Below are 125434 nucleotides of genomic sequence, written 5' to 3'. Positions count from 1 at the left end.
TATGTTTATTGCTGCATTATTCACAATAGCAAAGACTTGGAACCAACCCAAATGTCCAACAATGATAGACTGGATTAAGAAAATGTGGTACATATACACCATGGAATACTATGCAGCCATAAAAAAAGGATGAGTTCATGTCCTTTTTTAGGGACATGGATGAAACTGGAAACCATCATTCTCAGCAAACTATCGCAAGGACAAAAAACCAAACACTGCATGTTCTCACTCATAGGTGGGAATTGAACAATGAGAACACATGGACACAGGAAGGGAACATCACACACCAGGGACAGTTGTGGGGTGGGGAGAGGGGGGAGGGATAGCATTAAGAGATATACCTAATGCTAAGTGACGAATTAATGGGTGCAGCACACCAACATGGCACATGTATACGTATGTAAGAAACCTGCACGTTGTGCACATGTATCCAAAAACTTAAAGTATAATAATAATAAAACTTAAAAAAGTGCACATATTAATAATTACTAAAGTGCAAAACAGTAAATCCATTACTTATGGATTTACTGTTACTTATGAGACCCACATATAAAGTGAGGGTCTCATCTTACTTATGAGACCCACACAAAAAGTGAGGTGAATTCCTGAATATTAATTTGTTATTGCTGGTTGGAGAAATAAAAAATAACAATTAAAGAAATGTGTAGGTGTGTGATTATATGTGTTTTAATATGTGAGCTACTTTGTACTTGGAATAAGTTTTTTATTAAAAAATCAGGGAATAATATTTCAATGTGTTGTAAAACAGTAAATGTGGGTGAACAAATTTTAAATATCCTAAAAAAAAAAAAAGAAAAACTGTAGTATACCTGCTATGAAATTGCAGCTCTGTTCATTGTTTCTGAGTTTTTATTATTCACCTGTAGACTGGACTAGACCCTGAATTCTTCTAGTTCCTCCCATCCAGTTTTCTCTTATTGAATCAGTAAGAACAAAATCTGCTTTGTTCCTGAAGCCCTATAAGCTGGAGGTGGACAGCTCAATGTAAATTTCATGGGAAAACCCTCATGCCTGAAGTATGCGTCACTCAGAGCTCACCAATACGTTTGACACCATAACTACAGACACTCAAATGGAAAACCAGGATAAGAAGTTGACAACTTCACACTGCGAAAAGCTTTTCCCAAGTTGTCAGAACAAGTCTCTACATCAAAATCAGGCTCTACCCCTCTTAATTTGTCTATGCTTATGCCTGCCTCTTTCACTTGGCAGGATGATGGTATCATTAGAATTTCACATGAAGTAGCTTCTGAGAGTAGCATAACAGAGTGACAGATATATAATGTCACCCTCAAATTTTTACATAAGATATCATTTAGTCCACCCAATGGCTGACATTAGCAGCATCTTTAACACAATTGTTTGTTCAAATGTACAGTGGTCCTTTTTAAAGTTACATTTTCAGACTCACTTGTTCACACTCCTTGTTTTAATTTAATGAGCCATCGAATGCTACATAATAAAATTGTTCCCTACCAGCTGAACAGGAAGGAGCCTGTGCAGTTTCTGACACTGATTGTTGCACATAAACAAATATATCGAGTATCATAACGACTCAATCACAAAAGTTACCAAACATACTACTTGGTTAAAATTGCTAGACTCTTCTGGCTCATGCTTTGATCTATTCTATTTTAGTTAGTTTGCATCTTGCCTAAAGTGCATACTCCAAACTTTTGGTATTATCCTCCTAATAGTCATACTAGTAGCCTCTCTGGTGTGATAAATTCTACAGGTTTTAAAATTCTACAATTTGGTGTGGTGAATTCTACAAAAGTTTTTAAAAAGTTTTGTGTGCAGCCATCAACAAATACCAAAGGGTCTCTCTTTGGCTGAAATGACAAAAACTCAAAGAAATGTTTGATCAGGAAGACATCATAAACCTATAAATGATGGAAGCCCAATATGATGGTTACTGAGATGAATGCCAATGCTTTAAATTTTGGTCACACTCTCACCTAAGTGAGAGCCTAGAAACTCCAAAATAGAATCACTCATGCTAAATGCTACAATCTACAAGTGAAATTTTAATGAAGCAAAGAGATAACAGAACAGACTTTCGTTTTTTGTTGAAAACAGGAGATTCCACTCTACCTGAGACAGCATAATAAAAGTTTCCTCTGCTTTACATTGACAGAAAAGCGACCTGAAGTACCCTAATGTTAGCCAACTTATTTATTTATATGGCTTTGTTTACTGGTTCACACTTGACAAAACCCACTGTTTTGTTATTGTATAGCCCAGGGAGGGCTGTCACTATATTTGTAGAGTGAGAGCTGCCTTAAATAATAAATGAAAAATAAAATCTTTAACTACATTAGTTGTAATTTTTGTCTTTTGATGCATGCTCACACCCGCATTGCCAGTGAGTTTCACAGGCTCATCATTCTCACACTGATGCCCTTGCTTTTCTTTGTCACTTACAAGGACACTTCTGATTACAATGGGCCCACCCAGATAATCTAGAATAACATCCACATCTTAAGATTTTATCACCCCTGCACAGTGTTTTACCAGAAAAGTAAATGCACAGGTTCTGGAGCTAGGGTCTAAACACTTCAGGAGTCGTTATTCTGCCGACAGAGGTAACTTTCATAAATGTCACCCACAACAAAAACTTGCTTTGCTTCCTTCTGTGTCTCACTTTTCTGTCTGTGCACAAACATCAAGGTGAAACGCACAAACTCTATGAAGTAGCTGGATGACTCTTAGACCACTCATTTGAACTCCCTCAGCCTCTTTTCTAATCTTCAGCAGAAGGGACCCTTCACACATCAGAAAATGAAAAGTGGAAAGTAAATCAAAATGTGTAAGATACTAGTCACAGAGCAAGGTACCAGATGAGCCCTTGGGTAAAATTTTTTTTTTTTTTGAGATGGAGTCTCGCTCTGTTCCCAGGGTGGAGTGCAATGCCACGATCTGAGCTCACTGCGACCTATGCATCCCAAGTTCAAGAATTCTCCTTCTTCAGCCTCCTGAGTAGCTGGGATTACAGATGCATGCCACCATGCCCGGCTAAATTTTTGTATTTTTTGTAGAGATGGAGTTTCACCATGTTGGTCAAGGTGGTCTCAAACTCCTGACCTTGTGATCCGCCCACCTCAGCCTCCCAAAGTGCTGAGATTACAGGCATGAGCCACCATGCCCAGCCAGTAAACATTTTTATCAGACCTTTCCTTTCACCATTCCATTTCTTCACCCTCATGCAACTTCTCCTCTGACTTTTTTCTCTTCAGTGACTTACTCGGTCTAATATGCTGTTTAGCATCAAAAGCCACACTACAAACTCTTTTGTGACTCTCTTGGAAAGTCCTTGTGATGCCAGAACCTTCAAAGCCTAAGCCTTGCATCAGTGTGCCCCAAATAGGAGATATGGGGTCAAAGGAGATTATTTTGGAGCTTTATGTTTTAAAGACTGTGCTGCAAGGTTTCAGACTTTCATGGACTGTATCTATTTCCTTTGGCCTATTTCTTCCCTTTGGAATGGGAGTATTTACCCAATGCCTATAACCTCCATTGTGTCTTGAAAGTAACTAACTTGTTTTTGAATTTACAGGCTCAATAGGTAAAAGGAACTTGCCTTGTCTCAGATGAAACTTGCATTTTGACTTTTGAGTTAATGCCGGAATGAGTTAAAGACTCTAGAGACTGTTGAGAAGCCATTTTTTATATTTTAAATGTGAGAAAGACATGAGATTGGGAGGGACATTGGAGAGAATAATTTTTTTTGGACCTTTACCCCACCCAAATCTCAAGTCAAATTGTAATCTCCCAAAGTTGGAGTGGAGCCTGGTTGGATGTGATTGGATCATGGAGGTAGTTTCTCATATTTTAACACCATTCCCCTTGTCTGTTGTAGCAACAGTGAGTTTTATCTGGTTGTTTACCAGTGTGCAACTCTTGCTCTCTTCCTCCAGCTCCCATTATATAGATGTCTTCCTCACCATGGTTTTCTCCATGATTGTAAGTTTTCTGAGCCTCCTCAAAAGCTGAGCAGTTGCCAGAATCATGCTTATTCTACAACCTGCTGAATCATGAGACCATTCAACCCTTTTTCTTTATAAATTATTCAGGTTCATGTATTTGTCTGTAGCATGTAAAACAGACTTATACAGCCTTCTTTTCAGTAGAAAAAAAACTAGGGAGTAAACCATTCTAACTATGTACCAGATGCAAAGCCCAAGACAAAGAACAGAGCTATGAAGAAAATGCCTGGATAATCTCATTCTCCTAGCATGGCCAAAAGGCACAGCTGGAGGATGGGATGGTTTTGTCCCCAGTTTACTATGATCACTCATCTAGAACTCAGATTTAAAGTACAAATATAAAGACATAAGCTCACAGAAAAATTAAGAAAAATGTATATATACAGAAGCACTGTTTGATGACCTTAACATCTAGTAAGACAATATAAACCTGCCTGCCAACAGACCTAGCAAAAACGTATAAATTAAATTATGAGACATTTCTACTTTATTTTACCAACAATTTTAAAAACTATCTATATTCACCAAAGGTTACTAAAATACAATGTATAGAAAAGCATTTGGGCTTATTCACTTAATTTGTGAAGTACTCATTTATTTTTACTTCATTTGATACTATGTGTCAACAGTATATAAACGTGTGACATATACATATATGTGATGAAACATATAACATACATGCTCACATAAAGATAGAGACAAAAAGATTTTAGAGTTTTGATTTTAGGACTTTAGGCATGAGATCAGTAAAACCCACCATTTTATGGATAGTTGGATTCAAATTGCTTTCTTGTAAATGGTAAAACATTTATCTGAGGAAGACTTTACCGAGTTTTAGAGGAAAATACGTAGCACATTTACATCTCGAAGCAAAGAGAGAGAAAGAGAATTTAAGCTTTTTCAAGAAAAAATTTGGTGTGCTCAAGGAAGATTAAAAATAGATGCCAAGGTAACACAAAAATAATAGAAATTTTACCATGGCGTTTTATTTATTTTTTATTATACTTTAAGTTTTAGGGTACATGTGCACAATGTGCAGGTTAGTTACATATGTATACATGTGCCATGTTGGTGTGCTGCACCATTAACTCGTCATTTAACATTAGGTATGTCTCTAGTTCGAGATCCATGAGGAATCGCCACACTGACTTCCACAATGGTTGAACTAGTTACAGTCCCACCAACAGTGTAAAAGTGTTCCTATTTCTCCACATCCTCTCCAGCACCTGTTGTTTCCTGATTTTTTAATGATGGCCATGGATGAAACTGGAAAACATCATTCTCAGTAAACTATCGCAAGGACAAAAACCAAACACTGCATGTTCCTCTCATAGGTGGGAATTGAACATGAGAACTCATGGACACAGGAAGGGGAACATCACACTCCGGGGACTGTTGTGGGGTGGGGGGACGGGGGAGGGACTGCATTAGGAGGTACACCTAATGCTAAATGACGAGTTAATGGGTGCAGGAAATCAACGTGGCACATGGATACATATGTAACAAACCTGCACATTGTGCACATGTACCCTAAAACCCTAAAGTATAATAAAAAAAAAAAAAAACATTAGGTATGTCTCCTGATGCTATCCTCCCCCCTCCTCCCACCCAAAACAGTCCCCGATGTGTTATGTTCCCCTTCCTGTGTCCATGTGTTCTCATTGTTCAATTCCCACCTATGAGTGAGAACATGTGGTGTTTGGTTTTTGTCCTTGCGATAGTTTGCTGAGAATGATGGTTTCCAGCTTTATCCATGTCCCTACAAAGGACACGAACTCATCAATTTTTATGGCGGCACAGTATTCCATTGTGTATATGTGCCATATATTCTTAATCCAGTCTATCGTTGTTGGGCATTTGGGTTGGTTCCAAGTCTTTGCTATTGTGAATAGTGCAGCAATAAACTTACATGTGCATGTGTCTTTACAGCAGCATGATTTATAATCCTTTGGGTATATACCCAGTAATGGGATGGCTGGGTCAAATAGTATTTCTAGTTGTAGATCCCTGAGGAATCGTCACACTGACTTCCACAATGGTTGAACTAGTTTACAGTCCCACCAACAGTGTAAAAGTGTTCCTATTTCTGCACATCCTCTCCAGCACCTGTTGTTTATTTAGAGATGTAGCTTTTAATTTGGTCTCTCTTCTTCAACTGAATCACTGTGCTCAAGATAGAGCCCATTAAAGAAGAGGGCCAACAAAGTCTTTGCAATTTTTTGATTCTAATCATTTAAATATGCAAAAAAGAGAGCCAGTTGGAAGGGACAACGTTTAGACATTAAAAATCAAGGATTTCACTGAATCCCAGGTCCCCAAGAAGAGGAAAATGCAACGGGGACCATACTGTGCAACACTTCCACAGAGTACTTTGCTACAAAGGCATTTCCCTAATTGTTTAAACTGGGTCTTTTCCATCTAAACATGCAAAGAAATGAGTACCCCTCTGAAGCTAGAATAATTTATTATAACCACTGTTAGTCACCTTCAAAACCATAGCTCTTACCACTGACCCAGCAACCATTACACACAGGGTCAAATACTTTTACAGTACAAAGTAATGTAAAAGGCAAAGAGGTCAGGTAATACAAGGAGAAAATAGCAGAGTTTTAGACCTGAGAGAAATCCATTCACTTGCAACTCTTGGGGTTCCATGAGAAACAAAACTATGGTTGCTCCACTACAGGAGAGTCTGTGTCATCTTTTCTGTTTTCCTAAAGGGGTCCTAATACAGGAGTTATTGAGAAATTATTTTTAGGCAGCTAGAAAGGGTAAAAGAATTCTTGGTGGAATTTTCCTTTAATAAAAAGCAGCCCCAAACAATTTCTAACAGAAAACAGACAGAATGATCAGGCTGCAAGCATAGATAAGCACATGTAGATGCAGGCAGCTAAGAGCCAGGTACACCCAATATGGCCGTTTCTGCTCTTTTTTCCTTGTCACCACATGTGCAGGTGTCATGGTAACCACCAGGTAGAAGCCACATTTGCATAATAAAAGATTAGGGTGGGAGGGCCAGTCTTTTCTCGGGCTATGTAAATGGCACACCTGGTCAAAACAATCCCCTGGACCCTATGTAAATCAATCACTGCCTCCTCAAGTCTCTGTACAAAATCAATTGCATTCTCCCCAAATTGGAGACTCTCTCTTGGGTGACTGCTTTCTCAGTATGAGAAAGTTTTTTCTCTCTCTCTTCTTTTTTGTCTGTTAAAATTTTCATTCCTAAACCCACTACTCATGTGTTTCCATGTCCTGAATTCTTTCTCGGTGACAAAGAACCATGGATAGATTCCCAGACAACACAGCCATTTTATTTGGGAGTTCTCATCCGGGATTGTGATCAGAAGAGAAGATAGAAACATCAGAATGGTGAGTATGGAGCAAACCTCAAATCTTCCCTTTAATTTCAAGGTACTCTTCAAACGAATTTCCTTTCATTGACAACCGCACCATCACATGAGGCTGGGGGATGTCCTGGAGCAGCTGAGAATTTCTGGACAGGACACACCCTGATGTTATTCAAAGGCTTCTGGACTGAACACAGCCTCAGGCAGCCCATCCACATGTTGGTAATGGGTCTCCTAATTAGCTATCCTGTTGCAAATTTGTTCTTCCTTTCTATCCATGGTCTCTATGTCTCCCATTCTTTCTGTGTATGCAATATGTGGAAATTTTTACAGTTCAGGGAAACAGTTCTGTTAGGAAAGATCGGTAAATGCTATAATAACTAACCCAATAGGTCTCTCTCTCTCTCTCTCTCGGTCGCTCAGGAAGCCTCCATGTCAGCACATGGAGGGCTGAGCCCATCATGGCCACGGAGTTAGTTGGGATGAACCTCTCCAGCTCCGAACCCCTGCTCTGTCCCAGGCTCCCCATCCTGCGTCTCAACGAGCCATGGCCCGTGGGGTTCCTGGGTAACTCACCACAATGGGGAAGGTGTGGTGACCACAGGACAATCAGCTGGGCAGAGAAGAGAGGACATCAAAGATGGTCAGGAAGAACATGAGAAACTCTGAGCTCCACCTCAGCGCCAGACCCCAGGCAGCCATAGAGTGACTGAGAAATATCCCTTTGACTATGGGACTCACAGCCCCCACTGAGCAACCAACACAGGCCTCTACTCCCAAGAGGCATGAGAGATTCACCCTGCACACCTCCAGGAAGGACAGTTTCCTCTGGGACACCCAGGTCCTAAATGTCCATCCTTGGAATCTGCAGCCAAGCTAGACACGATTACAGAAAGGAAGGGTCCCTCTCACCAGGCAACACACAGCTTACCCACAGCACAATGGGGCGTCATTGTGACAGGGACCTGGTGGAGCTCCAGCCTCCTGCACTGAAGGGGAGAGCCAGATGGAGATGAAAGATGGCAAAGGGCGTGAATGTGCACCCCAATGCAGAGCCATGGGGACAGCAGGAGGCTGAGGCCCAGGACTGTGTTTGCCCAACCTGCAGGGTATGTGTGTGACTGTGTGGGTCTGTGTGTGTCTCTTCTGTGTGTGTGGTGTGTGTGTCTGCACAAAGTATGTGTTGAGGTTTGGTGAAAGAATCACTGCTGAAAAAGGCAGAGGCCTCTACAATTCCCAGGGACCTGAAACATGGACAAAAGGAAAAACAGAAGTAGGGACAAGGAGGCAGGACAGAGAGAGGAGGGAACAGAGAGGTGTCCTGGGCCTGACCCCGCCCATGAGCCTAAGAATTGCTCCTGCCCCAGGAAGAGGCTCAGCACAGAAGGAGGAAGGACAGCACAGCTGACAGCCGTGCTCAGGAAGCTTCTGCATCCTAGGCTCATCTCCACAGAGGAGAACACACAGGCAGCAGAGACAATGGGGCTCCTCTCAGCCCCTCCCTGCACACAGCGCATCACCTGGAAGGGGCTCCTGCTCACAGGTGAGGAGAGAACTTCCTGGGAGAGGACAGGAGGAGGAAGCAGAGTGACGGGATGGGGTCTCCTGGAGAGGATGGGGTTCTAAAAAATAAAAGAAGCCAGCACATTGAGAGGCTGAGGTGGGTGGATCACGAGATCAGGAGCTCGAGATCAGGAGTTCAAGGTCAGTCTGGCCAACAGAGTGAAGCCCTGTCTCTACTAAAAATACAAAAAATTAACCAGGTATGCTGGTGTGCTCCTGTAATCCTAGCTACTCGGGAGGCTGAGGCAGGAGAATCACGTGAACCCGGGAGGCAGAAGTTGCAGTGAGCCGAGATAGAGCCACCGCACGCCAGCCTGGGCGACAGTACGAGACTTTGTCACAAAAAAAAAAAAGAAAAAAAGAAGGAAAGAAGGCTCTGTTGGAGCCTGGATAGGGGAAAATACACCAGAGAGGGACAGGGGTCAAAACAGGAAAGCCACATTGAACCGGAATTGGTAAGAGGTAGGAAAATCTTAAGTGTTCTGTTTTCCTGATTAATCATAAGGGGCAACCACATTTTGAAAAATGATAATAATAACTATATCAGATGACACTTCAAATAAAAATATAAACAGGGCATGAAACACTGTCCTCAGCAAAAACCTCGACAATTGGGAGAAAACAAAAACACCCAGGGCGTGGAGGGCCCTGAGAACTCTCACATCTACAGGAGTCTGCAGCCTATTACAGGCACTGGGGTGCAACCAAGATCACAAAAGTCCCTGTCCTCACGGAGCTCACGCTGTCATGGGGAGGAAGACAGACATGGAAAGAGATCTAGAATGTGAGGTCAAGTGTTGACAAGAACCCTGGAGGGAGCAGAGCAGGGAAAGGTCAGAAAGGGAAGACCGAGGGTCTCTGAAGGTGGTGTCAGGAAAGAAGTCTAAGGATGCTCTGATGTGAGCAGGACCTGAGGGCACTGTGGAGGGGGCTGTGCGGACCCCCGGGGAAGAGGATTCCAAACAGAAAAATGCCAAGGTCAGAAGTGTTGAAGGAATGGGGGTCATGCTGCTGGCCTTGACCTAGTAGGACAGTAGGACACACACACATACACACACACAAACATACATGCCCCTTTTGTGTGTGTATGTGTTTCTGTGGGCGTGTATGTGTGTGTGTGTGTGTGTCTTCAAGGCTGTGGTTTGCAGAGAACTTCTCAGGACAAAGGGCCCCATCTTTTCACCCCAATACATAGGTCTCATTATTAATTGATGCTCTCTCCACCTCCTAGCATCACTTCTAAACTTCTGGAACCCGCCTACCACTGCCCAAGTCATGATTGAAGCCCAGCCACCCAAAGTTTCCGAGGGGAAGGATGTTCTTCTACTTGTCCACAATTTGCCCCATAATCTTGCCAGCTATAGCTGGCACAAAGGGCGAATGATGGACCTCCACAATTACATTACATCATATGTAGTAGCCAGACAAATAATTATATCTGGGCCTGCATACAGTGGACGAGAAAAACTATATTCCAATGCATCCCTGCTGATCCAGAATGTCACCAGGGAGGACGCAGGATCCTACACCTTACACATCAGACAACCAGGTGATGGGATTAGAGGAGCATCTGCACATTTCACCTACACCTTACACCGTGAGTGATTCCACATGATCCCTGGGTTCTGGGGGCAGGGGTCATTTCTACTTCACACACACAGGATTGTCAGGCATGGACTGTGCCTGTGTCCCTCTCTGCATTATGTCCCATGCTGGGGTTTGGGCATTTAATGCAGGACACACACAGAGGAGACAAATTTCAACAGATCAGAATTCCTTTCCCGCATCCAGACCCTGCAGACACTTGCTGCAGAGGAAGGACAGTCTGATGTGGGGACTCAGTAGCAGGAGATCAGTTTCAGCCAAGCTCCTCATGCCCTCTTCATAAATTTCACCCTGAGAAAGACCCTGGAGAACTGAGTATGGCTTGGCCTGAGGGGCACCTGAGATACTCTCAGAGAAGCTCAGCCCTAGAAACCTCAACCCCAAACCCCTGTCCCTAAATCCTTACTCCAGATAAAGCTGAGGAGCCTGTGCCAGGGCTGGGCTGTGGCTTCTTCGGCAGGGCTTACTGGGACCAAGGATTTACCAGCTGTCTGAGGACTGTGTCTCCTGGAGCTGCTCACCAGCCAGGGCTCAGCCCTCAGAGCCACATCTGGGCAAGGACAGAGCTTCCTTCACCTGAGACTCAGAGTGGAGAGGACAGAAAGACAAGCTTTGTGGACCATCAGCCAACTGCCTTGGGAGGCTTAGGACAGTCCATAGAGAGTCTAATGTCTCCAGAAGCAGAAACAGAAGAGAGAAAATGTACCTGGTAGCAGCTTGTCCACAGGGATCTGACCTAAAGGTGCTTTCTCATGGAAGGAAATTAATAATAAATGCTGTTTGTGTGAACACCTCCACTGTGCCAAGCATTAGGTCAGGTGACTGTGAATAATTTAAAATTTATTCACAGATAGCATGAAAAGCCACAGTCCATTTGCCATTTATCTTATTTGATTCAGAGAATACTGAGGCACAGGAAGGCACAGTCACTGAATCAGAGTCACACAAACACAAAGGGGAGATCAGGGTCACATGAGGTCTGTCTGCAGCCACAGGCCCATCCTCTCCTCCACCAGAAGTGAGGGCTTACTGGGTTCCAAGGACCCCATAGTCATTTATTGGCTCAAATCCTCTCTTCTTAGGCATCCAAACCTCAGAGGAGTGAGAGCAAATGGTCAGCTCATTAGTCTGTACCCCAGAACTAAATCACCTGCCTCAACCGTCAGAGTCAGTGCAAAAAAAAGTCCAGACCACTACCTCAAATCTTAACCCCCATCACTGAACCTGAAATCCTGTGTTTCCCAAAGTATCCATGTCATTGTCATGAGAGGATCAAGGAGAGGACCTTGTTTTCTTTCCTCACTCACAACCGGCAACAGCAGAGGGCCAGCGAGAGACACGCACTCAGGAGTTCTCACATAACAAATGAAGGAATCGAATGAAGAAATGAATGATCCAAAACCTCTTTAGAGACGGGATCTTGGATGCAGAATCCTAGGAGGTTCTAGCCACACCTGTCCCTTGTCCTTCAGAGGCTGACACCCATGTTTCATCCCCCCACTACCTCCTGCAGCTAAAGCCACCCCACCTCATGTAACTCTGAAGCTCTTTGGCCACCGGAGGGTTCTCAGGGCTCCTTGGTCCTGGACTGTGGAACTCGGGGCACCTGGTCCCTGGGGTCTCTGAAGTCAGTGTAGCCCTCACTGCTCACTGCCATGGTGTCTCTGCCTCTCTCTGCTTCTCTGTGTCCCTCATCTTCCTCCCACTTCATTCTGACTGGCAAGCCCTGACCTGCGCAGCTTCTTCCTCCACCCCTAGGCCTTCCCCAGACACTCCCTCTAACTAGGCAGGCTGTTCTGTTCCCTTCCCGCTAACACTGTGGCCTGGCCCACCTCCCAGGAAATAGGAAAGGTGCAGAAATCACTGGAGTTGCCACTCCCGCAAGGCTTCATCTCGAGCCAATGTCCCCAGGTCACTAAGAGAATGACCTTCCACTGTATTCCCATCCAAGGCTCTTTCCCTTTGTGAGGCTGACCTGTGGACAAGACCATGGGACAGAGATAGGCAGTTCCTCCATCCACTCTTATAATTGCCAGACAACTTCTTCTGGCCTCCTGCACACATACAAAAAAAGTTATTGAAATGGTGATTTGTAGTAAAGAAAGATTTTAACGACTCCAAGTCTGCCAAACTGGAGGACGGAGGTTTATTATTCCTCAAATCAGCCTCCCTGGTGGATCAGGGGTTAGAGATTTTCAAGGATAGTTTCAGGGGCACAGGACTAAAAAATGAGTACTGCTGATTGTTTGGTGATGGAATCATGCGGGCGGAGGGAAATGATCTGTTTGTGCTTGAATCTGCCTCTAGGTAGGGACCACATGACTGGCTGAGCCATTAGTCATAGGTATGGATGAGGTCAGCCGGTTGCCAGAATGCAAAAGAATGAGAAACATCTCAAAAGACCAATCTCACGTTCTACAATAGTGATGTTATCTACAGGAGCAATTAGTTACAAATTTTGTAAACTCTGGCCAAATGACATATGAGCAGTCAGGGATTATAGAAATTGTGCCTACATTTTAGCAGAATTCAGTTCCCTCCTATCATCTTAATCTCATGGTCTTTCACTAGTTTTACAAAGGCAGTCCCTGGGCAAAGTAAGGGTGTTAGTTTTATGGAGGAACTATTATCATTCTTGCTTCAAAGTTAAACCATAAACTAAATTCCTCCCAAGGTTAGCCTGGCCTATGCCCAGGAATGAGTGAGGACAGCCAGCCTGAGACTAGATGCCAGATGGAGTCAGCCATGCTAGTTTGCTGTCACTGTTGTAATCTTTGCACGACTCACCAGGGTGTCAGAGGCTGTACAGGCTTGCAGTCCCCAAAGCCCATGGGCTCATTTCACCCGCTTCACTCATGACTCCATCCTCAACCTGCTATGGAGCTCACATTCTCTGGTCACTTCCTAGAGACTTCTGGCTTCCTGTCAGGCACAAAACAAGCTTGAAATTTGTCTCTCAGTTCTAACACTAAGTAAAAACCTGAACAAACTCAGAAGTCAACAACTCGCTAAAATCCCACAGAGATGGCTGGGCACAGTGGCTCACACCTATAATCCCAGCACTTTGGGAGGCCGAGGCATGCACAACATCAGTAGATAGAGACCATTCTGGCTAATATGGTGAAACCACGTCTCTACTAAAAATACAGAAAATTAGCCAGGCGTGGTGGCGGGCGCCTGTAGTCCCAGCTACTTGGGAGGCTGAGGCAGGAGAATGGCGTGAACCCTGATGTTGGAGCTTGCAGTGAGCTGAGATCATGCCACTGCACTCCAGCCTGGGCGACAGGGTGAGACTCTGTCTCAGAAAGAAAATTGCTGTTAGAGAAATGAAGAATGCTTTTGATGCTTACTGGTAGACTGCACACAGCTGAGGAAAGAATCCCTAGCTTGAGGATGTGTCAGTAGAAACTTCCAAACCTGAAACAGGAAAGTTCAAAAAGAGTGGGGAGAAAAAAGTGGAACAACATATTCAACTTCATATTTAATATTTTGTTTTGACAATAGCAATTTTTAAATTTTGTAGTTGTAGGACAACTACAAAGGCTGCAACATACACGTAATGGGAATACTGGTGGTTTAGGGGACCAGTTGGAGGTGGCCAGGTGGGTGCTATCTGATGGTTTTACTGCCTGTGCCACATACAACTGTTTCCTCATGATGATGCCGTTCTCATACGGTGGAGTTCTTCGTGTGGGGAGACACACGAGCCATTGGCATCTCACTTAGACTCTTCCTAATTCACACAAACTTAAACCCTAGTGGTGTTTCCTGAGCTTAAGAGAAAATGAAGAAAGCATTTCACATACCAGTTTTGGGGTCCTCCCCATTTTTCCTAACTCTGCACAGAAATTAGAAGCAGGGAGTTCTTTCTATATTTACTAACGTAACACACATCTCTTCTTTTAATTTGGCATCATTCCTCCCTTTATGTAATTGATGCACTGACCATTTCTGTCCGTTTAAAGGGACTCTCTCTACTGAAGGAGTTGCGAATTTCAAATCAACTTTGGCATGCTTCTTTGAGCATTATGTGATCCTGCTGGAATTCATGGCACACCTAAACCTTATTTCGGTCTCAAGCCAAATACTACTACCAGCAATTGATCTTAGATGTTTGGACCATCAGTAAAAATTTCGACTTAAGAAAACATTTTAATGTTTCCTCCAAATTTTTTTGTTGTTGTTGTTACTAGAGTCAGAACATAACATGAGGTCTAAACTCCTGACAATTTTTTATGGGAAAATTCCAGTATTACAAATTGAGCATCCCAAATCCAGAAATCCAAAATCTGAAATGCTCCAAAACTCAACACTTCTGACCACCGATGTGATGCTTAAAAGAAGTGCTCACTGGCGCATTTTGGATTATAAATTTTTCAGATTGGGGATGCTAAACCTGTATATATACCGCAAATATTCCAAAATAAAAAAAATAGCAATCCAAAACACTTGGTTTTAAGCTCTCTGCATAAGGAGCAGTTTATCTGTATGAACTATAGGCATGAGGACATCTCTAGAACATCCTCGTCCTGCGTAACTGAAACCGCACACGCAGGGAACAACGCTCTATTCCCCTGATCCCAACTCCTGGAAACTACTATTCTACCCTCTGATTCACTCTGGAATCAACTGATATGAGGTGCATAGAGTAGTCAAACTCAGAATCAGAGAGTAGAATGTCTAATGAGAGAAGGTATCTGCAAGACTTCTTCCCAAAATTGGTCTAATATTCACCAAACACATATGGTCCATGAGGGCCAGACTTCCATCATCAGTTCATGTTCACCCTTTCCACCAGACAGTTATGCATTTGTAAACATCCACATGTGTTTCTAGAAAGATCCACATGGTCCTCACCTGACCTCTACAGGGGGAAGGGAGCATCATGGACCCAGAACAGGGAACATGGTCTTGGTCCAAAGCTATCAGCTCTTGCCTGTCCCCTTCACTCTTTGTAGGTCATTCCTTCGACTCTTCTCTATCTTTAGAGGTCACTGGCTCAAGTTAGTCACTATGAGACACCTGGGAAAACTCCCACACCTTGTGGCTCCACTGCCTGATGACTGAACTGACTTCCAGGCCTGACTCTGGTCTCTCCCCTGTGTTATTTCTGCTGAAGTACCCAGCCCCAGGCCAGGCTTTCCAGTACCCAAATCGTTTAAGGACAATGGGAAGTTCCATCATCCATCTCTAGGATGTCCTTGGAAAGGGAAGCTGCAGATAAAACATAGCTTGGGGGACAAAGTAAGACTGAAACTAAGAAGATTCCAGCACTGCATGCTCCAAGTGAGGACCACAAAGAGGGCCAGGCAGGCAGTTGGAGATGGAGGGACTCACAGAGGCACCAGGGGCTGTGCCTGCTGGTCCTGTGTCTTTCCATGACCCAATGCTGCTGCTCAATTCACACTTAAGAAAGTTTGTGCTTCTCCCACATAAAGCAGGCAGCCACACAATCTCTGAGCCCTCAGATTGCCATGCATCTCTTTTGTAACACACACACCTGCCATGGGCTTTTAAGGAGTTGGGTGGGCTGAGAGGTGGGAAATGCCAACTCTGATTGAAAAATTCCTTTAGAGGAATCAAAGGTGCCACACAAGGCAATCTTCTCTCTGTTCTCCACACAGTGGACACTCCCAAGCCCTCCATCTCCAGCAGCAACTTAAACCCCAGGGAGGACATGGAGATGGTGATCTTAACCTGTGATCCTGAGACTCCAGATGCAAGCTACCTGTGGTGGATGAATGGTCAGAGCCTCCCTGTGACGCACAGGTTGCAGCTGTCTGAAACCAACAGGACCCTCTTTCTATTTGGTGTCACAAAGGATATTACAGGACCCTATGAATGTGAAATACGAAACCCAGTGAGTGCCAGCCGCAGTGACCCAGTCACTCTGAATCTCCTCGGTGAGTATCTTCTGTTCCTCTAGGAGCCAGGCTGCCATCCCAAATACACATGGTCAGAGTCCAGGCCTCTCAGTCCCTCTCAGGTCCAAGTACAGAGACCTTTACCCCTGGACATCAAAGCTGGCCATGACTTTCTGCCCCAGGCAAACCAGAGTAGGCCTAGGCTTGATCAACAATTGGAGAAAAGAGGCTGCTCCTGTCATGGAGACTCAGGCTCCACAGCTTGTGATGGGAGAAACAGGTGAATGTCTCAGGCTCCAGATCAGTGAACACAGCGGGGATTTGGCTGGGACTTCAGTGTTGTGACTTGGCTCATAGGGCCACTGTGGCCCTTCCACAGACCAGGAGTTTCCCTTCCCTCTGACAATATCACCTGTGACTTTATTCTCCTTGCTCCAGATGGCCTGGATGCCCCCACCGTTGCTTCCTCACACACCTATTACCATACAGGAGAAGTCCCCAAGCTCTCCTGCCTCACAGACCCTCACCCGCTCGTAGAGCATTCTTGGCTGATTGATGGGAAGTTCCAGCAATCAGCACAAGTGTTCTTTATCCCCCAAATAACTAAAACATATAGAGAGGTCTATGTCTCTTTCATCAATAACTCAGCCACTGGAGGAACAAATCTCATAATCAAGAGGATCATAGTCATTGGTAAGTGGATCCCTGGAGCACTGGCAATATGTTTTCCAGTGCAGTCTATCTAGCTATCAGGGAAGAGCCACCTGCCCTCTGCAAAGGGAGAGGGAAAATCAAAAACCCAGGACAGGGAATATGTTTCTGCTACAAAACCACCAGCTTTTGCCTGTCCCCTTCACTCTTTCTAGATCATTCTTTAGACTATACACTAACAATGAACAATCTCAAAGGAAATTAAGAAAAGAATTTCAATTGACATTAACATCAAAAGGAATAAAATATTTTGGAATAAGTTTAACCAAAAAGGTCAAATGATTATTCCCTGAAAACTACAAAACATTGCTGAAAGAAATTAAAGATGATATCAATACATGGAAAGACATTTAATTTTCATGGATTGGAAGAATCAACATTGTTAGAAAGACAATACTACCCAATATGAGTTGCGGATTCAATGCAACCCCTACCAGAATCCCAGTAATATTTTTTGCAGAACTAGAAAACTCTGTCTGAAATCTGACATGACAGGCTCTTACTAATGACTGCCACAACAGAAACACTGAGAAAAAGATGCAGCCATGGAAAGGTGGAAAGTTCTGATGACACAGAAAATAACAATCAGCCTTTCTCACATCCCAAAGCCTTCAAAAACATACGAGTGCAGCATGGCCAGTATGGAACATTTTAGATTTTGAATGTTTCAGATTTGGGATGCTAAACCAGTAAGTATATGAAAAATATTTCAGAATCAAAAAACGTCAGAAATCCAAAACACTATTTGTCCTAAGTCTTATGCAGAAGAAATACTCAATCTGTGTGAACTATAGGCATCAAGCTGTACAGCAGATCTCTAGAACCTCCCCACCTTGCATACCTGAAACTGCACAGCCATGAACAACGTCTGATTCTCCCCATTCCCAGCTCCTGGCAACCAGCAGTCTCTTCTCATATTCACTCTGGAATCCACTTACATGAGGTCCCTAGAGTAGTCGAACCCATGGAATCAGAGAGTAGAATGTCCAGTGAAAGAAAGTATTTGCAAGACTTCTCTCCAAGTTTGTCTCATATCCATCAAACACACATGGCCCATGAGGATCAGATTTCCAGCAGTTCATTCCCACCCTTTCCACTAGTCAGACCTGCATTTGCAAATGTCCACATGTATTTCTGGAAAGATCCACATGGTCCTCACTTGCCCTCTGCAGAAGGAGAGGAAACTTAAAGAACCCAGGACAGGGAGCATGGTTCTGCTCCAAAGCCACCAGCTCTTGCCTGTCCCCTTCACTCTTTCTAGATCATTCCTTGCACTCTGTTCTATCTTTAGAAGGCACTGGTTCAAGTAAGTCATCATGAAACACCTGCAAAAAACTGCCCCACCTTGTGCCTCCACTGCCTGATGACAGAACTGACCTCCAGGCTTGACTCTGTTCTCCCCTGTGTTATTTCTGCTGAAACATCCAGTCCCAGGCCTGGCTGCTCAGTATCTTCAGGGTTTCAGGACAATGGGAAGTCCCATTATAACTCATCTCTAGAATGTCCTTGGAAATGGAAGCTGCAGAGAAATCACATCTAGGGGGGAAAAGTAGGATGGAATTTGGAAGGGGCCCAGCAGTTGCACATTCCTGGTAAGGATCCCAAGGAGAGCCAGCCAGTCAACTGATTAGGGAGTTACTGGGAGGGGTACCAGGGGCTGTGACTCCCACTGACGTGTCTGTCCATGAACCAACACTGCTTCTCAATTGACACTTGAGAAAGTCTGTGCTTCCCTAAGACATAGCAGGCGGCCTCACAGTCTTTGAGCCCTTAGATCATCATGCATCTGTCTTGTGACACATGCAACAGCTATTGGCTTTCAAGGACTTCGGTGGGCTGAGAGGTGGGAGATGTCAACTCTGATTGAAGGATGCCTGTGGAGGAATCAAAGGTGCCACAAAGGACAATCTTCTCTCTGTTATCCACACAGCGAAGCTGCCCAAGCCCTACATCACCATTAACAACTTAAACCCCAGGGAGAATAAGGATGTCTTATCCTTCACCTGCGAACCTAAGAGTAAGAACTACACCTACAGGTGGTGGATAAATGGTTGGAGACTCCCAGTCAGTCCCAGGGTAAAGCGACCCATTGAAAACAGGATCCTCATTCTACCCAGTGTCATAAGAAATGAAACAGGACCCTATGAATGTGAAATACGGGACCGATATGGTGGCATCCGCAGTAACCCAGTCACCCTGAATGTCCTCTGTGAGTATCTTTTGTTCCTCTGTGGGCCAGGACACAAGCTTAAATCCAAATGACCAGAGGCCAGGCCTCTCAGTTTCCTCCGTTCCAAGTATAGACACCTTTACTTCTGGACATCTGAGCTGGCCATGACTCCCTGCCCTGGGTTGGCACAGCCTTAACCAAGAATATAAGGGGAGGGGACGCGCTTGTCATGGGAGACTTGTGGCCCACAGCTTGTGATGGGAGAAACAGGTGAAGACCTCAGGCTTCGGCTCAGTGAACATAGAGGGGGTTTGGCTGGGACTTGAGGGTGTGTCTTGGCTCAGAGGGTCACTGTGTCCCTTTAAGAGACCAGGAGCATCCCCTTCCCGTGGATGACATCACCTGTGGCTTTATTCTTTTTGCTCCAGATGGTCCAGACCTCCCCAGCATTTACCCTTCATTCGCCTATTACCGTTCAGGAGAAAACCTCTACTTGTCCTGCTTCGCGGACTCTAACCCACCGGCAGAATATTCTTGGACAATTAATGGGAAGTTTCACCTATCAGGACAAAATCTCTCTATCCCCCAAATTACTACAAAGCATAGCGGGCTCTATGCTTGCTCTGTTCGTAACTCAGCCACTGGCAAGGAAAGCTCCAAATCCATAACAGTCAAAGTCATTGGTAAGTGGATCCCAACATCCTTGGCAATAGGGTTTTAGGTGGAGTCTATCTGGTTTTCAGAGAAGAGTCAGGAAAACATTCTTATTCCCAGCCTGTGTCCCATGGGCACAAGCAAATCCCAAATTCTCCTCCTGAACCCTCCCAATTTGTCTCTACAGACTCTCTTCTCCTTGTTTTTCTCTTTTCTCATGGCTAACTTTGTGTCTGGCCTGAGAAAGGTAGGGAGGGGGCTTTATCAGCCCTGAGCCCTATGTAGTAGATTCTCGCTGTCACCAACACATCCCCTTCTGCCACGTCTTTGTTTGCTTGTACCTATTAAATGAGCTACAAAGAACATCTGATGCTTTGAAACAAGCTCACACTTTTCCTCCAAATGAGAGGAGGAAGCCCCTTGGGTGAGGGAGGAGCAGCTCAGACTCTGCTTCCTGCTCTGCTCCGGGCTCCTCTGGTGACTGGCCATGCCTGACTCCACCTTGGGTGGGACCAGCATGTGTGGAGAAAGAGCCCTGGTGGTCTCTGCTGAATTTGGCTAAATCGAGCTGCCAGTTGAAGACAAGCCTCCCCCGGGCCAGGCTGCAGGAAATGAGAAGAGAGGGAGCCTCAGGGCAGACTCCGGAGCTGCATCCTGGCTCTGAAGTCACCGGCTGTATGAGGCTGTGGGCACAGCACGTGGGACTCACTACAGAGGACAGTGACTGACACAGAGCTGGAGAAATAGGGAGATTCACCCCTGGGGCTCTGCATGGCAGGAAAGGGGCAGTGCCAAAAACTGTGTAATTATAGAGAGGGTAAGACTACCAGACACTTTATATATATCTCATATAAGACACCATTAACTATTTCTAAGTGTGCAATTTGGTGTTGTGTAACCATCACACTATCCATTTCCAGAACTTTTTCCTCTTACCATATTAAACCTCTGTACTCAATAAACAGTAACTCTCACCCTTCTTCCCCTAACCCTTAGCACCCACCATTCTACTTTCTGTCTCTACATAACTGGCTATTCTAACTACCTTTTATAAATGGAATTATATAATAATTATCCGTTTGTGTGTGGCTTATTTCAGTTAGCATAATATCTTCAAGGTTCATCCATTTTGCACGATGTATTGGAATTTTATTCCTTGTTAAGGTTGAATAACATTTCAATGTATAGATACACCTCATTTGCCTACCCACTTCTCTTTCAATGGACTTTTCAGTTGTTTCCATTTTATGGCTATTGTGAGTAATGCTTCTCTGAACATCAGTGTACAAATATTTGTTCAAATTTCTTTCAGTTCTATGGGGAGTATGTCCAGAAGTGGAATCGCTGGATCAAATGGCAATTTGTTGTTTAATTTTTTGAGAAAGAGCCACAGCACTTTTTACAGTGGCTATAACATTTCCCATTCCCATCAGCAATGCACTAGAGCTCCAATTTTTCCATCTACTTGAAAACACCTGTTGATTTTGTTGCTGCCATTGTTGTTGTTTATCAAAGCCATCCTAAAGTGTGTGAGCTGGTGTAACATTGTGGTTTTGATTTGCATATCTCTAAGTATTCGTGACGCTGAGGAACTTTGCGTGGCTTATTGGATATTTGTATATCTTCCTTGGAGAAAACTCTATTTTAATCCTTTGTTCATTTTGTAATTGGGTTTTTGGATGTTTGCTGTTGTTGACTTGTAGCTTTTCATGTATTCTGGAAGTTAATTTCTTATCACACATATAATTTGTAAATATTTGTATCATTTCATGGGTTGCCTTTTTAATTTCTTGATAATGTTCTTTGATACGTAAAACATTTTGATTTTTATGAAGTCCATTTTATCCATTTTATTTCTTGCCTATGCTTTTGATGTTACAACCAAGAAATCATTCTGAAATCCAGTATCATGAAGCTTTTCTTCTAAGAGTTGTATAGTTTTTGCTCTTACATTTAGATCTTTGATCTATTGTGGGTTAATTTTTGTACATGATGTTAGGTAAAGATTCCACTCTTCTTGCCCTTGGATATCCAGCTTTCCCAATATCATTTGGTGAGAACACTGTCCCTTCCCCACTGAACGATCTTGGCACACTCGATGAAAATCATTTGGCCATATATGCAAGCATTTCTTCCTGGGCTATTATATTTCACTAATTTCTATGTCCTCCTTTATGCCAGTACCACACTGTATTGATTACTGGGGCTTTGTAGTAAATGCTGAAATCAGGAAGTGTGAGTCCTCCATCTTCATTCTTCCTCTTCAAAGCTGTGTGTCTATTTAGAGTCATGAGATTCAATATAAATTTTAGGACAGATTTTTCTTTTTCTGCAAAAATGTCACGGAGATTCTGATAGGAATTGTATTGAATCTGCAGCTCACTTTGGGTGGCACTGTCCTCCTAACAATATTGAGTCTTCCAATTCACGAAAACAAAATATATCTTTCAATTTATTGATGTCATAGTTCATTTCTTTCAGCAGTATTTTGTAGATTTCAGGTAAATTATTTCACCTGTTTGCTTAAACTTACTCCTAAATATTTTATTCTTTTTGATGTTAATATAAATTGAAATCTTTTTTTCTTAATTTCCGTTCAGATTTTTCATGGTTAGTGTGTTGAAATAGAACTGATGTTTGAATGTTGATTTTGTATTGTGCAACGTTGCTGAATTTATTTCTTAATTCTAATAGGTTTGTTCCATCTTTAGGATTTTCTACATATAAGTTCAAGTTATCAGTAAACAGAAATAATTTTATTCCTTCCTTCCAATTTGAATGTCTTTTTTTAAACTCTTGCCTAATTTTTCTGACTAGACCTTTCAGTACTATGTTGAATAAAATAGTCAAAAGCAGGCATCCTTGTCTTCTTCCTGCTCATACAGGGAAAGCTTTCAGTCTTTCTCCATGGAGTATGATGTTAGCATTGTATTTTTCACAATTGAATTTATGTTGAGGTGGTTTCCTTCCAACTTAGAATGTTTTTATTATGAAAAAATATTGAATTTCATCAAATGCTTTTATTGATTCAATCTTATTACTGATTATAGTTCTATTCATATTTTTGTGTGTTTCTTGGAGTTTGTCTACTTCATCTAGGTTATCCAATTTATTGGCATACAATTATTTATAGTACTTTTGTAATCATTATTTTATTAGAATTGGTAGTAATCTCTTCATGCTTCATTTCTCTTTTTTTTTGAAGAGGGAGAGACAGACTCTCACTCTGCCGGCCAGCCCAGGATGGAATTCAGTGGTGTGATTATGGCTCACTGCAGCCTCAACCTCCTGGGCTCAAGCAATTCTCCTTCTTCAGCCTCCCAAGATGCTAGGATTACAGGTCCATGCCACCATGCCAAGCTAATTCGTTGTTTTTTTTTTTTTTTTTTTTTTGTAGAGACAGGGTCCCCTCAGGTTACCTATGCTGGTCCAAACACCTGGTCTCAAGAAATCCTTCGGTTGTGACCTCCCAAAGTGCTAGGACTAAAACGTGACCCACCATGCTCGGAGTCCACTTTCATTTCTGATTTTAGTAATTTTAAACTTTTCCCTTTTTTTCTTAGTCAATCTAGTTAATGGTTGTCAATTTTGTTGATTTTATTTTGAAGAATCAACTTTTGGTTTCATTAATTTTGTTTCTTTCCATTCTCCATTTTATTTATATCTACTCTAATCCTTATTATTTCCCTCATTCACTGTGCTTGGGTTTAGTTTATTCTTCTTTCATATCCTGAAGTATTAACGTAGTTGTTCACCTGAGATCTTTCTTCTTTCTTAATGTGAGAGTTTACAGTTATACATTTCTTGCACAAGACTCAACTTCTCTGAACGTCTGATTCCTCACCTGAAAATTGCAATGAGAGTGCTTTCTTCATACCATTCTTTAAAGGTTTAATGCAGTCAATGAAACAAGATGCCACACACAGAGGACCAATGTCAGCTGCTATATTACTACCATCATCATTAGCCTTGAGGTCAAATAGTCCTAGAATCAAATCTCAGATCCACCTGTCATTAGCCATATGACACCAGGAAAGTTTTTACACCGCTTTAAGCTTCTGTCTTTTCATCGGCAAAATGGAAATAATGTCTACCTCCCAGGGTTATTGTGTGGATTAAATGAGATACAGGTAAAGTATTTAGCACAGGGCCTGGCACATAGGAAGTGCCCCTCAACAGTACCTACCTTTTTCCATATGTATATGGAAAAATAGGTAACACATAAAACACGAGGACATGGTTACTGACTGCTTGTGGGAGAGAAAGAAAAAAGCTGAGTGCAAAGAATCAAGCCTGGTATGTTAGTTCTTACCAACTGAGATGCATCCAAGATGGGATTAGACATATAAGATAATTGATCAGGGAAGACACCTGTGAGGGAATGTGGGACACGCATGAAGGTAGCATGGGAGAACCCACAGACCACTATACAGAGCTAATTCCTGTGAAAAAGAAAGAGAAAGAAGTTTTAGGTACCAATGCAGTTCTAAGAGTTTTTGCAAGGCTGATGGGGAGTCCTCCAACCAGTCACCCATTAGAGTTAAAGAGAGCCTCAGAGAACTAGGCTTGCTTTCACACCCTTGCTGGGAGCCTGTGGGAAAGAAGCTTTCTGTGCAAAGGAGGTGGTGAATTTGAAATGCACTGATGTGGGCCTTGTGTCAATCAGTTCCCTGCCATGGAGACCAGGCAGGGTCTCATTCATGGCTGCCACAACAGAGACACTGAGAAAAAGATGCAACCACGAAAAGGTGCAAAGGTGGCAAGTTCTAATGACATAGAAAATAGCAATCAGCCTTTCTCACATCCGAAAACCTTCCAAAATATCTGAGTGCAGTAGAGAATTGACAGAGGACTGATCACCAACCTAGAAACATGGTGGGAGGGAAAAAAAACTGCAAGAATATCATCATCTCCCATCAATTTTCCAACAGAAACAACGTAGTCCTTGAAGAAACAATTCTAGAGTACCTCATGTTACATGCTTGTTCCTGAGGATCCCCCACGTAAAACAACATCACCTTCATTCCTTCTTTTCTTTTCTTTCCGTGACAGCTCCTTCAGGAACAGGACGTCTTCCTGGCCTTAATCCATTAGAGCAGCCATGATGTCATTTCTGTATTTCAGGAAGACTGGCAGGTATGATGGCCTTTTCTCTTATCCTGGTTCCTGCAGGGCTGACTGCCATGCTTGGGAGAGGGAAAAGTCTTATTTGCCTGTATCTGGGACTGGATCTCCTCCTTCCTCCTCTAAAATCCTGTTTCTCAGCCCTAATTCCTGCAGTTCCCTTTCTCCCTGGCCTTTATGCTCCCTGTACCCCACTGTCTTTTAGACATAATTATCTCCAGCCTCTGCTCATTTGTTTCTCAGATTCAAATGAGAAACACAATTTCACATGGTGAAACCCTCTTCATTATTTTTAACATGTCTCAATAGTGTAATTCTCTCCATTCCCATAAAGCTCAACCACTTCTCAAAGTATTGCTTGACTTCTTGTCTCCAGACTTTGAAACATTCCTTGCACATGACTGCCTCATTACCTTTCTAAAATCTAGTTAATTCACTTAATCAAGAATCTCCAGGGGTCTGCTCTAGCCTGTTTGATAAGTTCACATTTCTTCTATTTACTAAGCCTTCTCACTTCCTTTACCTCTACTTCCTAGTATAATTCCTCCATCCTAATTAGAACTGTCTTCCTACACATCCCTGCCCCTTCACCCATATAGACATAAAATTCTTAGTTCCAATGTTATATCTAAAAACAGAGTGAAATCCCCTCCACCATCTGCACTGCAGACTTAACCACACCCTTCGTCAGAAGCAACATCTGACCTCAAGGAGAACAAAGACTTTAGGATTAATATGTGAACCTGAGACTCAGAACACAACCTATGTGTGGTTGAGATTTTTTTCTGATGACAAGTTCATGTGTTCAAAAAAGATACAGAAATGGAGAAGGCAAGGTCCCTACCCCAGGAGACATAAAGCCTAAGACAGGAAATGAGAGCTGAAAATATTCATGATACCAAAATAGAAAAAATTGAATGCCACAAGAAATCAGAGAAATCTGATGGGAAATAGAGCTACACATTGGAATCACTGGAAAACATTTTTAAAAGTGATGCTCAAGCCCCACCCATTAGTTCCAGTTTAAAGGTCTGGAGAGGGACCCAGGCATTGGTAATTTTTAAGTCTTCCCTGACACTACTAACACGTAACAAGGATGGAGAACTCTTGTTGTAATAGGTAGAACTTAAAACTAAATCAATGATTTTCAGCTGGAAGTACTGGAATTACCTAAGGACCTTTTTCAACATACATAAGATTATACTTTTTTGGCCCTATTTATGAATGGGCTACACCAAGAACTCAGTAATCCAGTTTGGAAACAGAAGCTGAATGGAAAAACCACCTTATTTGATATGTTAAATTATATAGAAAGCATTTTCAAATAAGTGATAAGTGATGCTAAACCTTCTCTAAATAATATTTATGGGAATGTTAATAATATGAGTATTCTAGGCTGGGCACGATGGCTCAGGCCTGTAATCCCAGCAGTTTGGGGGGTCGAGGTGGGCAGATCATTAGGTCAGGAGATCAAGGTCATCCTGGCTAACACGGTGAAACCCCATCTCTCCTAAAAGGCAAAAACAAAATTAGCTAGGCTTGGTGCCAGGCACCTGTAGTCCCAGCTACTCAGGAGGCTGAGGCAGGAGAATGGCATGAACCTGGGAGAGGGAGCTTGCAGTGAACTGAGTTTGCACCACTGCACTCCAGCCTGGGTGACAGAGTGAGACTCCGTCTCAAAAAAAGTTTTTTTTAATGAGTATTCTAAAAATTATATGAAATTCTGGAAATCAAGTATGTTATCATAGTGTCATATGCCAGAGAAATAACTAGATTTCTATGTGAGCTGTGTCTTTACCACACTAAACTCTCATTAGATTTTTACCCATAGTCATTTTAAATCTTTGTCATTCCCAGACAGTTGCTTTGATTCTTCCTCAAGTATTTACAATCAGCTACAGTCCAAAATTGCTTTTTCTTCAAGGGGATTTATGGAAAAGACTCTGACAAGGACTCTGGAATACAAGTTTCGGACAACTTCAAGATCACACCACTGGACTAAGAACTTTCAAAATTTTAATGAACAGACTGATACCTTCATGAAATTCAAAACAAAGAAGAAAAAACTCAATGTTATTGGACTAAATAATCAAAAGGATAATGTCCTCATAATTTTCTATTTGAAAATGTGCTGATTCTTTGAATGTTTTATTCTCCAGATTTATGAACTTTTTTCTTTGGGCAATTGGTAAAGTATACTTTTGTAAACAAAAATGGAAACATTTGCTTTTGCTCTCTGAGTGCCCCAGGATTGGGAAACTATTCATCAGTATTCATATGTTTATGGTAATAAACTTATTTGCACAAGTTCAGTAAGAATCTGCTCTCTTTATAACAGGACACATTTGAAAACATTGGTTATATTACCAAGGCTTTGACTGGGATGTTATATTTGAGAATATACATAGAATAAACCCATAGGGAATGCAGGCAAAATCTGAAGTTGGCCTTGGTTTGGATTCCTAGTCTCAAGAGGTTTTTGGAAGTTTAATCTGAGATTCTTATTAAAAACTTCTAGCAAAGCGAAGTTTAAAAAGAGCCTCTATGGTCCTTTGCTACTCTTGCCGCACTTAGGTAAAAAATCTGGGCAAGTTCGGTGAGACTCAACCTATTTTGCAAACAAATTCATCCTACTGGAATTGTCTTTTAAAAATAGAGACTCCTATAGAGAGAAAAACTATGTTGAAAAGAAAAACTGTAGTACACCTGTTACTAGATTGAACCACTGTTCATTATCTTTGAGTATTTATAATCCACTGGTAGACTGGACTGGACCCTGAATTCTTTTAGTTCTTCCAATTCAATTTTCTCCAATGAAATCATTAAGAACAAGAGCGGCTCTGTTGCTGAAGCCATATAAGCCACAGGGGGACAACTCTATGTAAATTTCATGGGAAAACGCTTGTGTCTGAGGTGTGGGCCACTAAGAGCTCACCAATGTTCAACACCGTAACTTAGAGACAGTCAAACTGCAAACCACGACAGCAAGTTGATGACTTTACACTGTGGACAGCTTTTCTCAAGATGTCAGAACAAAACTATCAATCTTGATGAGACTCTTAACTCTCTTAATTTGCCCTTGCTTATGCCTGTCTCCTTTGCTTCCAAGAATAATGCTGTAATTAAAATTTCACAAGAAGTAGCTCCTGAGGCTAAGTTAACAGTGTCAGATATATCATGTCACCACAATTTTTTTTAAGATGGAGTTTCGCTCTTGTTGCCCATGCTGGAGTGCAATGGCACAATCATGGCTAACTGCAATCTCCGCCATCCTTCCATGTCTCACTTTTCTGTCTGCACAAACCACAGAGAAACACACTAGCTCTGCTATGAAGTGGCTGGATGACCCTGGGCCATTCATTTGACCTCCCTCAGGCTCTTTCCTCATCTGCAGTGTAAGGCTGACTCTTACTGCATCAGAAAATGACAGTGGAAGAGTAAATTAACATGTGTAAGACATTAGTCACAGAGCCTGGTACCTGATGAGCCCTTGGTAAACATTCCTTTCAGTCCTTTCCTTTCCCCTTCCCATTTTTCTTGCCCTCACCCATCTTCTCCTTCAACTCCTTTCAATTCACTAACTTACTCAGTCTAACCTGCCAATTAAAGAAGCCACACTACCCATTCTCTCATGGCTCTGCTGGAACGTTCTTGTGATGTTGTCTGCTATCCACTCAAGGGAATGAGTATTATTTATATGGAGAGGTCTGTTTGCAACAAGAAATTCTCTTTATGTTCACACAAAATTTATACACAATTTCTCTTAACTTACACGTACCAGTCTCAATTCTACCCTGTCATTTCATACATGTACTTCATTATTTTATTCTTCAGTCTTTCTCCTTACACCTTAAAAATTAGGATAGTACAAAAACAAAAATAATGGCCTGGGCCAGAAGAGGGGATTCCTTTAGCAAGATGAATGCTTTCCTTTTTCAAGATGAATGAGTGCTATGTGCAAGGCAGCCCTGAAGCCCATTTCTAAGTTTGGCTTACATCAAAGCCATTTGACTCTAGGACACATTCTTAGATTCCCAGGAGATGATTGCCACAGAAGCCACACCCACTCTGAGTATTCCTACTGTTGGGTAAAGGAATGTTTCCAGAATGTTGTGCATTCTGTTTATTCCTCCTAAATTCTTCCACTCCTGGAAGTTAAGCTTCCCCACTAATCAGCTTCATCTCCAGCTGGCCTGCCTGGACCCTGACCGGAGATTCCTCCCCACTCTGGATGGCCAGGGTGGCACCTTTGTCTATTCCCATAATTATAACCGCTCACACTGATGCAACACTATGAACCAGGCACTATCCTAAGAGCTTTCCAGGTATCTAGACTCCTCACCAAAAAATGCTGAGTGTTATCATCCCCAATTTTACAGATTAAAAAAAAAAACTGAGGCAGAGAAGGATGTGCCCACTGTTACCTAACTCCATAATTCAACCTCATCCTCCACTTCATCTGGTAAGAGGACACTCTAAGATGTACAAGGTCTCCTGAATGACATCCACCTTCAAAAATGACTTTTTCCCCGTCTACTTTCAGGATTTGACAAACAGCCAGCATTTTGTTTTCTGTCTCACCCTTCACTTATGCACCTGTTCCCTAAAACTACACTCAAAATTACACAGCCCTGCATAAAAGTTAGCTTTTAGAAACCTCAATCTCTTTTCGAAAAAAGAAAGGCCAGGTTCCAGGTCTCACAAAAAGTCATGTTTTACTCTATTGTCAACTATTTGCATGGCCATTCTCTGGCCATAAATGAGTGCACTAGAAACAGAAAGTGTAATGAGAAGAAAGTAGGAGGAGGGTGAGTTTCTAGATACATACACAGGGAAAAGATTCCAAATCCAGAAAAATTCATAAAATGCACCCAGGGTGTGTGGCTTTGAGCAATGACAGCCCCATCTGCCACTTTCCATGGCTGTTGGCCTCTTACTTCCTTCTCAACCTGCCCCTCCTGGTCTTGCTTTCTTAGACCAATACAAACAACCTGGGAGCTGGGGTCAGATCAGAGCACACAGCACTGCGTGGCAGGGATGGGAAAGACAGAAAAGGAACACGAGTGTTTGACTCATGATGAGCTGACTCACCTGGGTACACATCACCTAGGCAGGCAATAGATTACTGAAAGGCTTTGCAGGATTCATGGTGGTTATCCAGAATGACTGAGTGAGGCAAGGGTCTTGACCAATTGAGTTTCATTGAGCCAGTGCTTGGTGGTGCACCCTGGGAAAACATGAGTTGCAAAAACCTCTGTGGCTTGTGTTTTCTCTGAAGAGGTTTCAGGAGGCTTGGTATTTATAAATTTGATTAAAGGGGAGAAGGCAGGTCGGAAAAGATGGAGTGGGCAGAAAAACAATTGATCTAATCTTGCCTTTCTTCTGTGCCTCAGAAAATAAATATTATCAGAATGAGAGTTAAAATACTTCAGTTTTAGGAGCTAGATTTTGATTGCTCACTTAAAGTTACAATTGGCCTGTCTTTCTCTTACAAAGAAATATATATCTTGAAAGGTTGTGAAGCGAAGAAAAAACAATTTGTTCAGGCAATCATCTGGAGATGCCCGAGATCTTTGGCTTTCCTGTTTACCGCGTTTTTTCTTTTTTTTTTTTTTTTTTAGAGACACAACCTTACTCTGTCCACCCAGACTGGAGTGTACTCAATACAGACTTGAACTACTGGGCTGAAGCAGTCCTCCCACCTTAGCCTCCCAAGTATCTGAGACTATAGGCATGCACCACTGCACCTGGCTAATTTGATTTATTTTATATTTTGTAGAGACATGGTCTCCCTTTGTTGCTCAGGCTGGTCTTCAACTCCTGGTTTCAAGTGATCCTCCTGCCTTGGACTCTCAGAGTGCTGGGATTACAGGCCTGTGCCCACACACCTGGCCCCCCGATTCTTCAAAAGCTTTCAGAGAAAGCATTGTGGAAGACATGACTTTGTGACTCTATGTTTCATCTGATCCTATATCACTAGGAAGGCTCATGCTTAAGAAGTCTTGTCCCATGGAAAAGGGGATGAAGACAAATCAGAAAAGGGCAAAGGGAAGTCACAGCAACAAGGGACAGTATAACCCTGGAACCTTATTTAAGTCACACAACTGCTGCTTCAATTACAGCAATTCGTTTGGTAAACATTGCTCTAAGCCTTACAGTTGTATGTTGGCTCACCTGTAATGTCTGGAGCAGTCTATAGACTAGGTTTTCTAGAGTTTCTGAAGAATCTTCCAATTGCAATGACAATCTGACACATTTCTCTGAATTGCAGTCTGAATCCAGTGATCATGTGTACCTTTTGTGTAGTCCACACATCAGCAGGCACAAACGTTTGTATATCCTGAAGTTTACATAAGTCATCTAGTTTTAGCTTGCAAGGTTTAATCTATCCATGTGACAAAAGGCTAATATCCAGAATCTATAAGAAACTTAAATTTACAAGAAAAAATCAACCCCATAAAAGTGGGTGATGCACATGTACAGACACTTCTCAAAATGAGACATTTATGTGACCAACAAACATATGAAAAAAAGCTCATCATCTCTGGTCATTAGAGACATGCAAATCAAAACCACAGTGAGATACCATCTCATGCCAGTTAGAATGGTGATCATTAAAAGGTCAGGAAACAACATGCTGGAGAGGGTGTGGAGAAATAGGAATGCTTTTACACTGTTGGTGGGAGTATAAATTAGTTCAAACATTGTGGAAGACAGTGTGGTGATTCCTCAAGGATCTAGAACAAGAAATACCATTTGACCCAGTGATCCCATTACTGGGTATATACTCATACGATTATAGATCATTCTACTATAAAGACACATGCACACATACATTTATTGTGGCACTATTCACAGTAGCAAAGACTTGGAACCAACCCAAATACCTATCAATGATAGACTGGATAAAGAAAATGTGGTACATATACACCATGGAATTCTATGCAGCCATAAAAAAGGATGAGTTCATGTCCTTTTCAGGGACATGGATGAAGCTGGAAACACCATTCTCAGCAAACTAACAGAGGAACAGAAAACCAAACGCCGCATGTTCTCACTCATAAGTGAGAGTTGAACAATGAGAACACTTGGACACAGGGAGGGGAACATCACACACTGGGGACTGTTGAAGGGTAGGGGACTAGGGGACGGATAGCATTAGGAGAAATACCTAATGTAGATGATGGGTTAATGGGTGCAGCAAAACACCATAGCACGAGGATACCTATTTAACAAACCTGCTGGTTCGCACATGTATCCCAGAATTTAAAAGTGTAATAAAAAAAGATAAAAATCTTAAAAGCACAGTTTTAATTTATAATATACCAAAATGGAAGAAAAATAAAAGGAAATTCTCAAACCATTGGTTTTGAAATTTGTAGCCAGGAAAAAATTTAGGATTCTGTCCAAATTGTAGGTAAATAACAAAATTCAAAAGAAAAAGAACAGATCTGAAATGTAATAACCATTGTTCTGTTGTTTTCTTCTGAAAAATAATTTCCCCCCTCCTGTCTCCCATTTTTATGAAATAGAAATCATATGGGACCAATGTATTTCCAAAATAAGTTTTAGTCTTATACCTGGATTGTTTACATAAAGTGCAGCAAGAATGTAGATTCAAGGCCTCTGTGGATACATATATTTTATATATATGTATAAATATAAGAATATATATATATTCTATAACGTAGAATGGCACTAAAGTATATTAATGGCAGCAAATCTGTAGAAGTCTGCAGCAGCCTCAATTCTTGCATCTTCAGAAGAAAGAATTCAACTAAGAGTCATAAGGCAGAAGAAAAGACTGAGGCAAGTTTTAGAGCAAGAGTGAAAGTTTATTTAAAAGCTTTAGAGCAGAAATTAAAGAAAGTAAAGTACACTTAAAACAGGGCCAAACAGGCGATGAGATTTCAAGTGTGTGGTTTCACTTTTGACTTAGGCTTTTGTATGTTGGCATAATTCTGGGGTCTGCATCTCTTCTCCCCTGATTCTTCCCTTAAAGTGGGCTGTCTGGCTGTGCAGTGGTCCACCAGCACTTAAGAAGGGAGCTTGTGTAGTGTGTTTCCTGGAGTACAGTTGGAAAACAGAGACCAAAATAAAAGCTATGTATGTAAATAAAATTGGTCTCCTTATAAAATCCTGTTATAAATTTCTATCATTTTTGTGTTACCTTGGCATCTATTTTTAATCTTCCTTGAACACACCCAAATTCCTTCTCACTCTCTCCCTGTCTCTCTCTCTCTCTCTGTGCTTTGAGATGTAAATTTACTACCTACTTTCTCTAAAACTCAGCAAGGGCTTCCTCAGATAAATGGTAAATTTTTCTATTTACAAAAGCACAACTTAAATCCAACTTTATTTTTTAATAGTGAGTTTTATGGGTTCCATGCATAAAGTTTTAAAATAAAAAATCTAAAGTATTTCTGTCTCCCTCTATCTTTATGTGCACATGTATATGTTCTATGCTGTATCACATATATGTATATGTCCATACCTATGTTTATATATTCTTTATACATGGTATCAAACTAATGAAAAAATAAATGAGCACTCATCAATTAAGTAAATAATCCCAAATGCTTTTCAACACATATGATCCTAGCAATCTTCAATAAGGGAAGAACACCTCAAATGAGCATGCATACCTATCTGCAGCCTCCTTAAAAAAAATTATCAGCCAGGAATTTTGTATCCAGCAAAACTAAAGTTCATAAATAAAGGAAAGATAACAGTCTTTTTCAGAAAAACAAATGCTGAGAGAACTTGTCACTACCAAGCCAGCACTACAATAACAGCTAAAAGGAGCTCCAAATCTTCAAACAAATCCTGGAAACACATCAAAAGAGAACCTCTTTAAGCATGAAACTCACAGGACCTATAAAACAAAGATACAATAAATAAATATACAAAATCAAGGTATTCAGGCAACAAATAGCAGGATGAATGGAACAGTACCTCACATCTCAATACTAACATTGAATGTAAGTTGTCTAAATGCTCCACTTAAAAGATACACAATTGCAGAATTGATAATAATTCATCAAGCAAGTATCTGCTGCCCTCAAGAGACTCCCCTAACCATAAAGTGTCATATAAACTTAAGGTAAAAGGGTAGAAAAAGACACCCCATGCAAATTGCCACAAAGTGAGCAGGAGTAACTATTCTTATATCAAAAAAAACTAACATTAAAGCAACAGCAGTTAAAAAAGACAAAGAGGGACATTATGTAATAATAACAGGGCTTGTCCAACAAAAAACTCACCATCCTAAATATATATACACCTAATACTGGAGCTTCCAAATTTATATAGCTAATACTACTAGACCTAAGAAATGAGATAGAGAGTAACACAATAATAGTGAGGGACTTCAATACTCCACCGACAGCACTAGACAGGTCATCAAGAGAGAAAGTCAAGAAAGAAACAATGGATTTAAACTATGCCCTCGAGCAAATAGACTTAAGAGATATTTACAGAATATTCTACCCAACAACCACTGAATATACATTCTATTTGTCAGCACATGGAACTTTCTTTAAGATAGGCCATATGAGAGGCCACAAAACAAGTCTCAATAAATTTAAGAAAATTGAAATTATATGAAGTACTCTCTCAGACAACCGTAGAATAAAACTGGAAATCAACTCCAAAAGGAACCTTCAAAATCATGCAAACACATGGAAATTAAATAACTTGCTCTTGAATGATCATTGGGTCAAATGTGAAATCAAAATGAAAATTTAAAAATTATTTGAACTGAAAAATAGTGATGCATCCTATCAAAACATCTGGAATACAGCAAAGAGCATGCTAAAATTTCATACATAGCCTTTAATGTCTACATTAAAAAGACTGAAAGAGCACAAATAGACAATCTAAGGTTACATTTCTAGATACTCAAGAAATAAGAACACACTAAACCCACACCCAGCAGAAGAAAGAAAATAACCAAGATCAGAGCAGAACTAAATGAAACTGAAACAAAATAATACAAAATATAAATAAAATGTAAAGCTGGTTTCCTGGAAAAATAAATTAAATTGATAGATCACTGGCAAGATTAGCCAAGAAAAGAAGAGAGAAGAGCCAAATAAGCTCAATCAGAAGTGAAATGGGAGCTATTACAACCAACGCCACAGAAATACAAGAGATCATTCAAAGGTACTATGAACACGTTTATGTGCATAAACTAGAAAACCTAGAGGGGATGAATAAATTCCTGGAAATATAAAACTCTCCTAGATTAAATCAGAAAGAATTAGAAACCCTGAACAGACCAACCAAAAGCAACAAGATTGAAAAGATAATTTAAAAATTAACAACAAAACAATTCTAGGACCAGACAGATTCACAGCTGAATTCTACCACACATTCAAAGAAGAGTTGGTACCAATTTAATTGACACTATTCCACAAGCTAGAAAGAGAGGAAATTCTCCCTAAATCATACTATGAAGCCAGTATCACCCTAATACCAAAACCAGGAAAGGACATAACAAAGAAAACTACAGACCAATATCACTGATGCACACAGAGGCAGAAATTCTTAATAAAATACTAGGTAACTGAATCCAACAGCACATCAAAAACATAATCCACCATGATCAAGTAGGTTTCACATTAGGGATGCAGGAATGGTTCCACATACACAAGTCAATAAATGTGGTACACCACATAAACAGAATTTAAAAATCACACGATCCTCTCAATAGACACTGAAAAGGCACTTGACAACATCCAGCATCGTTTTATGATTAAAACTCTCAGCAAAATTGGCACACAAACCCACAGCCAACACAATACTGAATGAGAAAACATTGAAAGCATTCACTCTGAGCAGGGGAACAAGAAAAGGATGCTCGCTCTCACCACTTTTATTCAACAGAGTACTGAAAGTCCTAGCCAAATCAATCAAACAAGGGAAATAAATAAAGGGCATCCAATTTGGCAAAGAGGAAGTAAAACTGTCCCTGTTTGCTGATGACATAATCGTATACCTAGAAGACCCTAAAGACTCCTCCAAAAAGCTCCTAGAACTGATAAATGAATTCAGCAAAGTTTCAGTATACAAAATTAATGTGCACAAATCAGTAGCTCTGCTACACACCAACAGCGACCAAGCAGAGAATCAAATCAAGAACTGAACCCCTTTTATGACAGCAGTTATAAAAAAAATAACTAGGAATGTATCTAAACAAGGAGGTGAAAGACCTCTACAGGAAAATCTACAAAACATTGCTGAAAGAAATCATAGATGATGCAAAAAATGACAACGCACCCCATGCTCACGGATGAATAGAATCATTATTGTGAAAATGACCATGCTGACAAAAGCAATCTACAAATTCATTGCAATTCCCATTAAAATGCCACCATCATTCTTCACAAAACTAGAAAAAACAGTTCTAAAATTCCTGTGCAACCAAACAAGAGGCTACATAGCCAAAGCAAGACTAAGCAAAAAGAACAAATCTGGTGGTGTCATATCACCTGACTTCAAACAATACTCTAAGTCCAAAACAGCATGGGCTGGTATAAAAATAGGCATGTAGACCAATGGAACAGAATACAGATCCCAGAAATAATCCTAAATATTTACAGCCAACTTATCTTTGACAAAGCAAACAAAAACATAAAATGGGTAAAGGACACCTTATTCAACAAATGGTGCTGAAATAATTGGCAAGCTGAATGTAGGAGAATAAAACTGGATCCCCATCTCTTACCTTATACAAAAATCAACACAAGATGAATCAAGGACTTAAATCTAAGACCTGAAACTATAAAAATTCGAGATGATAACACTGGAAAAACGCTTCTAGACATTGGCTTAGGCGAAAAGTTCATGACCAAGAACCCAAAAGCAAATGCAACAAAAGCAAAAATAAATAGGTGAGACAAAGAGCTTCTGCACAGCAAAGCAACAGTCAGCAGACTAAACATATAACCCACAGAGTGAAAGAAAATCTTCACAATCTATATATCTGAAAGATAACCAATATCCAGAATCTATAAGAAACTCAAACGAATTAGCAAACAAACAATCCCATCAAAATGGGCCAAGAATGTGAATAAACAATTCTAAAAAGAAAATATACAAATGGCTAACAAACATATGAAAAAATGCTCAATATCACTAATGATCAGGGAAATGCAAATCAAAACCACAATGTGATACCACCTTAATCCTGCAAGAATGTTCATAATCAAAAAATGAATAAATAATAGTTGTTGGCCAGGCACGGTGCCTCACACCTGTAATCCCAACACTTTGGCAGCACAAGGTAGGCGGATCACTTAAAGTCAGGGTTTTGACACCAGCATATACAACATGATGAAACCCTGTCTCTACTAAAAATACAAAAAAATTACCTGGGTGAGGGAGCACATGTCTGTAATCCCAGCTACTCCAGAGGCTGAGGGAGACAAATGGCCTGAACCTGGGAGGCAGAAGTTACAGTAAGCCAAGCTGATGCCTCTGCACTCCAGCCTGGGTGACAGAGCAAGACCCCATCCATCTCAAAAATAAATAAATAAATAAAAATAATAGATGTTGATGTGGCAACGGTGAAAAGGGAACACGTCTACACTGCTGGTGGGAATGTAAACTATAAATGAATGGATAAAGAAATTGTGGTATATATATTTTTTTTTTTATATATATGATTGAATACTACTCAGCCATAAAAGCAATGAATTAATGGCATTCGCAGAAACCTTGAAGAAACTGGAGACTATTGTCCTAAGTGAAGTAACTAAGGAATGGAAAACCAAACACCGTGTGTTCTCACTCATAAGTGGGAGCTAAATTATGAGGATGCAGAGGCATAAGAATGATACAATGGCCTTGGGGAAAAGGGTGGGAAGGTGGTGAGGGATAAAAGACTACAAATTGAGTTCAGTGTATACTGCTCGGGTGATGGCACCAAAATCTCACAAATCACCCCTAGAGAGCTTATGTAATTAAATACCAAATCCCCAAAAACCTATGGAAATAAAAGATTTAAAAATAAAATTTAAAAATTTAAAAACATACCTTCTAAAAAATAATGCTTCTAAAATGTAAAAAAAAAAAAAAAATAGTTCCTGGAAGGTCATTTACCAGAAACTCTATTATGTTGCCTCTTAATGTGTGTATTTGAGCCCACTTGCTCATCTTCTGAGAATTCATCGGGAAGCTGCTGATCACCTGTTTCAGGTGTTTTCTATCTATTGTGAGACTATAGCTCCCTGGCACCACCTGCAACCAATTATTACTTTAGAGAGACAGTTAACAACCACCTGACTTGACTATCACCTGGTGAGGATCACCAGACACTTCTAGTGTGTAGGGGTGGAAGGATCTCTCCTGCCCTGCTCATGTCTGATCAGCTACCTACTGTAACACTTTCAAAATTTTTTTTTTTTTTTGAGACAGAGTCTCGCTCTGTCAGCCAGGCTGGAGTGCAGTGGCGCGATCTCAGCTCAGTGCAACCTCCGCCTCCCAGGTTCATGCCATTCTTCTGCCTCAGCCTCCTGAGTAGCTGGGACTACAGGTGCCCGCCTCCATGCCAAGCTAATTTTTTGTATTTTTGGTACAGACGGGGTTTCACCGTATTAGCCAGGATGGTCTTGATCTCCTAACCTCGTGATCCGCCCATCTCGGCCTCCCAAAGTGCCAGGATTACAGGCGTGGGCCACCGTGCCCGGCCTCAGATTTCTTAATATCAGATTTTAGGTAGGACAAACAGCTGATATTTCTGGCTTTTGATTTTTTTTTTTCACCAAAAGAATCCTCCCAAATGAAACTAATAAGGCTTAACCAAGATTATGGCTTAGCCAAGGATGTATGAGGCATCTCCAAAGAGGTGAAGGAGCACCTCAAAAACTCAAAAATCACACAAACATCAAAGCAATTAAGGCTGGTTCCCTGACCCGAAATTAAATCCAGGCTGCAGCAGTAAAAGCATAAAATTTTAACTATTCGATGACAAGGTAAAGTGGCTTTTATTCTTATTTTCTCAGACTATCTTAGTCAAGCAGTTTGAGCTTACAAAACAAAATAACTTTGTTTTAGGTGAGATTTTTGCTCTGTAATTTAGTCAAAAGAAATGTTAAGGCTAGCCATAACACTATCAGGTGTCTTTCTTTGAAATTCAATCCTCTGATCAACTGTTTGGAATAAGAGATCTCTAAAATATTTTTTAACTTAGAAGTCCCAATTTAAAGAATCCATCTTCTGGCCATGGACAATTAGAATTTCCAGTCGTGTATTGATTCTAAGTGACTCAATCCAACAGCCTCTTCAGTGAAAAACCAATCCCAATGATCTTTTCCCCCACCCTAAAATAAAATATGTACTCTCAGGAATAGGCTTAGGAAAGCAAAACACTCTGGTTGCCACAGCCCTATCCAAGCAACAAGACTTGGGACGACAAAAGTCCCTGATGGATGGGACTTCTTTTTTCTTTTTTTTTTGAGATGGAGTCTCGCTCTGTTGCCTGGGCTGGAGAGCAGTGATGCAATCTCAGCTCACTGCAAGTTCCACCTCCCCGGTTCACACCATTCTCCTGCCTCAGCCTCCCAAATAGCTGGGACTACAGGAGCCTGCCACCATGACCGGCTAATTTTTTTGTATTTTTAGTAGAGACAGGGTTTCACCATGTTAGCCAGGATGGTCTCAATCTCCTGACCTCGTGATCCCCCTAACTTGGTCTCCCAAAGTGCTGGGATTACAGACGTGAGCCACCGCACCCAGCCTGGATGGGACTTCTTATGACAAGCCCTCCTTGGAGCTTAACACATTTGGAAAACAAAACAAAATAAAAAACTTAAGGTTCTCAGCCATGTTACAGTTGGTCACATAATGTGACTCAAAAATGACTCCTCCCCCTGATGTTGGAGACCAAGAGTGAGTGCTCTGACTTGGTCACAAATCAAGCCCTCAGGGACATATGACAAGATGAGAGAAAACTTTATCCAGTACCTCCCTTTATGAACAACACAGAAGGAAAGAGATAAAGGAATAGACTATTTCTGGGAGGAAATGGATTAAACAATCAAAATATTCGTACCCCAACATTACTAAAAAGTACACCAGAATTACTACACCAAGACTAGTCCAACACAAATCTTCTCCCATTAATCAAAATTTGGTGGAGAAAACAGTGATTTTTACCATCCAAATGGAAAGAATGCACAGAGAGAAGCCAGGAAACTTGAGACAAATACATTTTTACCCTTTAGTTGGCTGATTATTTTTCTACATTTCTGCATGTCCAAAATGAGCTTATGGCAGTAAATCAGGTTTTAGTGGTAATACAGGTCATGGGAGAAAGAAAGGAAGTTCAGTTAGCAAAGCTTGTCTTCTGTCAGTGAAACCTTGCAGGTAGCAGCCCTCAGAGAAAAATCAATGCTAAATTTGTTTATCTTTAAGGTATCAGATTCAGTCCATTTTTCCCATATCCAGATAAGGGAAGACATGCCTGCACTGATAATGATTCTCTATGATGTAGATTTTTTCCACAAAAGGCAACTGTGCAGGGCCACTTCTATTTGCAATTTGTCAGAGAAATGTATCGTGGATTAAAATGTTTTTATTTCCTTCAACAAACAATTGTTTCCAGAGGTGGAGTTGGATGTTCTGCAGTTACAGAATTTTAGCCAATTTAAAGGCCTGCTTCACCATAATTTAGAGCTCCTGTTAAATTTGGATTTGACCAAGTGCAAGGTGTTTTGGACATTAGACAAGGTGAAGAGTTGGTCAAATCCAAAGGAAGAATGATGAAAACCAAAAACACAAATAGCAATTGCACTATTTACATACTGTTGAACATTCTAAGCATAAGGAGAGGTTAGAATGAAGTAGTAATAAGCCTTATTCTGCAGCTACCAAATTCTAAAACAAAACCCCTAACCAGCTCCTTAGTTGAGCAGGGACCAAACTGTAGTCTGTTCTCCATTGTCACAGGAGCAGGAAACTCATATTCCTTTTAGGAAGTGAGCAAAGCTCCATGAGGAGAGGAGTTCCATGAAAAAACAAAACTCACATCTCGCACAAAAAATCGGAGAGAGCAGGGACCTCAAGAGAAAGTAGGATCCAATTCTTAGAAAGTCACACGACTGGTCAGAACTAAAGCTCTATAGTTGGTACTGAGAACGAACAAAAGAAGCACTGCAGGTCAAAGGTTCTAAACTGCATTAAGAGGACCCCTTCATAGTTGGCAAAATGTTAACCAAATTGAGTGCCTGACTCAAGTGTCTGAATCAGTTGAGGTTTATGTCTGAATCAATTGAAGTTTATTGGACCAGAGCTTGAGGGCATACCCTGGAAAAACACAAGTTGTAGAAACCCTCTATGGCTTGTTGTGTCTTTCAGGAGGTTTTCAGGAGGCCTGGCATTTATACATCTTCTTAAAGGAGGGAAGGCCGGTAGGAAGAGACAAGTAGGGGGAAGAATATTTGGTCTCATCTTGTCTTTATTCTGTACATAGAAAGAAAAAGCATTATCAGTGTAAAATCTGACAGACTTTAGTTTTAGGAACCAGACTTAGATTGCACACCTAAAGTTGCAATTGATGTGACCTTGTTTTATGAGAGAATATACATCTTAAGATGAGGATGAAAATGAAGATGAAAAAACCTGCTATGCACTGGGGACCTTTATGTTTGCACCTCATATGATGCTCACAATGACCCTTTAATCAGTTACTATTATCCTTCTATCCCAAAATATCAATGAAACTGTCCCTTATCTCAGAGCCCATTAAAGGTGGAAACAGGACTCAGACTCACGTATTTCTGAATCTAAAACTAATGCTTCCAGCAAAAGAAATTATTGACAGAGTGAGCAGACAACCTAAGAAATGACAGAAAATATTTAGAAACTATGCATTTGACAAAAGTCTGATATCCAGCATCTATACAAAACTTAAATAAATTTAGAAGAAAAAAACCATTAAAAAGTGGGCAAAGGACATGGAGAGATACTTTTTTTTTTTTTTTTTTTTTGAGACGGAGTCTCGTTCTGTCGCCCAGGCTGGAGTGCAGTGGCGCAATCTCGGCTCACTGCAAGCTCCGCCTCCCGGGTTCACGCCATTCTCCTGCCTCAGCCTCCGGAGTAGCTGGGACTACAGGCGCCCGCCACTGCGCCCGGCTAATTTTTTGTATTTTTAGTAGAGACGGGGTTTCACCGTGGTCTCGATCTCCTGACCTCGTGATCCACCCGCCTCGGCCTCCCAAAGTGCTGGGATTACAGGCGTGAGCCACCGCGCCCGGCGGAGAGATACTTTTTAAAAGAAGATATACATGTGGCCAACAGCACATGTAAAAGCTCAATATCACTGATCATTAGAAAAATACAAATCAAAACCACAAGACACTCTCTCACACCAATCAGAATGGCTATTATCAAAAAATAAAAAGATAACATGCTGGCAAATTTGCAGAGAAAAGGGAATGCTTATACACTGTTGGTGGCAGTGTCAATCAGTTCAACCATTGTGGAAAGCAGTGTGAAAATTCCTCAAACAACTAAAAACAGAACTACCATTTGACCCTGCAATCTCATTGCTGGTTATATACCCAGAGGAATATAAATCATTCTAACATAAAGACACATGCACACAAATTTTCATTGCAGCAGTATTTGCTATAGAAAAGGCATGGAATCAACCTAAATACCAATCAATGGAACCTGGATTTTTAAAAAGTGGTACATATACACCATGGAATATTATGCATCCATAACAAAAGAATGATATGTTGTCTATTGCAGGAACATAAATGAAGCTAGAGGATAATATCCTTAGCAAACTAATGCAGGAACTAGAAAACTAAATATTGCATGTATAAGTGGGCACTAAATAATGAGAACACATGGACACGAAGGGAACAACACACACCAGGACCTACTTGAGGGTGGAGGGTGGGAGGCAAAAGAAGAGAAGAAAAAAAAATTATTGAGTATTAGGCTTAGTACCTAACTGATGAAATAATCTGTACATCAAATCCCCATGACATCGGTTTACCTATATAACAGACCTATACGTGTACCCCTGAAACTGAAATAAGCATGTTTTTTAAAAAAACCACAATGAATTTCAAACATCAACAATTTAATCTCTAATCCTTCTCCAATCAAAATTTTAAGATTTGTTTTAAAAAGAAAACTTTCAATGAGCAGAATAAATTGGCTTCTTTTTTCTAAAACAATAATAAAATGAAACTCGTATTTCACTCCACACAATTTTACCTACCAGAATTTAAAGAAAGGAAAGTTGGCTGCCTCTAATAGAAATAACCATACAGACATCAATGAAGAGACAGGGTCTCAAATGGGCCTTAGGACAAAAAACAATTAAGAGATTGATGTCTGGGTCGGACCGGCAGACCCTGACCCAGTGACGGATGAACAAATATAATCAGAGACAAATATCCAGTGAAAGAGCAGACTGGGCGGCCGAGCCACTCACTGATACCAAGAAAATTCCAGAAAAGAGTTAGCAGCAGTGGCCCCAATCAGCCAGCTAAGTTTGCATTTATTTAGTACAGATTTAAATGACAAACCTCTTGAGTAAACACCACTAGAGGGTAATTGACATTACCAACCTCCCGAGTAGACAGCAATCATGCACCTGCAGATAATCAAAGGTTGTTCTTAAGACCACCTGAGTAAACTCCTCTTCAATCCTATGTATCTACACCCTAAGCTTTTAAGAGAATTCAGCTGCTTTCAGCCATATCTTTTACTGAAGCTATGCAAATCCCTCGGTCTTCCAAGAAGGTTTGTGACTATTTCCTACAACTATCTTTATAATTTTTCCTCTAAAATCTTTCCCACCACACGGACTGAACTCCCACATCTCCCCATTTTCTGTTTCTTGTATCAGGCATTGTTGATTGAAGAGCACAGGTGTGTGCAGCAACAGGCCTGTCAGTTGAGACAGTCATTGCTCTTATTCCAGCTTTGCATCCTAGAATTAGCAAATCACATAAGAAAAACATAATCAGCAACACTCTTTTCCAATCAAGGAGTGACCTGTAGTGTTACTTGGCACCTCAGTTCGCTGTATGTCATTACTGAGAAACCCCCCTGGGGGTATGTTAATCCTTTCTAGCCAAGCAGTCACATCCTCTGAGGCTGGGAAGGGAGTGTCTGCCCCGGTGGCAGGGCGAAAGAAAGGCAGATCTAAGATGTGAGCCCAATAGATTGTAGCAGGTACAGGTTGCAGACAAAGCGAGAGCATAAAAATGATCAATACCCTACATGAGTTGCAGTGTACAACAGAGAGCATAGCAAGGAACAAATTATCTGGAGTGAATGGTGTCTGTGTCCAGAGCAGGATTCCTTCAGCCTCCTGAGTTGTCTTCTTCAGCATCCCCCAAGTAATGTCCCAGGCTTTTGTTGTCTGTGGAAGTCACATTGTCCAGGGTTGTGGGTCGTGTAGGGTCTTTCATAGGCTGGCTCGAGCTTTTTCTTCTTCCATCCTTTGATGAGGATGTAGTCTCCAGGCTGGTGCTGGTGTACTGGAAATTCTAGGGGTGGTGCCTGTGCTAAGAGATCTTTTATAGTCTTTGTTAAAAAGCAGGTTAGTGCTTTAAGAAAAACCTGTTGTGCTTTATTTTAATATCCCGTTTACAGAATAACTGGATACTTCTTTAGCCAATATGTTTATACACAGAATTTCTTTTACAATTAACGTTTTAAAACTCGCTTATACCTTCAAAACAAAAATTATACAACATTTCTTGCATAAATTCCTTTTTATAATATTTTTTACGACTTCACAATCTTCGACATGCCTTAAGTTTCTGACTTTGTTTTATAACCTTCCTTACTGAAAGTGCATTCTCATATCTATAACTTTATTAATATTTCTTTCTCTTCTTTCTACTTTATCTCTATTCTTTGTCTTACTTTTTGTGTCTCTCTGATCTGTCTCTTCTAGTCTCTCTCTTACTCTTTCTTTCCCTTTATTTCTCTATAGAGGAAAAACTGCTTCGAATTGCTTTTTACTTAAAGGAATCTTGATGATAGAAGGTTCATAACCTAGCAACTGATTGCATCGTCTGTGGCCCAAATACATGACTTTACTTATTAACTGGATATAGGGAGATAGTGTTTTAGTCCTGGTATGTGAGCAAAAATCCCATTCTAGAAAGCACAGTCCCAGGATCATCGGTCCTATTAACCCTGTAGGGGAGTGTTTGGTGGGAAAAATAAACAACTGAACTGAATAGAGCAGGTCTATGGGATGTAGTTGCCTGTGAGAGATGGCTTGTTCTATTTCCTCAATCTCCCTTTTTGCTGCAGGGTTTAAATATCTGGGAGAATCTAGGGCTGTACTGCCCTTTACGATAGAAAACAGGTTTGCAACTGATAAGTAGTTATGCCCAAGACGGGGCAAAGTCAGTTTGTATGGCCCATAAATTTCTGATAATCATTTGAGGTATGTAAGTTGCTAGTATTTAATTTAACCTTTTGAGGTCTTACTGACTGGGAAGTTAGTATGTACCCAAGATATTTCCAAGGAGAGGACATTTTTACTTTTTCAGGTGCTATGATTAAACCTCTTAACTGTTTGTTTGTTTTTGAGATTGAGTCTTGCTGTCTCCCCAGGCAGGAGTGCAGTGGCATGATCTCCCCTCACTGCAATCTCCACCTCCCCGGTTCAAGGGATTCCCCTGCCTCAGCCTCCCGAGTAGCTGGGACTGCAGGCGCATGCCACTATGCCCGGCTAATTTTTTGTATTTTAGTAGAGACACGGTTTCACCATGTTGGCCAGGATGGTCTTGATCTCCTGACCTCATGATCTGCCCGCCTCGGCCTCCCGAAGTGCTGTGATTACAGCCGTGAGCTACCACGCCCTGCCAACTGTGTATTCTTTATGACAGAGGCATATACACTTAAAAGTACTGGCTTTCTTGGGGCTGCCAATAATATATCATCCATAAAATGAATAATCTTGCTATCAGAAAATTCTTTTCTACTGGGGAGCAAAGCCTGATCTACATGTTACTGATACATGGTAGGACTGTTCAGCATTCCCTGAGGAAGCATAATTTTTTTTTTTTTTTTTTTTTTTAGTAAGCACTTTCCAATGAAATCGGCAAGCTGGCCTTTGATTATTAATAGCTGGTAATGTAAACACAATTTTTTTTTTCTGTTCTGTGAGAAGAATAGTATAAAGCAGTCTTTTAAGTCAATAACAATTATAGGCCAATCTTGAGGAATCGCCACAGGGGAAGGGATCCCATAGGCTGTAGATTAGCATTAATAGCACGTAAGTCATGCAAAATTTCCATTTGCCAGACTTTTGGGAATGACGAAATGGGCAAATTCCAAGGGCCGTTAGATGGTTCTGTATGGCCGGCTTGTAATCATTCCTCAACTAATTCATGGGCTCTTTGTAATTTCTCTCCCTTCAGAGGTCACTCTTTTACCCAATTAAGATTTTGAGAGAGCCACATCACGGGTAGCGGAGGAAAAACAGTGGCCATAATTATAATTTAAATTTAACTTCAATTTTAACAGAGAATTATAATTTGGGATGTTCCTTGGTACCGTGGGCCCCCCGTGGAGCCGGAGGACAGCGGGGCGGGTCCTGGGCTGCCGCCCCACTGTGCTTGCTTAGGCGCCACTTTTTGTCCGTGCCGCTTTTTGTCTGCACCGTTCCCTCCTCCCACCGCTGCGCGGATGCTGCCGGCCTGGGCGAACACTGCCAGCTTGGGCGCTGCGAGCTTTTTTGCAGCTGAGGCTTTCCTTTCGCCCGCCGCCCATTTGGCTGCCCGGCTTCGGCTTCTAATGAATTCCTTTTTTTTTTTTTTAATACTTTAAGTTCTAGGGTACATGTGCACAACGTATAGGTTTGTTACATATGTATTCATGTGCCATGTTGGTGTGCTACACCCACTAATGCCTTTCCTTATCTCTCTATAAACATACACCTGATTACCTTATTGATTTTGTATCACAGGGCAGGCTAAAAGCCCCCCTTCTTTCTAATGCCGCTTGCTTAAGACAGGGCCCCATAGCTGTAGTGTATCCCTGGTCTTTTTTCTTATTTATTGGAGGAGGGGGCTCAGGCAAAACCTCCGTTTCCTCTTGGTTATTTTGGCACGGTGATAGTGGGGCTGAGGGACTCAGGGGTGGTAAAATAGGTGACGGTTCTTCCTCCTTCCCCTTTTTAGGCTCTTCTGTGTATAATGGGACCAGAGTCGCCCTCACTAAAGCCCATAGCGTTAAAGATTACTGGGACCCGTTGCTCTTGCGCACGAGGTCAGCAGATCGAGGCCATTCTGGCTAACAGGGTGAAATCCTGCCTCTACTAAAAATACAAAAAAATTAGCCAGGCGTGGTGGCGGACGCCTGTAGTCCCAGATACTCAGGGGGCTGAGGCAGGAGAATGGCGTGAACCCAGGAGGCAGAGCTGGCAGTGAGCCGAGATCGCGCCGCTGCACTCCAGCCTGGGCAACAGAGGGAGACTCCATCTCAAAAAAAAAAAAAAAAATTCTTCTCACTTAAGCTCTTTGTCTAGTGTACCTTCTTCCGGGAACCATGGGTTAAGTGATAAAATTTGCATTAGGTCCCCTAATTGAGCCTGCAAAACCGAGGCTCCAGTGGCTTTAAGCAGCTCTTTAAACACTTTTATATACTGCTTCTGTCGTGCTGATAACTGTTTTTCCATGATCAAACCCTAGCCTGAACAATTCCCTCGAACTTGGAGATCCCAAGCAGGCACCAATGACGTACAGACTTACTGATTTATCGACTTACTGGCTTACCAATGGCACAGTCTTCTTCATTTTCAAGGGTTCGAGATTCTTTGCAGCTATACCTCAGACCTGGGCACCAACATGCCAGTTCCTCACACGGGGCACCAACTGTCTGGATCCAACCAGCAGACCCTGACCCAGCAACGGATGAGCAAATACACTCAGACACAAATATCCAGCGAAAGAGCAGGCTACTCTGCCGAGTCACTACTCACCAATACAGAGAAGGGTCTGGACCCTTCCGGTAAAGAGTTAGCAGCTGAGGCCCTAATCAGCCAGCGAAGTTTGCATTTATTAAGTACAGATTAAATGACAAACGTCTTGAGTAAACACCACTAGAAAGTAATTGACATCTTCGACCTCCCGAGTAGTTCCCCAAGCATAAGATTAAATGTTGGTTTTAGGACTGCCTGAGTAAACAAGTTATTTAGAGAAACTCCTCTACATTCCTATGTATCTACACCCTAAGCTTTTAAGATAATTCAGCTGCCTTCAGCCAAACCTTTTACTGAAGCTATGCAAACCACCCGGCCTTCCAAGGTTTGCGACTATTTCCTATAACTCTCTTTATAATTTTTCTTCTAAAATCTTTCCCACCACCCTGACTGAACTCCCACAGTTGAGAAGACAGGGAAGGGCATTACATAAGCAAGAAAAAATCAGAACAGGTTTGGACATAAGAAAGTAAAATGTTGGTCAGGTCTTTCAACACAGATCAGAAAAAAGGGAGATTAGGGCTATGCTATGAGGGCACTGAATGACAGCCTACATAAGGGGAACTTCATCCTACAGATAAGAGAAGTCTCTGGAAAGCTTTGAGGTCACAAACATGACAAACAGCATTTCCAGGAAGATTACTCTGACAGTATTAGGCAAGATAAGTTGGGAAATGGTCTTCAACTTTGGCAACTTAATAGAAATATCTAAGAGATCTCTATTTCTCCTCTTTTCTTTTAATGTTTAATTTTGAAACAATTTCAGACTTTCAAAAACGTTCCAAAAATAGGCAAAGTCCTCACATGCTTTTCATTCAACTTCCCCAAATATTAACGTTATAGATATGCACCTAATCATCAAAATCAATAAATGATTATTAACACTGCGAAATGATTGCCTGTACAGACCTTATTCAAATCCCCTCTATCTTCTGATTAATGTCCTTTTTCTGGACCAGGATCTAATCTAGTATCACATATTGCATTTCATTGTACTGTTCTCTCAGTCTTCTTTAATCTGGGAAAGTTAATCAGGATTTCTTTTAACTTTAAGACCTTCACATTTTTGAAGAGTATTGGTGACTTATTTTGTAGAATGACCCTCAGTTTGGACTTTTCAAATGTTTTATCATGATGAAACTCAGGTTATACACTTTGTACAAGAATACCACAGGGGTGATGCTGCACCTTCTCCATGCACTATATTAGAATGCCCTAAGTTGTCGCTATCTCTGATTACTGGGGATGTTAACTTTTATCACTGGGCTAAAGTTCCTCCACTGCAAAATGACCCTTTTCCTTGAAAGCATTTTTAAACAACCAATCCCTGGGCCACACCACACATCAGCCAAATCAGATACACTTGAGGGATGGTACAGGAATTGGTAGGCTTTAAATGCCCTACAAGTGACTCTAATCAGTATCCAGAGTTGGAAACCTGTGGCTTAGACAGTGAAGATTAGAATCCTGAAAATCAGCTAGGAGACCATTCCTAAGGCTTCTCTTCAACAAAAAAAATTCTAATTCTAGATAAAAGCAAATACATCTGGATTTTGGCATGGACATATGGTAGTGAAATAGAGGAAAATTAGAAATCACCTGATGGGGAAGTAATGAGTGAGTAGACTGCACACCAATTAAAAAAAAAAAGGCAGAATCAGGTGTGATGACACTTGCTTGTAATTCCAGCATTTGGGGAGTGAAAGTGGGCAGATCACTTGAGCCTAGAAGTTTGAGACCAGCCTGGGGTTTCACTAGCCTGGGTGAAACCCCATGTCTACAGAAACAAACACGAAAAATTAGCAAGGCATTGTGGCAAGTGCTTGTGATTCCAGCTATTCAGGAGGCTGAGGCAGGAGGATCATTTGAGCTCACAAGGTTGAGGCTGCAGTCAATTATGATCTTGCCACTGCACTTCAGCCTGGGTATGAGAGTGAGATCCTCTCTCTTTAAAATAAATAAATAAATAAATAAAAAACAGTAAAAATAATGTTCTACGGTCAGATCTAGCACAAAAACTGCATCTTATTCTGTGATGTTTAGATGCTATAATTAAAACAGAACATGGAGGTGTTTCCACATGAAGAGCTGAAAGACTCCATACCTTTTAAACAGCTGCATCATATTCTATTGTGTAGATATAAGGTAACCTGTTTAATTAGCATTGTACTGGTGAAAGTCTAGGTTGTTCCCAATATTTTGCTGTTAATACAGTGAATAACTAATTAGGTGTCATTTTTTATGATTGTGACTGTGATAAATTTTTTCCAGTAAAGTTTGGGAGGCAAAAATATATATATTTTAAATTTTCACATGCATTAAGAAATTTTACTCTACAAGGTTTGCACAAATTTTTATATTCCAAGAAAAGCAGGGGAGGGTAATATCACCTCAGTTGCTCTCACACAAATGTCCTGAGTGACAGGACCTTTAGGGACACAGGCACATGGCCATATCCCTGGTGCCCACACAGGGCGGGGGCAACTGGATCCTGGGAAGCTACAGGAAAGGCGAGGGTGCCCTCTAGGGGACAGCCTGCTAAGGATCAGAAAGGGGCCAGGGGAGTTGAGAGATTACAGCAGGTCTTAAACTAAGGGCAAGTTCGAGTGGAGGGCATTAAGGTTCAAGGAGCAAGCTGAGGTGAGAAAGTGGTAGAGACTGATGGAAGGAGAAGGTAAAAAGCTCCAGGGGAAGCTAGGGGAGGCACATCAGGGCTCTCCACTCCTCTTCAGCATTGAACTTTGTAGTGGTCATGCTGGTGGGGCTCTGTGAGCTCTAGAATGTGCAGCACTATCTGGGGACTCTACCCACTCAAGGCCAGCAGGACTCCCTCCCCCAGCTCTGACAACCAGCAATGTCTTCAGACTTTACCAAATGCTTTTCCAAATGAAAAAATTGCCCCTGGCAGAATCATTAATCTACACTAATCTATAAAAGCAAATCACCACTAAAATCCATCACCTCTCGGTAGAAGAATTACAATTGTGAGAGGGGTAAAATTAAGGTCGTCAATATCTATTGAAATGACTTTTACTTAATCAGCAGTTTGATGTCCCAGAAGGCATGTTTAGAGGTGATGCCACATGGCTGCCTGTACCTCACAGCAGATGGTATGGGTTTTCCAAGGGTCTGTAACCATGTACTGGAAAGATCTGTAACTGCGAATGGGAATGACAACCACTGGGTTACATTAAAAAGGGGGATGTAGGGAATTCTGTAGATATTGGCAGAAAAAAATACACAATGTAAACGCAAACCCCATTCTGATTCTGTCACCATCTTAGGGCCATCTTAGCTATCTATGAATGGTAGCATAGGGATTTTTGTATATTTTCAAAATTGTATACTGTTGGATCATTTTTAAAATATGAACAAATCCCAAAGTGGACCAAGTAACTGGACACTGCTGCAGTCTCACTTTTGGCCAGGAGAGCTGACAACATCCTGCTCCCCCTGTCCTGGACACTGTCTGACTCAGAGGCCTAAATACTCTCTTATTATGGAGGAAGAAGATGTTTTGAACATTCTCACCATTCACCCATCCACCTCTCACACCTGTCAACCTCTCAAACTTCTTGCCCACTCTTGGATTTCATTCTTAACTTACTGAGCTCTATTTCTGTCCCTCACCCATTCCAACATGTGGTGGGTCCAGGTGGTGGCTTCTGCCTATGATTTTGTAAAAAAAAAAAAAAGACTCTCAAAATTGCTTTCCCTGAAACCTCCTCAAACTGACCTCCACCTGCAGCCCCATGATCATTACCAGCAGCATTTGGACACTTTTTCTGGTAGTCAGATGCTTTCCATCTCTCTTTAGGAAATGTGATTCTCTCCACCCTGCACAAATGTTTCCCGGTAGAAATGAACACAGACATACTGCTTGTGTGTTTCCAAAGAAAATGGTTTCTATAAGAACATATGAAAGCTGCAATTATAGGAAAGACCACATAAAACATACATTATGTAGATGATTCTCACCATTCCTTTAAGAGATACATTGTAAAACATGACATTAATAATTATTCTAGAAGAATAAAGTATGCATACTGCTTTTTAAAATTAATTTTAACAAGGTGGTTCATCCCATGTGCCCAGGCTGGGCCTCTGAACAAAATTCTCCATCTTCAGTGGCAATGCCTGAGAGGATGACATGGACTTAGGCCTGATATGCAGCCATTCCTGTCTACCCTGCCCCTGATGCAGGACAGTACCAGACCAGGGCCCGAATCTCCTACTGAAGAGCTGAGAGAGAAAATGAGATACCCAAAGCCTCTTACCTTTTACCAGTCCACTGCAATGGGTACCAGTGCAGTCCATTTACCCCTGAGAACACCCACCTGCTGGTCTTTGACTTCTGAGAGTCAGACCTCCCTGGCTTCTCTGGGTCCCAGCTGCTTTCACTCTGCTGAGCCCTGCTCTTTCGCATGGGAGTCACTCCCCTGCCAGGCATGTCCTTCAGTTCTGGCTGACAGGTCAGCCAACCCAGAACCAAGACAATGAACAAAGATTTCAATATCTAGTATGTCCAGCAGATATGCAAGTTGTACAAAGAAATAAAGAAGTAGAGAGGCACACAGCTCCCCTGACAACATTGTGTCCCAAAGGAATGTCTTCTGTGCCCCTCATTATGGAGCTCACTGTCCTTCACCACATGGGCAAGTGCTTCCACGGTCTCCCGATTCCTCAACAGGAGGCAACACACATTTTAACACAGTAGCTCAGCAAAGGAAGTGGTGATAATTTACCTACTTTGATAAAGTTCCTGAGAAGATCCTTAGACAGCAAAATTTCCTTCAAAAAGAATATCGGAAAGCCTTTCCCAATTGCAAAACATTGACCTCCTTGCTTTTCAAAAAAGTACCCTTGAAATAGCTAAAACAATTTTGCCAAAATAAATTGCAGAACTTGAACTTTCTTATTTGAAACCTCACAAAACATTACAACTATTGAAAACAGAAGCTACTGGCATAAGAATTCAAATAGACACCAAAGGGATAGAATTGAGAGTCCAGAAATAAACCCTCACCCTTATAGTCAATTGCTCTTGCACAAGGGTGTCAACATAATTCAATGGAGGAACAATCATCCTTTCAAGTAATGGTGCAGAAACAACTAGATAACCACATGCAAAACAATAAACTTAGAGAACTATACTTCCAACCATATCAAACAATTATCTAAAAATGGATCAGTGAGTTAATTATAAGATCTATAACCATAAAAACAACTTGGAAAAAGACACAGGGGTAAAACTTAATGACCTCAAATGGGCAATGGATTCTCAGGTATGACTCAAAAGCATGAGAAACAAAAAGGAAAAATAGATAAATTGGGCTAAAGATGCAAGCCTTTTGTGCATCAAAGGATATTATCAAGAAAATAAAAAGACCAAACACAGAATGACACATAACATTTGCAAATCACACAGACAATGGTTTCATGCCCAGAATATACAAAGAAATGCTACAACTCAATAGCAAAAATACAAACCACCCAATTTATACAAATAGGCAAAGGACTCAAATAGACATTTCTTCAAAGAAGATATGCAAATCATCAACAGGGACATGAAAAGAAACTCAACATCATTAGTCATTAGGAAAATACAAATTCAAAGCCACAATGAGATACCGCATTACACCTACAAATATGGCTACCATTCTTTTAAAATGTTAAATAACAAGTGAAAGCCTTATGTAGAATTTAGAATCGTCATACATTGCTGGTGAGATTATAAAAAGTACAGCCACTAGGAGAAAGAGTTGTGCTGTTCCTCAAGAAGCTAATCACAGAATTCTCATTTGAAACAGTATCCATTCATAGGTATATACCCAAAGAATTAAATCCAGGGACTCAAACAGGTACTTGCATGGGAATGTTGATTGCAGCATTATTCACAAAAGATAAAATATGAAAACAATCCAAGTGTTCATCAACACATGAATAAATAAATATGGTGACACATACAACAGAATGTTAATCTGCCATAAAGAGGAATGAAGCTCTGACACCCAGTGGAACATGCACGGACTTTGGAAACATTATGCTAAGTGAAATATATCAGAAACAAAATAACATAATTGTATAATTTCATTTATATGAAACATCAAGAATAGGCAAATTCATAGAGACAGAGTAGAGATGAGCAAGGTCTAGGGTGGAACATACAGGGAGTTATTGTTTAAAAGATACGAAGTTTTGGTTTAAAATGATAAAAATTTTCTAAGAAAAATAGTGGTGACGGTAATTTAACACTGTGTATGTGGTTAATTTCACTTGATGGTGCATTTTAAAGTGGTTAAAATAGCACATTATTCGCAGAACTGTGAAAAATGGATTTCTATTATTTAATTCACCCAGGCTAACGTGTCTGTTATGGCAGCTGAATCCCATGAATACATCATCTGACCCACTGTTTTCAATGAAACGCATCAGTGTTTCAATCAACTTAGCTGGAAGCTCCTGTCCCCAGGAGAACCAGAGGCCCCAAAACGAGAGCTCCAGCAGGGGCTCAGCCAGCACAGGTCCCATAGGGCAGTCTCAATGTCAGGCCCTGGATGGCATGTGAGGCTATAATGATACAACCACAACGTGAAACTGTAATTATTTTTACTACTTACAGACACTGGGGAGGACTCAGCACACCTGGAGACCGCAGAAACAGAGGTCAGTGAGCCCTGGCAGGGAGAAGAGAAGAGACCGGTAAGCCAATGGCTTTATTAAGTCCAGGGTGTTATCTGACAGGTTTCCAGCAGGGAGCTTTAATGGATGTGTTTAAAGCAAGCAGGAAACACTGGGACCAGGAACTCACGCTGTGACTGAGAGGTGGTCACTATAAATGTGAGGGCGAATGTCAGAATGATCAGTTTAAAGAAAGCAGCTGGAGAGAGGGGAGCCCAGCACACCAAGCAGGAGAGATGCCTCTAAGATTTTTATCTCTGGCCACCAACTGGAGCCATTTGAACCAGACACAGTATTGAAAACTGCCAAGGTGACCAAGCCCTGCTTCTGATTTGAGGCAAATAAACTTACACCATAAAAAATGAATGCCAAGGCAACATGACACTATGAGCATCATGACATCCAGGGACACCAGCAGGGTGTGGTGCTGTGCCCTGGAGTCAGAATCCTGGGTTCTGGTCCCTGGGAGTGAGAAAATGAAAATGACTTGTGCCTGCCCCCCTGACATTGATCTTCCCACGCTGCTTCTCCCTCTTCTGCTCCCAAACCCATGTGCAGTGCTCAGCCCCAGACGTCACTGCCCCCAGGGTATTCACAGTGCCACCTACTGCACACAAACACAAACTCACAGAAGGTGACAAAAATCTGGGTTTGAGAAATCTGATTGTGAAAGAGGGAGAACAGTGAATGTAGAGCCACAGAGAATGGGACTCACGGGGCTGGAAGGTGATGGAGCTGTAACATAACATATGTGTGACCTCGTGTGAAGTGTACAGATCTATGTGGAATAAAACATACTGCTTGGCCTGGGATTGCTGCTGTTCACACTTCCCTCCCTGTCCACAAGAGGGCGACAGAGTCCCTACAAGTCTGGAGCCTTCCGAGGGGATGCCAACCTCCCTCAGCGGAACCCACATCCCAGCAGGGTCAACCCTCACCAAGGTCACTTTGGCCGAAGTCCTCAGCGCCCTCCGTGCTCCCCACACGGACTCTGTCAGCTCCTCCCTAACCCGGTGGCCGCCAACCTAACACCACTCCCTCTGCCCGTAGCTCCTGCCCCACACACCTGCTCCTTCCCTGGGCCCAGCTAAAGGCATCTCCCAGGACAGCGCTGGTGCACGCGACGCCACACTGGGCACTTTCCCCTCGTGACCTCCCTCCATCCTCACCAACTCTTTCTGTCACTGCTCCCTAAATGCCCGTCCCTGATCCATCTGTCCTGTTCTCTGGGGCATCACAGGCCAAGTCTAGCGCTGACACGGAACAGCGGCTGCCTGAGGGCCCACAGCCTCCCCGGGAATCAGCCAGGCACCCTGTGACCTGCCTGCCCGCTGCACCCTGGGGGGCTCAGAGCGCGTGTGATGCTCACACACAGGCACCATCCGGGATGTGGCCACCTACCCCCAGCTGTCTCTGGTGAAGACAGACCTCTCCTGTGTGCTTGCGGGGAGAAGGGGGGTGTTATTGCTCTTTGCTCCCAGAACACAACTCACCCCCACCCGCCCTCTCAGGTGTGAGCAACGTCCCTCCAGACAGGCTCTCTGGCCACTGCCTGTTCCTCCTCTACAGAGAGTAGCTTGGCAAGGTCAAAACCATCAGGACAGACCCCTGGGTATGTCAGCACATGAAGGGCTGAGCCCATCATGGCCATGGAGTAAATCGGGATGAATCTTTCCAGCTTTGAAACCCCGCTCTGTCCCAGGCTCCCCCTCCTGCGTCTCAATGAGCCATGTCCCACGGGGTTCCTGGGTAACCCCCCACTTCCTCCGGCATCACCACGGGGAAGGTGTGGTGACCACAGGACAATCAGCTGGGCAGAGAAGAGAGGACCTCAAAGATGGTCAGGAAGAACATGAGAAACCCTGAGCTCCAGCTCAGCCGCCAGACCCCAGGGAGCCACAGAGTGACCGAGAACTGTCCCTTTGACTATGGGACTCACAGCCCCCACTGAGCAACCAGCACAGGCCTCACCTCCCAAGAGGCATGAGAGATTCACCCTGCACACCTCCACGAAGGACAGTTTCCTCTGGGACACCCAGGTCTTGAATGTCCATCCTTGGAAGCTGCAGCCAAGCTAGACACGATTAGAGAAAGGAAGGGTCCCTCTCACCAGGCAACACACAGCTCACCCGCAGCACAATGGGGCGTCACTGTGACAGAGACCTGGTGCAGATCCAGCCTCCTGCAATGAAAGGGAGAGCCAGATGGGGATGAGAGAGGGCAAAGGGCATGAATGTGCACCCCGACCCAGAGCCATGGGGACAGCAGGAGGCTGAGACCCAGGACTGTGCTTACCCAACTTGCAGGGTATGTGTGTGACTGTGTGGGTCTGTGTGTGTCTCTTCTGTGTGTGGGTGTGTCTGCACAAAGTGTGTGTTGAGGTTTGGTGAAAGAATCACTGCTGAAAAAGCCAGAGGCCTCCACAATTCCCAGGGACCTGAAACACAGACAAAAGGAAAAACAGAAGGAGGGACAAGGAGGCAGGACTGAGAGAGGAGGGGACAGAGAGGTGTCCTGGGCCTGACCCCGCCCATGAGCCTGAGAAGTGCTCCTGCCCCGGGAAGACGCTCAGTGCAGAAGGAGGAAGGACAGCACAGCTGACAGCCGTGCTCAGGAAGCTTCTGGATCCTAGGCTCATCTCCACAGAAGAGAACACGCAGGCAGCAGAGACCATGGGGCCCCTCTCAGCCCCTCCCTTCACACAGCGCATCACCTGGAAGGGGTTCCTGCTCACAGGTGAGGAGAGAACTTCCTGGGAGAGGACAGGAGGAGGAAGCAGAGTCACTGGATGGGGTCTCCTGGGGAGGATGGGGTTCTAAACAATAAAAGAAGCCAGCACTTTGAGAGGCTGAGGTGGGTGGATCACGAGATCAGGAGTTCAAGATCAGTCTGGCCAACACAGTGAAGCCCAGTCTCTTCTAAAAATACAAAAAATTAACCAGGTATGCTGGTGTGCTCCTGTAATCCTAGCTACTCGGGAGGCTGAGTCAGGAGAATCACGTGAACTCGGGAGGTGGAAGTTGCAGCAAGCCGAGATAGCGCAACTGCACGCCAGCCTGGGCAACAGTACGAGACTCTGTCTCAAAAAAAAAGAAAGAAAAAGAAAAGAAAAAGAAGGAAAGAAGGCTCTGTTGGAGCCTGGATAGGGGAAAATACACCAGAGAGGGACAGGGGTCAAAACAGGAAAGCCCCATTGAACAGGAATTGGTAAGAGGCAGGAAAATCTTAAGTGTTCTGTTTTCCTGATTAATCATCGGGGCCATCACATTTTGAAAAATGATAATAATAACTACATCAGATGACACTTCAAATAAAAATACAAGCAGGGCATGAAACACTGTCCTCAGCAAAAAACCTCAACAATTGGGGAAAAAAAGAAAACACCCAGGGCGTGGAGGGCCCTGAGAACTCTCACATCTACAGGAGTCTGCAGCCTGTTCCTTCCACTGCAGTCTGCACTGGGGTGCAACCAAGATCACAAAAGTCCCTGTCCTCATGGAGCTCACGCTGTCATGGGGAGGAAGACACAGATGCAAAGAGATCGAGAATGTGAGGTCAGGTGTTGACAAGAACCCTGGAGGGAGCAGAGCAGGGAAAGGTCAGAAAGGGAAGACCCAGGGTCTCTGAAGGAGGTGTCAGGAAAGAAGTCTAAGGATGCCCTGATGTGAGCAGGACCTGAGGGCAGTGTGGAGGGGGCCATGCGGACCCCTGGGGAAGAGGATTCCAAACAGAAAAATGCCAAGGTCAGAAGTGTTGAAGGAATGGGGGTTATGCTGCTGACCTTGCCCTAGTAGGACAGTAGGACACACACGCATACACACACACAAACACACATGCCCTTATTGTGCACATGTCTGTGTTTGTGTGTGTGTGTGTGTGTGTGTGTGTCTGTGTCTTCAAGGCTGAGGATTGAAGAGACCGTCTCACGACCCAGGGCCCCATCTTTTCACCCCAATACATAGGTCTCAATATTAACTGATGCTCTCTCTACCTCCTAGCGTCACTTTTAAACTTCTGGAACCCGCCCACCACTGCCCAAGTCACTATTGAAGCCCAGCCACCCAAACTTTCTGAGGGGAAGGACGTTCTTCTACTTGTCCACAATTTGCCCCAGAATCTTACTGGCTACACCTGGTACAAAGGGCAAATGACGGACCTCTACCATTACATTACATCATATGTAGTAGACAATGACATAATTATATCTGGGCCTGCATACACTGGACGAGAAACAGTATATTCCAATGCATCCCTGCTGATCCAGAATGTCACGCAGGAGGACACAGGACCCTACACCTTACACATCATAAAGCGAGGTGATGAGACTAGAGAAGCAACTGGAAATTTCACCATCACCTTATACCGTGAGTGATTCCACATGATCCCTGGGTGTTGGGGGGCAGGGGTCAGGTCTACTTGACACACACAGGATTGTCAGGCCTGGACTGTGCCTCTGTCCCTCTCTGTATTATGTCCCATGCTGGGGTTTGGGCATTTAGTGCAGGACACACACAGAGGAGACAAATTTCAACAGATCAGAATTCCTTTCCCGCATCCAGACCCTGCAGACACTTGCTGCAGAGGAAGGACGGTCTGATGCGGGGACTCAGCAGCAGGAGATCAGTCTCAGCCAAGCTCCTCATGCCCTCTTCATAAATTTCACCCTGAGAAAGACCCTGGAGAACTGAGTAGGGCTTGGCCTCAGGGGCCCCTGAGATACTCTCAGAGAAGCTCAGCCCTAGAAGCCTCAACCCCAGAACCCTGTCCCTAAATCCTTACTCCAGATAAAGCTGAGGAGCCTGTGCCAGGGCTGGGCTGTGGCTTCTTGGGCAGGGCTTACTGGGACCAAGGATTTACCAGCTGTCTGAGGACTGTGTCTCCTGGAGCTGCTCACCAGCCAGGGCTCAGCCCTCAGAGCCTCATCTGGGCAAGGACAGAGCTTTCTTCACCTGAGACTCAGAGTGGAGAGGACAGAAAGACAAGCTTTGTAGACCATCAGCCAACTGCCTTGGAGGCTTAGGACAGTCTAGAAAGTCAATGTCCCCAGAAGCAGAAACAGAAGAGAGAAGATGTACCTGGTAGCAGCTTGTCCACAGGGATCTGACCTAAAGGTGCTTTCTCATGGAAGCAAATGAGTAATAAATGCTGTTTGTGTGAACACCTCCACTGTGCCAAGCATTAGGTCAGGTGACTGCGAATAATTTAAAATTTATTCACAAATAGCATGAAAAGCCACAGTCCACTTGCCATTTAGCTTATTTCATTGAGAAAAAACCGAGGCACAGGAAGGCACAGTCACTGAATCAGAGTCACACAAACAGAAAGGGGAGATCAGGGTCACATGACATCTGTCTGCAGCCACAGGCCCATCCTCTACTCCACCAGAAGTGAGGGCTTACTGGGTCCCAAGGACCCCATAGTCATTTATTGGGCCAAATCCTCTCTTCTTAGGCATCCAAACCTCAGAGGAGTGAGAGCAAATGGTCAGCTGATTAGTCTGTACTCCAGAACGAAATCACCTGCCTCAACCATCAGAGTCACTGCAAAAAAACTGTCCAGGCCTCCCCCTCAGATCTTCATCCCCATCACTGAACCTGAAATCCTGTGTTTCCCAAAGTGTCCAAGTCACTGTCATGAGAGGATCAAGGAGAGGACCTTGTTTTCTTTCCTCACTCACACCCTGCACTAGCACAGGCCCAGCGAGAGAGACACACTCAGGAGCTCTCACATAACAAATGAAGGAATCGAATGAAGAAATGAATGATCCAAAACCTCTTTACAGACCGGATCTTGGATGCAGAATCCTAGGAGATTCTAGCCACACCTGTCCCTTGTCCTTCAGAGGCTGACACCCATGTTTCATCCCCCCACTACCTCTTGCCCCTAAAGCCACCCCACCTCGTGTAACTCTGAAGCTCTTTGGCCACCGGAGGGTTCTCGGGGCTCCTTGGTCCTGGACTGTGGAACTGGGGGCACCTGGTCCCTGGGGTCTCTGAAGTCAGTGTAGCCCTCACTGCTCACTGCCATGGTGTCTCTGCCTCTCTCTGATTCTCTGTGTCCCTCATCTTCCTCCCACCTCATTCTGACTGGCAAGCCCTGTCCTGAACATCTTCTTCCTCCACACCTAGGCCTTCCGCAGACACTCCCTCTAACTAGGCTGGCTGTTCTGTTCCCTTCCCGCTAACACTGTGGCCTGGCCCACCTCCCAGGAAATAGGAAAGGTGCAGAAATCACTGGAGTTGCCACTCCTGCCAGGCTTCATCTCGAGCCAATGTCCCCAGGTCACTAAGAGAATGAGTTTCCACTGTATTCCCATCCAGGGCTCTTTCCCTTTGTGAGGCTGACCTGTGGACAAGACCATGGGACAGGGATAGGCAGTTCCTCCATCCACTCTTATAATTGCCAGACAAGTTCTTCTGGAATCCTGCACACACACACACAAAATTTATTCAAATGGTGATTTGTAGTAAAGAAAGATTTTAACGAATCCAAGTCTGCCAAACAAGAGGACGGAGGATTATTATTCCTCAAATCAGCCTCCCCGGTGGATCAGGGGTTAGAGAATTTCAAGGATAGTTTCAGGGGCACAGGCCTAAAAAATGAGTACTGCTGATTGTTTGGTGATGGAATCATGCGGGCGGAGGGAAACGATCTGTTTGTGCTTGAATCCGCCTCTAGGCAGGGACCACATGACTGGCTGAGTCATTAGTCATAGGTATGGATGAGGTCAGCCGGTTGCCAGAATGCAAAAGAATGAGAAACATCTCAAAAGACCAATCTCACGTTCTACAATAGTGATGTTATCTATAGGAGCAATTAGTTACAAATTTTGTAAACTCTGGCCAAATGACATTTGAGCAGTCAGGGATTATAAAAGCTGTGCCTACATTTTAGCAGAATTCAGTTCCCTCCTATCATCTTAACCTCATGGTCTTTCACTAGTTTTACAAAGGCAGTCCCTGGGCAAAGTAAGGGTGTTAGTTTTATGGAGGAACTATTCTCATTCCTGCTTCAAAGTTAAACCATAAACTAAATTCCTCCCAAGGTTAGCCTGGCCTATGCCCAGGAATGAGTGAGGACAGCCAGCCTGAGACTAGATGCCAGATGGTGTCAGCCATGCTAATTTGCTGTCACTGTTGTAATCTTTGCACTGACTCACCAGGGTGTCAGAGGCTGGACAGGCCTGCAGTCCCCAAAGCCCATGGGCTCATTTCACCCGTTTGACTCGTGACTCCATCCTCAACCTGCCATGGAGCTCACATTCCCTGGTCACTTCCTAGAGACTTCCAGCTTCCTTTCAGTCATAGAACAAGCTTGAAATTGGTCACTCGGTTCTAACACTAAGTAAAAAGCTGAACAAACTCAAAAGTCAACAACTCGCTAAAATCCCTCAGAGATGGCTGGGCACAGTGGCTCACACCTATAATCCCAGCACTTTGGGAGGCCGAGGTGGGCACAAGGTCAGGAGATAGAGACCATCCTGGCTAACATGGTGAAGCCCCGTCTCTACTACAAATACAGAAAATTAGCCGGGTGCAGTGGCGGGTGCCTGTAGTCCCAGTTACTTTGGAGGCCGAGGGAGGAGAATGGCTTGAACCCAGGGGTTGGATCTTGCAGTGAGCTGAGATCATGTCACTGCAATCCAGCCTGGGCGACAGAGCGAGACTCTGTCTCAGAAAAAAAAATGCTGTTAGAGAAATGAAGAATGCTTTTGATGCTTACTGGTAGACTGCATATAGGTGAGGAAAGAGTCCCTAGCTTGAGGATGTGTCAATAGAAACTTCCAAAACTGAAACAGGAAAGTTCAAAAAGATTGGGGAAAAAAAGTGGAACAACATATTCAACTTCATATTTAATATTTCATTTTGACAATAGCAATTTTTAAATTTTCTAGTTGTGGGACAACTACAAAGGCTGTAACATACACGTAATGGGAATACTGGTGGTTTTGGGGACCAGTTGGAGGTGGCCAGGTGGGTGCTATCTGATGGTTTTACTGCCTGTGCCACATACAACTGTTTCCTCATGATGATGCCGTTTTCATATGGTGGAGTTCTTCGTGTGGGGAGACACACGAGCCATTGGCATCTCACTTAGACTCTTCCTAATTCACACAAATTTACACTCTAGTGGTGTTTCCTGAGCTTAAGAAAAAATGAAGAAAGCATTTCACATGCCTGTTTTGGGGTCCTCCCCATTTTTCCTAACTCTTCACAGAAATTAGAAGCAGGGAGTTCTTTCTATATTTACTAACATAACACACATCGCTTCTTTTAATTTGGCATCATTCCTCCCTTTATGTAATTGACGCACTGACCAGTTCTGTCCTTTAACGGGACTCTCTCTACTTAAGGGGTTGCTAATTTCAAATCACCTTTGGCATCTTTCTTTGAGCATAATGTGATCCTGCTGGAATTCATGGCACACCTAAACCTTATTTTGGTCTCAAGAGAAATACTACTACCAGCAATTGATCTTAGATATTTGGACCATCAGTAAAAATTTCCACTTATGAAAACATTTTCATGTTTCCTCCAAATGTATTTTTTGTTACTGGAGTCAGAACACAACATGAGGTCTAAACCCCGGACAACTTTTAATGGGAAAATTCCAGTATTACAAATTGAACATCCCAAATCCAGAAATCCAAAATCTGAAATGCTCCAAAACTCAACACTTCTGAGCACAGATGTGATGCCAAAAAGAAGTGCTCACTGGCGCATTTTGGATTTTAAATTTTTCAGATTTGGGATGCTAAACCAGTACATATACAGCAAATATTCCAAAATAAAAAAATGAGAAATCCAAAACGCTTTGTTTGAAGCTTTCTGCATAAGGAGCACTTTATCTGTATGAACTACAGGCATGAGGCTGTACAGGAGATCTCTAGAACCTCCTCATCCTGCATAAATGAAACCGCACACGCACGGAACAATGCCCTATTCCCCGGATCCCAGCTACTGGAAACTACTATTCTACTCTCTGATTCACTCTGGAATCCACTGATATGAGGTGCATAGAGTAGTCTAACTCAGAATCAGAGAGTAGAATGTCTAATGAGAGAAGGTATCTGCAAGACTTCTTCCCAAATATTGGTCTAACATCCACCAAACACATATGGTCCATGAGGGCCAGACTTTCATCATCAGTTCATGTTCGCCCTTTCCACCAGTCAGTTCTGCATTTGCAAACATCCACATGTATTTCTAGAAAGACCCACATGGTCCTCACCTGCCCTCTACATGGGGAAGGGAGCACATTGGACCCTGAACAGGGAACATGGTCTTGGTCCAAAGCTATCAGCTCTTGCCTGTCCCCTTCACTCTTTGTAGGTCATTCCTTGGACTATCCTATATCTTCAGAGGTCACTGGCTCAAGCCAGTCACTATGAGACACCTGGGAAAACTGCCCCACCTTGTGGCTCCACTGCCTGATGACTGAACTGACCTCCAGGCTTGACTCTGGTCTCCCCTGTGGTATTTCTGCTGAAGTACCCAGTCCCAGGCCAGGCTTTCCAGTACCCAAAGGGTTTAAGGACAATGGGAAGTTCCATCATCCATCTCTAGGATGTCCTTGGAAAGGGAAGCTGCAGAGAAAACATACCTCAGGGGGCAAAGTAAGACTGAAACTAAGAAGATTCCAGCACTGCATGCTCCAAGTGAGGAACACAAGGTGGGCAGGCAGGCAGTTGGAGACGGAGGGACTAAGAGAAGCACCAGGGGCTGTGACTGCTGGTCCTGTGTCTTTCCGTGACCCAATGCTGCTGCTCAATTCACACTTAAGAAAGTCTGTGCTTCTCCCACATAAAGCAGGCAGCCTCACAATCTCTGAGCCCTCAGATTGCCATGCATCTGTCTTGTAACACACACAGTTGTCATGGGCTTTTAAGGACTTGGGTGGGCTGAGAGATGGGAAATGCCAACTCTGATTGAAAAACGCCTTTGGAGGAATCAAAGGTGCCACACAGGGCAATCTTCTCTCTCTTTTCTGCACAGCGGAGACTCCCAAGCCCTCCATCTCCAGCAGCAACTTAAAGCCCAGGGAGGCCATGGAGGTTGTAATCTTAACCTGTGATCCTGAGACTCCGGACGCAAGCTACCTGTGGTGGATGAATGGTCAGAGCCTCCCTGTGACTCACAGGTTGCAGCTGTCTGAATCCAACAGGACCCTCATTCTATTTGGTGTCACAAAGGATATTGCAGGACCCTATGAATGTGAAATACGGAACCCAGTGAGTGCCAGCCGCAGTGACCCAGTCACCCTGAATCTCCTCCGTGAGTATCTTCTGTTCCTCGGGGAGCCAGGCTGCCATCCCAAATACACATCGCCAGAGGCCAGGCCTCTCAGTCCCTCTCAGGTCCAAGTACAGAGACCTTTACCCCTGGACATCAAAGCTGGCCATTACTTTCTGCCCCAGGCAAACCAGAGTAGGCCTAGGCTTGATCAACAATAGGAGAAAAGAGGCTGCTCCTGTCATGGAGACTCAGGCTCCACAGCTTGTGATGGGAGAAACAGGTGAATGTCTCAGGCGCCAGATCAGTGAACACAGCGGGGATTTGGCTGGGACTTCAGTGCTGCGACTTGGCTCACAGGGTCACTGTGGCCCTTCCACAGACCAGGAGTTTCCCTTCCCTCTGACAATATCACCTGTGACTTTATTCTCTTTGCTCCAGATGGCCTGGATGCCCCCACCATTTCTTCCTCATACACCTATTACCATACAGGGGAAGTCCCCAAGCTCTCCTGCCTCACAGACTCTCACCCACTGGCAGAGCATTCTTGGCTGATTGATGGGAAGTTCCAGCAATCAGCACAAGTGTTCTTTATCCCCCAAATCACTAAAACATACAGAGGGGTCTATGTCTGTTTCATCCGTAACTCAGCCACTGGTGGAACAAATCTCATAATCAAGAGGATCATAGTCCCTGGTAAGTGGATCCCTGGAGCATTGGCAATATGTTTTCCAGTGCAGTCTATCTAGCTATCAGGGAAGAGCCACCTGCCCTCCGCAAAGGGAGAGGGAAAATCAAATACCCAGGACAGGGAATATGTTTCTGCTCCAAAACCACCAGCTTTTGCCTGTCCCCTTCACTCTTTCTAGATCATTCATTAGACAGTACACTAACAATGAACAATCTCAAAGTAAATTAAGAAAAGAATTTCAATTCACATTAACATCAAAAGGAATAAAATATTTTGGAATAAGTTTAACCAAAAAGGTCAAATGATTATACCCTGAAAACTACAAAACATTGCTGAAACAAATTAATGAAGATATCAATATATGGAAAGACATTTCATTTTCATGGATTGGAAGAATCAATATTCTTAGAAAGACAATACCACCCAAAATGAGTTGCAGATTCAGGGCAACCTTTACCAGAATCCCAGTAATATTTTTTGCAGAATTAGAAAACTCTGTCCCAAATCTGACCTGACAGGCTCTTATTAATGACTGCCACAACAGAAACACTGAGAAAAAGATGCAACCACGAAAAGGTGGAAAGTTCTGATAACATAGAAAATAGCAAACAGCCTTTCTCACATCCCAAAGCCTTCAAAAATATACGAGTGCAGCATGGCCAGTATGGAATTGACTGAAAACTAATCACCAAGCTAGAAACGTGGTGAGAGAAAAAAAAAGGGCAAGAATATATTTGGCTTATCACCACCCACTTTTGCCTACTAATCTGATGCTGAAAAGAAATGCTCACTGAAGCATTTTAGATTTTGAATCTTTCAGATTTGGGATGCTAAACCAGTAAGTATACGAAAAACATTTCAGAATGAAAAATGTCAGAAATCCAAAACACTTTTTGTCCTAAGTCTTATGCAGAAGAAATACTCAATCTGTGTGAACTATAGGCATCAAGCTGTACAGCAGATCTCTAGAACCTCCCCACCTTGCATAACTGAAACTGCACAGCCATGAACAACTTCTGATTCTCCCCACTCCCAGCTCCTGGCAACCAGCAGTCTCTTCTCATATTCACTCTGGAATCCACTTACATGAGGTCCCTAGAGTAGTTGAACCCATGGAATCAGAGAGTAGAATGTCCAATGAAAGAAACTATTTGCAAAACTTCTCACCAAATTTGTCTCATATCCATCAAACACAGATTGTCCACGAGGACCAGATTTCCAGCAGCTCATTCCCATCCTTTCCACCAGTCAGTTCTATATTTGCAAATGTCCACATGTATTTCTGGAAAGATCCACATGGTCCTCACCTGCCCTCTGCAGAAGGTGAGGAAACTTAAAGAACCCAGGACAGGGAACATGGTTCTGCTCCAAAGCCACCAGCTCTTGCCTGTCCCCTTCACTCTTTCTAGATCATTCCTTGCACTCTGCTCTATCTTTAGAGGTCACTGGTTCAAGTAAGTCCTCGTGAAACACCTGCAAAAAACTGCCCCACCTTGTGCCTCCACTGCCTGATGACAGAACTGACCTCCAGGCTTGACTCTGGTCTCCCCTGTGTTATTTCTGCTGAAACATCCAATCCCAGGCCAGGCTGCTCAGTATCATCAGGGTTTCAGGACAATGGGAAGTCCCATTATTACTCATCTCTAGAATGTCCTTGGAAATGGAAGCTGCAGAGAAATCACATCTAGGGGGGAAAAGTAGGATGGAATTTGGAAGGGGCCCAGCAGTTGCACATTACAGGTAAGGAACCCAAGGTGAGCCAGCGAGTCAATTGATGAGAGAGTGACTGTGAGGGGTACCAGAGGCTATGACTCCCACTGACGTGTCTGCCCATGACCCAACACTGCTGCTCAATTGACACTTGGGAAAGTCTGTGCTTCCCTAAGACAGAGCAGGCGGCCTCACAGTCTTTGAGCCCTTAGATCATCATGCTTCTGTCTTGTGACACATGCACCAGCTATTGGCTTTCAAGGAGTTGGGTGGGCTGAGAGGTGAGAGATGCCAACTCTGATTGAAGGATGCCTGTGGAGGAAACAAAGGTGCCACATAGGACAATCTTCTCTCTGTTATCCACACAGCGAAGCTGCCCAGGCCGTACATCACCATCGACAACTTAAACCCCAGGGAGAATAAGGATGTCTTAACCTTCACCTGTGAACCTAAGAGTGAGAACTATACCTATATTTGGTGGCTAAAAGGTCAGAGCCTCCCGATCAGTCCCAGGGTAAAGCGACCCATTGAAAACAGGATCCTCATTCTACCCAGTGTCACGAGAAATGAAACAGGACCCTATCAATGTCAAATACGGGACCAATATGGTGGCTTCAGCAGTGACCCAGTCACCCTGAATGTCCTCTGTGAGTATCTTTTGTTCCTCTGTGGGTCAGGACAAAAGCTTAAGTCCAAACGACCAGAGGCCAGGCCTCTCAGTCTCTCTCCGGTCCAAGCATAGACACCTTTACTTCTAAACATCCGAGCTGGCCATGTATCCCTGCCCTGGGAAAACCTGGGTAGGCACAGCCTTAACCAAGAATATAAGGGGAGGGGACGCTCTTGTCATGGGAGGCTTGGGGCTCACAGCTTCTGAAGGGAGAAACAGGTGAATACCTCAGGCTTCGGCTCAGTGAACATAGAGGGGGTTTGGCTGGAACTTGAGGGTGTGTGTTCGCTCAGAGGGTCACTGTGTCCTTCAAGAGACAAGGAGCATCCCCTTCCCTCGGATGACATCACCTGTGGCTTTATTCTCTTTGCTCCAGATGGTCCAGACCTCCCCAGCATTTACCCTTCATTCACCTATTACCATAAAGGAGAAAACCTCTCCTTGTCCTGCTTTGCGGACTCTAACCCACCGGCACAGTATTCTTGGACAATTAATGGGAAATTTCAGCTATCAGGACAAAAGCTCTCTATCCCCCAAATTACTACAAAGCATAGCGGGCTCTATGCTTGCTCTGTTCGTAACTCAGCCACTGGCAAGGAAAGCTCCAAATCCATGACAGTCAAAGTCTCTGGTAAGTGGGTCCCAGCATCCTTGGCAATAGGGTTTTAGGTGGAGTGTATCTGGCTTTCACAGAAGAGTCAGGAAAATATTCTTATTCCCAGCCTGTGTCCAATGGGCACAAGTAAATCCCAAATTCTCCTCCTGAACCCTCCCAATTTCTCTAAGAACTTCCAAAACTTTAACAAACAGGCTGATATCTTCATAAAATTCCCAGCCTAGACCAAGCAGGAAAAACATTGATTTCATTGAAATCATTGATAATAATGAGGATAATGTTTTTATGATTTTTATTTGAAAATTTGCTGATTCTTTAATTGGTTTGTTTTCTAGATTTATGGAATTTTTCTCTTTTAACCTATCTATAGCTTATAGCAGTGCAATAAACTATACTTCTGGGAATGATAATTGAAACATTTACTTTTGCTCTCTACCTGACTGCCCCAGAATTGGACAACTATTCATGAATATTGATGTGTTTATGGTAATACACATATTTGCACAAGTACAGTAACAATCTGCTCTCCTTGTAACAGGACACATTTGAAATCTTTGGTTATAGTACCAAGGCTTTGACTGGGATGTTATATTTAAGAATATAGATAGAATGAACCAATATGAACTGCAGGCAAAGTGTGAAGTCAGCCTTGGTTTGGCTTCCTATTCTCAAGAGTTTTGTAAGAGTTTAATCTGAGATTCCTCATAAAAACTTAGAGCAAGGAAAATTTTAAAAGAGAGCCTACATAGTCCACTGCTACTCTAGCTGCACTTATGTAAAGAATCAGACCAAATTTTAAGAAACTCAACCTATTTTGCAAACAAACTTACGCTACTGAAGTTATCATTGGTAAAAATAGAGATGCCCATAGAGAGAAAAATTATGTGGAAAATAAAAACTGTAGTACACCTGTTATGAGATTGCAGCTCTGTTCATTGTTTCTGTGTTTTTATTATCCACCTGTAGACTGGACATTACCCTGAATTCTACTAGTTCCTCCAATTCCATTTTCTCCCATGGAATCACTAAGAGCAAGACCCACGCTGTTCCAGAAGCCCTATAAGCTGGAGGTGAACAACTCAATGTAAATTTCATGGGAAAACCCTTGGAAATGAAGCGTGAGCCACTCAGAGCTCACCAAAATGTTCGATACCATAACGACAGCCGTCCAAACTGTAAACCAGGACAACAAGCTGATGATTTCACACTGTGGGCAGTTTCTCCCAAGATGTCAGAACAAGACTCCCCATCATGATGATGCTCTCATCCCTCTTAAACGTCCTTGCTCATACTTCCCTCTTTCACTTGGCGGGATAATGCAGTCATTAGAATTTCACATGTAGTAGCTTCTGAGGGTAACAACAGAGTGTCAGATATGTCATCTCAACCTCAAACTTTTACATAACATCTCAGGGGAAATGTGGCTCTCTCCACCTTGCATACAGGGCTCCCAATAGAAATGAACACAGAGATATTGCCTGTGTGTTTGCAGAGAGGATGGTTTCTATAAAGAGGTAGGAAACTGAAATTATAGTAGAGTCCCCTTTAAATGCACATTGTGTGTTTGGCTCTGGCCGTTTTCTACAAGAAACATTGTAAAACGTGACAGTAATACTGATTCTAGCAGAATAAAACGTACCACATTTGCTAATACTGTTCTCTTAAAATAATTTTAAAAGAATGGGGTGGGGCCTCCCATGTCTCCAGGCCAGGTCTCTGAACAGAATCCTCCATCTTCAGTAACAATGCCTAAGAAGATGACATGGACTTGGTCCTGATATGCAGCCATCCCTGTACACCCTTCCCCTGCTGCAGGGCACTACCAGTCCAGGGCCCAAATCTTCAGCTGCAGAGCTGAGAGACAACATGGGATACCCAGTATCCCTTACCTTCTTCCAGTCCACTGCAGTGGCAACTGGCATGGCCCATTTACCCCTGAGGACAACAATCTGCTGACCCATAGTTTCTAAGTGTCAGACTTTCCTGGCTGCTCTGAGCCCCAGCTACTTTCACTCTGCTGAACCCTTCTTCTCCCCACAGGTGTCATTGCCTTAGCAGACACCTTTCAGCTGCAGCTAACAGGTAAGCCAAGACCCAGACCCCAGAGGATAAACAAGGATTTCAAAACCTACTGTATCCAATGGAGATGCCCACTTGTGGGTGGAAAGCCACGCAGGTGCCGAGGCAAGAGACCAAGGGCACGAGATCTTCCAGTATAATAAAATATAAAACAAGAATAGTTATACCAGATATAGATCCTAGATATGACTATATACGAATATCATTAATCATTAGTTGGTAGCAATTACTCTTTATTCCAATATTATAATAATCCTCGCTCTATAATCATAACCTAGGAAAAGCCAGGCCATACAGAGATAGGAGCTGAGGAGACATAGTGAGAAGTGACCAGAAGACAAGAGTGCGAGCCTTCTGTTGTGCCCAGACAGGGCCACTAGAGGGCTCCTTGGTCTAGCGGTGACACCAGCGTCTGGGAAGACACCCGTTGCCAAGCGGACCATGGTCTAGCTGTAGCCTCAGTGTCAAGGAAAAACACACGCTACTTAGCAGACAGGAAAAGGGAGTCTCCTTTTCCCTGGGGGAGTTTAAAGAAGACTCTACTCCTCCAACTCTTGTGGAGGGCCTGACATTACTCACGTCCACCCGCAGTTATCCGGAGGCCTAACCATCTCCCTCTGATGCTCTGCTTCAGTGGTCACACTCCTAGTCCACCTTCTTGTTCCATCCTGTACTCGTGGCTCTGCCATTTAGTCAGCAGTAGCAAATTACTGAAAGTACTGAAAGTCTCTAATAAGCAGAAATAATGGTGTAAGCTCTCTCTCTCTTTCTCCTCTCTCTCTCTGCCTTGGCTGCCAGGCAGGGAAGTGCACCCTGTCCAGTGGACACGTGAGCCATGTGGCCTTGCCTATAATTGGAGATGGTTCACACTCCTTATCCTGCCCCTTTGTCTTGTATCCAATAAATATCAACACACCCTGGCATTCAGGGCCACTACCCGTCTGCATGTCTTGGTGGTAGTGGTCCCCCCGGCCCAGCTGTCTTTTCTTTTATCTCTTTGTCTTGTGTCTTTATTTCTACAATCTCTTGTCTCTGCACACAGGGAGAAAAATCCACCGACCCTGTGGGGCTGGTCCGTAAACCTACTATACAGAGACAAAGAAGTAGAGACGTATACAACTCCCCTAACAACACTGTATCCCAAAACAATGTCCTCTCTGCCCCTCATCGTGGAATTCACTGCCTCTCACCATGTAGGCAAGTGCTTCCAGGGTCTTACAATTCTTCCACAGGAGGCAATGCACACTTTCACATAGCACTTCAGCAAATAAAGTGGTGACAGTTTACCTACTTAGATAAAGCTTCTTAAAAGGTTCTCCCAAATTTCCCCCTGAAGAAGACAGAAAAGGCTTTCCCAATTGTGAAACATTGGCCTCCCCACCTTTCAAAAAGGTACCCCTGAATAGCCAAAACAATCTTGCCAAAATAAATTGTATGACTCGAACTTTCTTATTTGAAATCTCACAGAGGAGTACAATTATTAAAACAGAAGCTGCTGGCAAAAGAATGGACATAAAGACAAATGGGATACAATTGAGAGTCTAGAAATAAACCCTCACAGTTATGGTCAATTACTCTTTGAAGAGGGTGTCAAGACAATTTAATGAAGGGGCAATTCTCCTTTCAAATGATAGTGCAGAAACAACTAGAAAACTGCATGAAAAACAGTGAATTTAGATAACTCTACCTCCCACCATATCAAACAATTCTCTAAGAAATTGATCAGTGAGTTAAATGTAAGACCTATAACCATAAAAACATCTTATAATAGACATAGAGGTAACTATTGATGATCTCAAATGTGCAATGGATTCTTAGATATGATACAAAAGCATGAGAAACAAGAAAAAAGGATAAATTGGGCTTTATCAAGATGCAAGACTTTTATGCATCAAAGGAAATTATCAAGAAAATAATTAATAGACATACAATGAGAGAAAATAGTTGCAAACCACAAATACGCAGATTTTATGTCCAGATAATATAAAGAACTAGCTACAACTCAATAACAAAACGACAAACAATCCAATTTATAAATGGGCAAAAGACTCAAATAGATATTTCTTCAAAGAAGATATACAAATAAGAAGGACATGAAAAGATACTCAGCATTATTAGTCATTAGGAAAATACAAAGTCAAAGCTGCAATGAGACACCACGTCACACCTACAAAACTGGCTACCACTCTTTTAAAATGTTAAATAACAGGTAGCAGCATTAGGAAGAATTTGGAATCCTCATACATTGCTGGTGAGAATATACAAAGGTACAGCCGCTAGGAGAAACAGTTTTGCTGTTCCTCAAAAAGCTAATGATAGAATTCTCATTTGAAACAACATCAATTCCTAGGTATATATCCAAAGAATTAAATCCAGGGACTCAAAGAGGTACTTGCATGGGAATGCTGATTGCAGCATTATTCATAAGAGATAAAATATGAAAACAATCCAAGTGCTCACCAACACATAAATAAACAAATATGGTGACACATACAACAGAATGTTAATCTACTATAAAGAGGAATGAAGCAGTGACACCTGCTAGAAGATGCATGGACTTTATGTCAGAAACAAAATAACATAATCGTACAATTCCGTTTATATGAAACATCAAGAATAGGCAAATTCATAGAGACAGAGTAGAGATGAGCAAGGTCTAGGGTGGAACATACAGGGAGTTATTGTTTAAAAGATACAAAGTTTTGGTTTAAAATGATAAAAATTTTCTAGGAAAAATAGTGGTGATGGTAATTTAACACTGTGTATGTGGTTAATTTCACTTGATGGTGCATTTTAAAGTGGTTAAAATAGCACATTATTCACAGAACTGTGAAAAATAGATTTCTATTATTTAATTTACCCAGGCTGAGGTGTTTGTTATGGCAGCTGAAGCCCATGAATACATCATCTGACCCAGAGTTTCAATGAAACGCATCAGTTTTTCAATGAAGTTAGCTGGAAGCTCCTGTCCCCAGGAGAACCAGAGGCCCCAAAACAAGAGCTCCAGCAGGGGCTCAGCCAGCACAGGTCCCATAGGGCAGCCTCAATGTCAGGCCCTGGATGGCACGTGAGGCCACAGCGATACAACCACAGCGTGAAAATGTAAGTATTTTTACTACTTACAGACACTGGGGAGCACTTGGCACACCTGGAGACCACAGATACAGAGGTCAGTGAGCCCAGGCAGGGAGGAGAGAAGAGACCGGTAAGCCAATGGCTTTATTAAGTCCAGGGTGTTATCTGACAGGTTTCCAGCAGGGAGCTTTAATGGATGTGTTTAAAGCAAGCAGGAAACACTGGGACTAGAAGCTCACGCTGTGATTGAGAAGTGGTCACTTTAAATGTGAGGGCAAATGGCAGAATGATCAGTTTAAAGAAAGCAGCTGGAGAGAGGGGAGCCCAGCACACCAAGCAGGAGAGATGCCTCTAAGATTTTATCTCTGGCCACCAACTGGAGCCATTAGAACCAGATACAGTATTGAAAACTACAATGGTGACCAAGCCCTGCCTCTGATTTGAGGCAAATAAACTTACACCTTAATAAATGAATGCCAAGGCAACATGACACTATGAACATCATGACATCCAGGGACACCAGCAGGGTGTGGTACTGTGCCCTGGAGTCAGAATCCTGGGTTCTGGTCCCTGGGAGTGAGAAAATGAAAATGACTTGTCCCTGCCCCCCTGACATTGATCTTCCCACCCTGCTGCTCCCTATTCTGCTCCCAAGCCCATGTGCAGTGCTCAGCCCCAGACATCACCGCCCCCAGGGTATACACAGTGCCGCCTACTGCACACAAACACAAACTCACAGAAGGTGACAAAAGTCTCCGTTTGGGACATCTGATTGTCAAAGAGGGAGAACAGTGAATGTAGAGCCACAGAGAATAGGACTCACAGGGCTGGAAGGTGACGGAGCTGTAACATAACATATGTGTGACCTCGTGTGAAGTGTACAGATCCATGTGGAATAAAACATGCAGCCTGGCCTGGGATTGCTGCTGTTCACACTTCCCTCCATGTCCACCAGAGGGCGACAGAGTCCCTCCCAGCCTGGAGCCTTCCGAGGGGATGCCAACCTCCCTCAGCGGAACCCACATCCCAGCAGGGTCCATCCTCACCAGGGTCACTTTGGCACCAGTCCTCAGCGCACTCCATGCTCCCCACACGGACTCTGTCAGCTCCTTCCTAACCCGGTGGCCGCCAACCTAACACCACTCCCTCTGCAGGGAGCTCCTGCCCCACACACCTGCTCCTTCCCTGGGCCCAGCTAAAGGCATCTCCCAGGGCAGCGCTGGTGCACGCGACGCCACACTGGGCACTTTCCCCTCGTGACATCCCTCCAACCTCACCAACTCTTTCTGTCACTGCTCCCTAAATGCCCGTCCCTGCTCCATCTGTCCCGTTCTCTGGGGCATCACAGGCCAAGCGTAGCGCTGACACAGAACAGCGGCTGCCTGAGGGCCCACAGCCTCCCCGGGAATCAGCCAGGCACCCTGTGACCTGCCTGCCCGCTGCACCCCGGGGGGCTCAGAGCGCGTGTGATGCTCACACACAGGCACCATCCGGGATGTGGCCACCTACCCCCATCTGTCCCTGGGGAAGACAGACCTCTCCTGTGTGCTTGCGGGGAGAAGGGGGGTGTTATTGCTCTTTGCTCCCAGAACACAACTCACCCCCACCCGCCCTCTCAGGGGTGAGTGACATCCCTCCAGACAGGCTCTCTGGCCACTGCCTGTTCCTCCTCTACAGACAGCAGCTTGGCCAGGTCAAAACCTTCAGGACAGACCCCTGGGTATGTCAGCACATGGAGGGCTGAGCCCATCATGGCCACGGAGTAAGTCGGGATGAATCTCTCCAGCTCTGAACCCCTGCACTGTCCCAGGCTCCCCTTCCTGCGTCTCAATGAGTCATGTCCCGCGGGGTTCCTGGGTAACTCCCCACTTCCTCCTGCACCACCACGGGGAAGGTGTGGTGACCACAGGACAATCAGCTGGGCAGAGAAGAGAGGACCTCAAAGATGGTCAGGAAGAACATGAGAAACCCTGAGCTCCAGCTCAGCCGCCAGAGCCCAGGGAGCCGTAGAGTGACCGAGAACTGTCCCTTTGACTATGGGACTCACAGCCCCCACTGAGCAACCAGCACAGGCCTCTCCTCCCAAGCGGCATGAGAGATTCACCCTGCACACCTCCACGAAGGACAGTTTCCTCTGGGACACGCAGGTTCTGAATGTCCATCCTTGGAAGCTGCAGCCAAGCTAGACACGATTAGAGAAGGGAAGGGTCCCTCTCACCAGGCAACACACAGCTCAGCCACAGCACAATGGTGTGTCACTGTGACAGGGACCTGGTGCAGCTGCAGCCTCCTGCACTGAAAGGGAGAGCCAGATGGGGATGAAAGAGGGCAAAGGGCGTGAATGTGCACCCCGACCCAGAGCCATGGGGACAGCAGGAGGCTGAGGCCCAGGACTGTGTTTGCCCAACCTGCAGGGTATGTGTGTGGCTGTGTGGGTCTGTGTGTGTCTCTTCTGTGTGTGTGTGTGTGTGTGTGTCTGCACAAAGTGTATGTTGAGGTTTGGTGAAAGAATCACTGCTGAAAAAGGCAGAGGAGTCCACAATTCCCAGGGACCTGAAACACAGACAAAAGGAAAAACAGAAGGAGGGACAAGGAGGCAGCACTGAGAGAGGAGGGGACAGAGAGGTGTCCTGGGCCTGACCCCACCCATGAGCCTGAGAAGTGCTCCTGCCCCAGGAAGAGGCTCAGCGCAGAAGGAGGAAGGACAGCACAGCTGACAGCCGTGCTCAAGAAGCTTCTGGATCCTAGGCTCATCTCCACAGAGGAGAACACGCCGGCAGCAGAGACCATGGGGTCCCTCTCAGCCCCTCCATCCACACAGCGCATCACCTGGAAGGGGCTCCTACTCACAGGTGAGGAGAGAACTTCCTGGCAGAGGACAGGAGGAGGAAGCAGAGTCACTGGGTGGGGTCTCCTGTAGAGGATCGATTCTAAAAAATAAAAGAAGCCACCACTTTGGGAGGCTGAGGTGGGTGGATCACAAGATCACTCTGGCCAACACAGTGAAGCCCGGTCTCTACTAAAAATACAAAAAATTAACCAGGTATGGTGGTGTGCTCCTGTAATCCTAGCTACTCGAAAGGCTGAGGCAGGAGAATCACGTGAACCCAGGAGGCAGAAGTTGCAGCGAGCCGAGAGAGGGCCACCGCACGCCAGCCCGGGCGACAGTACGAGACTCTCTCAAAAAAAAAAAAAGAGAGAAAAGAAAAAAAGGAAAGAAGGCTCTGTTGGAGCCTGGATGGGGGAAAATACACCAGAGAGGGACAGGGGTCAAAACAGGAAAGCCACATTGAACCGGAATTGGTAAGAGGTAGGAAAATCTTAAGTGTTCTGTTTTCCTGATTAATCATCAGGGGCCACCACATTTTGAAAAATGATAATAATAACTATATCAGATGACACTTCAAATAAAAATATAAGCAGGGCATGAAACACTGTCCTCAGCAAAAAACATCAACAATTGGGGGAAAACAAAAAACACCCAGGTCGTGGAGGGCCCTGAGAACTCTCACATCTACAGGAGTCTGCAGCCTGTTCCAGGCACTGGGATGCAACCAAGATCACAAAAGTCCCTGTCCTCACGGAGCTCACGCTGCCATGAGGAGGAAGACAGACATGGAAAGAGATCTAGAATGTGAGGTCAGGTGTTGACAAGAACCCTGGAGGGAGCAGAGCAGGGAAAGGTCAGAAAGGGAAGACCCAGGGTCTCTGAAGGAGGTGTCAGGAAAGAAGTCTAAGGATGCCCTGATGTGAGCAGGACCTGGGGGCAGTGTGCAGGGGGCCGTGCCGACCCCCGGGGAAGAGGATTCCAAACAGAAAAATGCCAAGGTCAGAAGTGTTGAAGGAATGGGGATAATGCTACTGACCTTGACCTAGTAGGACAGTAAGACAGACACACATACACACACACAAACACACATGCCCCTTTTATGTATGTGTGTTTGTGTGTGTGTGTGTGTGTGTGTGTGTGTGTGTGTGTGTGTGTGTCTGCAAGGCTGAGGATTGAAGAGAACTTCTCAGGACACAGGGCCCCAACTTTTCACTCCAATACATACATCTCAATATTAACTGATGCTCTCTCCTCCTCCTAGCATCACTTTTAAACTTCTGGAACCCGCCCACCACTGCCCAAGTCACTATTGAAGCCCAGCCACCAAAACTTTCTGAGGGGAAGGATGTTCTTCTACATGTCCACAATTTGCCCCAGAATCTTACTGGCTACATCTGGTACAAAGGGCAAATGACGGACCATTACCATTACATTACATCATATGTAGTAGACAATCAGATAATTATATCTGGGCCTGCATACACTGGACGAGAAACAGTATATTCCAACGCATCCCTGCTGATCCAGAATGTCACCCGGGAGGACACAGGATCCTACACCTTACACATCATAAAGCGAGGTGATGAGACTACAGGAGTAACTGGACATTTCACTGTAACCTTACACCGTGAGTGATTCCACATGATCCCTGGGTGTTGGGGGGCAGGGGTCATTTCTACTTCACACACACAGGATTGTCAGGCATGGACTGTGCCTGTGTCCCTCTCTGCAGTATGTCCCATGCTGGGGTTTGGGCATTTAGTGCAGGACACACACAGAGGAGACAAATTTCAACAGACCAGAATTCCTTTCCCGCATCCAGACCTGCAGACACTTGCTGCAGAGGAAGGACAGTCTGATGGGGGGACTCAGCCGCAGGAGATCAGTCTCAGCCAAGCACCTCATGCACTCTTCATAAATTTCACCCTGAGAAAGACCCTGGAGAACTGAGTAGAGCTTGGCCAGAGGGGCCCCCTGAGATACTCTCAGAGAAGCTCAGCCCTAGAAGCCTCAACCCCAGAACCCTGTCCCTAAATCCTTACTCCAGATAAAGCTGAGGAGCCTGTGCCAGGGCTGGCCTGTGGCTTCTTGGGCAGGGCTTACTGGGACCAAAGATTTACCAGCTGTCTGAGGACTGTGTCTCCTGGAGCTGCTCACAAGCCAGGGCTCAGCCCTCAGAGCCTCATCTGGGCAAGGACAGACCTTTCTTCACCTGAGACTCAGAGTGGAGAGGACAGAAAGACAAGCTTTGTAGACCATCAGCCAACTGCCTTGGGAGGCTTAGGACAGTCCTTAGAAAGTCTAATGTCTCCAGAAGCAGAAACAGAAGAGAGAAGATGTACCTGGTAGCAGCTTGTCCACAGGGATCTGACCTAAAGGTGCTTTCTCATGGAAGCAAATGAGTAATGAATGTTGTTTGTGTGAACATCTCCACTGTGCCAAGCATTAGGTCAGGTGACTGTGAATAATTTAAAATTTATTCACAGATAGAATGAAAAGCCACAGTCCATTTGCCATTTGGCTTATTTGATTGAGAGAAAACTGAGGCACAGGAAGGCACAGTCACTGAACGAGAGTCACACAAACACAAAGGGGAGATCTGAGTCAAATGAGGTTAACCTCAGAGGAGTGAGAGCAAATGGTCAGCTGATTAGTCTGTACCCCAGAACTAAATCACCTGCCTAAACCGTCAGAGTCAGTGCAAAAGAAATGTACAGGCCTCCCCCTCAGATCTTCACCCCCATCACTGAACCTGAAATCCTGTCTTTCCCAAAGTGTCCATGTCACTGTCATGAGAGGATCAAGGAGAGGATCTTGTTTTCTTTCCGCACTCACACCCTACACTAGCACAGGCCCAGTGAGAGAGACACACTCAGGAGCTCTCACATAACAAATGAAGGAATCGAAGGAAGAATCAAATGATCCAAAACCTCTTTAGAGATGGGATCTTGGATGCAGAATCCTAGGAGGTTCTAGCCACACCTGTCCCTTGTCCTTCAGAGGCTGACACCCATGTTTCATCCCCCCACTACCTCTTGCCCCTAAAGCCACCCCACCTTATGTAACTCTGAAGCTCTTTGGCCACCGGAGGGTTCTCAGGGCTCCTTGGTCCTGGACTGTGGAACTGGGGGCACCTGGTCCCTGGGGTCTCTGAAGTCAGTGTAGCCCTCACTGCTCACTGCCATGGTGTCTCTGCCTCTCTCTGCTTCTCTGTGTCCCTCATCTTCCTCCCACTTCATTCTGACTGGCAAGCCCTGTCCTGCACAGCTTCTTCCTTCATCCGTAGGCCTTCCCCAGACACTCCCTCTAACTAGGCAGGCTGTTCTGTTCCCTTCCCGCTAACACTGTGGCCTGGCCCACCTCCCAGGAAATAGGAAAGGTGCAGAAATCACTGGAGTTGCCACTCCTGCCAGGCTTCATCTCGAGCCAATGTCCCCAGGTCACTAAGAGAATGACCTTCCACTGTATTCCCATCCAGGGCTCTTTCCCTTTGTGAGGCTGACCTGTGGACAAGACCATGGGACAGGGATAGGCAGTTCCTCCATCCACTCTTATAATTGCCAGACAAGTTCTTCTGGCCTCCTGCACCAAAAAAAAAAAAAAATTATTGAAATGCTGATTTGTAGTCAAGAAATATTTTAACAACTCCAAGTCTGCCAAACAGGAGGACGGAGGTTTATTATTCCTCAAATCAGCCTCCCTGGTGGATCAGGGGTTAGAGATTTTCAAGGATAGTTTCAGGGGCACAGGACTAAAAAATGAGTACTGCTGATTGATTGGTGATGGGATCATGAGGGTGGAGGGAAATGATCTGTTTTTGCTTGAATCCACATCTAGGTAGGGACCACATGACTGGCTGAGCCATTAGTCATAGGTATGGATGAGGTCAGCCGGTTGCCAGAATGCAAAAGAATGAGAAACATCTCAAAAGACCAATCTCACGTTCTACAATAGTGATGTTATCTACAGGAGCAATTAGTTACAAATTTTGTAAACTCTGGCCAAATGACAATTGAGCAGTCAGGAATTATAGAAATTGTGCCTACATTTTAGCACAATTGAGTTCTCTCCTATCATCTTAATCTCATGGTCTTTCACTAGTTCTACAAAGGCAGTCCCTGGGCAAAGTAAGGGTGTTAGTCTTATCGAGGAACTATTCTCATTCTTGCTTCAAAGTTAAACCATAAACTAAATTCCTCCCAAGGTTAGCCTGGCCTATGCCCAGGAATGAATGAGGACAGCTAGCCTGAGACTAGATGCCAGATGGAGTCAGCCATGCTAGTTTGCTGTCACTGTTGTAATCTTTGCACTGACTCACCAGAGTGTCAGAGGCTGGACAGGCCTGCAGTCCCCAAAGCCCATGGACTCATTTCACCCGTTTCAATCGTGACTCCATCCTCAACCTGCTATGGAGCTCACATTCTCTAGTCACTTCCTAGAGACTTCTGGCTTCCTGTCAGGCACATAACAAGCTTGAAATTGGTCACTCGGTTCTAACACTAAGTAAAAAGCTGAACAAACTCAAAAGTCAACAACTCGCTAAAATCCCTCAGAGATGGCTGGGCACAGTGGCTCACGCCTGTAATCCCAGCACTTTGGGAGGCCGAGGCAGGCACAAATTCAGGAGCTAGAGACCATCCTGGCTAACATAGTGAAACCCTGTCTCTACAAAAATACAAAAAATTAGCCGGGCATAGTGGCGGGCGCCTGTAGTCCCAGCTACTTGGGAGGCCGAGGCAGGAGAATGGCATGAACCCAGGAGGCCTAGCTTGCAGTGAGCTGAGATCATGCCACTGCACTCCAGCCTGGGTGACAGGGCGAGACTCTATCTCAGAACAAAAAAAAAAAATGCTGTTAGAGAAATGAAGAATGCTTTTGATGCTTACTGGTAGACTACACATAGCTGAGGAAGGAATCCCTAGCTTGAGGATGTGTCAATAGAAACTTCCAAAACTGAAACAGGAAAATTCAAAAAGAGTGGGAAAAAAAAAGTGGAACAACATATTCAACTTCATATTTAATATTTTGTTTTGACAATAACAATTTTTAAATTTTGCAGTTGTGGGACAACTACAAAAGTTGTAACATGCATATAATGGGAATACTGGTGGTTTTGGGGACCAGTTGGAGGTGGCCAGGTCGGTGCTATCTGATGATTTTACTGCCAGTGCCACATACAACTGTTTCCTCATGACGATGCCATTTTCATACATTGGAGTTCTTCGTGTGGGGAGACACACAAGCCATTGGCATCTCACTTAGACTCTTCCTAATTCACACAAACTTAAACTCTAGTGGTGTTTCCTGAGCTTAAGAGAAAATGAAGAAAGCATTTCACATACCTGTTTTGGGGTCCTCCCCATTTTTCCTAACTCTGCAGAGAAATTAGAAGCAGGGAGTTCTTTCTATATTTACTAACATAACACACATCGCTTCTTTTAATTTGGCATCATTCCTCCCTTCATGGAATTGATGCACTGACCAGTTCTGTCCTTTTAACCGGACTCTCTCTACTTAAGGAGTTGCAAATTTCAAATCACCTTTGGCATCTTTCTTTGAGTATAATGTGATCCTGCTGGAATTCATGGCACACCTAAACCTTATTTTGGTCTTAACAGAAATACTGCTACCAGCAATTGATCTTAGATATTTGGACCATCAGTAAAAATTTCCACTTATGAAAACATTTTAATGTTTCCTCCAAATTTTTTTGTTGTTGTTACTAGAGTCGGAAGATAACATGAGGTCCAAATGCCTGACAATATTTTATGGGAAAATTCCAGTATTACAAATTGAGCATCCCAAATCCAGAAATCCAAAATCTGAAATGCTCCAAAACTCGACACTTCTGACCACGGATGTGATGCTAAAAATAATGCTCACTGGCGCATTTTGGATATTCAATTTTTCAGATTTGGGATGCTAAACCAGTACATATACTGCAAATATTCCAAAATAAAAAAATATAAATCCAAAACACTTGGTTTGAAGCTTTCTGCATAAGGAGCACTTTATCTGTATGAATTATAGGCATGAGGCTGTACAGGAGATTTCTAGAACCTCCTCATCCTGCATAACTGAAACCGCACATGCACGGAACAACACTCTATTCCCCTGATCCCAGGTCCTGGAAACTACTATTCTACTCTCTGATTCACTCTGGAATCCACTGTTATGAGGTACATAGAGTAGTCAAACTCAGAATCAGAGGGTAGAATGTCTAATGAGAGAAAGTATCTGCAACACTTCTTCCTAAATATTGGTCTAATATCCACCAAACACATATGGTCCATGAGGGCCAGACTTCCATCATCAGTTCATGTTCGCCCTTTCCAACAGTCAGTTCTGCATTTGCAAACATCCACATGTACTTCCAGAAAGATCCACATGGTCTTCTCCTGCCCTCTACAGGGGGAGGGGAGCATCATGGACCCAGAGCAGGCAACATGGTCTTAGTCCAAAGCTATCAGCTCTTGCCTGTCCCCTTCAATCTTTGTAGGTCATTCCTTGGACTCTCCCCTATCTTTAGAGGTCACTGGCTCAAGTCAGTCACTGTGAGACACCTGGGAAAACTGCCCCACCTTGTAGCTCCCCTGCCTGATGACTGAACTGACCTCCAGTCTTGACGCTGGTCTCCCCTGTGTTATTTCTGCTGAAGTACCCAGTCCCAGGCCAGGCTTTCCAGTACCCAAAGGGTTTAAGGACAATGGGAAGTTCCATCATCCATCTCTAGGATGTCCTTGGAAAGGGAAGCTGCATAGAAAACATACCTCGGGGGGCAAAGTAAGACTGAAACTAAGAAGATCCCAGCACTGCATGCTCCAAGTGAGGACCACAAGGTGGGCCAGGCAGGCAGTTGGAGACGGAGGGACTCACAGAGGCACCAGGGGCTGTGACTGCTGGTCCTGTGCCTTTCCATGACCAAATGCTGCTGCTCAATTCACACTTAAGAAAGTCTGTGCTTCTCCCACATAAAGCAGGCAGCCTCACAATCTCCGAGCCCTCAGATTGCCATGCATCTGTCTTGTAACACACACACCTGCCATGGGCTCTTAAGGACTTGGGTGGGCTGAGAGATGGGAAACACCAACTCTGATTGAAAAATGCCTTTGGAGGAATCAAAGGTGCCACACAGGGCAATCTTCTCTCTCTTTTCTGCACAGTGGAGACTCCCAAGCCCTCCATCTCCAGCAGCAACTTAAACCCCAGGGAGGCCATGGAGGTTGTGAAGTTAACCTGTGATCCTGAGACTCCGGACGCAAGCTACCTGTGGTGGATGAATGGTCAGAACCTCCCTGTGACTCCCAGGTTGCAGCTGTCCAAAACCAACAGGACCCTCTTTCTGTATGGTGTCACAAAGTATATTTCAGGACCCTATGAATGTGAAATACGGAACCCAGTGAGTGCCAGCCGCAGTGACCCAGTCACCCTGAATCTCCTCCGTGAGTATCTTCTGTTCCTCGGGGAGCCAGGCTGCCATCCCAAATACACATGGCCAGAGGCCAGGCCTCTCAGTCCCTCTCAGGTCCAAGTACAGAGACCTTTACCCCTGGACATCAAAGCTGGCCATGACTTTCTGCCCCAAGCAAACCAGGGTAGGCCTAGGCTTGATCAACAATAGGAGAAAAGAGGCTGCTCCTGTCATGGAGACTCAGGCTCCACAGCTTGTGATGGGAGAAACAGGTGAATGTCTCAGGCGCCAGATCAGTGAACACAGCGGGGATTTGGCTGGGACTTCAGTGCTGCGACTTGGCTCACAGGGTCACTGTGGCCCTTCCACAGACCAGGAGTTTCCCTTCCCTCTGACAATATCACCTGTGACTTTATTCTCTTTGCTCCAGATGGCCTGGATGCCCCCACCATTTCTTCCTCATACACCTATTACCATACAGGGGAAGTCCCCAAGCTCTCCTGCCTCACAGACTCTCACCCACTGGCAGAGCATTCTTGGCTGATTGATGGGAAGTTCCAGCAATCATCACAAGTGTCCTTTATTCCCAAAATCACTAAAACATATAGAGGGGTCTATGTCTGTTTTATCCGTAACTCAGCCACTGGTGGAACAAATCTCATAATCAAGAGCATCATAGGCCCTGGTAAGTGGATCCCTGGAGCATTGGCAATATGTGTTCCAGTGAAGTCTATCTAGCTATCAGGGAAGAGCCACCTGCCCTATGCAAAGGGAGAGGGAAAATCAAAACCCAGGACAGGGAATATGTTTCTGCTCCAAAACCACCAGCTTTTGCCTGTCCCCTTCACCCTTTCTAGATAATTCTTTGGACTATACACTAACAATGAACAATCTGAAAGGAAATTAGGAAAAGACTTTCACTTCACATTAACATCAAAAGGAATAAAATATTTTCGAATAGGTTTAATCAAAAAGGTCAAATGATTATACCCTGAAAACCAGAAAACATTCCTGAAAGAAATTAAAGACGATATCAATATATGGAAAGACATTTCATTTTCATGGATTGGAAGAATCAATATTGTTAGAAAGAAAATACTACCCAAAGTGAGTGGCAGATTCAATGCAACCCCTACCAGAATCCCAGTAACATTTTTTGCAGAATTAGAAAACTCTGTCCCAAATCTGACCTGACAGGCTCTTATTAATGACTGCCACAACAGAAACACTGAGAAAAAGATGCAACCATAGAAAGGTGGAAAGTTCTGATGACATAGAAAATAGCAATCAGCCTTTCTCACATCCCAAAGCCTTCAAAAATATACGAGTGCAGCATAGCCAGTATGGAATTGACTGAAAACTAATCACCAAGCTAGAAACTTGGTGGGAGAAAAAAAAAGGGCAAGAATATATTTGGCTTATCACCTCTCACTTTTGCCTGCTAATCTGATGCTGAAAAGAAATGCTCACTGAAGCATTTTAGGCTTTGAATCTTTCAGATTTGGGATGCTAAACCAGTAAGTATATGACAAATATTTCAGAATCAAAAAATGTCAGAAATCCAAAACACTTTTTGTCCTAAGTCTTATGCAGAAGAAATACTCAATCTGTGTGAACTATAGGCATCAAGCTGTACAGCAGATCTCTAGAACCTCCCCACCTTGCATAACTGAAACTGCACAGCCATGAACAACTTCTGATTCTCCCCACTCCCAGCTCCTGGCAACCAGCAGTCTCTTCTCATATTCACTCTGGAATCCACTTACATGAGGTCCCTAGAGTAGTCGAACCCATGGAATCAGAGAGTAGAATGTCCAATGAAAGAAAATATTTGCAAAACTTCTCTCCAAATTTGTCTCATATCCATCAAACACACATGGCCTATGAGGACCAGATTTCCAGCAGTTCATTCCCACCCTTTCCACAAGTCAGTTCTGCATTTGCAAATGTCCACATGTATTTCTGGAAAGATCCACATGTTCCTCACCTGCTCTCTGCAGAAGGAGAGGAAACTTAAATAACCCAGGACAGGGAACATTGTTCTCCAAGGCCACCAGCTCTTGCCTGTCCCCTTCACTCTTTCTAGATCATTCTTTGCACTCTGCTCTATCTTTAGAGGTCACTGGTTCAAGTAACTCATCATGAAACACCTGCAAAAAACTGCCCCACCTTGTGCCTCCACTGCCTGATGACTGAACTGACCTCCAGGCTTGACTCTGGTCTCCCCTGTGTTATTTCTGCTGAAACATCCAGTCCTGGCCAGGCTGCTAAGTATTTTCAGGGTTTCAGGACAATGGGAAGTCCCATTATTACTCATCTCTAGAATGTCCTTGGAAATGGAAGCTGCAGAGAAATCACATCTAGGGGGGAAAAGTAGGATGGAATTTGGAAGGGGCCCAGCAGTTGCACATTCCAGGTAAGGAACCCAAGGCGAGCCAGCCAGTCAACTGATGAGGGAGGGACTGCGAGGGGTACCAGGGGCTGTGACTCCCACTGACGTGTCTGTTCATGACCCAAAACTGCTGCTCAATTGACACTTGAGAAAGTCTGTGCTTCCCTAAGACAGAGCAGACGGCTTCACAGTCTTTGAGCCCTTAGAGCATGATGCATCTGTCTTTTGACACACACACCAGCTATTGGCTTTCAAGGAGTTGGGAGGGCTGACAGGTGGGAGATGCCAACTCTGATTGAAGGATGCCTGTGGAGGAATCAAAGGTGCCACACAGGACAATCTTCTCTCTGTTATCCACACAGCAAAGCTGCCCAAGCCCTACATCACCACCAAAAACTTAAACCCCTGGGAGAACAAGGATGTCATAGCCTTCACCTGTGAACCTAAGAGTGAGAACTACACCTACAGGTGGTGGCTAAATGGTCAGAGCCTCCCGGTCAGTCCCAGGGTAAAGCAACCCATTGAAAACAGAACCCTCATTCTACCCAGTGTAACGAGGAATGAAAAAGGACCCTATCGATGTGAAATACGGGACCGATATGGTGGCATCCGCAGTGACCCAGTCACCCTGAATGTCCTCTGTGAGTATCTTTTGCTCCTCTGTGGGTCAGGACACAAGCTTAAATCCAAACGACCAGAGGCCAGGCCTCTCAGTCTCTCTCCGGTCCAAGTATAGACATCTTTACTTCTAAACATCCGAGCTGGCCATGTATCCCTGCCCTGGGAAAACCTGGGTAGGCACAGCCTTAACCAAGAATATAAGGGGAGGGGAGGCTCTTGTCATGGGAGACTTGGGGCCCACATATTGTGATGGGAGAAACAGGTGAACTCCTCAGGCTTCCGCTCTGTGAACATAGAGGGGGTTTGGCTGGGACTTGAGGGTGTGTCTTGGCTCAGAGGGTCACTGTGCCCCTTCAAGAGACCAGGAGCATCCCCTTCCCTCGGATGTCATCACCTGTGGCTTTATTCTCTTTGCTCCAGATGGTCCAGACCTCCCCAGCATTTACCCTTCATTCGCCAATTACCGTTCAGGAGACAACCTCTCCTTGTCCTGCTTCGCAGACTCTAACCCACCGGCACAGTATTCTTGGACAATTAATGGGATGTTTCAGCTATCAGGACAAAAGCTCTCTATCCCCCACATTACTACAAAGCATCGCGGGCTCTATGCTTGCTCTGTTCGTAACTCAGCCACTGGCAAGGAAAGCTCCAGAACCATAACAGTCAAAGTCTCTGGTAAGTGGATCCCAGCATCCTTGGCAATAGGGTTTTAGGTAGAGTCTATCTGGCTTTCAGAGAAGAGTCAGGAAAACATTCTTATTCCCAGCCTGTGTCCCATGGGCACAAGCAAATCCGAAATTCTCCTCCTGAACCCTCCCAATTTGTCTCTACAGACTCTCTTCTCCTTGTTTTTCTGTTTTCTCATGGCTGACCTTGTGTCTGGCCTGAGAAAGGTAGGGAGGGGACTTTATCAGCCTTGAGCCCTATGTGGTAGAAGAGGCTTCACAGAGGGACAAGAAGGAGAGTCCTCAAGATCAAGTTGCTTCTCGCTGTCACCAACACATCCCCTTCTGCCACGTCTTTGTTTTCTTGTACCTATTCCATGAGCTACAAGGAACATCTGAGGCTTTGAAACAAGCTCACACTTTTCCCCCAAATGAGAGGAGGAAGCCCCTTGGGTGAGGGAGGAGCAGCTCAGACTCTGCTTCCTGCTCTGCTCCGGGCTCCTCTGGTGACTGGCCCTGCCTGACTCCACCTGGGGTGGGACCAGCTTGTGTGGACGAAGAGCCCTGATGGCCTGTCCTGAATTTCACTAAATCGAGCTGCCATTTGAAGACAAGCCTCCCCCGGGCCAGGCTGCAGGGAAATGAGAAGAGAGGGAGCCTCAGGGCAGACTCCGGAGCTGCATCCTGGCTCTGAAGTCACCGGCTGTATGAGGCTGTGGGCACAGCACGTGGGACACAGCACAGAGGACAGTGACTGATGCAGAGCTGGAGAAATAGGGAGATTCGCCTCTGGGGCTCTGCATGGCAGGAAAGGGACAGCGCCAAAAAGTGTGTAATTATAGAGAGGGTAAGACTACCAGACACTTTATATATATCTAATATAAGACTTACCATTAACTACTTCTAAGTGTACAATTTAGTGTTGTGTAACCATCACACTATCCATTTCCAGAACTTTTTCCTCTTACCATATTAAACCTCTGTACCCAATAAACAGTACCTCTCACTCCTTCTCCCCCTAACCCTTAGCACCCACCATTCTACTTTCTGTCTCTATGTAACTGGCTATTCTAACTATCTTTTATAAATGAAATTATATGATAATTATCCTTTTGTGTCTGGCTTATTTCAGTTAGCATAATATCTTCAAGGTTCATCCATTTTGCACGATGTACTGGAATTTTATTCATTGTTAAGGTTGAATAACATTTCAATGTATAGATACACCTCCTTTGCCTACCCACTTACCTTTCAATGGACTTTTCAGTTGTTTCCATTTTTTGTCTATTGTGAGTAATGCTTCTCTGAACATCAGTGTACAAATATTTGTTCAAATTTCTTTCAATTCTATGGGGAGTATGTCCAGAAGTGGAATTGCCGGATCAAATTTTAATTTATTGTTTAATTTTTTGACAAACAGCGACACCACTTTTTGCAGTGGCTATAACATTTCCCATTCCCATCAGCAATGTACTAGAGCTCCAATTTTTCCATCTACTTGAAAACACCTGTTGTTTTTTGTTGCTGCCATTGTTGTTGTTTATCAAAGCCATCCTAAAGTGTGTGAGGTGGTGTAACACTGTGGTTTTGATTTGCATATCTCTAAGTATTCATGATGCTGAGGAACTTTGCGTGGGCTTATTGGATATTTGAATATCTTCCTTGGAGAAGACTCTATTTTAATCCTTTGTTTTTCATTGGGTATTTGGATGTTTGCTGTTGTTGACTTGCAGCTTTTCATGTATTCTGGAAATTAATTTCTTATCACACATATAATTTGCAAATATTTGTATCATTTCACAGGTTGCCTTTTTACTTTCTTGATAATGTTCTTTGATGTATAAAACGTTTTGATTTTTATGAAGTCCAATTTAATCATCTTATTTTTTGCCTATGCTTTTGTTGTTACAACCAAGAAATCATTCTGAAATCCAGTATCATGAAGCTTTTCTTCTAAGAGTTGTATAGTTTTTGCTCTTACATTTAGATCTTTGATCTATTGTGGGTTAAATTTTGTACACGGTGTTAGATAAAGTTTCCACTCTTCTTGCCCTTGGATATCCAGCTTTCCCAATATCATTTGGTGAGAACACTGTCCCTTCCCCATTGACCGATCTTGGCACACTCGATGAAAATCATTTGGCCATATATGCAAGCATTTCTTTCTGGGCTATTATATTTCATTGTTTTCCATGTTCTCCTTTATGCCAGTACCACACTGTATTGATTACTGGGGTTTTGTAGTAAATGCTGAAATCAGGAAGGTGACTCCTCCAGCTTCATTCTTCCTCTTCAAACTATGTGTCTATTTAGAGTCATGAGATTCAATATAAATTTTAGGACAGATTTTTCTTTTTCTGCAAAAATGTCACTGAGATTCTGATAGGAATTGTATTGAATCTGCAGCTCACTTTGGGTAGCACTGTCCTCTTAACAATATTGAGTCTTCCAATTCACGAAAACAAAATGTCTTTCAATTTATTGATATCGTCTTTCATTTCTTACAGCAATATTTTGTAGATTCCAGGTATAATCATTTCACCTCTTTGGTTAAACTTATTCCTAAATATTTTATTCTTTTTGATGTTAATATAATTTGAAATTTCTTTTAATTTCCCTTCAGATTGTTCATGGTTTGTGTCTTGAAACACAACTGATGTTCGAATGTTGATTTTGTATTGTGCAACATTACTGAATTTATTTATTAATTCTAATAGGTTTGTTCCATCTTTAGGATTTTCTACATATAAGTTTAAGTTATCTGTAAACAGAAATAATTTTACTCCTTCCTTCCAATTTGGATGTCTTTTTTAAAATTCTTGCCTAATTTTTCTGACTAGACCTTTCAATACTATGTTGAATAAAAGTGTCAAAAGCAGACATCCTTGTCTTGTTCCTGCTCATGCAGGGAAAGCTTTCAGTCTTTCTCCATTGAGTATGATGTTAGCATTGGGTTTTTCACATATTGCCTTTATGTTGAGGTGGTTTCCTTCCATTCTTAGAATGTTTTTATTATGAGAAAATACTGAATTTCATCAAATGCTTTTATTGATTCAATCTTATTACTGATTATAGTTCTATTCATATTTTTGTGTGTTTCTAGGAGTTTGTCTACTTCATCTAGGTTATCCAATTTATTGGCATACAATTATTTATAGTACTTTTGTAATCATTGTTCTATTAGAATTGTTAGTAATGCTTCATTTTTCTTTTATCTTTTTTTTTTTTTGAAGAGAGAGAGACAGGCTCTCACTCTGTAGGCCAGCCCAGGATGGAATACAGTGGCATGATTATGGCTCACTTCAGCCTCAACCTCCTGGGCTCAAGCAATTCTCCTTCTTCAGCCTCCCAAGATGCTAGGACTACAGGTGCATGCCACCATGCCCAGCTAATGGGATTTTCATTTTTTTGTAGAGACAGGGTCTCCCCAGGTTACCTATGCTGGTCCAAACACCTGGTCTCAAGAAATTCTACTGCTGTGACCTCCCAAAGTGCTAGGATTAAAACATAACCCACCATGCTCAGAGTCCATTTTCATTTCTGATTTTAGTAATTTTAAACTTTTCTCTTTTTTTCTTAGTCAATCTAGTTAATGGCTGTCAATTTTGTTGATTTTATTTTGAAGAATCAACTTTTGGTTTCATTAATTTCATCTATTCTTTTTCCATTCTCCATTTTATGTATATCCACTCTAATCCTTATTATTTCCCTCATTCACTGTGCTTGGATTTAGTTTGTTCTTCTTACATATCCTGAAGTATTAAAGTAGGTTGTTGATCTGAGATCTTTCTTCTTTTTTAATGTGAGAGTTTACAGTTATACATTTCTTACGCAAGACTCAACTTCTCTGAACCTCTGATTCCTCACCTGAAAATTGCAATGAGAGTGCTTTCTTCATACCATTCTTTTAAAGGTTTAATGCAGTCAATGAAACAAGATGCCACACACAGAGGAACCAATGTCACCTGCTACATTACTACCATCATCATTAGCCTTGAGGTCAAATAGTCCTGGAATCAAATCTCAGATCCACCTGCCACTAGCCATATGACACCAGGAAAGTTTTTACACCACTCTAAGCTTCTGTCTTTTCATAGGCAAAATGGAAATAATGTCTACCTGACAGGGTTATTGTGTGGATTAAATGAGCTACAGGTAAAGTATTTAGCACAGGGCCTGGCACACAGGAAGTGCCCCTCAACTGTACCTACCTTTTTCCATATATATATGGAAAAAGAAGTAACACAAAAAACACTAGGACATGGTTACTGACTACTTGTAGGAGAGAAAGAAAAAAGCTAAGTGCAAAGAATCAAGCCTGGTTTGTTAGTTTTTACCAATTGAGATGCATCCAAGATGCGATTAGACATACAAGATAATTTATCAGGTAAGACACATGTGAAGGAATGTGGGACAGGCATGAAGATAGTATGGGAGAACCCACAGACCACTATGCAGAGCTGATTCCTGTGAAAAAGAAAGAGAAAGAAGTTTTAGGTGCCAATGCAGTTCTAAGAGTTTTTGCAAGGCTGATGGGGAGTCCTCCAACCAGTCACCCATTAGAGTTAAAGAGAGCCTCAGAGAACTGGGCTTGCTTTCACGCCCTTGCTGGGAGCCTGTGGGAAAGAAGCTTTCTGTGCAAAGGAGGTGGTGAATTTGAAATGCGCTGACCTGGGCCTTCTGTCAATCAGTTCCCTGCCATGGAGACCTGGCAGGGTCTCACTCATGGCTGCCACAACAGAGACACTGAGAAAAAGATGCAACCATGAAAAGGTGCAAAGGTGGCAAGCTCTAGTGACATAGAAAATAGCAACCAGCCTTTCTTACATCCGAAAACCTTCCAAAATATCTGAGTGCAGTAGAGAATTGACAGAGGACTGATCACCAACCTAGAAACATGGTGAGACGGGAAAAAAAAAACTGCAAGAATATCATCATCTCCCATCAATTTTCCAACAGAAACAATGTAGTCCTTGAAGAAACAATTCTAGAGTACCTCATGTTACATGCTTGTTCCTGAGGCTCCCCCACGTAAAACAACATCACCTTCATTCCTTCTTTTCTTTTCTTTCCATGACAGCTCCTTCAGGAACAGGACGTCTTCCTGGCCTTAATCCATTAGAGCAGCAGTGAGGTCATTTCTGTATTTCAGGAAGACTGGCAGGTATGATGGCCTTTTCTCTTATCCTGGTTCCTGCAGGGCTGACTGCCATGCTTGGGAGAGGGAAAAGACTTATTTGCCTGTATCTGGGACTGGATCTCCTCCATCCTCCACTAAATTCCTGCTTCTCAGCACCAATTCCTGCAGTTCCCTTTCTCCCTGGCCTTTATGCTCCCTGTACCCCACTGTCTTTTAGACATAATTATCTCCAGCCTCTGCTCATTTGTTTCTCAGATTCAAATGAGAAACACAATTCCACATGGTGAAACCCTCTTCATTATTTTTAACATCTCTCAATAGTGTAATTCTCTCCATTCCCAGAAAGCTCAACCACTCCTCAAAGTATTGCGTGACTTCTTGTCTCCAGACTTTGAAACATTCCTTGCATATGACTGCCTCATTACCTTTCTAAAATCTAGTTAATTCACTTAATCAAGAATCTCCAGGGGTCTACTCTAGCCTATTTGATAAGTTCACATTTCTTCTATTTACTAAGCTTTCTCACTTCCTTTACCTCTACTTCCTAGTATAATTCCTCCATCCTAATTAGAACTGTCTTCCCACACATCCCTGCCCCTTCACCCATGTAGACATAAAATTCTTAGTTCCAATGCTATGTCTAAAAACAGAGTGAAATCCCCTCCACCATCTGCACTGCAGACTTAACCACACCCTTCATCAAAAGCAACATCTGACCTCGTGGAGAACAAAGACTTTAGGATTAACATGTGAACCTGAGACTCAGAACACAACCTATGTGTGGTTGAGATCTTTTCCTGATGACAAGTTCATGTGTTTAAAAAAGATACAGAAAGGAAGAAGGCAAGGTCCCTACCCCAGGAGACATAAAGCCTAAGCCAGGAAATGAGACCTGAAAATAATCATGATACCAAAATAGAAATAATTGAATGCCACAAGAAATCAGAGAAATCTGATGGGAAATAGAGCTACACATTGGAATCAGCGGAAAACATTTTTAAAAGTGATGCTCAAGCCCCACCCATTAATTCCAGTTTAAAGGTCTGGAGAGGGACCCAGGCATTGGTAATTTTTAAGTCTTCCCTGACACTACTAACACATAACAAGGATGGAGAATTCTTGTTGTAACAGGTAGAACTTAAAACTAAATCAATGATTTTCAGCTGGAAGTACTGGAATTACCTAAGGACCTTTTTCAACATACATAAGATTATACTTTTTTGGCCCTATTTATGAATGGGCTACACCAAGAACTCAGTAATCCAGTTGAGAAACAGAAGCTGAATGGAAAAGTCACCTTATTTGAGATGTTAAATTATATAGAAAGCATTTTCAAATAAGTGATATGTGATGCTAAACCTTCTCTAAATAATATTTATGGGAATGTTAATAATATGAGTATTCTAGGCTGGGTGCGATGGCTCATGCCTGTAATCCCAGCACTTTGGGAGGCCAAGGTGGGCAGATCATGAGGTCAGGAGATCGATATCATCCTGGCTAACACGGTGAAACCCCGTCTCTACTAAAAATGCAGAAACAAAATTAGCCAGGCGTGGTGGCAGGCACCTGTAGTCCCAGCTACTCAGGAGGCTGAGGCAGGAGAATGGCATGAACCCGGGAGGCGGAGCTTGCAGTGAACTGAGATCGCACCACTGCACTCCAGCCTGGGTGACAGAGTGAGACTCTGTCTCAAAAAAAATTTTTTTAATGAGTATTCTAAAAATTATATGAAATTCTGGAAATCAAATATGTTGTCATAGTGTCATATGCCACAGAAGTAACTAGATTTCTATGTGAACTGTGTCTTTACCATAATAAACTCTCATTAGATTGTTAACTATAGTCATTTTAAACCTTTGTCCTTCCCAGACAGTTGCTTTGATTCTTCCTCAAAGTATTTACAATCAGCTACAGTCCAAAATTGCTTTTTCTTCAAGGAGATTTATGGAAAAGACTCTGACAAGGACTCTTGAATACAAGTTTCTGATAACTTCAAGATCACACCACTGGACTAAGAACTTTAAAAATTTTAATGAACAGGCTGATACCTTCATGAAATTCAAGACGAAGAAGAAAAAAACTCAATGTTATTGGACTAAATAATCAAAATGATAACGTTTTCATAATTTTCTATTTGAAAATGTGCCGATTCTTTGAATGTTTTATTCTCCAGATTAATGAACTTTTTTCCTTGAACAATTGGTAAAGTATACTTTTGTAAACAAAAATTGAAACATTTGCTTTTGCTCTCTGAGTGCCCCAGAATTGGGAAACTGCTCATGAGTATTCATATGTTTATGGTAATAAAGTTATTTGCACAAGTTCAGTAAGAATCTGCTCTCTTTATAACAGGACACATTTGAAAACATTGGTTATATTACCAAGGCTTTGACTGGGATGTTATATTTGAGAATATACATAGAATAAACCCATAGGGAATGCAGGCAAAGTCTGAAGTTGGCCTTGGTTTGGCTTCCTAGTCTCAAGAAGTTTTGGAAGTTTAATCTGAGATTCTTATTAAAAACTTCTAGCAAAGCGAAGTTTAAAAAGAGCCTCTACGGTCCGTTGCTACACTTGCTGCACTTAGGTAAAAAATCTGGGCAAGCTCGGTGAGACTCAACCTATTTTGCAAACAAATTCATCCTACTGGAATTATCTTTGGTAAAAATAGAGACTCCTATAGAGAGAAAAACTATGTTGAAAAGAAAAACTGTAGTACACCTGTTACCAGATTGAACCACTGTTCATTATCTTTGAGTATTCATAATCCACTGGTAGACTGTACTGGACCCTGAATTCTTTTAGTTCTTCCAATTCAATTTTCTCCAATGAAATCAGTAAGAACAAGAGCGGCTCTGTTCCTGAAGCCATGTAAGCTGGAGGTGGACAACTCAATGTAAATTTCATGGGAAAACTTTCATATCTGAGGTGTGGGCCATTAACACCTCACCAAATGTTCAACACCATAACTTAGAGAAACTCAAAGTGCAAACCAGGACAACAAGTTGACGACTTTACACTGTGGACAGCTTTTCTCAAGATGTCAGAACAAGACTATCAATCATGATGAGACTCTTACCTCTCTTAATTTGTCCTTGCTTATGCCTGTCTCCTTTGCTTCCCAGAATAATGCTCTACTTAGATTTCACAAGAAGTAATTTCAGAGAGAAAGTTAACAGTGTCAGATATATCATGTCAACCACACTTTTTTTTTTTTTTAAGATGGAGTTTCCCTCTTGTTGCCCATGCTGGAGTGCAATGGCACAATCTTGGCTCACTGCAATCTCCGCCTCCTGGGTTCAAGTGATTCTCCTGTTTCAGCCTTCCGAGTAGCTGGGATTACAGGCATGCGCCACCACGCCCAGCTAATTTTGTATTTTCAGTAGAGACAGGGTTTCCCTATGTTGGTCAGGCTGGTCTCGAACTCCCGACCTCAGGTGATCCGCACGCGTCAGCCTCCCAAAGTCCTGGGATTACAGGCGTGAGCCACCGCACCCGGCCCACACATTTTTACATAACAAGAGATCCTTTAATCCACCCAAAGGCTGACATTAGCTACATCTGTAACACAACTTTTTCCTCAAATGTATGGAGTTTTCTTTAAGCTTCCACTTCTATACTTGCCTATTCTCACTCCCTGTTTTAATTTAACATAGACATGCAATGCTAGATAATAGGATTGCTCTCTACCAGCTGAATAGCGAGGAGCCTGTGCAGTTTCTGACACTTCTTGTTGCACATGGATAAATATATCAGGTATGATAGAGACTCATTTGTAAAAATCAATAATTGTGCTGCCTGGTTAAAACGACTAGACTCTTCCGGCTTCTTCTTTGATCTATCCTATTGTAGTTGGTTTGCATCTTGCCTAAGGTGCATATTCCAAACTCTTGATATTTTCCTCCTGATAGTCATACTGGTACTCTCCCTCGTGTGGTGCAATCTACAGATGTTTTTATTTGCGTGCAAATATTTGGGTGCAGCCATTCTTCAAATATCAAATAGTTTCTCTTGGGCTGGAATGACAGAAACTCAAAGAAATGTGTGATTTATGGGCTGGGCGCAGTGGCTCACATCTGTAATCCCAGCACTTTGAGAGGCCAAGGCAGGCAGATCACAAGGTCAGGAGTTCGAGACCAGCCTGGTCAATATAGTGAAACCCTGTCTCTACTCAAAATAGAAAAATTAGCCAGGCATGGTGGCGGGCACCTGTAGTCCTTTATGGAGACCCCCTGAAACTATTGCTACAGAATAAAAGATGAAATGCTCCTGATTATTGTAAATACAAAATTGCATGCAGGATTGTGTAAAGACAATGCCTGGTTGGGCTGCCAGAATGAGGCTACTGTGCATGATGTGCTTCTGTTATATGGATGGGAGGGAGAATTATGAGTTTAGAACATAGATTACAAATGCAATGTGATTGGAATACTTCTGACTTTTGTATAACTCCGTTCCAATATAATGAGTCTGTTCACAATTGGGAATCACTAAAATGTCATTTACAAGGAAGTGAAGTTAATTTAAGTTTAGACATAAGCAAGCTAAAAGAACAGATTTTTGAAGCCTCTCAAGCACACTTAATGGCTTTACCCAGTGCTGAAGTTTTAGACAGTATCTCTGAGGGATTATCTAATCTCAACCCCATTCAATAGGTAAAATCTCTGGGTGGATCCACTATCATTAATTTTGTTCTGTGTATAATTTGTGCTATTGGTTTATTGTTCATGTGTAAAATTGGAAAAAATATTCTTCAATCCAATCGTGATCAGCGCCAAGCTATGATTGCTATGGTTCATTTAAATCAGAGAAAACGGGGAGATGAAGGGAGACCCCCTGAAGCTACTGCTATGGAATAAAAGATGAAATGCTCCTGATTATTGTAAATACAAAATTGCATGCAGGATTGTGTAAAGACAAATGCCAGGTTGGGCTGCCAGAATGAGCCAACAGCATGTGATATGCGTCCCCCTGCCGAGAGCCTATGAATGGACGTGCAGTCAGGGAGGTTTCACATTAGATTCCTATCTCAGAAAAGCAGATGTCCATAGCTCTGGGAATGGAATGTGATCCTTGTGGAGAGCCTATAAATCACCTTAAATCGCTCACTAACCTACCCCCACTCTCACTAAACTTAATAATAAATGCTGGTATATCCAGTGCATTGGCAGCATCACAGGACCAGAAGGGGGTGACCCCCCGGACCCAGCTTTCACTATCTTGTGTGTGTCTTTTATTTCTCAACCTGCCAATCCACCTGGGAACAAAGAAAGAGCCCCATTGCATGGCAAGCTGCTGGCCAGATCCTGCAATATAGTCCCAGCTTCATGGGATGCTAAGGCATCTGCAGAGGGAGAGGTGCCCCAAATCATAAATCAAAAATAAAAGCCAATTTCATCTATAACTAAATTAGTTGTAATTTTGTCTTATCACACATGCTCACAGCAAGCAATGGCCAGTGGAGTCTCTCAGGCCGCATCATTCTCACCCTGACCCTCCTGCCTTTCTCTTTCACTTAAAAGGACCCTTATGATGACACTCGAAGCCACCCACCTAAGTCAGAATAAGATTTCCGTCTCAAGATACTCAACTTCATCACCTTTGAAGAGTGTTTTTGCCAAGAAAAGTAAATGCATGTGTTCCAAGAGTTAGGGTGTGGATTTTTTTTTGTTTTTTGAGACAGAGTTTCACTCATGTTGCCCTGGCTAGAGTGCAGTGGCACAATCTCGGCTTACTACAATCTCAGCCTCCCAGGTTCAAATGATTCTGCTGTCTCAGCCTCCCAAGTAGCTGGCATTACAGGCGCCCACCACCATGCCCAGCTAGTTTTTGCATTTTTGGTAGAAACTGAGTTCACCATATTGGTGAGGCTGGTCTCAAACTCCTGATCTCGTGATCCACCTGTCTCAGCCTCCCAAAGTGCTGGGATTACAGGCGTGAGTCACTGCGTCTGGACCGGATGTGGACATTTTTAAGAGGCCATTATTCTGCCTCAGACGAGTCACTTTCATAAACATCACCCACAACAAAAATGTTTTGCCTTCCTTCCATGTCTCACTTTTCTGTCTGCACAAACCACAGTGAAACACACTAGCTCTGCTATGAAGTGGCTGGATGACCCTGGGCCACTCATTTGACCTCCCTCAGCCTCTTTCCTCATCTGCAGTGTAAGGCTGACTCTTACTGCATCAGAAAATGACAGTGGAAGAGTCAATTAACATGTGTAAGACATCAGTCACAGAGCCTGGTTCCTGATGAGCCCTTGGTAAACGTTCCTTTCAGTCCTTTCCTTTCCCCTTCCAATTTTTCTTGCCCTCACCCATCTTCTCCAACTCCTTTCTCTTCACTAACTTACTCAGTCTAACCTGCCAATTAAAGAAGCCACACTACCCATTCTCTCATGACTCCGCTGGAATGTCCTTGTGATGTGGTCTGCTATCCACTCAAGGCAATGGGTATTATTTATATGAAGAGGTCTGTTTGCAACAAGAAATCCTTTTTATGTTCACACAAAATTTTTACACAATTTCTCTTAACTTACACGTACCAGTCTCAATTCTACCCTGTTATTTCATACATGTACTTCATTATTTTATTCTTCAGTCTTTCTCCTTACACCTTAAAAATTAGGATAGTACAAAAACAAAAATAATGGCCTGGGCCAGAAGAGGGGATTCCTTTAGCAAGACGAATGCTTTCCTTTTTCAAGATGAATGAATGCTATGTGCAAGGCAGCCCTGAAGCCCATTTCTGGGTTTGGCTTACATCAAAGCCATTTGACTCTAGGACACATTCTTAGATTCCCAGGAGATAATGATTGCCACAGAAGCCACACCCACTCTGAGTATTCCTACTGTTGGGTAAAGGAATGTTTACAGAATGTTGTGCATTCTTTTTACTCCTCCTGAATTCTTCCATTCCTGGAAGTTAAGCTTTCTTGCTAATCAGCTTCATCTCCAGCTGGCCTGCCTGGACCCTGACCGGAAATACCTCCCCACTCTGGATGGCCAGGGTGGCACCTTTGTCTATTCCCATAATTATAACAGCTCACACCGTGCAACACTCACTATGCTCCAGGCACTATCCTAAGAGCTTTCCAGGTAACTACGGTCCTCACCAAAAAATCCCAAGTGCCACAATCCCCATTTTTACAGATTAAAGAAAAAAACTGAGACAGAGAAGTATGTACCCACTGTCACCTAACTCCATAATTCAACCTCATCCTCCACTTCCTCTGGTAAGAGGACACTCTAAGATGTACAAGGTCTCCTGAATGACATCCTCCTTCAAAAACGATTTTTGTCCCATTTACTTTCAAGATTTCGCAAACAGCCAGCATTTTGTTTTCTGTCTCACCCTTCACTTACACACCTGTTCCCTAAAACTACACTCACAACTGCACAGCCCTGCATAAAAGCTAGCTTTTAGAAACCTCAATCTCTTTTGGAAAAAAGAAAGGCCTGCTTCCAAGTCTCACAAAAAGTCATTTTTTATTCTATTGTCAACTATTTGCATAGCCATTCTCTGGCCATAAACGAGTGCACTAGAAACAGAAAGTGTAATGAGAAGAAAGTAGGAGGAGAGTGAGTTTCTAGATAGACACACAGGGAAAAGATTCCGAATCCAGAAAAATTCATAAAATGCAACCAGGTTGTGTGACTTTGAGCAATGACAGCCCCACCTGCCACTTTCCATGGCTGTTGGCCTCTTACTTCCTTCTCAGCCTGCCCCTCCTGGTCTTGCTTTCTTAGACCAATACAAACAACCTGGGAGCTGGGGTCAGATCAGAGCACACAGCACTGAGTGGTAGGGTTGGGAAAGACAGAAAAGGAAGATGAGTGTTTGAATCATGAAGACCTGACTCACCTAGGTACACATCACCTAGACAGGCAATAGATTACTGAAGGGCTTTGCAGGACTCATGGTGGTTATTCAGAATGACTGACTGAGGCAAGGCTCTTGACTAATTGAGTTTTATTGAGCCAGAGCTTGACGGTGCACCCTGGGAAAACATGAGTTCCAAAAAACCTCTGTGGCTTGTGTTTTCTCTGAAGAGGTTTCAGGAGGCTTAGTATTTATACATTTAATTAAAGTGGAGAAGGCAGGTTGGAAGAGATGGAGTGGGCAGAAAAACAATTGATCTAATCTTATCTTTCTTCTTTGCCCCAGAAAAATAAATATTATCAGAATGAGAGTTAAAATACTTCAGTTTTAGGAGCTAGATTTTGATTGCTCACTTAAAGCTACAATTGGCATGTCTTTCTTTTACAAAGAAATATACACCTTGAAAGGTTTTGAAGCCAAGAAAAAACAATTTGTTCAGGCAATCATCTGGAGATGCTCGAGATCTTTGGCTTTCCTGTTTACCCCGTTCTTTTTCTTTTCTTTCTTTTTTTTTTTCTTTTAGAGACACAACCTTGCTCTGTCATCCAGACTGGAGTGTACTCGCAGTCCTCTCACCTTAGCCTCCCAAGTATCTGAGACTATAGCCATGCACCACTGCACCTGGCTAATTTGATTTATTTTATGTTTTGTATAGATGTGGTCTCCCTTTGTTGCTCAGGCTGGTCTTCAACTCCTGGCTTCAAGTGATCCTCCTGCCTTAGACTCTCCAAGTGCTGGGATGACAGGCCTGTGCCCACACACCTGGCCCCCTGATTCTTCAAAAGATTTCAGAGAAAGCATTGTAGAAGACATGACTTTGTGACTGTACATTTCATCTGATCCTACATCACTAGGAAGGCTCATTCTTAAGAAGTCATGTCCCATGGAAAAGGGGATGAAGACAAATCAGAAAAGGGCAAAGGGAAGTTACAGCAACAAAGGGACACTACAATCCTGGAACCTTATTGAAGTCACACAACTGCTGCTTCAATTAGAGCAATTCGTTTGGCAAACACCGCTCTAACCCCTTCAGTTGTATGTTGGCTCAACTGTAATGTCTGGTGCAGTCTACAGACTAGGTTTTCTATAGTTTCTGAAGCATCTTCCAATTGCAGTGGTAATCTGAGACATTTCTCTGAATTGCATTCTGAATCCAGTGCTCATGTGTACCTTTTGTGTAGTCCACACATCAGCAGGCACAAAGGTTGTTTATATATCCAGAAGTTTACATAAGTCATCTAGTTACAGCTTGCAAGGTTTAATCTATCCATCTGACAAAAGGCTAATATTTAGAATCTACAAGAAACTTAAATTTACAAGAAAAAACAACCCCATAAAAGTGGGCGAAGCACATGAACAGACATTTCTCAAAATAAGACATTTATGACCAAGAAACATACAAAAAAAAGCTCATCATCACTGGTCATTAGAGACATGCACATCAAAACCACAATGGGATATCATCTCATGCCAGTTAGAATGGTGATCATTAAAACATCAGGAAACAACAGATGCTGGAGAGGATGTGGAGAAATTGGAATGTTTTACACTGTTGGTGGGAGTGTAAATTAGTTCAACCATTGTGGAAGACAGTGTGGCGATTCCTCAAGGATCTAGAACAAGAAATATCATTTGACCCAGTGATTCCATTACTGGGTATATACCCAAAGTATTATAGATTATTCTACTATAAAGACACATGCACACATATATTTATTGTGGCACTATTCACAATAGCAAAGACTTGGAACCAACCCAAATGCCTGTCAATGATAGACTGGATAAAGAAAATGTGGTACATATACACCATGGAATTCGATCCAGCCATAAAAAAGGATGAGTTCATGTCCTTTGCAGGGACATGGATGAAACTGGAAACCACCATTCTCAGCAAACTAACACAGGAATAAAAAACCAAACACTGCACGTTCTCACTCATAAGTGGGAGTTGAACAATGAGAACACCTGGACACAGGGAGGGGAACATCACACACTGGGACCTGTTGAGGGGTGGGGGACTAGGGGAGGGAAAGCATTAGGAGAAATATCTAATGTAGATGATGGGTTAATGGGTGCATCAAAACACCATCGCACATGTATACCTATGTAACAAACCTGCAGGTTCTGCACATGTATCCCAGAACTTAAAAGTGTAATTTAAAAAAAGAAAAAATTTGAAAAGCACAGTTTGAATTTATAATATACCAAAATGGAAGAAAAATGGAAGAAAATTCTGAAACCATTAGTTTTGAAATTTGTAGCCAGGAAAAAATTTAGGATTCAGTCCAAATTGCAGGTAAATAAAAAAATTCAAAAAAAAAATGAACAGATCTAAAATTTAACAATGGTTCTTCTGTTTTTTTCTTCTGAAAAATAATTTACCCCCCATCTCCCATTTTTATGAAATAGAAATCATTGGGACCAAAGTATTTCCAAAATAAGTTTCAGTCTTATACCTGGATTGTTTACATAAATTGCAGCAAGAATGTAGATTCAAAGCCTCTATAAATACAGATATTTTATATATATGTATAAATATAAGAATATATATATATTCTATCATGTAGAATGGCACCGAAGTATATTAATGGCAGCAAATCTGTAGAAGTCTGCAGCAGCCTCAATTCTTGCATCTTCAGAAGAAAGAATTCAACTAAGAGTCAAAAGGCAGAAGAAAAGACTGAGGCAACTTTTAGAGCAAGAGTGAAAGTTTATTTAAAAGCTTTAGAGCAGAAATTAAAGAAAGTAAAGTACACTTAAAACAGGGCCAAACAGGCGATGAGATTTCAAGTGTGTGGTTTGACTTTTGCTTTAGGCTTTTGTATGTTGGCATAATTCTGGGGTCTGCATTTCTTCTCCCCTGATTCTTCCCCTAAAGTGGGCTGCCTGCATGTGCAGTGGCCCGCCAGCACTTAAGAAGGAAGCTTGTGTAGTGTGTTTCCTGGAGTACAGTTGGAAAACAGAGACCAAAATAAAAGCTATGTATGTAAATAAAATTGGTCTTCTTATAAAATTCTGTTATAAATTTCTAAGATTTTTGTGTTACCTTGGCATCTATTTTTAATCTTCCTTGAACACACCCAAATTCCTTTCTCTCTCTCTCTCTCTCTGTGCTTTGAGATGTAAATTTACTACCTACTTTCTGTAAAACTCAGCAAGGGCTTCCTCAGATAAATGGTAAATTTTTCTATTTACAAAAGCACAATTTAAATCCAACTTTATTTTTTAACAGTGAGTTTTATGGGTTCCATGCATAAAGTTTTAAAATAAAAAATCTAAAGTATTTCTGTCCCCCTCTATCTTTATGTGCACACATATATGTTCTATGCTGTATCACATATATGTAAATGTCCATACCTATGTATATATATTGTTTATACATGGTATCAAATTAATGCAAAAATAAATGAGTACTCATCAATTAAGTAAATAATCCCAAATGCTTTTCAACACATGTGATTTTAGCAATCTTCAATAAGGGAAGAACACCTCAAATGAGCATGCATACGTATCTGCAGCCTCCTTAAAAAAAATTATCAGCCAAGAATTTTGTATCCAGCAAAACTAAAGTTCATACATAAAGGAAAGATAACAGTCTTTTTCAGAAAAACAAATGCTGAGAGAATTAGCCACTACCAAGCCAGCACTACAATAACAACTAAAAGGAGCTCCAAATCTTGAAACAAATCCTGGAAACACATCAAAAGAGAACCTCTTTAAGCATGAATCTCACAGGACCTATAAAACAAAGATACAATAAATAAATATATAAAACCAAGGTGTTCAGGCAACAAATAGCAGGATGAATGGAATAGTACCTCACATCTCAATACTAACGTTGAATGTAAGTGGTCTAAATGCTTTAAAGATACAGAATTGCAGAATTGATAATAATTCACCAAGTAAGTATCTGCTGCCCTCAAGAGACTCCCCTAACCATAAAGTGTCACATAAACTTGAGGTAAAAGGGTGGAAAAAGACACCTCATGCAAATGGCCACAAAGTGAGCAGGAGCATGCAACCACACGGAAATTAAATAACTTGCTCCTGAATGATCATTGGGTCAAATATGAAATCAAAGTGAAAATTTAAAAATTCTTTGAACTGAACAATGGTGATGCATCCTATCAAAACATCCGGAATACAGCAACGAGCATGCTAAAACTTCATAGCCTTTAATGCCTACATCAAAAAGACTGAAAGAGCACAAATAGACAATCTAAGGTTACATTTCTAGAAACTCAAGAAACAAGAACACACCAAACCCAAACCCAGAAGAAAGAAAATAACCAAGATCAGAGCAGAACTAAATGAAACTGAAACAAAATAATACAAAATATAAATAAAATGTAAAGCTGGTTTCTTGGAAAAATAAATAAAATTGATAGATCATTGGCAAGATTAACCAAGAAAAGAAGAGAGAAGAGCCAGATAAGCTCAATCAGAAATGAAATGGGAGCTATTACAACCAATGCCACAGAAATACAAAAGATCATTCAAAGGTACTATGAACATATTTATGTGCATAAACTAGAAAACCTAGAGGGGATGAATAAATTCCTGGAAATATAAAACTCTCCTAGATTAAATAAGAAAGAATTAAAAACCCTGAACAGACCAGTAAAAAGCAGGAAGATTGAATAGATAATTAAAAAATTAACAACAAAACAAATTCCTAGACCAGACAGATTCACAGCTAAATTCTACCAGACATTCAAAGAAGAGTTGGTACCAATTTAATTGACACTATTCCACAAGCTAGAAAGAGAGGGAATTCTCCCTAAATCATACTATGAAGCCAGTATCACCCTAATTCCAAAACCAGGAAAGGACATAACAAAGAAAACTACAGACCAATATCCCTGATGCACACAGAGGCAGAAATTCTTAACAAAATACTAACTGAATCCAACAGCACATCAAAAACATAATCCACCATGATCAAGTAGGTTTCATATTAGGGATACAGGAATGGTTCCACATACACAAGTCAATAAATGTGGTACACCACATAAACAGAATTTAAAAATCTCATGCTCCTCTCAATAGACACTGAAAAGGCACTTGACAACATCCAGCATTGTTTTATGATTAAAACTCTCAGCAAAATTGGCACACAAACCCACAGCCAACACAATACTGAATGAGAAAAAGTTGAAAGCATTCACTCTGAGCAGGGGAACAAGAAAAGGATGCCTGCTCTCACCACTTTTATTCAACAGAGTACTGAAAGTCCTAGCCAAATCAATCAAACAAGGGAAATAAATAAAGGGCATCCAAATTGGCAAAGAGGAAGTAAAACTGTCCCTCTTTGCTGACGATATAATCGTATACCTAGAAGACCCTAAAGACTCCTCCAGAAAGCTCCTAGAACTGATAAACGTATTCAGGAAAGTTTCAGTATACAAAATTAATATGCACAAACCAGTAGCTCTGCTACACACGAAAAGCGACCAAGCAGAGAATAAAATCAAGAACTGGACCCTTTTTATGAGAGCACTTATAAAAAAATAATAACTAGGAATGTATCTAAACAAGGAGGTGAAAGACCTCTACAAGAAAAACTACAAAACATTGCTGAAAGAAATCATAGATAATGCAAAAATGAAAATGCACCCCATGCTCATAGATGAATAGAATCATTATTGTGAAAATGACCATGCTGACAAAAGCAATCTACATATTCAATGCAATTCCCATTAAAATGCCACCATCATTCTTCACAGAACTAGAAAAAACAATTCTAAAATTCCTATGGAACCAAACAAGAGCCCACATAGGCAAAGCAAGACTAAGCAGAAAGAACAAATCTGGTGGTGTCACATCACCTGACTTCAAACAATACTCAAAGTCCAAAACAGCATGTGCTGGTATAAAAATAGGCATGTAGACCAATTGAACAGAATACAGATCCCAGAAATAAACCTAAATTCTTACTGCCAACTTACCTTTGACAAAGCAAACGAAAACATAAAATGGATAAAGGACACCTTATTCAACAAATGTTGCTGAAATAATTGGCAAGCTGAATGTAGGAGAATAAAACTGAATCCCCATCTCTTAACTCATAGAAAAATCAACTCAAGATGAATCAAGGACTTAAATCTAAGACCTGAAGCTATAGAAATTCTAGAAGATAACAATGGAAAAAGGCCTTCTAGACATTAGCTTAGGCGAAAAGTTCATGACCAAGAACCAGAAAGCAAATGCAACAAAAGCAAAAATAAATAGGTGAGGCAATTAAACTAAAGAGCTTCTGCACAGCAAAGCAACAGTCAGCAGACTAAACATATAACCCACAGAGTGAAAGAAAATCTTCACAATCTATATATCTGAAAGATAACCAATATCCAGAATCTATAAGAAACTCAAAAAATCAGCAAACAAACAAACAAACAATCCAATCAAGGAGTGGGCTAAGAACGTGAATAAACAATTCTGAAAAGAAGATGGCCGGGAACGGTGGCTCACGCTTGTAATCCCAGCACTTTGGGAGGCCGAGGCAGGCGGATCACGAGGTCAGGAGATCGAGACCACGGTGAAACCCTGTCTCTATTAAAAATACAAAAAAATTAGCGGGGCGTGGTGGCAGGCGCCTGTAGTCCCAGCTACTTGGAGAGGCTGAGGCAGGAGAATGGCGTGAACCCGGGAGGCGGAGCTTGCAGTGAGCCGAGATTTCGCCACTGCACTCCAGCCTGGGCGACAGAGCGAGACTCCGTCTCAAAAAAAAAAAAAAAAAGAAGATATACAAATGGCTAACAAACATATGAAAAAAGGCTCAATATCACTAACGATCAGGGAAATGCAAATCAAACCACAATGTGATACCACCTTACTCCTGCAAGAATGTTCACAATCAAAAAATGAATAAATAATAGTTGTTGGCCAGGCACGGTAGCTCACACCTGTAATCCCAACGTTTTGGGAGGCCAAGGTGGGCGGATCACTTAAAGTCAGGGATTTGACACCAGTGTGTACATGATGAAACCCTGTCTCTACTAAAAATACAAAAAAATTACCCAGGTAAGGTGGCACATGTCTGTAATCCCAGCTACTCCAGAGACTGAGGCAGACAAATGGCTTGAACCTGGGAGGCAGAAGTTACAGTAAGCCAAGATCATGCCACTGCACTCCAGCCTGGGTGACAGAGCAAGACTCCATCCATCTCAAAAATAAATAAATAAAAATAATAGATGGTGTGGAAACGGTGAAAATGGAACACGTCTACACTGCTGGTGGGAATGTAAACTATAAATGAGTGGATAAAGAAATTGTGGTATATATATGATTGAATACTACTCAGCCATAAAAGGAATGAATTAATGGCATTCGCAGCAACCTTGAAGAAACTGGAGACTATTATTCTAAGTGAAGTAACTCAGGAATGGAAAACCAAACACCGTATGTTCTCACTCATAAGTGGGAGCTAAACTATGAGGATGCAGAGGCATAAGAATGATACAATGGCCTTGGGGAAAAGGGTGGGAAGGGGGTGAGGGATAAAAGACTACAAATTGAGTTCAGTGTGTACTGCTCGGGTGATGGCACCAAAATCTCACAAATCACCCCAAGGGAACTTCTGTAATTAAATACCAAATCCCCAAAACCTATGAAAATAAAAGATTTAAAAATAAAATACAATAAAAAAATTTAAAAACATAGTTCCTAAAAAATGATGCTTCTAAAATGTAAAAAAACAAAACAAAACAAAACACAAAAAGGCCCTGGAAGGTCATATACCAGAAACTCTATTATGTTGCCTCTTAATATTTGAGCCCACTTGCTCAACTTCTGAGAACTTATTGGGAAGCTGCTGATCACCTGTTTCAGGTGTTTTCTATCTATTGTGAGACTATATCTCCCTGGCACTACCTGCAACCAATTATTACTTTAGAGAGACAGTTAACAACCACTTGACTTGACTATCACCTGGTGAGGATCACTAGACATTTCTAGTGTGTGGGGGTGGGAGGATCTCTCCTGCCCTGCTCATGTCTGACCGGTTACCTACTGTAACACTTGCAGAACGTTTTTTCTTTTTTTGAGACAGAGTCTCGCTCTGTCACCCAGGCTGGAGTGCAGTGGCACGATCTCAGCTCACTGCAACCTCCGCCCCCCAGGTTCATGCCATTCTCCTGCCTCAGCCTCCTGAGTAGCTGGGACTGCAGGTGCCTGCCACCATGCCAGGATAATTTTTTTATTTTTACTAGAGACGGTGTTTCAACGTGTTAGCCAGGATGGTCTTGATATCGTAACCTCGTGATCTGCCTGTCTCGGCCTCCCAAAGTGCTGGGATTACAGGGGTGAACCACCGTGCCCAGCCTCAGACTACTTAATATCAGATTTTAGGTAGGACAAACAGCTGGTATTTCTGGCTTTTCATTTTTTTACCAAAATTATCCTCCCAAATGAAACTACTAAGGCTTAACCAAGATTATGGCTTAGCCAAGGATGTATGAGGCATCTCCAAAGAGGTGAAGGAGCACCTCAGAAACTCAGAAATCACACAAATATCAAAACAAATAAGACTGGTTCCCTGACCCAAAATTAAATCCAGGCTGCAGCAGTAAAAGCATAAAATTTTAACTATTCGATGACAAAGTAAAGTGGCTTTTATTCTTATTTTCTCAGACTATCTAAGTCAAGCAGTTTGAGCTTACAAAACAAAACAACTTTGCTTTAGGTGAGATTTTTGCTCTGTAATTTAGTCAAAAGAAATGTTAAGGCTAGCCATAACACTCAAGTGTCTTTCTTTGAAATTCAATCCTCTGATCAACTGTTTGGAATAAGAGATCTCTAAAATATTTTTTAACTTAGAAGTCCCAATTTAAAGAATCCATCTTCTGGCCATGGACAATTAGAATTTCCAGTCGTGTATTGATTCTAAGTGACTCAATCCAACAGCCTCTTCAGTGAAAAACCAATCCCAATGATCTTTCCCCCCACCCTAAAATAAAATATGTACTCTCAGAAATAGGCTTAGGAAAGCAAGACTCTTGTTGCCACAGCTCTATCCAAGCAACAAGACTTGGGATGACAAAAGTCCCTGATGGATGGGACTTCTTTTTTTTTTTTTTTGAGATGGAGTCTCACTCTGTCACCCAGGCTGGAGGGCAGTGAGGTGATCTTGGCTCACTGCAAGCTCTGCCTCCCTGGTTCACACCATTCTCCTGCATCAGCCTCCCAAGTAGCTGGGACTACAGGCGCTTGCCACCATGCCTGGCTAATTTTTTTGTATTTTTAGTAGAGACGGGGTTTCACCCTGTTAGCCAGGATGGTCTCAATCTCCTGACCTCATGATCCACCCACCTCGGCCTTCCAAAGTGCTGGGATTACAGGCGTGAGCCACCGCACCCGGCCTGGATGGGACTTCTTATAACAAGCCCTCCTGGGATATTAACACATTTGGAAAACAAAACAAAATAAAAAACCTCAGGTTCTCAGCCATGTTACAGCTGATCACATAATGTGACTCAAAAATGACTCCTCCCCCTGATGGTGGAGACCAAGAGTGAGTGCTCTGACTTGGTCACAAATCAAGCCCTCAAGGACATATGACAAGATGAGAGAAAACTTATCTAGTACCTCCCCTTTATGAACAACACAGAAGGAAAGAGATAAAGGGAAAGATTATTTCTGGGAGGAAATGGATTAAACAATCAAAATATTCATACCCCAACATTACTAAAAAGTACACCAGAATTACTACACCAAGACTAGTCCAACACAAATCTTTTCCCATTAATCAAAATTTGGTGGAGGAAACAGTGATTTTTACCATCCAATTGGAAAGAACACACAGAGAGAAGTCAGGAAACTTGAGACTAATACATTTTTGTCCTTTAGCTGGCTGATTACTTTTATGCATTTCTGCATGTCCAAAACGAGGTTATGGAGGTAAATCAGGTTTTAGTGGTAATACAGGTCATGGGAGAAAGGAAGTTCAGTTAGCAAAGCTGGTCTTGTGTCAGTGAAACCTTGCAGGTAGCAGCCCTCAGAGAAAAATCAATGCTAAACTTGTTTATCTTTAAGGTATCAGATTCAGTCCATTTTTCCCAGATCCAGACAAGGGAAGACATGCCTGCATTAATAATGATTATCAATGATATAGGTTTTTCCACAAAAGGCAACTGTGAAGGGCCACTTCTATTTGCTTGCCCTCTGACAGACACGTCAAAATTTGTCAAAGAAATATATTGTGGGTTAAAATATTTGTATTTTCTTCAACAAACGGGTGTTTCTAGAGGTGGAATTGGATGTTCTGCAGTTACAGAATTTTAGCCAAATTAAAGGCCTGCTTCACCATAATTTAGAGCTCCTGTTAGATTTGGATTTGACCAAGTGAAAGGTGTTTTGGACGTTAGACAAGGTGAAGAATTGGTCAAATCCAAAAGAAGAATGATAAAAGCCAAAAACACAAATAGCGATTGCACTATTTACATACTGTTCAACACTCTAACATAAGGAGAGCTTAGAATGAAGTAGTAATAAGCCTTATCCTGCAGCTACCAAATTCTAAAACAAAACCCCAAACCAGCTCCTTAGTTGAGCAGGGACCAAGCTGTAGTCTGCTCTCCATTGTCACAGGAGCAGGAAACTCATGTTCCTTTTAGGAAGTGAGCAAAGCTCCATGAGGAGAGGAGTTCCATGAAAAAACAAAACTCAGATCTCAAACAAAAAAATCGGAGAGAGCAGGGACCTCAAGAGAAAGGTGGATCCAATTCTCAGAAAGTCACACGACTGGTCAGAACTAAAGCTCTATAGCTGGTACTGACCACGAACAAAAGAAACACGGCAGGTCAAAGGTTCTAAACTCCATTAAGAGGACCCCTTCATAGTTGGCAAAATGTTAACCAAATTGAGTGCCTGATTCAAGTGCCCGAATCAGTTGAGGTTTGTTTCTGAATCAATTGAGGTTTATTGGACCAGAGCTTGAGGGCATACCCTGCAAAAACACAAGTTGTAGAAACCCTCTATGGCTTGTTGTGTCTTTAAGGAGGTTTCCAGGAGGCCTGGGATTTACACATCTTCTTAAAGGAGGGAAAGCAGGTAGGAAGAGACAAGTAGGGGGAAGAATATTTGGTCTCATCTTGTCTTTATTCTGTACATGAAAAGAAAAAGCATTATCAGTGTAATATCTCACAGACTTTAATAGCTGGTAATGTAAACGCAAATTTTTCTCTGTTCTGTTCTAGGAGAGGAATAGTATAAAAACAGTCTTTTAAGTCAGTAACAATTATAGGCCAATCTTGAGGAATCGCCACGGGGGAGGGGGTCCCATAGGCTGTAGATTAGCATTAATAGCATGTAAGTCATGCAAAAGTTTCCATTTGCCAGACTTTTGGGAATGATGAAATGGGCGAATTCCAAGGCTGTTAGATGGTTCTGTATGGCTGGCTTGTAATCGTTCCTCAACTAATTCATGGGCTCTTTGTAATTTGTCTCCCTTCAGAGGTCACTCTTTCACCCAATTAAGATTTTGAGAGAGGCACATCACGGGTAGCGGAGGAAAAACAGTGGCCATAATTATAATTTAAATTTAACTTAAATTTTAACAGAGAATTATAATTTGGAATGTTCGTTGTATACAAGGAACAAATGCGATTTTACCGTGGGCCTCCCGTGGAGCCGGAGGGCAGCGGGGCGGGTCCTGGGCGGCAGCCACACTGTGCTTGCTTAGGCGCCGCTTTTTCTCTGCACCGTTCCCTCCTCCCACCGCTGGGTGGATGCTGCCAGCCTGGGCGAACCCTGTCAGCTTGGGCGCTTCTAGCTTTTTTGCTGCTGAGGCTTTCCTTTGGCCCACAGCCCGCTTGGCTGCATGGCTTCGTCCTCTAATGCCTTTTCTTTCTTTTTTTTTATTATACTTTAAGTTCTAGGGAACATGTGCACAACGTACAGGTTTGTTACATATGTATACATGCGCCATGTTGGTGTGCTACACCCATTAATGTCTTTCCTTATCTCTCTATAAACATACACCTGATTACCTTAATGATTTTGCATCACTGGGCAGGCTAAAAGCTCCCCTTCTTTCTAATGCCGCTTGCTTAAGACACAGTCCCATAGCTGTAGTGTATCCCTTGTCTTTTTTCTCATTTATTGGAGGAGGGGCTCAGGCAAAACCTCGGTTTCCTCTTTGATATTTTGGCACGGTGATAGTGGGGCTGAGGGACTCAGGGGTGGTAAAATAGGTGACGGTTCTTCCTCCTTCCCCTTTTTAGGCTCTTCTGTGTATAATGGGACCAGAGTCTCCCTCACTAAAGCCCATAGCGTTAAAGATTACTGGGACCCGTTGCTCTTGCGCAAAAGGTCAGAAGATCGAGGCCTTCCTGGCTAACAGGGTGAAATCCTGTCTCTACTAAAAATACAAAAATATTAGCTGGCCGTGGTGGCGGGTGCCTGCAGTCCCAGCTACTCAGGGGGCTCAGGCAGGAGAATGGCATGAACCCACGAGGCAGAGCTTGCAGTGAGCCGAGATCACGCCACTGCACTCCAGCCTGGGCGACAGAGGGAGACCCCACCTCAAAAAAAAGCAAATTTCTTCCCACTTGTTCCCAAAGCTCTACATCTAGTGTAACTTCTTCCAGGAACCATGGGTTAAGTGATACAAATTGCATTAGGTCCCTTCATTGAGCCTGCAAAACCGAGGCTACAGTTGCTTTAAGCTGCTGTTTGAATACTTTAATATACTGCTTCTGTTGTGCTGATAACTATTGTCCCAGGATCAAACCCTAGCCTGAACAATTCCCTGGAACTTGAAGATCCCAAGCAGGCACCAATGATCTACTGACTTACTGACTTATCGACTTACTGGCTTACCAATGGCACAGTCTTCTTTGTTTTCGAGGGTTCGATTCTTTGCAGCTATACCTCAGACCTGGGCACCAACAGGCCAGGTCCTCACATGGGGCACCAACTGTCTGGGTCCAACCAGCAGACCCTGACCCAGCAACGGATGAACAAATACATTCAGACACAAATATCCAGTGAAAGAGCAGGCCAGGCTGCCCAGTCACTACCCACCTATACAGAGAAGGGTCCAGACCCTTCTGGTAAAGAGTTAGCAGCTGCAGCCCTGATCAGCCAGCACAGTTTGCATTTATTTAGTACAGATTAAATGACAAAGCTCTTGAGTAAACACCACTAGAAGGTAATTGACATCACAGACCTCCAGAGAGTAGTTCCCAGAGCATAAGATTAAATGTTGGTTTCAGGACCTCCTGAGTAAACAAGCTATTTAGATAAAATCTACATTCCTATGTATCTACACCCTAAGCTTTTAAGATAATTCAGCTGCCTTCACCCAAACCTTTTACTGAAGCTATGCAAACCACCCGGCCTTCCAAGGTTTGTGACTATTTGCTATAACTCTCTTTATAATTTTTCTTCTAAAATCTTTCCCACCACCCTGACTGAACTCCCACAGTTGAGAAGACAGGGAAGGGCATTACACAACCAAGAAAAAATTAGAACAGGTTTCGAAATAAGAAAGTAAAATGTTGGTCAGGTCTTTCAACACAGATAAGAAAAAAGGAGATTAAGGCTATGCTATGAGGGCACTGAATGACAGCCTACATAATGGGAACTTCATCCTACAGATAAGAGAAGTCACTGGAAAGCTTTGAGATCACAAACATGACAAACAGCATTTCCAGGAAGATTACTCTGACAGTATTAGGCAAGATAAGTTGGGAAATGGTCTTCAACTTTGGCAACTTAATAGAAATATCTAAAACATCTGTATTCCTTTTCTTTTCTTTTAATGTTTAATTTTGAAATAATTTCAGAATTTCAAAAATGTTCCAAAAATAAGCAAAGTCCTCATATGCTTTTCATTCAACTTTCCCAAATATTAACGTTATAGATATGCACCTAATCATCAAAATCAATAAATGATTATTAACACTGTAAAAGGAATGCCTGTACAGACCTTATTCAAATCCCCTCTATCTTCTGACTAATGTCCTTTTTCTGGACTAGGATCCAATCTAGTATCACATATGGCATTTCATTGTACTGTTCTCTCAGTCTCCTTTAATCTGGGAAAGTTAATCAGGATTTCTTTTACCTTTTGTCTTACTTTTGAAGAGTATTGGTGACTTATTTTGTAGAATGACCCTCAGTTTGGACTTTTCTAATATTTTCTCATGAATAAACTCAGGTTATAGACTTTGTACAAGAATACCACAGGGTGATGCTGCACCTTTTCCATCCACTATATTAGAATGCCCTAAGATGTCGTTATCTCTGATTACTAGGGATATTAACTGATCACTGGGCTAAAGTGCCTCCACTGCAAAATGACCCTTTTCCTTGAAAGCATTTTTAAACAACCAATCCCTGGGCCACACCACACATCAGCCAAATCGGATACACTTGAGGGATGGTACAGGCATTTGTAGGCATTAAATACCCTGCAAGTGACTCTAATCAGTATCCAGAATTGAAAACCTATGGCTTAGACAGTGAAGATTAGAATCCTGAAAATCAGCTAGGAGACCATTCCTAAGGCTTCTCTTTAACAACAAAAAAAAAATCTAATTCTAGATAAAAGCAAATACATGTGGATTTTGGCATGGATATATGGTAGAGAAATAGAGGAAAATTAGAAATCACTTGATGGGGAAGTGATGAGTGAGTAGACTGCAGTCCAGTTAAAAAAAAAAAAAAAGGCAGAATCAGGTGTGATGACACTTGCTTGTAATTCCAGCATTTTGGGAGTGAAAGTGGGCAGATCACTTGAGCCCAGAAGTTTGAGACCAGCCTGGGGTTTCACCAGCCTGGGTGAAACCCCATCTCTACAGAAACAAACACGAAAAATTAGCTAGGTATTGTGGCAAGTGCCTGTGATTCCAGCTATTCAGGAGGCTGAGGCAGGAAGATCACTTGAGCTCACAAGCTTGAGGCTGCAGTCAATTATGATCTTGCCACTGCACTTCAGCCTGGGTATGAGAGTGAGACCCTCTCTTTTAGAAAAAAAAAAAGTAAAAATAATGTTCTACGGTCAGATCTAGTACAAAAACTGCATCTTATTCTGTGATGTTTAGATGCTATAATTAAAACAGAACATGGAGGTGTTTCCATATGAATAGCTGAAAGATTCCATACTTTTTATGCAGCTGCATCATATTCTATTGTGTACATATATGTTAACCTGTTTAATTAGCATTGTACTGGTGAAAGTCTAGGTTGTTCCCAATATTTTGCTGTTAAACAATACAGTGAATAACTCTGATTAGGTGTCATTTTTTATGACTGTGACTGTGATAAATTTTTTCCAGTAAAGTTTGGGAGGCAAAAATATATATTTTTTAAATTTTCACATGCATTAAGAAATTTTACTCTACAAGGTTTGCATAAATTTTTATGTTCCAAGAAAAGCAGGGGAGGGTAATATCACCTCAGTTGCTCTCACACAAATGTCCTGAGTGACAGGACCTTTAAGGACATGGGCACAAAGCGATATTCCCGGTATAAACATAGGGTGGGGGCATCTGGATCCTGGGAAGCTACAGGAAGGTGAGGGTGCCCTCTAGAGGACACCCTGCTAAGGATCAGAAAGGGGCCAGGGGAGTTGAGAGATTACAGCAGGTCTTAAACTAAGGGCAAGTTCAAATGGAGGGCATTAAGGTTCCAGGAGTAAGCTGAGGTGAGAAAGTGATAGAGACTGATGGAAGGAGAAGGTAAAAAGCTCCAGGAAAGCTAGGGGAGGCATATCAGGGCTCTCCACTCCTCCTCAGCATTGAACTTTGTAGAGGTCATGCTGGTGGGGCTCTGTGAGCTCTAGAATGTTCAGCACTATCTGGGGATTCTACCCACTCAAGGCCAGCAGGACTCCCTCCCCCAGCTCTGACAACCAGCAATGTCTCCAGACTTTGCCAAATGCTTTTCCGAATGAAAAAATTGCCCCTGGCAGAATCATTAATCTACACTAATCTATAAAAGCAAATCACCACTAAAATCCATCACCTCTTGGTAGAAGAATTACAAGTGTGAGAGGGGTAAAATTAAGGTCTTCAATATCGATTGAAATGACTTTTACTTAATCAGCAATTTGATGTCCCAGAAGCCATGTTTAGAGGTGATGCCACATGGCTGCCTCTACTTCACAGCAGAAAGGGTATGGGTTTTCCAAGGGTCTGTAACCATGAACCAGAAAGGTCTGTAACTGAGAATGGGAATGACACCCTCTGGGTTAAATTAAAAAGTGGGATGTAGGGAATTCTGTAGAAATTGGGAGAAAAAAATACACAACATAAACCCAAACCCCATTCAGATTCTCTCACCATCTTAAGGCCATCTTAGCTGTCTATGAATGGTAGCATAGGGATTTTTGTATATTTTCAAAATTGTATACCATTGGATCATTTTAAAAATATGAATAAATCCCAAGAAGGACCAAGTAACTGGACACTGCTGGAGTCTCATTTTTGGCCAGGAGAGCTGACAACATCCTGCTCCCCCTGTCCTGGACACTGTCTGACTCAGGGGCCTAAATGCTCTCTTATTATGGAGAAACAAGATGTTTTGAACATTCTCACCATTCACCCATCCACCTCTCACACCCGACGACCTCTCAAACCTCTTGCCCACTCTTGGATTTCATTCTTAATTTACTGAGCTCTATTTCTGCCCCACCTCCATTCCAACATGTGGCGGGACCAGGTGGTGGCTTCTGCCCATGATTTTGTAAAAAAAAAACTATCAAAATTACTTTCCCTGACACCTCCTTAAACTGACCTCCACCTGCAGCCCCATGATCATTACCAGCAGCATTTGGACACTTTTTCTGGTAGTCAGATGCTTTCCATCTCTCATTAGGAAATGTGACTCTCTCCACCCTGCATAAATGTTTCCTGGTAGAAATGAACACAGGCATACTGCCTGTGTGTTCCCAAAGAAATGGTTCCTATAAATCATATGAAAGCTGCAATTATAGAAAGACCACTTAAAACATACATTATGTAGATGATTCTCACCATTCCTTTAAGAGATACATTGTAAAACATGACATTAATAATCATTCTAGAAGAATAAAGTATGCATACTGTTTTCTTAAATTAATTGTAACAAGGTGGTTCCTCCCATGTGCCCAGGCTGGGCCTCTGAACAAAATTCTCCATCTTCAGTGGCAATGCCTGAGAGGATGACATGGACTTAGGCCTGATATGCAGCCATTCCTGTCTACCCTGCCCCTGCTGCAGGACAGTACCAGCCCAGGGCCCAATCTCCTACTGAAGAGCTGAGAGAGAAAATAGATACCCAAAGCCTCTTACCTTTTTCCAGTCCACTGCAATGGGTACCAGTGCAGTCCATTTGCCCCTGAGGACACCCACCTGCTGGTCTTTGACTTCTGAGAGTCAGATCTCCCTGGCTTCTCTGGGTCCCAGCTGCTTTCACTCTGCTGAGCCCTGCTCTTTCCCATGGGGGTCACTCCCCTGCCAGGCATGTCCTCCAGTTCCAGCTGACAGGTCACCCAACCCAGAACCAAGACAATGAACAAAGATTTCAATATCTAATATGTCCAGCAGAGATGCAAGTTGTACAATAAAATAAAGTAGAGATGCACACAGCTCCCCTGACAACATTGTGTCCCAAAGCAATGTCTTCTGTGCCCCTCATTATGGAGCTCACTGTCCTTCACCACATGGGCAAGTGCTTCCAAGGTCTCTCAATCCCTGAACGGGAGGCAGCACACATTTTAACACAGTACCTCAGCAAAGGAAGTGGTGATAACTTACCTACTTTGATAAAGTTCCTGAAAAGATCCCTAGACATCAAAATCTCCTTCCAAAAGAATACAGAAAAGGCTTTTCCAATTGCAAAACATTGGCCTCCTTGCTTTTCAAAAAAGTACCCTTGAAATAGCCAAAACAATTTTGCCAAAATAAATTGCAGAACTTGAACTTTCTTATTTGAAATCTCACAAAACATTACAACTATTAAAAACAGAAGTTGCTGGCATAAGAATACAAATAGACACCAAAGGGATAGAATTGAGATTCCAGAAATAAACCCTCACCCTTATAGTCAATTGCTCTTGCACAAGGGTGTCAAGATAATTTAATGGAGGAACAATCATCCTTTCAAATAATGGTGCAGAAACAACTAGATAACAAACTTAGAGAACTATACTTCCAACCATATCAAACAATTATCTAAAAATGGATCAGTGAGTTAATTATAAGATCTATAACCATAAAAACATCTTAGAAAAAGACATACATGTAAAACTTAATGACCTCAAAAGTGCAATGGATTCTCAGGTATGATGCAAAAGCATGAGAAACAAAAAGGAAAAATAGATAAATCGGGCTAAAGATGCAAGCCTTTTGTGCATCAAAGGATATTATCAAGAAAATAAAAAGACAAAACACAGAATGAGACATAATATTTGCAAATCACATAGACAATGGTTTCATGCCCAGAATATATAAGGAACTGCTAAGAACTCAATAGCAAAAATACAAACCACCCAATTTATATAAATGGGCAAAGAACTCAGACATTTCTTCAAAGAAGATATGCAAATCATCAAGAGGGACATGAAAAGAAACTCAACATCATTAGTCATTAGGAAAATACAAAGTCAAAGCCACAATGAGATACCACATTACACCTACAAATATGGCTACCATTCTTTTAAAATGTTAAATAAAAAATGAAAGCCTTATGTAGAATTTAGAATCCTCATACATTGCTGGTGAGATTATAAAAAGTACAGCCACTACGAGAAAGAGTGGTGCTGTTCCTCAAGAAGCTAATCATAGAAGTCTTATATGAAACAGCATCCATTCCTAGGTATATACCCAAAGAATTGAATCCAGGGACTCAAACAGGTACTCACATGGGAATGTTGATTGCACCATTATTCACAAAAGATCAAATATGAAAACAATCCAAGTGTTCATCAACACATGAATAAACAAATGTGGTGACACATACAACAGAATGTTAATCTGCCATAAAGAGGAACAAAACTCTGACACACACTGGAACATTCATAGACCTTGAAAACATTATGGTAAGTGAAATACGTGAGAAAAAAAATGACAAAGGTGTGTGATTCCATTTATATGAAACATCAAGAATAGGCAAATTCACAGAGACAGAGAGTAGACGAGAGATTATCAAGGTCTAGGGTGGAAAAAATAGGGAGTTTTTGTTTAAAAGATAAAGACTTTTAGTTTAAAATGATAAAAATTTCCTAGGAAAAATAGTGGTGGTGGTAATGTAACACTGTGTGTGTGGTTAATTTTATTTGATTGCATATTTTAAAGTGGCTAAAATGGCACATTATATATAAATTTAATATATATTTATATTTCTATAAATATATGTATATTTAAACATATATAAATATGTGTATATTTATATTAATATATATTAACATCTAACACATATAAATATGCATGTGTGTCTATATATACATTCTATTACATCTTTTTGAAACGTCTTTGGTGAAAAACAACTCCACTATGTAAAACACACCCACCCTGATCAGGTAGCTTTAATATATTTATATGCAGACTCTTTATTACCATATCCACAGAGTGATATAAGCATTTAGAGACATGAGACTGACCAGCCAACAACACATGCAAAACATACACGTATTTGCAAAGAGACTGAGGGTTAATCTGGGGCATAGACTTCAGCACTGCCAGGACACACCCATGCTGGGGATTCTGAATTTAACTGACCCAGCCCACTATCCAGATCTTGTTGTGGGGTTGAGGCAGGGGAGGTCATGAAGCCTGTACCCTGGACACTCTGTGTGAGTACACAAGACCCTTCATTAGGTCTCCACACACAGCCCTGACCATCAGATATTGTGAGGAGGACTCTAGAACAGGCTCAGGAATCAGGCAAGAGAATCGGCTACAAAGAGGAACACGAAGTTGAAGGAGCTGGTTGCTGACATGGAGCAGAATTCCTGTAACTCACAGGTCCAGCCAAGTCAAAAGTGCTCCCACCTTGTGATCCAGGCCACCCTGAGAAACAGCTTTTTCCCACAGCCTCCTCCATAGTGACACATCAGGGCTCCTCATTATCAAGCTTCAGGAGAGGGCAGCAACCTGGACAGCGCCTATTCCATTAGACTGCCCCTGGAGATGGAGGTCACTGAGATCAGAATCAGTTTCACAGATGGTCCAATGGGACCAATGGGTCCCAGGATTCAAACCCCTGGCTCCAGCAGCTTAAGCAGCCATTACTGCACAGGAACCCCAAGTGATACTGCAAATTAAAAGAAGAAGGGTGGACCTCCTTCTGGGCACTGGAGCCAGCCTCTTTCTTCTCTCTAATGCAGGCCTCCCCTCTTCCTGTAGCATGACTGTGATAGACATCTCAGGAAAGGTTCTAACCTGATATTTTTCTCAATCCCTTAGTTATAGAGTGGGAGACCTATTATTTATACATGCCTCAAGTATGTCTGAAAGTCTCACTCCTTTATTAGGTAGAAACATTTTTAATCACATGGGGTCCAACATCCTTGTAGCCCCAGGATAAACACTTTTGTCTACCCCAGTGGAAGCTAATATTAATCCAGAAGCGTGGGAAGTTCAAGGAAGAATAGGTTGAGTCCTCCTCAAACCCTGTAACAGCCCCTGCAACATCCCAATATTAGGAGTGCAAAAACTCAATGGGGCATGGATGCTAGTTCAGGACCTTTGCCTCATTAATAAGGCCACAGTCCCAATTCATCCTGTGGTCCCTAATCCCTATATCTTGCTAACTCAAATACCTGAGGGAACTAAATTGTTCACAATCCTAGATATAAAGGATGGCTTTTTCTGCATACCATTACATCCTCACTCTCAATACTTGTTTGCCTTTGAAGATCCCTCTGGCCAGACCACCCAGTTAACATGGATGGTGCTGCCTCAGGGATTTTGAGACAGTCCTCACTTCTTTTGACAGGAATTGTCAAAGGACCTCTCTGAGTTTTCCCATCCTCAGGTCAGGGTCTTGCAATATATGGGTGACATGCTGCTCTGTGCTTCAACTGAGGAAGCTTCTCAGGAAGGCACTGAAAACTCTTCTTAATTTCTTAGCAGACAGAGGTTTCAAAATTCAAGGCCCAGCTTTGCCAAACCTCAGTGAAGTACCTAGGCTTAATATTGTCCGAAGGAACCAGAGCATTAGGAGAAGAAAGGATTAAGTCCATTTCCTTTTTCCCACTCACTAAAACCCTCAAGAAACTAAGGATTTTTGGGCATTACAGGATTATGCAGACTATGGATACCTGGGTATGGTGAGATAGAACATCCCTTATATCACCTCATAAAAGAAACTCAAGTGGCTACAACTCATTTTCTAACCTGGGAACCTGAAGCTCAAAAGGCCTTCAACCAGCTAAAACAAGCCTTACTTAAGGCACCATCCCTCAGCTTTCCCATAGGGAGGGCCTCCAAACTTTATGTATCAGAAATGCCGTGAACGGCCCTGGGAGTTTTAACACAAGCTCAAGGACCAACTCAACAGCCAGTGGGCTACCTGAGGAAGGAACTTGATTTGATGGCTAAAGGATGGCCAGCATGCCTCCGAGCAGTTGTCACAATGGCCCTACTGGTATTGAAGGCCACCAAATGAACCCTTGGAAATGGCTTCACTGTTTATGCCCCACATAATGTAGCAAGATTGCTGTCTTCCAGGGGAAGTCTTTAGCTAACAGACAGCTGGTTCCTTAAATATTATGTTCTGCTGTTAGAAGGGTCTAGAAACCCATTGAGAACTTGTTCTCACCTTAACCTAACCAATTTCCACCCTGAGGAACCTGAATATGACTATGAAGAAGTTGTGGCACAGACCTGCATAGCCAGGGAAGATCTCAGGGAACCTCCTATAGAAAATCCAAACTGCAGCCTCTTCATGGATGGAAGTTCCTTTGGAAAGCAGAGTCCATAATGCAGGATATGTCATAGTCACTCTGAATGATGTTACTGAAAGTGGACCCCTCTCTCCAGGCACAAATGCTCAACTAGCTGAACTGATAGCTCTTAAAAGAACACTTGAATTAAACAAAGGAAAGGTAGCTAACATTTACACTGACTCCAAGTATGCTTTCTTAGTTCTCCATGCTTGTTGCAGGAAGTCGGGGACCCTGAACAGAGGACCAGCTGGAGCCATGGCAGAGGAATATAAATTGTAAAGATTTCATGGACATTTATCACTTCCCAAATACTTTCATAATTTCTTATACCTGTCTTATTCTCTTAATCCTGTTATCTTTGTAAGCTGAGGATGTACCTCACCTCAGGACCCTGTGATAATTGTATCTAACTGTACAAATTGATTGTAAAACATGTGTGTTTGAACAATATGAAATCAGTGCACCTTGAAAAAGAACAGAATAACAGTGATTTTAGGGAACAAGGGAAGACAACCATAAAGTCTGACTGCCTGCGGGGCCAGGCAAAAAGAGCCATATTTTTCTTCTTGCAGACAGCCTATAAATGGACGTGCAAGTAGGGAAGATATCACTAAATTCTTTTCCTGGCAAGGAATATTAATATTAATATTCTGGGAAAAGAATTGCATTCCTGGGGGGAGGTCTACAAATGGCCACTCTGGGAGTTTCTGTCTTACGTGGTTGAGATAAGGACTGAAATATGCCCTAGTCTCCTGCGGTACCCTCAGGCTTATTAGGGTAGGGAAAAAAACCCGCCCTGGTAAATTTGAGGTCAGACCAGTTCTCTGCTCTCAAACCCTGTTTTCTCTTGTTTAAGATGTTTATCAAGACAATACGTGCACAGCTGAACATAGACCCTTATCAGTAGTTCTGTTTTGCCTTTTGTCCTGTTTCTTCAGAAGCATGTGATCTTTGTTCTCCTTTTTGCCCTTTGAAGCATGTGATCTTGTGACCTACTCCCTGTTCTTGCACACCCTCCGCTTTTGAAATCCTTAAGAAAAACTTGCTGGTTTTGTGGCTCAGGTGGGCATCACGGTCCTACCAATATGTGATATCACCCCCACAGGCCCAGCTGTAAAACTCCCCTCTTTGTACTCTTTATTTCTCAGCTGGCTGACACTTATGAAAAATAGAAAGAACCTACATTGAAATATTGAGGGTGGGCTCCCCTGATACATGTTCATGCAGCAATTTGGAAGGAAAGAGTCTTACTACTAATGGATCTCTTATAAAATACCATCAGGAAATTAACAGGTTATTATCCTCAGTTTTCCTACCACAAGAAGTAGCAGTAATGCATTGTAAGGGACATCAGAAGGGAACAGATGAATTAGCCAAAGGAAATAAGTTAGCTGATCAGGCAGCCAAGTCAGTGGCACAAAAGCCTCAGGATCTCAACACACTAAAATGCTCTCTAATCTGGGAAGGCTCCATAAGAAAAATTAAGCCCCAGTACTCCCCTGCAGAGATAGATTGGGCCATCTCTCAAGGGTACACTTTCCAGCCTTCAGGATGTCAATAGTCAGAGGATGGCAAACTCCACTTGCCAGACTCCAGCCAGTGGAACACCTTTAATATTCTTCACCAAGATTTTCACTTGAGAAATGATAAAACTTATCAGTGTGCCCAGAGATTGTTTTCAGGAGAGAACTTATTAAAAACAGTTGAACATGTTGTTAATGCTTGTGAAGTCTGTCTTAAAAATAATTCCAACAGGTGGTTTCTTCCTCATCAAACTTGAAGGATGAGAAACTATGCAGGGGAGTACTGGCAGATAGACTCCACCCACATGCCAAAGACGAAGGGCATCCAATACCTCCTGGTATAGGTAGATATTTTCACTAACTGGGTAGAAGGATTTCTATGTCCTACAGAAAAGGCCTCTGAGGTAATAAAAGTGTTAGCTAATAAAATAACTCCCTGCTTTGGTCTACATAAGTACCTCAAAATTGGCAGTGGCCCCTCATTGAGGCAGCCATCACACAGGGGGTCTCAAAGGCATTAAACATACAGTGTCATCTGCATTGTGCTTGGAGACCCCCATTCTCAGGAAAGGTAGAAAAGACAAATGATATTATCAAAGGACATCTCAGAAAACTGTTCCAAGAAACCCACTTTCCTTGGGTCACTCTTCTTCCCATGGCTTAACTGTGGGTAAGGAATACTTTTTCAAAGTTAGGCCTAAGCCCTTTAAAAATGCTGTATGGATGACCTTTCCTTACCAATGATTTTCCTTCTTTTTTTTTTGAGATGTAGTTTTGCTCTTGTTGCCCAGACTGGCATGCACTGGGGCAATCTCCACTCACTGCAACCTCTGACCCCAGGTTCAAGCCATTCTCCTGCCTCTGCCTCCCAAGTAGCTGGGATTACAGGTGACTGCCACCACGCAAGGCTAATTTTTTTTTAATTTTTAATAGAGATGGGGTAAGGTACCAGTAGAAATATCTCCAGGCAAACTGTTCCTTCATGTAGTCTCGGGACTTGAGAGACTGCATGGCCTTCATGACACGAAGGTTGGGCACATTCTTGTCTGCCAGCTCCGGGTGCTTAGGCATGTGGACATCCTTCTTGGCCACCATGACTCATTCCTTAAAAAGGAGTTCATGGCTGGGCACAGTGGTTCACACCTGTAATCCCAGCACTTTCGGAGGCCGAGGCAGGTGGATCTTGAGATCAGGAGATCGAGACCATCCTGGCTAACTCGGTGAAACCCCGTCTCTACTAAAAATACAAAAACAAAATTAGCCGTGCTTGGTGGCGGGTGCCTGTAGTCCCAGCTACTCAGGAGACTGAGGCAGGAGAATGGC

General features: G+C 42.7%; 2 protein-coding genes across 10 annotated transcripts in view; both read left to right on the top strand.

The window, feature by feature from the left end:
* Positions 1–8684: 8684 nt before the first annotated feature.
* On the top strand, positions 8685–70268 carry LOC100598551 (putative pregnancy-specific beta-1-glycoprotein 7). Of its 5 annotated transcripts, none has more exons than XM_030797161.1 (6): positions 8709–8897; positions 58697–59062; positions 64694–64972; positions 67700–67978; positions 68378–68632; positions 69584–70268. In XM_030797161.1, exons 1-6 carry the CDS (start codon positions 8834–8836, stop codon positions 69598–69600), a joined length of 1260 nt encoding a protein of 419 aa, XP_030653021.1. In that variant the 5' UTR covers positions 8709–8833; the 3' UTR covers positions 69601–70268. The 5 variants fall into 5 exon arrangements, with proteins under 5 accessions (XP_030653020.1, XP_030653021.1, XP_030653024.1 ...); XM_030797164.1 differs by lacking the exons at positions 58697–59062; positions 64694–64972; positions 67700–67978; positions 68378–68632; positions 69584–70268 and adding exons at positions 10149–10514; positions 16147–16425; positions 19028–19306; positions 19696–19950; positions 24974–25308 and having other exon boundaries at positions 8834–8897; XM_030797162.1 differs by lacking the exons at positions 58697–59062; positions 64694–64972; positions 67700–67978; positions 68378–68632; positions 69584–70268 and adding exons at positions 10149–10514; positions 16147–16425; positions 19028–19306; positions 19696–19950; positions 23319–23386 and having other exon boundaries at positions 8834–8897.
* Positions 70269–76343: 6075 nt separating this feature from the next.
* The window catches only part of LOC100598886 (pregnancy-specific beta-1-glycoprotein 4-like), a 100435-nt gene continuing 51344 nt past the window's right edge, over positions 76344–125434 (top strand). Inside the window, exons 1-6 of one of the 5 annotated variants that reach the window (XM_003280971.3) lie at positions 76560–76623; positions 77863–78228; positions 83765–84043; positions 86767–87045; positions 87446–87700; positions 91105–91172. In XM_003280971.3, coding sequence (XP_003281019.2) covers positions 76560–76623; positions 77863–78228; positions 83765–84043; positions 86767–87045; positions 87446–87700; positions 91105–91172 — 1311 coding nt within the window. Of the gene's footprint in view, positions 76624–77862; positions 78229–83764; positions 84044–86766; positions 87046–87445; positions 87739–91104; positions 91173–125434 lie in introns of those variants that run through there. The other 4 variants (XM_004091009.3, XM_030797122.1, XM_030797123.1 and 1 more) reach the window with 4 other exon arrangements.

Source organism: Nomascus leucogenys, chromosome 17, assembly GCF_006542625.1.
Source record: "Nomascus leucogenys isolate Asia chromosome 17, Asia_NLE_v1, whole genome shotgun sequence".
Taxonomy (NCBI): Eukaryota; Metazoa; Chordata; class Mammalia; order Primates; family Hylobatidae; genus Nomascus; species Nomascus leucogenys.
The sequence above is the reverse complement of the archived record's forward strand: the minus strand, read 5'-3'. Positions and strand labels throughout refer to the sequence as shown.

Bases quoted from the DNA above. Each gene is read 5' to 3' on its own strand.
- LOC100598551 (XM_030797162.1), top strand. From the start codon at position 8,834: ATGGGGCTCCTCTCAGCCCCTCCCTGCACACAGCGCATCACCTGGAAG. The intron at 16,426-19,027 runs GTGAGTATCTTC...TTATCCACACAG, and splicing joins AGTCACTCTGAATCTCCTCG to CGAAGCTGCCCAAGCCCTAC. The intron at 19,951-23,318 runs GTAAGTGGATCC...TTTTTTTTGTAG, and splicing joins CATAACAGTCAAAGTCATTG to AGACAGGGTCCCCTCAGGTT.